The sequence below is a fragment of the Caloenas nicobarica genome, chromosome 5, assembly GCF_036013445.1.
Source record: "Caloenas nicobarica isolate bCalNic1 chromosome 5, bCalNic1.hap1, whole genome shotgun sequence".
NCBI lineage: Eukaryota > Metazoa > Chordata > Aves > Columbiformes > Columbidae > Caloenas > Caloenas nicobarica.
In genome coordinates this window covers 4348071-4479079 of record NC_088249.1, presented here as the reverse complement: position 1 = coordinate 4479079, position 131009 = coordinate 4348071, and the positions used below count along the sequence as shown (strand labels likewise).

Sequence of the window (131009 nt, the reverse complement as noted above, 5' to 3'; positions counted from 1 at the left end):
TGGTGGGAACCTGAAGATGAGTCACCAGCGCGTCCTGGCAGCCCAAAGGGCCAAGCGTGCCCTGGGGCACACCAAGCACGGCATCGCCAGCCGGGCGAGGGAGGAGATTGTCCCGCTGCACACTGCGCTGGTGCGGCCCCACCTGGAGCACTGTGCGCGGTTCTGGGCGCCACAGGAGAAGAAGGACGTCAAACTCTGAGTGTGTCCAGAGGAGGGCGACCAGGATGGTGCAAGGCCTTGAGGGCAAGACTTCTTTCTGGGGAGTGGCTGAGGTCACTTGGCTTGTTCAGCCTGGAGAAGAGAAGGCTGAGGGCTGACCTCATTGCAGTCTACAGCTTCCTTGTGGCAGCTGCACATCCCCTGAGGGGATCCGGAGCCTTCAGTAGGACGCTTGGTGGCTCTTCAGCACCTGCTGTGCCCCTTTGTGCCCCACTGTGCCTGTGTCCACGTACACACCTCGGATGCTGCTGACAGTCACGTCCTCCCCACACCTGGGGGCAGGGTGACTTCACCTCCCCCTGGCTGAGGGGGCAGGAGGGGTGGGACCCTCGGTCAGTTGACAGGGTCCTCAACAAAAGCACGTTCCCGGAGAAGCTGAGAAGCTTCTGGACCATGTTGTAATGCCCCCAGCCAGATCTGACCAGGCTATAAAATGGGGTCCCTGTCAAAGCCCCGCTTGGAGTGGCCTTCTCGAAGCAGCGGCTCTGTGAACTGGAGGCCTCCCCTTAGACTGGGACGCTGTCCAAGGAGACTTCCCACGACTGAGAGCGCCTCACCTCCTCACCTGGATGAGCGGTTGTTTTCCTCTGCTGGATATACCCTTGAGCGAGTCCTTGCCTAAACCAGGCAAGTGAATATTTCTTCTGGGTGCCCTTGAGCGAGAGGCGTCTAGTTTGGTTTCTGGTGAGTGTATGCATGCACACCGTGGATTTTCATGATTCCTTGTAGTCACACGCCAATAATCTCCTCAGCGGATATCCGAGCCTGTCTTTTATGTAGTCAAAGTGCTAAGTAATTTGTATAAACCCAGGTTCCAGTATAAGTTGGGGAACGGCCTGTTGGAGAGCAGCGCAGGGGAAAGGGACCTGGGGGTCCTGGGGACAGCAGGGTGACCATGAGCCAGCAGTGGGCCCTTGTGGCCAGGAAGGCCAATGGGACCTGGGGTGTATTAGAAGGGGGGTGGTCAGTAGGTCAGAGAGGTTCTCCTGCCCCTCTACTCTGCCCTGGTGAGACCGCATCTGGAATATCGTGTCCAGTTCTGGGCCCCTCGGCTCCAGAAGGACAGGGAACTGCTGGAGAGAGTCCAGCGCAGCCACAAAGATGCTGAAGGGAGTGGAGCATCTCCCGTGTGAGGAAAGGCTGAGGGAGCTGGGGCTCTTGAGCTTGGAGGAGAGGAGACTGAGGGGTGAGCTCATTCATGGTGATCAGTATGGAAAGGGTGAGCGTCAGGAGGATGGAGCCAGGCTCTTCTCAGTGACAAGCAACGACAGGACAAGAGGCAATGGGTACAAACTGGAACACAGGAGGTTCCACTTAAATATGCGAAGAAACTTCTTCACAGTGAGGGTGCCAGAGCCTGGAACAGGCTGCCCAGGGAGGTTGCGGAGTCTCCTTGAGACATTCACAACCCGCCTGGACACCTTCCTGCGTAACCTCATCTGGGTGTTCCTGCTCCAGCACGGGGATTGGACTAGATGACCTTTCGAGGTCCCTGCCAATCCCTTAATTTCTGTGATTCTGTGATTCGGTTTCTGGTCTGTTTATTGGCTACACATTCCAACTGGAATAAAGTCTGCTTAGGAACTTATTGCCTGCATAAAATTGACATTTGGAGTGCCTCCATGACACTGCCTCAGGGGTGTGGGGGACTCCGGTGGGTCCGTGGATTCCCTGACAGAGGGTATGGGAACAGAGATCAGCCTTGAAGATATTAAGGTTTACCCGTGAGAAAGATCCGAGTAAAGGAGTATCCGAAGATATTAAGGTGTACCCGTGAGAAAGAAGGGATGTACCCGTGAGAGAGAAGGGGGTAAAAGAGTAACATTGATGACAGCAAAATTAGCCAACGAGATGTTACTACTGCAACTTGTAACCAACAGTAAAAAGACACATGAATTGGGAAAACTGTATAAGAGTGCACTTGTGGCAATAAATGGTATCTACTTGCGCCTCAGAAGAACGTGGCCTAGGTCGTTTGTCCGTCTCAACCGCAACACAGGGGAAATTCAGATGGGACATTGCAAAGAAGTTCTTCCCTGGGTGAGTGGTTGGCCGCTGGAACTGGCTCCCCAAGGAAAGGACACGGCACCAAGGCTGTCCGAGTCCAAGGAGTGTCTGGAGGACAATCTTAGTTACATGGTTTAATGTTAGGTAGTCCTGCAAGGACCTGGGGGTTGGACCCGGTGATCCTTATGTGTCCCTTCCAACTCGAGATATTCTGTGATTCCATGATAATAACCGGAGAGCCGTGCAAGGCCAGGATGTTTCCTGGTAACGCAAGGTGCAGGGTGGCAGGACAGTTCCTGAAAAGGCAGGTCTGCCGGCAGACCAGGGAAGAGTGAATGAATTCTTTACCTTGCCCTGCCCGGGCATGTAGCTCTTGCTTTACGTACTAAGCTGCCTTAGCTCAACGCACAAGTTTTCCCACTTTTACCCTTCAGATTCTCTCCACCGTGCCACTGGAGGAAAGGGCTTGAGCAGCTGCGTGATGCCAAGCTGCCTGCTGGGATGAACCCGCAACACCTGGGAAGCCAAAGCCAAGCGAATCATGAAATCAGAGCCCACCACTTCAGCTCTTCTGCAGAACGCTCCCTGATTCTGCAGCAGCTCAGCAGTGTATTGGCTTAGTGCGGCAAGGTCTCGGTTGCCAGGGATTACAGGGGTGTCTTCTGTGAGAAGCTGCACCCTGTGCCAGTGTTCCCCGAGAAAGTGATGCACAGACACTCACGGATGCAGCATTTGTTCAAACACAACTTTTATTGGCAACTCTACACAAAGTAAAGCTCCCGGAAGGAATGGGCCCTCTCAAAGTCAGGGGTGCGGTCGCTGTCCGGGCGGTGACAGAGTCCCTGTCACAAGCCTCCTCGCGATGGCCTCTTCAGCTGCATCGGGTCCCTCTCCCCAGCGTGTGCTTTTGCTGGGGAGGAAAGGCGGGGCACCAGTTCCCGCTGCCGACTGATCAGCGTGTTCCCCGTGTCCAGCGTGCTGGGTTCTGTGGCACCAGCTCCCCGGGGACTGTCTGGGGTGGGCACAGTGTCCCCCAGGCCCCAGAGGACACACAGAGGCACACGGAGCGGTGCCTCTCGCTTGGTCCCTGCCCCGCCAGAGCTCCCAGCAAGAGTATCTGGGCCAACGAGAAATTCGCCACCGTGGCCGTGAGAGTGAGAGGGGAAAGCAGGGTGAAAATGCTCTTTGTCATCACCGGCTGCTGCGCTGGGGAGACCATCGAGAGGGGAACGCTGCCATTCCTGGCAGAGGGCTGCTGCAGAGGGTGTTCCCTTCCCTTTCCGTGCCCTGCATTCTCCCCTCTTTTTGCTTCCTGGAAGACACCGTCGCCTGCCAGCAGCTGTGACCTCCGCAAACACAGCTCTGTGCAGGGAGACCTCTTTCAGCGTCCGTGGAGCAAGAGTCCACGAATCCGACGCCGCATCTCCTCAAACTCAAGCCGTGCCTTCTCATGGGCGTTAGGATTCTGCGCCAGGTGCTGGAAGATGTTGAGCGGTTCAGCCGTTCGCAGATCCAGGGGCAAGATGATCTCCTCAGGCACGTTCTCATTGGCGATGAAGAAGTGGTTCAGGCATCTCTTCTTCAGGCAGCTCTGCAGGTACCCCATGATGTCCTCCAGCCGCTCCAACAAAATACCCTCGCGCCAGTGTGACAGGGGCTTGGTGGTCAGCAGGTGCATCACAGCTGTCTTCAAGGCATAGGCGGAAAAGTCTCTGCCCGCCAGGTTGCGGTCGCAGAGCTGCAGGCATCTGAGGTGGAAGCTGTCGGGCTGTGCCTGGCTGGCGATATGCCGGAAGAACTTCATCTCTGCCACAGCGTAGGTCTCTGGCCACAAGGTCCTTGAGGTGTAGGCAGCCTCTATGTACTGGCCACTCAGGAAGATGTCAGAGTCGCCTTCCCGCACCCCGAACACCAACTCGATTAAGAACCTTTTCTCCCAGCCTCGCAGGACCCGGAATTTGCAGGAGCGCTCGGAGGGCAGTGGCATTAGGCGGTACGCGGCTGACTCAGGCAGATCCTTCCAGAAACCTCTCACCATCTTCTGGAACCACTCAGCAGTTTTCTGCACATCCAGGTAGGAGCCAGTGCAGAGGTCCCGTAGGATGCTGGGGCCCTCATTCCTCCTCTGCTCCTCCTTGGGGTCGTGGAGGAAGCAACGTGTCTCTCGCGCCGGCTGCTCCGTCTCACAGGTACACACCAACTCCACACGGACGCGGAAGTTCCTCCCGGGCCACATGGAGCATGGCTCCAGGTGGAAGATGTGTCCACGGGGGGGCTTCAGGGGCACAAGCAGGCAGTAGGGGATGTCTTCTTCATGGGGACTCCAACCTTCGAAGGCGCTGCCCACCTCAATGGCTTTTTCCAGCACTGGGTACCAAGTATCGAAGAAGACCTTGTTGAAGAGAACGATGAATTTTCCCACCAGTTTCTTCACAGCCTTGCAAGGTCTGTCCCGGTTCTGAACTCGCCTCTCTATGGCATCCTCCAAATACCTTCCTGGGTCATTTGCATCATCATTCCCTTCTTCGTCTTCCTCCTCCTCCACGTCCCTGTCGGAGCTCTCCTCTTGTGTCTCTGCCTCACGGCTCCGTTTCCTGAGCCACCAGCAGAGCCCGAAAAGCAGCACCAGGACTCCAGCAACGGCCCAGCACTGCCAGTGCTGCAAGGCAGAGAGGAGCAGGGATGCCCAGGCAAAGCCGCTCTGCTCCTGCTTTGTCTGCTCCTGGCTCATCTCCTCTACCTCCTGCCACAGCCGAGTCATCTCCCGGCTCAGCATCTCCGCACGCTGCTCCATGCGCTCGCGCGTCTCCTCATCCGGCTCATAGCCGACCGACTGCACGTTCAGGGTAAGAATTTGCCAAACCCCGAAGAAAATCTCCATGATAGCCATGGCCTGCAGGAGAAGGGAGAGAAGGGGCTCAGTGGGGCTGGGTGGGAGGAAGGGGGCTGGCGGGGCAGGGGCGCGGGGCTGGGGGCCGCAGGGAGCAGGGGCAGGTAGGAGCGGGGCCGAGGCAGCTGGGAGGCAGCAAGGGCTGCCCCAGCCCCGGCGGCGGCGGCGGCTCCGTGCCCTGGCCAAGGTGCTCCCGCGAGCGGCCGGGCCCTCCATGCAGGGTGAGAACCCACCCCCGGGGGCCGCGTTTCTGCCCCGGCCCCCGTCCAGCCCGGCCTCCCCCCGCCTGCGCACTCACCGCTGGCCCAGGCCGAACTGGGGCAGCGCTGCCGCTGGTGCCCCTCGTATACCGCCCCGCGGGGACTCGTCCCTTCTGATGTCACAGGCGCCAGAGCGCGTCACAGGCACGCCCGCCGGCCAGCCCTGCCCGTGCGCCCCACTCACAGCTGCCCCGGCGTCCCGGTGAAGGCTGGGCCAGAGTTCATGCTCTTCACGGGCCCTTGCGTGGCGCTTCGCGTTGGGTTTGTTGTCCTCTGCCTGCCCATGGCAATCTCATAATCATAGAACATCCTGGGATTGGAAGGTGCGCACAGGGACCATCTAGGCCAACCTCTGACTCTGCACCGGGCAGGCTTCAAGATAAATCACACGGTCGTAGAATCATCTCAGTTGGTAAAGAGCTTTTAGATCATCGAGTCTACGAGAGGCTGGAGAGCAGCTGAACAGAAAGAGATGTGGGGGTTTGGGTTGGTGGGAACCTGAAGGTGAGTCACCAGCGCGTCCTGGCAGCCCAAAGGGCCAAGCGTGCCCTGGGGCACACCAAGCACGGCATCGCCAGCCGGGCGAGGGAGGAGATTGTCCCGCTGCACACTGCGCTGGTGCGGCCCCACCTGGAGCACTGTGCGCGGTTCTGGGCGCCACAGGAGAAGAAGGACGTCAAACTCTGAGTGTGTCCAGAGGAGGGCGACCAGGATGGTGCAAGGCCTTGAGGGCAAGACTTCTTTCTGGGGAGTGGCTGAGGTCACTTGGCTTGTTCAGCCTGGAGAAGAGAAGGCTGAGGGCTGACCTCATTGCAGTCTACAGCTTCCTTGTGGCAGCTGCACATCCCCTGAGGGGATCCGGAACCTTCAGTAGGACGCTTGGTGGCTCTTCAGCACCTACTGTGCCCCTTTGTGCCCCACTGTGCCTGTGTCCACGTACACACCTCGGATGCTGCTGACAGTCACGTCCTCCCCACACCCGGGGGCAGGGTGACTTCACCTCCCCCTGGCTGAGGGGGCAGGAGGGGTGGGACCCTCGGTCAGTTGACAGGGTCCTCAACAAAAGCACGTTCCCGGAGAAGCTGAGAAGCTTCTGGACCATGTTGTAATGCCCCCAGCCAGATCTGAAGAGGCTATAAAATGGGGTCCCTGTCAAAGCCCCCCTTGGAGTGGCCTTCTCGAAGCAGCGGCTCTGTGAACTGGAGGCCTCCCCTTAGACTGGGACGCTGTCCAAGGAGACTTCCCACGACTGAGAGCGCCTCACCTCCTCACCTGGATGAGCGGTTGTTTTTCTCTGCTGGATATACCCTTGAGCGAGTCCTTGCCTAAACCAGGCAAGTGAATATTTCTTCTGGGTGCCCTTGAGCGAGAGGCGTCTAGTTTGGTTTCTGGTGAGTGTATGCATGCACACCGTGGATTTTCATGATTCCTTGTAGTCACACGGCAATAATCTCCTCAGCGGATATCCGAGCCTGTCTTTTATGTAGTCAAAGTGCTAAGTAATTTGTATAAACCCAGGTTCCAGTATAAGTTGGGGAACGGCCTGTTGGAGAGCAGCGCAGGGGAAAGGGACCTGGGGGTCCTGGGGACAGCAGGGTGACCATGAGCCAGCAGTGGGCCCTTGTGGCCAGGAAGGCCAATGGGACCTGGGGTGTATTAGAAGGGGGGTGGTCAGTAGGTCAGAGAGGTTCTCCTGCCCCTCTACTCTGCCCTGGTGAGACCGCATCTGGAATATCGTGTCCAGTTCTGGGCCCCTCAGCTCCAGAAGGACAGGGAACTGCTGGAGAGAGTCCAGCGCAGCCACAAAGATGCTGAAGGGAGTGGAGCATCTCCCGTGTGAGGAAAGGCTGAGGGAGCTGGGGCTCTTGAGCTTGGAGGAGAGGAGACTGAGGGGTGAGCTCATTCATGGTGATCAGTATGGAAAGGGTGAGCGTCAGGAGGATGGAGCCAGGCTCTTCTCGGTGACAAGCAACGACAGGACAAGAGGCAATGGGTACGAACTGGAACACAGGAGGTTCCACTTAAATATGCGAAGAAACTTCTTCACAGTGAGGGTGCCAGAGCCTGGAACAGGCTGCCCAGGGAGGTTGCGGAGTCTCCTTGAGACATTCACAACCCGCCTGGACACCTTCCTGCGTAACCTCATCTGGGTGTCCCTGCTCCAGCACGGGGATTGGACTAGATGACCTTTCGAGGTCCCTGCCAATCCCTTAATTTCTGTGATTCTGTGATTCGGTTTCTGGTCTGTTTATTGGCTACACATTCCAACTGGAACAAAGTCTGCTTAGGAACTTATTGCCTGCATAAAATTGACATTTGGAGTGCCTCCATGACACTGCCTCAGGGGTGTGGGGGACTCCGGTGGGTCCGTGGATTCCCTGACAGAGGGTATGGGAACAGAGATCAGCCTTGAAGATATTAAGGTTTACCCGTGAGAAAGATCCGAGTAAAGGAGTATCCGAAGATATTAAGGTGTACCCGTGAGAAAGAAGGGATGTACCCGTGAGAGAGAAGGGGGTAAAAGAGTAACATTGATGACAGCAAAATTAGCCAACGAGATGTTACTACTGCAACTTGTAACCAACAGTAAAAAGACACATGAATTGGGAAAACTGTATAAGAGTGCACTTGTGGCAATAAATGGTATCTACTTGCGCCTCAGAAGAACGTGGCCTAGGTCGTTTGTCCGTCTCAACCGCAACACAGGGGAAATTCAGATGGGACATTGCAAAGAAGTTCTTCCCTGGGTGAGTGGTTGGCCGCTGGAACTGGCTCCCCAAGGAAAGGACACGGCACCAAGGCTGTCCGAGTCCAAGGAGTGTCTGGAGGACAATCTTAGTTACATGGTTTAATGTTAGGTAGTCCTGCAAGGACCTGGGGGTTGGACCCGGTGATCCTTATGTGTCCCTTCCAACTCGAGATATTCTGTGATTCCATGATAATAACCGGAGAGCCGTGCAAGGCCAGGATGTTTCCTGGTAACGCAAGGTGCAGGGTGGCAGGACAGTTCCTGAAAAGGCAGGTCTGCCGGCAGACCAGGGAAGAGTGAATGAATTCTTTACCTTGCCCTGCCCGGGCATGTAGCTCTTGCTTTACGTACTAAGCTGCCTTAGCTCAACGCACAAGTTTTCCCACTTTTACCCTTCAGATTCTCTCCACCGTGCCACTGGAGGAAAGGGCTTGAGCAGCTGCGTGATGCCAAGCTGCCTGCTGGGATGAACCCGCAACACCTGGGAAGCCAAAGCCAAGCGAATCATGAAATCAGAGCCCACCACTTCAGCTCTTCTGCAGAACGCTCCCTGATTCTGCAGCAGCTCAGCAGTGTATTGGCTTAGTGCGGCAAGGTCTCGGTTGCCAGGGATTACAGGGGTGTCTTCTGTGAGAAGCTGCACCCTGTGCCAGTGTTCCCCGAGAAAGTGATGCACAGACACTCACGGATGCAGCATTTGTTCAAACACAACTTTTATTGGCAACTCTACACAAAGTAAAGCTCCCGGAAGGAATGGGCCCTCTCAAAGTCAGGGGTGCGGTCGCTGTCCGGGCAGTAACAGAGTCCCTGTCACAAGCCTCCTCGCGATGGCCTCTTCAGCTGCATTGGGTCCCTCTCCCCAGCGTGTGCTTTTGCTGGGGAGGAAAGGCGCGGCACCAGTTCCCGCTGCCGACTGATCAGCGTGTTCCCCGTGTCCAGCGTGCTGGGTTCTGTGGCACCAGCTCCCCGGGGACTGTCTGGGGTGGGCACAGTGTCCCCCAGGCCCCAGAGGACACACAGAGGCACACGGAGCGGTGCCTCTCGCTTGGTCCCTGCCCCGCCAGAGCTCCCAGCAAGAGTATCTGGGCCAACGAGAAATTCGCCACCGTGGCCGTGAGAGTGAGAGGGGAAAGCAGGGTGAAAATGCTCTTTGTCATCACCGGCTGCTGCGCTGGGGAGACCATCGAGAGGGGAACGCTGCCATTCCTGGCAGAGGGCTGCTGCAGAGGGTGTTCCCTTCCCTTTCCGTGCCCTGCATTCTCCCCTCTTTTTGCTTCCTGGAAGACACCGTCGCCTGCCAGCAGCTGTGACCTCCGCAAACACAGCTCTGTGCAGGGAGACCTCTTTCAGCGTCCGTGGAGCAAGAGTCCACGAATCCGACGCCGCATCTCCTCAAACTCAAGCCGTGCCTTCTCATGGGCGTTAGGATTCTGCGCCAGGTGCTGGAAGATGTTGAGCGGTTCAGCCGTTCGCAGATCCAGGGGCAAGATGATCTCCTCAGGCACGTTCTCATTGGCGATGAAGAAGTGGTTCAGGCATCTCTTCTTCAGGCAGCTCTGCAGGTACCCCATGATGTCCTCCAGCCGCTCCAACAAAATACCCTCGCGCCAGTGTGACAGGGGCTTGGTGGTCAGCAGGTGCATCACAGCTGTCTTCAAGGCATAGGCGGAAAAGTCTCTGCCCGCCAGGTTGCGGTCGCAGAGCTGCAGGCATCTGAGGTGGAAGCTGTCGGGCTGTGCCTGGCTGGCGATATGCCGGAAGAACTTCATCTCTGCCACAGCGTAGGTCTCTGGCCACAAGGTCCTTGAGGTGTAGGCAGCCTCTATGTACTGGCCACTCAGGAAGATGTCAGAGTCGCCTTCCCGCACCCCGAACACCAACTCGATTAAGAACCTTTTCTCCCAGCCTCGCAGGACCCGGAATTTGCAGGAGCGCTCGGAGGGCAGTGGCATTAGGCGGTACGCGGCTGACTCAGGCAGATCCTTCCAGAAACCTCTCACCATCTTCTGGAACCACTCAGCAGTTTTCTGCACATCCAGGTAGGAGCCAGTGCAGAGGTCCCGTAGGATGCTGGGGCCCTCATTCCTCCTCTGCTCCTCCTTGGGGTCGTGGAGGAAGCAACGTGTCTCTCGCGCCGGCTGCTCCGTCTCACAGGTACACACCAACTCCACACGGACGCGGAAGTTCCTCCCGGGCCACATGGAGCATGGCTCCAGGTGGAAGATGTGTCCACGGGGGGGCTTCAGGGGCACAAGCAGGCAGTAGGGGATGTCTTCTTCATGGGGACTCCAACCTTCGAAGGCGCTGCCCACCTCAATGGCTTTTTCCAGCACTGGGTACCAAGTATCGAAGAAGACCTTGTTGAAGAGAACGATGAATTTTCCCACCAGTTTCTTCACAGCCTTGCAAGGTCTGTCCCGGTTCTGAACTCGCCTCTCTATGGCATCCTCCAAATACCTTCCTGGGTCATTTGCATCATCATTCCCTTCTTCGTCTTCCTCCTCCTCCACGTCCCTGTCGGAGCTCTCCTCTTGTGTCTCTGCCTCACGGCTCCGTTTCCTGAGCCACCAGCAGAGCCCGAAAAGCAGGACCAGGACTCCAGCAACGGCCCAGCACTGCCAGTGCTGCAAGGCAGAGAGGAGCAGGGATGCCCAGGCAAAGCCGCTCTGCTCCTGCTTTGTCTGCTCCTGGCTCATCTCCTCTACCTCCTGCCACAGCCGAGTCATCTCCCGGCTCAGCATCTCCGCACGCTGCTCCATGCGCTCGCGCGTCTCCTCATCCGGCTCATAGCCGACCGACTGCACGTTCAGGGTAAGAATTTGCCAAACCCCGAAGAAAATCTCCATGATAGCCATGGCCTGCAGGAGAAGGGAGAGAAGGGGCTCAGTGGGGCTGGGTGGGAGGAAGGGGGCTGGCGGGGCAGGGGCGCGGGGCTGGGGGCCGCAGGGAGCAGGGGCAGGTAGGAGCGGGGCCGAGGCAGCTGGGAGGCAGCAAGGGCTGCCCCAGCCCCGGCGGCGGCGGCGGCTCCGTGCCCTGGCCAAGGTGCTCCCGCGAGCGGCCGGGCCCTCCATGCAGGGTGAGAACCCACCCCTGGGGGCCGCGTTTCTGCCCCGGCCCCCGTCCAGCCCGGCCTCCCCCCGCCTGCGCACTCACCGCTGGCCCAGGCCGAACTGGGGCAGCGCTGCCGCTGGTGCCCCTCGTATACCGCCCCGCGGGGACTCGTCCCTTCTGATGTCACAGGCGCCAGAGCGCGTCACAGGCACGCCCGCCGGCCAGCCCTGCCCGTGCGCCCCACTCACAGCTGCCCCGGCGTCCCGGTGAAGGCTGGGCCAGAGTTCATGCTCTTCACGGGCCCTTGCGTGGCGCTTCGCGTTGGGTTTGTTGTCCTCTGCCTGCCCATGGCAATCTCATAATCATAGAACATCCTGGGATTGGAAGGTGCGCACAGGGACCATCTAGGCCAACCTCTGACTCTGCACCGGGCAGGCTTCAAGATAAATCACACGGTCGTAGAATCATCTCAGTTGGTAAAGAGCTTTTAGATCATCGAGTCTACGAGAGGCTGGAGAGCAGCTGAACAGAAAGAGATGTGGGGGTTTGGGTTGGTGGGAACCTGAAGGTGAGTCACCAGCGCGTCCTGGCAGCCCAAAGGGCCAAGCGTGCCCTGGGGCACACCAAGCACGGCATCGCCAGCCGGGCGAGGGAGGAGATTGTCCCGCTGCACACTGCGCTGGTGCGGCCCCACCTGGAGCACTGTGCGCGGTTCTGGGCGCCACAGGAGAAGAAGGACGTCAAACTCTGAGTGTGTCCAGAGGAGGGCGACCAGGATGGTGCAAGGCCTTGAGGGCAAGACTTCTTTCTGGGGAGTGGCTGAGGTCACTTGGCTTGTTCAGCCTGGAGAAGAGAAGGCTGAGGGCTGACCTCATTGCAGTCTACAGCTTCCTTGTGGCAGCTGCACATCCCCTGAGGGGATCCGGAGCCTTCAGTAGGACGCTTGGTGGCTCTTCAGCACCTACTGTGCCCCTTTGTGCCCCACTGTGCCTGTGTCCACGTACACACCTCGGATGGTGCTGACAGTCACGTCCTCCCCACACCTGGGGGCAGGGTGACTTCACCTCCCCCTGGCTGAGGGGGCAGGAGGGGTGGGACCCTCGGTCAGTTGACAGGGTCCTCAACAAAAGCACGTTCCCGGAGAAGCTGAGAAGCTTCTGGACCATGTTGTAATGCCCCCAGCCAGATCTGACCAGGCTATAAAATGGGGTCCCTGTCAAAGCCCCCCTTGGAGTGGCCTTCTCGAAGCAGCGGCTCTGTGAACTGGAGGCCTCCCCTTAGACTGGGACGCTGTCCAAGGAGACTTCCCACGACTGAGAGCGCCTCACCTCCTCACCTGGATGAGCGGTTGTTTTTCTCTGCTGGATATACCCTTGAGCGAGTCCTTGCCTAAACCAGGCAAGTGAATATTTCTTCTGGGTGCCCTTGAGCGAGAGGCGTCTAGTTTGGTTTCTGGTGAGTGTATGCATGCACACCGTGGATTTTCATGATTCCTTGTAGTCACACGCCAATAATCTCCTCAGCGGATATCCGAGCCTGTCTTTTATGTAGTCAAAGTGCTAAGTAATTTGTATAAACCCAGGTTCCAGTATAAGTTGGGGAACGGCCTGTTGGAGAGCAGCGCAGGGGAAAGGGACCTGGGGGTCCTGGGGACAGCAGGGTGACCATGAGCCAGCAGTGGGCCCTTGTGGCCAGGAAGGCCAATGGGACCTGGGGTGTATTAGAAGGGGGGTGGTCAGTAGGTCAGAGAGGTTCTCCTGCCCCTCTACTCTGCCCTGGTGAGACCGCATCTGGAATATCGTGTCCAGTTCTGGGCCCCTCGGCTCCAGAAGGACAGGGAACTGCTGGAGAGAGTCCAGCGCAGCCACAAAGATGCTGAAGGGAGTGGAGCATCTCCCGTGTGAGGAAAGGCTGAGGGAGCTGGGGCTCTTGAGCTTGGAGGAGAGGAGACTGAGGGGTGAGCTCATTCATGGTGATCAGTATGGAAAGGGTGAGTGTCAGGAGGATGGAGCCAGGCTCTTCTCGGTGACAAGCAACGACAGGACAAGAGGCAATGGGTACAAACTGGAACACAGGAGGTTCCACTTAAATATGCGAAGAAACTTCTTCACAGTGAGGGTGCCAGAGCCTGGAACAGGCTGCCCAGGGAGGTTGCGGAGTCTCCTTGAGACATTCACAACCCGCCTGGACACCTTCCTGCGTAACCTCATCTGGGTGTCCCTGCTCCAGCACGGGGATTGGACTAGATGACCTTTCGAGGTCCCTGCCAATCCCTTAATTTCTGTGATTCTGTGATTCGGTTTCTGGTCTGTTTATTGGCTACACATTCCAACTGGAACAAAGTCTGCTTAGGAACTTATTGCCTGCATAAAATTGACATTTGGAGTGCCTCCATGACACTGCCTCAGGGGTGTGGGGGACTCCGGTGGGTCCGTGGATTCCCTGACAGAGGGTATGGGAACAGAGATCAGCCTTGAAGATATTAAGGTTTACCCGTGAGAAAGATCCGAGTAAAGGAGTATCCGAAGATATTAAGGTGTACCCGTGAGAAAGAAGGGATGTACCCGTGAGAGAGAAGGGGGTAAAAGAGTAACATTGATGACAGCAAAATTAGCCAACGAGATGTTACTACTGCAACTTGTAACCAACAGTAAAAAGACACATGAATTGGGAAAACTGTATAAGAGTGCACTTGTGGCAATAAATGGTATCTACTTGCGCCTCAGAAGAACGTGGCCTAGGTCGTTTGTCCGTCTCAACCGCAACACAGGGGAAATTCAGATGGGACATTGCAAAGAAGTTCTTCCCTGGGTGAGTGGTTGGCCGCTGGAACTGGCTCCCCAAGGAAAGGACACGGCACCAAGGCTGTCCGAGTCCAAGGAGTGTCTGGAGGACAATCTTAGTTACATGGTTTAATGTTAGGTAGTCCTGCAAGGACCTGGGGGTTGGACCCGGTGATCCTTATGTGTCCCTTCCAACTCGAGATATTCTGTGATTCCATGATAATAACCGGAGAGCCGTGCAAGGCCAGGATGTTTCCTGGTAACGCAAGGTGCAGGGTGGCAGGACAGTTCCTGAAAAGGCAGGTCTGCCGGCAGACCAGGGAAGAGTGAATGAATTCTTTACCTTGCCCTGCCCGGGCATGTAGCTCTTGCTTTACGTACTAAGCTGCCTTAGCTCAACGCACAAGTTTTCCCACTTTTACCCTTCAGATTCTCTCCACCGTGCCACTGGAGGAAAGGGCTTGAGCAGCTGCGTGATGCCAAGCTGCCTGCTGGGATGAACCCGCAACACCTGGGAAGCCAAAGCCAAGCGAATCATGAAATCAGAGCCCACCACTTCAGCTCTTCTGCAGAACGCTCCCTGATTCTGCAGCAGCTCAGCAGTGTATTGGCTTAGTGCGGCAAGGTCTCGGTTGCCAGGGATTACAGGGGTGTCTTCTGTGAGAAGCTGCACCCTGTGCCAGTGTTCCCCGAGAAAGTGATGCACAGACACTCACGGATGCAGCATTTGTTCAAACACAACTTTTATTGGCAACTCTACACAAAGTAAAGCTCCCGGAAGGAATGGGCCCTCTCAAAGTCAGGGGTGCGGTCGCTGTCCGGGCGGTAACAGAGTCCCTGTCACAAGCCTCCTCGCGATGGCCTCTTCAGCTGCATCGGGTCCCTCTCCCCAGCGTGTGCTTTTGCTGGGGAGGAAAGGCGCGGCACCAGTTCCCGCTGCCGACTGATCAGCGTGTTCCCCGTGTCCAGCGTGCTGGGTTCTGTGGCACCAGCTCCCCGGGGACTGTCTGGGGTGGGCACAGTGTCCCCCAGGCCCCAGAGGACACACAGAGGCACACGGAGCGGTGCCTCTCGCTTGGTCCCTGCCCCGCCAGAGCTCCCAGCAAGAGTATCTGGGCCAACGAGAAATTCGCCACCGTGGCCGTGAGAGTGAGAGGGGAAAGCAGGGTGAAAATGCTCTTTGTCATCACCGGCTGCTGCGCTGGGGAGACCATCGAGAGGGGAACGCTGCCATTCCTGGCAGAGGGCTGCTGCAGAGGGTGTTCCCTTCCCTTTCCGTGCCCTGCATTCTCCCCTCTTTTTGCTTCCTGGAAGACACCGTCGCCTGCCAGCAGCTGTGACCTCCGCAAACACAGCTCTGTGCAGGGAGACCTCTTTCAGCGTCCGTGGAGCAAGAGTCCACGAATCCGACGCCGCATCTCCTCAAACTCAAGCCGTGCCTTCTCATGGGCGTTAGGATTCTGCGCCAGGTGCTGGAAGATGTTGAGCGGTTCAGCCGTTCGCAGATCCAGGGGCAAGATGATCTCCTCAGGCACGTTCTCATTGGCGATGAAGAAGTGGTTCAGGCATCTCTTCTTCAGGCAGCTCTGCAGGTACCCCATGATGTCCTCCAGCCGCTCCAACAAAATACCCTCGCGCCAGTGTGACAGGGGCTTGGTGGTCAGCAGGTGCATCACAGCTGTCTTCAAGGCATAGGCGGAAAAGTCTCTGCCCGCCAGGTTGCGGTCGCAGAGCTGCAGGCATCTGAGGTGGAAGCTGTCGGGCTGTGCCTGGCTGGCGATATGCCGGAAGAACTTCATCTCTGCCACAGCGTAGGTCTCTGGCCACAAGGTCCTTGAGGTGTAGGCAGCCTCTATGTACTGGCCACTCAGGAAGATGTCAGAGTCGCCTTCCCGCACCCCGAACACCAACTCGATTAAGAACCTTTTCTCCCAGCCTCGCAGGACCCGGAATTTGCAGGAGCGCTCGGAGGGCAGTGGCATTAGGCGGTACGCGGCTGACTCAGGCAGATCCTTCCAGAAACCTCTCACCATCTTCTGGAACCACTCAGCAGTTTTCTGCACATCCAGGTAGGAGCCAGTGCAGAGGTCCCGTAGGATGCTGGGGCCCTCATTCCTCCTCTGCTCCTCCTTGGGGTCGTGGAGGAAGCAACGTGTCTCTCGCGCCGGCTGCTCCGTCTCACAGGTACACACCAACTCCACACGGACGCGGAAGTTCCTCCCGGGCCACATGGAGCATGGCTCCAGGTGGAAGATGTGTCCACGGGGGGGCTTCAGGGGCACAAGCAGGCAGTAGGGGATGTCTTCTTCATGGGGACTCCAACCTTCGAAGGCGCTGCCCACCTCAATGGCTTTTTCCAGCACTGGGTACCAAGTATCGAAGAAGACCTTGTTGAAGAGAACGATGAATTTTCCCACCAGTTTCTTCACAGCCTTGCAAGGTCTGTCCCGGTTCTGAACTCGCCTCTCTATGGCATCCTCCAAATACCTTCCTGGGTCATTTGCATCATCATTCCCTTCTTCGTCTTCCTCCTCCTCCACGTCCCTGTCGGAGCTCTCCTCTTGTGTCTCTGCCTCACGGCTCCGTTTCCTGAGCCACCAGCAGAGCCCGAAAAGCAGCACCAGGACTCCAGCAACGGCCCAGCACTGCCAGTGCTGCAAGGCAGAGAGGAGCAGGGATGCCCAGGCAAAGCCGCTCTGCTCCTGCTTTGTCTGCGCCTGGCTCATCTCCTCTACCTCCTGCCACAGCCGAGTCATCTCCCGGCTCAGCATCTCCGCACGCTGCTCCATGCGCTCGCGCGTCTCCTCATCCGGCTCATAGCCGACCGACTGCACGTTCAGGGTAAGAATTTGCCAAACCCCGAAGAAAATCTCCATGATAGCCATGGCCTGCAGGAGAAGGGAGAGAAGGGGCTCAGTGGGGCTGGGTGGGAGGAAGGGGGCTGGCGGGGCAGGGGCGCGGGGCTGGGGGCCGCAGGGAGCAGGGGCAGGTAGGAGCGGGGCCGAGGCAGCTGGGAGGCAGCAAGGGCTGCCCCAGCCCCGGCGGCGGCGGCGGCTCCGTGCCCTGGCCAAGGTGCTCCCGCGAGCGGCCGGGCCCTCCATGCAGGGTGAGAACCCACCCCCGGGGGCCGCGTTTCTGCCCCGGCCCCCGTCCAGCCCGGCCTCCCCCCGCCTGCGCACTCACCGCTGGCCCAGGCCGAACTGGGGCAGCGCTGCCGCTGGTGCCCCTCGTATACCGCCCCGCGGGGACTCGTCCCTTCTGATGTCACAGGCGCCAGAGCGCGTCACAGGCACGCCCGCCGGCCAGCCCTGCCCGTGCGCCCCACTCACAGCTGCCCCGGCGTCCCGGTGAAGGCTGGGCCAGAGTTCATGCTCTTCACGGGCCCTTGCGTGGCGCTTCGCGTTGGGTTTGTTGTCCTCTGCCTGCCCATGGCAATCTCATAATCATAGAACATCCTGGGATTGGAAGGTGCGCGCAGGGACCATCTAGGCCAACCTCTGACTCTGCACCGGGCAGGCTTCAAGATAAATCACACGGTCGTAGAATCATCTCAGTTGGTAAAGAGCTTTTAGATCATCGAGTCTACGAGAGGCTGGAGAGCAACCGAACAGAAAGAGATGTGGGGGTTTGGGTTGGTGGGAACCTGAAGATGAGTCACCAGCGCGTCCTGGCAGCCCAAAGGGCCAAGCGTGCCCTGGGGCACACCAAGCACGGCATCGCCAGCCGGGCGAGGGAGGAGATTGTCCCGCTGCACACTGCGCTGGTGCGGCCCCACCTGGAGCACTGTGTGCGGTTCTGGGCGCCACAGGAGAAGAAGGACGTCAAACTCTGAGTGTGTCCAGAGGAGGGCGACCAGGATGGTGCAAGGCCTTGAGGGCAAGACTTCTTTCTGGGGAGTGGCTGAGGTCACTTGGCTTGTTCAGCCTGGAGAAGAGAAGGCTGAGGGCTGACCTCATTGCAGTCTACAGCTTCCTTGTGGCAGCTGCACATCCCCTGAGGGGATCCGGAGCCTTCAGTAGGACGCTTGGTGGCTCTTCAGCACCTGCTGTGCCCCTTTGTGCCCCACTGTGCCTGTGTCCACGTACACACCTCGGATGCTGCTGACAGTCACGTCCTCCCCACACCCGTGGGCAGGGTGACTTCACCTCCCCCTGGCTGAGGGGGCAGGAGGGGTGGGACCCTCGGTCAGTTGACAGGGTCCTCAACAAAAGCACGTTCCCGGAGAAGCTGAGAAGCTTCTGGACCATGTTGTAATGCCCCCAGCCAGATCTGACCAGGCTATAAAATGGGGTCCCTGTCAAAGCCCCGCTTGGAGTGGCCTTCTCGAAGCAGCGGCTCTGTGAACTGGAGGCCTCCCCTTAGACTGGGACGCTGTCCAAGGAGACTTCCCACGACTGAGAGCGCCTCACCTCCTCACCTGGATGAGCGGTTGTTTTTCTCTGCTGGATATACCCTTGAGCGAGTCCTTGCCTAAACCAGGCAAGTGAATATTTCTTCTGGGTGCCCTTGAGCGAGAGGCGTCTAGTTTGGTTTCTGGTGAGTGTATGCATGCACACCGTGGATTTTCATGATTCCTTGTAGTCACACGCCAATAATCTCCTCAGCGGATATCCGAGCCTGTCTTTTATGTAGTCAAAGTGCTAAGTAATTTGTATAAACCCAGGTTCCAGTATAAGTTGGGGAACGGCCTGTTGGAGAGCAGCGCAGGGGAAAGGGACCTGGGGGTCCTGGGGACAGCAGGGTGACCATGAGCCAGCAGTGGGCCCTTGTGGCCAGGAAGGCCAATGGGACCTGGGGTGTATTAGAAGGGGGGTGGTCAGTAGGTCAGAGAGGTTCTCCTGCCCCTCTACTCTGCCCTGGTGAGACCGCATCTGGAATATCGTGTCCAGTTCTGGGCCCCTCGGCTCCAGAAGGACAGGGAACTGCTGGAGAGAGTCCAGCGCGGCCACAAAGATGCTGAAGGGAGTGGAGCATCTCCCGTGTGAGGAAAGGCTGAGGGAGCTGGGGCTCTTGAGCTTGGAGGAGAGGAGACTGAGGGGTGAGCTCATTCATGGTGATCAGTATGGAAAGGGTGAGCGTCAGGAGGATGGAGCCAGGCTCTTCTCGGTGACAAGCAACGACAGGACAAGAGGCAATGGGTACAAACTGGAACACAGGAGGTTCCACTTAAATATGCGAAGAAACTTCTTCACAGTGAGGGTGCCAGAGCCTGGAACAGGCTGCCCAGGGAGGTTGCGGAGTCTCCTTGAGACATTCACAACCCGCCTGGACACCTTCCTGCGTAACCTCATCTGGGTGTTCCTGCTCCAGCACGGGGATTGGACTAGATGACCTTTCGAGGTCCCTGCCAATCCCTTAATTTCTGTGATTCTGTGATTCGGTTTCTGGTCTGTTTATTGGCTACACATTCCAACTGGAATAAAGTCTGCTTAGGAACTTATTGCCTGCATAAAATTGACATTTGGAGTGCCTCCATGACACTGCCTCAGGGGTGTGGGGGACTCCGGTGGGTCCGTGGATTCCCTGACAGAGGGTATGGGAACAGAGATCAGCCTTGAAGATATTAAGGTTTACCCGTGAGAAAGATCCGAGTAAAGGAGTATCCGAAGATATTAAGGTGTACCCGTGAGAAAGAAGGGATGTACCCGTGAGAGAGAAGGGGGTAAAAGAGTAACATTGATGACAGCAAAATTAGCCAACGAGATGTTACTACTGCAACTTGTAACCAACAGTAAAAAGACACATGAATTGGGAAAACTGTATAAGAGTGCACTTGTGGCAATAAAGGGTATCTACTTGCGCCTCAGAAGAACGTGGCCTAGGTCGTTTGTCCGTCTCAACCGCAACACAGGGGAAATTCAGATGGGACATTGCAAAGAAGTTCTTCCCTGGGTGAGTGGTTGGCCGCTGGAACTGGCTCCCCAAGGAAAGGACACGGCACCAAGGCTGTCCGAGTCCAAGGAGTGTCTGGAGGACAATCTTAGTTACATGGTTTAATGTTAGGTAGTCCTGCAAGGACCTGGGGGTTGGACCCGGTGATCCTTATGTGTCCCTTCCAACTCGAGATATTCTGTGATTCCATGATAATAACCGGAGAGCCGTGCAAGGCCAGGATGTTTCCTGGTAACGCAAGGTGCAGGGTGGCAGGACAGTTCCTGAAAAGGCAGGTCTGCCGGCAGACCAGGGAAGAGTGAATGAATTCTTTACCTTGCCCTGCCCGGGCATGTAGCTCTTGCTTTACGTACTAAGCTGCCTTAGCTCAACGCACAAGTTTTCCCACTTTTACCCTTCAGATTCTCTCCACCGTGCCACTGGAGGAAAGGGCTTGAGCAGCTGCGTGATGCCAAGCTGCCTGCTGGGATGAACCCGCAACACCTGGGAAGCCAAAGCCAAGCGAATCATGAAATCAGAGCCCACCACTTCAGCTCTTCTGCAGAACGCTCCCTGATTCTGCAGCAGCTCAGCAGTGTATTGGCTTAGTGCGGCAAGGTCTCGGTTCCCAGGGATTACAGGGGTGTCTTCTGTGAGAAGCTGCACCCTGTGCCAGTGTTCCCCGAGAAAGTGATGCACAGACACTCACGGATGCAGCATTTGTTCAAACACAACTTTTATTGGCAACTCTACACAAAGTAAAGCTCCCGGAAGGAATGGGCCCTCTCAAAGTCAGGGGTGCGGTCGCTGTCCGGGCGGTGACAGAGTCCCTGTCACAAGCCTCCTCGCGATGGCCTCTTCAGCTGCATCGGGTCCCTCTCCCCAGCGTGTGCTTTTGCTGGGGAGGAAAGGCGCGGCACCAGTTCCCGCTGCCGACTGATCAGCGTGTTCCCCGTGTCCAGCGTGCTGGGTTCTGTGGCACCAGCTCCCCGGGGACTGCCTGGGGTGGGCACAGTGTCCCCCAGGCCCCAGAGGACACACAGAGGCACACGGAGCGGTGCCTCTCGCTTGGTCCCTGCCCCGCCAGAGCTCCCAGCAAGAGTATCTGGGCCAACGAGAAATCGCCACCGTGGCCGTGAGAGTGAGAGGGGAAAGCAGGGTGAAAATGCTCTTTGTCATCACCGGCTGCTGCGCTGGGGAGACCATCGAGAGGGGAACGCTGCCATTCCTGGCAGAGGGCTGCTGCAGAGGGTGTTCCCTTCCCTTTCCGTGCCCTGCATTCTCCCCTCTTTTTGCTTCCTGGAAGACACCGTCGCCTGCCAGCAGCTGTGACCTCCGCAAACACAGCTCTGTGCAGGGAGACCTCTTTCAGCGTCCGTGGAGCAAGAGTCCACGAATCCGACGCCGCATCTCCTCAAACTCAAGCCGTGCCTTCTCATGGGCGTTAGGATTCTGCGCCAGGTGCTGGAAGATGTTGAGCGGTTCAGCCGTTCGCAGATCCAGGGGCAAGATGATCTCCTCAGGCACGTTCTCATTGGCGATGAAGAAGTGGTTCAGGCATCTCTTCTTCAGGCAGCTCTGCAGGTACCCCATGATGTCCTCCAGCCGCTCCAACAAAATACCCTCGCGCCAGTGTGACAGGGGCTTGGTGGTCAGCAGGTGCATCACAGCTGTCTTCAAGGCATAGGCGGAAAAGTCTCTGCCCGCCAGGTTGCGGTCGCAGAGCTGCAGGCATCTGAGGTGGAAGCTGTCGGGCTGTGCCTGGCTGGCGATATGCCGGAAGAACTTCATCTCTGCCACAGCGTAGGTCTCTGGCCACAAGGTCCTTGAGGTGTAGGCAGCCTCTATGTACTGGCCACTCAGGAAGATGTCAGAGTCGCCTTCCCGCACCCCGAACACCAACTCGATTAAGAACCTTTTCTCCCAGCCTCGCAGGACCCGGAATTTGCAGGAGCGCTCGGAGGGCAGTGGCATTAGGCGGTACGCGGCTGACTCAGGCAGATCCTTCCAGAAACCTCTCACCATCTTCTGGAACCACTCAGCAGTTTTCTGCACATCCAGGTAGGAGCCAGTGCAGAGGTCCCGTAGGATGCTGGGGCCCTCATTCCTCCTCTGCTCCTCCTTGGGGTCGTGGAGGAAGCAACGTGTCTCTCGCGCCGGCTGCTCCGTCTCACAGGTACACACCAACTCCACACGGACGCGGAAGTTCCTCCCGGGCCACATGGAGCATGGCTCCAGGTGGAAGATGTGTCCACGGGGGGGCTTCAGGGGCACAAGCAGGCAGTAGGGGATGTCTTCTTCATGGGGACTCCAACCTTCGAAGGCGCTGCCCACCTCAATGGCTTTTTCCAGCACTGGGTACCAAGTATCGAAGAAGACCTTGTTGAAGAGAACGATGAATTTTCCCACCAGTTTCTTCACAGCCTTGCAAGGTCTGTCCCGGTTCTGAACTCGCCTCTCTATGGCATCCTCCAAATACCTTCCTGGGTCATTTGCATCATCATTCCCTTCTTCGTCTTCCTCCTCCTCCACGTCCCTGTCGGAGCTCTCCTCTTGTGTCTCTGCCTCACGGCTCCGTTTCCTGAGCCACCAGCAGAGCCCGAAAAGCAGGACCAGGACTCCAGCAACGGCCCAGCACTGCCAGTGCTGCAAGGCAGAGAGGAGCAGGGATGCCCAGGCAAAGCCGCTCTGCTCCTGCTTTGTCTTCTCCTGGCTCATCTCCTCTACCTCCTGCCACAGCCGAGTCATCTCCCGGCTCAGCATCTCCGCACGCTGCTCCATGCGCTCGCGCGTCTCCTCATCCGGCTCATAGCCGACCGACTGCACGTTCAGGGTAAGAATTTGCCAAACCCCGAAGAAAATCTCCATGATAGCCATGGCCTGCAGGAGAAGGGAGAGAAGGGGCTCAGTGGGGCTGGGTGGGAGGAAGGGGGCTGGCGGGGCAGGGGCGCGGGGCTGGGGGCCGCAGGGAGCAGGGGCAGGTAGGAGCGGGGCCGAGGCAGCTGGGAGGCAGCAAGGGCTGCCCCAGCCCCGGCGGCGGCGGCGGCTCCGTGCCCTGGCCAAGGTGCTCCCGCGAGCGGCCGGGCCCTCCATGCAGGGTGAGAACCCACCCCCGGGGGCCGCGTTTCTGCCCCGGCCCCCGTCCAGCCCGGCCTCCCCCCGCCTGCGCACTCACCGCTGGCCCAGGCCGAACTGGGGCAGCGCTGCCGCTGGTGCCCCTCGTATACCGCCCCGCGGGGACTCGTCCCTTCTGATGTCACAGGCGCCAGAGCGCGTCACAGGCACGCCCGCCGGCCAGCCCTGCCCGTGCGCCCCACTCACAGCTGCCCCGGCGTCCCGGTGAAGGCTGGGCCAGAGTTCATGCTCTTCACGGGCCCTTGCGTGGCGCTTCGCGTTGGGTTTGTTGTCCTCTGCCTGCCCATGGCAATCTCATAATCATAGAACATCCTGGGATTGGAAGGTGCGCGCAGGGACCATCTAGGCCAACCTCTGACTCTGCACCGGGCAGGCTTCAAGATAAATCACACGGTCGTAGAATCATCTCAGTTGGTAAAGAGCTTTTAGATCATCGAGTCTACGAGAGGCTGGAGAGCAGCCGAACAGAAAGAGATGTGGGGGTTTGGGTTGGTGGGAACCTGAAGATGAGTCACCAGCGCGTCCTGGCAGCCCAAAGGGCCAAGCGTGCCCTGGGGCACACCAAGCACGGCATCGCCAGCCGGGCGAGGGAGGAGATTGTCCCGCTGCACACTGCGCTGGTGCGGCCCCACCTGGAGCACTGTGTGCGGTTCTGGGCGCCACAGGAGAAGAAGGACGTCAAACTCTGAGTGTGTCCAGAGGAGGGCGACCAGGATGGTGCAAGGCCTTGAGGGCAAGACTTCTTTCTGGGGAGTGGCTGAGGTCACTTGGCTTGTTCAGCCTGGAGAAGAGAAGGCTGAGGGCTGACCTCATTGCAGTCTACAGCTTCCTTGTGGCAGCTGCACATCCCCTGAGGGGATCCGGAGCCTTCAGTAGGACGCTTGGTGGCTCTTCAGCACCTGCTGTGCCCCTTTGTGCCCCACTGTGCCTGTGTCCACGTACACACCTCGGATGCTGCTGACAGTCACGTCCTCCCCACACCCGTGGGCAGGGTGACTTCACCTCCCCCTGGCTGAGGGGGCAGGAGGGGTGGGACCCTCGGTCAGTTGACAGGGTCCTCAACAAAAGCACGTTCCCGGAGAAGCTGAGAAGCTTCTGGACCATGTTGTAATGCCCCCAGCCAGATCTGACCAGGCTATAAAATGGGGTCCCTGTCAAAGCCCCGCTTGGAGTGGCCTTCTCGAAGCAGCGGCTCTGTGAACTGGAGGCCTCCCCTTAGACTGGGACGCTGTCCAAGGAGACTTCCCACGACTGAGAGCGCCTCACCTCCTCACCTGGATGAGCGGTTGTTTTTCTCTGCTGGATATACCCTTGAGCGAGTCCTTGCCTAAACCAGGCAAGTGAATATTTCTTCTGGGTGCCCTTGAGCGAGAGGCGTCTAGTTTGGTTTCTGGTGAGTGTATGCATGCACACCGTGGATTTTCATGATTCCTTGTAGTCACACGCCAATAATCTCCTCAGCGGATATCCGAGCCTGTCTTTTATGTAGTCAAAGTGCTAAGTAATTTGTATAAACCCAGGTTCCAGTATAAGTTGGGGAACGGCCTGTTGGAGAGCAGCGCAGGGGAAAGGGACCTGGGGGTCCTGGGGACAGCAGGGTGACCATGAGCCAGCAGTGGGCCCTTGTGGCCAGGAAGGCCAATGGGACCTGGGGTGTATTAGAAGGGGGGTGGTCAGTAGGTCAGAGAGGTTCTCCTGCCCCTCTACTCTGCCCTGGTGAGACCGCATCTGGAATATCGTGTCCAGTTCTGGGCCCCTCGGCTCCAGAAGGACAGGGAACTGCTGGAGAGAGTCCAGCGCGGCCACAAAGATGCTGAAGGGAGTGGAGCATCTCCCGTGTGAGGAAAGGCTGAGGGAGCTGGGGCTCTTGAGCTTGGAGGAGAGGAGACTGAGGGGTGAGCTCATTCATGGTGATCAGTATGGAAAGGGTGAGCGTCAGGAGGATGGAGCCAGGCTCTTCTCGGTGACAAGCAACGACAGGACAAGAGGCAATGGGTACAAACTGGAACACAGGAGGTTCCACTTAAATATGCGAAGAAACTTCTTCACAGTGAGGGTGCCAGAGCCTGGAACAGGCTGCCCAGGGAGGTTGCGGAGTCTCCTTGAGACATTCACAACCCGCCTGGACACCTTCCTGCGTAACCTCATCTGGGTGTTCCTGCTCCAGCACGGGGATTGGACTAGATGACCTTTCGAGGTCCCTGCCAATCCCTTAATTTCTGTGATTCTGTGATTCGGTTTCTGGTCTGTTTATTGGCTACACATTCCAACTGGAATAAAGTCTGCTTAGGAACTTATTGCCTGCATAAAATTGACATTTGGAGTGCCTCCATGACACTGCCTCAGGGGTGTGGGGGACTCCGGTGGGTCCGTGGATTCCCTGACAGAGGGTATGGGAACAGAGATCAGCCTTGAAGATATTAAGGTTTACCCGTGAGAAAGATCCGAGTAAAGGAGTATCCGAAGATATTAAGGTGTACCCGTGAGAAAGAAGGGATGTACCCGTGAGAGAGAAGGGGGTAAAAGAGTAACATTGATGACAGCAAAATTAGCCAACGAGATGTTACTACTGCAACTTGTAACCAACAGTAAAAAGACACATGAATTGGGAAAACTGTATAAGAGTGCACTTGTGGCAATAAAGGGTATCTACTTGCGCCTCAGAAGAACGTGGCCTAGGTCGTTTGTCCGTCTCAACCGCAACACAGGGGAAATTCAGATGGGACATTGCAAAGAAGTTCTTCCCTGGGTGAGTGGTTGGCCGCTGGAACTGGCTCCCCAAGGAAAGGACACGGCACCAAGGCTGTCCGAGTCCAAGGAGTGTCTGGAGGACAATCTTAGTTACATGGTTTAATGTTAGGTAGTCCTGCAAGGACCTGGGGGTTGGACCCGGTGATCCTTATGTGTCCCTTCCAACTCGAGATATTCTGTGATTCCATGATAATAACCGGAGAGCCGTGCAAGGCCAGGATGTTTCCTGGTAACGCAAGGTGCAGGGTGGCAGGACAGTTCCTGAAAAGGCAGGTCTGCCGGCAGACCAGGGAAGAGTGAATGAATTCTTTACCTTGCCCTGCCCGGGCATGTAGCTCTTGCTTTACGTACTAAGCTGCCTTAGCTCAACGCACAAGTTTTCCCACTTTTACCCTTCAGATTCTCTCCACCGTGCCACTGGAGGAAAGGGCTTGAGCAGCTGCGTGATGCCAAGCTGCCTGCTGGGATGAACCCGCAACACCTGGGAAGCCAAAGCCAAGCGAATCATGAAATCAGAGCCCACCACTTCAGCTCTTCTGCAGAACGCTCCCTGATTCTGCAGCAGCTCAGCAGTGTATTGGCTTAGTGCGGCAAGGTCTCGGTTCCCAGGGATTACAGGGGTGTCTTCTGTGAGAAGCTGCACCCTGTGCCAGTGTTCCCCGAGAAAGTGATGCACAGACACTCACGGATGCAGCATTTGTTCAAACACAACTTTTATTGGCAACTCTACACAAAGTAAAGCTCCCGGAAGGAATGGGCCCTCTCAAAGTCAGGGGTGCGGTCGCTGTCCGGGCGGTGACAGAGTCCCTGTCACAAGCCTCCTCGCGATGGCCTCTTCAGCTGCATCGGGTCCCTCTCCCCAGCGTGTGCTTTTGCTGGGGAGGAAAGGCGCGGCACCAGTTCCCGCTGCCGACTGATCAGCGTGTTCCCCGTGTCCAGCGTGCTGGGTTCTGTGGCACCAGCTCCCCGGGGACTGCCTGGGGTGGGCACAGTGTCCCCCAGGCCCCAGAGGACACACAGAGGCACACGGAGCGGTGCCTCTCGCTTGGTCCCTGCCCCGCCAGAGCTCCCAGCAAGAGTATCTGGGCCAACGAGAAATCGCCACCGTGGCCGTGAGAGTGAGAGGGGAAAGCAGGGTGAAAATGCTCTTTGTCATCACCGGCTGCTGCGCTGGGGAGACCATCGAGAGGGGAACGCTGCCATTCCTGGCAGAGGGCTGCTGCAGAGGGTGTTCCCTTCCCTTTCCGTGCCCTGCATTCTCCCCTCTTTTTGCTTCCTGGAAGACACCGTCGCCTGCCAGCAGCTGTGACCTCCGCAAACACAGCTCTGTGCAGGGAGACCTCTTTCAGCGTCCGTGGAGCAAGAGTCCACGAATCCGACGCCGCATCTCCTCAAACTCAAGCCGTGCCTTCTCATGGGCGTTAGGATTCTGCGCCAGGTGCTGGAAGATGTTGAGCGGTTCAGCCGTTCGCAGATCCAGGGGCAAGATGATCTCCTCAGGCACGTTCTCATTGGCGATGAAGAAGTGGTTCAGGCATCTCTTCTTCAGGCAGCTCTGCAGGTACCCCATGATGTCCTCCAGCCGCTCCAACAAAATACCCTCGCGCCAGTGTGACAGGGGCTTGGTGGTCAGCAGGTGCATCACAGCTGTCTTCAAGGCATAGGCGGAAAAGTCTCTGCCCGCCAGGTTGCGGTCGCAGAGCTGCAGGCATCTGAGGTGGAAGCTGTCGGGCTGTGCCTGGCTGGCGATATGCCGGAAGAACTTCATCTCTGCCACAGCGTAGGTCTCTGGCCACAAGGTCCTTGAGGTGTAGGCAGCCTCTATGTACTGGCCACTCAGGAAGATGTCAGAGTCGCCTTCCCGCACCCCGAACACCAACTCGATTAAGAACCTTTTCTCCCAGCCTCGCAGGACCCGGAATTTGCAGGAGCGCTCGGAGGGCAGTGGCATTAGGCGGTACGCGGCTGACTCAGGCAGATCCTTCCAGAAACCTCTCACCATCTTCTGGAACCACTCAGCAGTTTTCTGCACATCCAGGTAGGAGCCAGTGCAGAGGTCCCGTAGGATGCTGGGGCCCTCATTCCTCCTCTGCTCCTCCTTGGGGTCGTGGAGGAAGCAACGTGTCTCTCGCGCCGGCTGCTCCGTCTCACAGGTACACACCAACTCCACACGGACGCGGAAGTTCCTCCCGGGCCACATGGAGCATGGCTCCAGGTGGAAGATGTGTCCACGGGGGGGCTTCAGGGGCACAAGCAGGCAGTAGGGGATGTCTTCTTCATGGGGACTCCAACCTTCGAAGGCGCTGCCCACCTCAATGGCTTTTTCCAGCACTGGGTACCAAGTATCGAAGAAGACCTTGTTGAAGAGAACGATGAATTTTCCCACCAGTTTCTTCACAGCCTTGCAAGGTCTGTCCCGGTTCTGAACTCGCCTCTCTATGGCATCCTCCAAATACCTTCCTGGGTCATTTGCATCATCATTCCCTTCTTCGTCTTCCTCCTCCTCCACGTCCCTGTCGGAGCTCTCCTCTTGTGTCTCTGCCTCACGGCTCCGTTTCCTGAGCCACCAGCAGAGCCCGAAAAGCAGGACCAGGACTCCAGCAACGGCCCAGCACTGCCAGTGCTGCAAGGCAGAGAGGAGCAGGGATGCCCAGGCAAAGCCGCTCTGCTCCTGCTTTGTCTTCTCCTGGCTCATCTCCTCTACCTCCTGCCACAGCCGAGTCATCTCCCGGCTCAGCATCTCCGCACGCTGCTCCATGCGCTCGCGCGTCTCCTCATCCGGCTCATAGCCGACCGACTGCACGTTCAGGGTAAGAATTTGCCAAACCCCGAAGAAAATCTCCATGATAGCCATGGCCTGCAGGAGAAGGGAGAGAAGGGGCTCAGTGGGGCTGGGTGGGAGGAAGGGGGCTGGCGGGGCAGGGGCGCGGGGCTGGGGGCCGCAGGGAGCAGGGGCAGGTAGGAGCGGGGCCGAGGCAGCTGGGAGGCAGCAAGGGCTGCCCCAGCCCCGGCGGCGGCGGCGGCTCCGTGCCCTGGCCAAGGTGCTCCCGCGAGCGGCCGGGCCCTCCATGCAGGGTGAGAACCCACCCCCGGGGGCCGCGTTTCTGCCCCGGCCCCCGTCCAGCCCGGCCTCCCCCCGCCTGCGCACTCACCGCTGGCCCAGGCCGAACTGGGGCAGCGCTGCCGCTGGTGCCCCTCGTATACCGCCCCGCGGGGACTCGTCCCTTCTGATGTCACAGGCGCCAGAGCGCGTCACAGGCACGCCCGCCGGCCAGCCCTGCCCGTGCGCCCCACTCACAGCTGCCCCGGCGTCCCGGTGAAGGCTGGGCCAGAGTTCATGCTCTTCACGGGCCCTTGCGTGGCGCTTCGCGTTGGGTTTGTTGTCCTCTGCCTGCCCATGGCAATCTCATAATCATAGAACATCCTGGGATTGGAAGGTGCGCGCAGGGACCATCTAGGCCAACCTCTGACTCTGCACCGGGCAGGCTTCAAGATAAATCACACGGTCGTAGAATCATCTCAGTTGGTAAAGAGCTTTTAGATCATCGAGTCTACGAGAGGCTGGAGAGCAGCCGAACAGAAAGAGATGTGGGGGTTTGGGTTGGTGGGAACCTGAAGATGAGTCACCAGCGCGTCCTGGCAGCCCAAAGGGCCAAGCGTGCCCTGGGGCACACCAAGCACGGCATCGCCAGCCGGGCGAGGGAGGAGATTGTCCCGCTGCACACTGCGCTGGTGCGGCCCCACCTGGAGCACTGTGCGCGGTTCTGGGCGCCACAGGAGAAGAAGGACGTCAAACTCTGAGTGTGTCCAGAGGAGGGCGACCAGGATGGTGCAAGGCCTTGAGGGCAAGACTTCTTTCTGGGGAGTGGCTGAGGTCACTTGGCTTGTTCAGCCTGGAGAAGAGAAGGCTGAGGGCTGACCTCATTGCAGTCTACAGCTTCCTTGTGGCAGCTGCACATCCCCTGAGGGGATCCGGAGCCTTCAGTAGGACGCTTGGTGGCTCTTCAGCACCTGCTGTGCCCCTTTGTGCCCCACTGTGCCTGTGTCCACGTACACACCTCGGATGGTGCTGACAGTCACGTCCTCCCCACACCTGGGGGCAGGGTGACTTCACCTCCCCCTGGCTGAGGGGGCAGGAGGGGTGGGACCCTCGGTCAGTTGACAGGGTCCTCAACAAAAGCACGTTCCCGGAGAAGCTGAGAAGCTTCTGGACCATGTTGTAATGCCCCCAGCCAGATCTGACCAGGCTATAAAATGGGGTCCCTGTCAAAGCCCCGCTTGGAGTGGCCTTCTCGAAGCAGCGGCTCTGTGAACTGGAGGCCTCCCCTTAGACTGGGACGCTGTCCAAGGAGACTTCCCACGACTGAGAGCGCCTCACCTCCTCACCTGGATGAGCGGTTGTTTTCCTCTGCTGGATATACCCTTGAGCGAGTCCTTGCCTAAACCAGGCAAGTGAATATTTCTTCTGGGTGCCCTTGAGCGAGAGGCGTCTAGTTTGGTTTCTGGTGAGTGTATGCATGCACACCGTGGATTTTCATGATTCCTTGTAGTCACACGCCAATAATCTCCTCAGCGGATATCCGAGCCTGTCTTTTATGTAGTCAAAGTGCTAAGTAATTTGTATAAACCCAGGTTCCAGTATAAGTTGGGGAACGGCCTGTTGGAGAGCAGCGCAGGGGAAAGGGACCTGGGGGTCCTGGGGACAGCAGGGTGACCATGAGCCAGCAGTGGGCCCTTGTGGCCAGGAAGGCCAATGGGACCTGGGGTGTATTAGAAGGGGGGTGGTCAGTAGGTCAGAGAGGTTCTCCTGCCCCTCTACTCTGCCCTGGTGAGACCGCATCTGGAATATCGTGTCCAGTTCTGGGCCCCTCGGCTCCAGAAGGACAGGGAACTGCTGGAGAGAGTCCAGCGCAGCCACAAAGATGCTGAAGGGAGTGGAGCATCTCCCGTGTGAGGAAAGGCTGAGGGAGCTGGGGCTCTTGAGCTTGGAGGAGAGGAGACTGAGGGGTGAGCTCATTCATGGTGATCAGTATGGAAAGGGTGAGCGTCAGGAGGATGGAGCCAGGCTCTTCTCAGTGACAAGCAACGACAGGACAAGAGGCAATGGGTACAAACTGGAACACAGGAGGTTCCACTTAAATATGCGAAGAAACTTCTTCACAGTGAGGGTGCCAGAGCCTGGAACAGGCTGCCCAGGGAGGTTGCGGAGTCTCCTTGAGACATTCACAACCCGCCTGGACACCTTCCTGCGTAACCTCATCTGGGTGTCCCTGCTCCAGCACGGGGATTGGACTAGATGACCTTTCGAGGTCCCTGCCAATCCCTTAATTTCTGTGATTCTGTGATTCGGTTTCTGGTCTGTTTATTGGCTACACATTCCAACTGGAACAAAGTCTGCTTAGGAACTTATTGCCTGCATAAAATTGACATTTGGAGTGCCTCCATGACACTGCCTCAGGGGTGTGGGGGACTCCGGTGGGTCCGTGGATTCCCTGACAGAGGGTATGGGAACAGAGATCAGCCTTGAAGATATTAAGGTTTACCCGTGAGAAAGATCCGAGTAAAGGAGTATCCGAAGATATTAAGGTGTACCCGTGAGAAAGAAGGGATGTACCCGTGAGAGAGAAGGGGGTAAAAGAGTAACATTGATGACAGCAAAATTAGCCAACGAGATGTTACTACTGCAACTTGTAACCAACAGTAAAAAGACACATGAATTGGGAAAACTGTATAAGAGTGCACTTGTGGCAATAAATGGTATCTACTTGCGCCTCAGAAGAACGTGGCCTAGGTCGTTTGTCCGTCTCAACCGCAACACAGGGGAAATTCAGATGGGACATTGCAAAGAAGTTCTTCCCTGGGTGAGTGGTTGGCCGCTGGAACTGGCTCCCCAAGGAAAGGACACGGCACCAAGGCTGTCCGAGTCCAAGGAGTGTCTGGAGGACAATCTTAGTTACATGGTTTAATGTTAGGTAGTCCTGCAAGGACCTGGGGGTTGGACCCGGTGATCCTTATGTGTCCCTTCCAACTCGAGATATTCTGTGATTCCATGATAATAACCGGAGAGCCGTGCAAGGCCAGGATGTTTCCTGGTAACGCAAGGTGCAGGGTGGCAGGACAGTTCCTGAAAAGGCAGGTCTGCCGGCAGACCAGGGAAGAGTGAATGAATTCTTTACCTTGCCCTGCCCGGGCATGTAGCTCTTGCTTTACGTACTAAGCTGCCTTAGCTCAACGCACAAGTTTTCCCACTTTTACCCTTCAGATTCTCTCCACCGTGCCACTGGAGGAAAGGGCTTGAGCAGCTGCGTGATGCCAAGCTGCCTGCTGGGATGAACCCGCAACACCTGGGAAGCCAAAGCCAAGCGAATCATGAAATCAGAGCCCACCACTTCAGCTCTTCTGCAGAACGCTCCCTGATTCTGCAGCAGCTCAGCAGTGTATTGGCTTAGTGCGGCAAGGTCTCGGTTGCCAGGGATTACAGGGGTGTCTTCTGTGAGAAGCTGCACCCTGTGCCAGTGTTCCCCGAGAAAGTGATGCACAGACACTCACGGATGCAGCATTTGTTCAAACACAACTTTTATTGGCAACTCTACACAAAGTAAAGCTCCCGGAAGGAATGGGCCCTCTCAAAGTCAGGGGTGCGGTCGCTGTCCGGGCGGTGACAGAGTCCCTGTCACAAGCCTCCTCGCGATGGCCTCTTCAGCTGCATCGGGTCCCTCTCCCCAGCGTGTGCTTTTGCTGGGGAGGAAAGGCGCGGCACCAGTTCCCGCTGCCGACTGATCAGCGTGTTCCCCGTGTCCAGCGTGCTGGGTTCTGTGGCACCAGCTCCCCGGGGACTGCCTGGGGTGGGCACAGTGTCCCCCAGGCCCCAGAGGACACACAGAGGCACACGGAGCGGTGCCTCTCGCTTGGTCCCTGCCCCGCCAGAGCTCCCAGCAAGAGTATCTGGGCCAACGAGAAATCGCCACTGTGGCCGTGAGAGTGAGAGGGGAAAGCAGGGTGAAAATGCTCTTTGTCATCACCGGCTGCTGCGCTGGGGAGACCATCGAGAGGGGAACGCTGCCATTCCTGGCAGAGGGCTGCTGCAGAGGGTGTTCCCTTTCCTTTCCGTGCCCTGCATTCTCCCCTCTTTTTGCTTCCTGGAAGACACCGTCGCCTGCCAGCAGCTGTGACCTCCGCAAACACAGCTCTGTGCAGGGAGACCTCTTTCAGCGTCCGTGGAGCAAGAGTCCACGAATCCGACGCCGCATCTCCTCAAACTCAAGCCGTGCCTTCTCATGGGCGTTAGGATTCTGCGCCAGGTGCTGGAAGATGTTGAGCGGTTCAGCCGTTCGCAGATCCAGGGGCAAGATGATCTCCTCAGGCACGTTCTCATTGGCGATGAAGAAGTGGTTCAGGCATCTCTTCTTCAGGCAGCTCTGCAGGTACCCCATGATGTCCTCCAGCCGCTCCAACAAAATACCCTCGCGCCAGTGTGACAGGGGCTTGGTGGTCAGCAGGTGCATCACAGCTGTCTTCAAGGCATAGGCGGAAAAGTCTCTGCCCGCCAGGTTGCGGTCGCAGAGCTGCAGGCATCTGAGGTGGAAGCTGTCGGGCTGTGCCTGGCTGGCGATATGCCGGAAGAACTTCATCTCTGCCACAGCGTAGGTCTCTGGCCACAAGGTCCTTGAGGTGTAGGCAGCCTCTATGTACTGGCCACTCAGGAAGATGTCAGAGTCGCCTTCCCGCACCCCGAACACCAACTCGATTAAGAACCTTTTCTCCCAGCCTCGCAGGACCCGGAATTTGCAGGAGCGCTCGGAGGGCAGTGGCATTAGGCGGTACGCGGCTGACTCAGGCAGATCCTTCCAGAAACCTCTCACCATCTTCTGGAACCACTCAGCAGTTTTCTGCACATCCAGGTAGGAGCCAGTGCAGAGGTCCCGTAGGATGCTGGGGCCCTCATTCCTCCTCTGCTCCTCCTTGGGGTCGTGGAGGAAGCAACGTGTCTCTCGCGCCGGCTGCTCCGTCTCACAGGTACACACCAACTCCACACGGACGCGGAAGTTCCTCCCGGGCCACATGGAGCATGGCTCCAGGTGGAAGATGTGTCCACGGGGGGGCTTCAGGGGCACAAGCAGGCAGTAGGGGATGTCTTCTTCATGGGGACTCCAACCTTCGAAGGCGCTGCCCACCTCAATGGCTTTTTCCAGCACTGGGTACCAAGTATCGAAGAAGACCTTGTTGAAGAGAACGATGAATTTTCCCACCAGTTTCTTCACAGCCTTGCAAGGTCTGTCCCGGTTCTGAACTCGCCTCTCTATGGCATCCTCCAAATACCTTCCTGGGTCATTTGCATCATCATTCCCTTCTTCGTCTTCCTCCTCCTCCACGTCCCTGTCGGAGCTCTCCTCTTGTGTCTCTGCCTCACGGCTCCGTTTCCTGAGCCACCAGCAGAGCCCGAAAAGCAGCACCAGGACTCCAGCAACGGCCCAGCACTGCCAGTGCTGCAAGGCAGAGAGGAGCAGGGATGCCCAGGCAAAGCCGCTCTGCTCCTGCTTTGTCTGCTCCTGGCTCATCTCCTCTACCTCCTGCCACAGCCGAGTCATCTCCCGGCTCAGCATCTCCGCACGCTGCTCCATGCGCTCGCGCGTCTCCTCATCCGGCTCATAGCCGACCGACTGCACGTTCAGGGTAAGAATTTGCCAAACCCCGAAGAAAATCTCCATGATAGCCATGGCCTGCAGGAGAAGGGAGAGAAGGGGCTCAGTGGGGCTGGGTGGGAGGAAGGGGGCTGGCGGGGCAGGGGCGCGGGGCTGGGGGCCGCAGGGAGCAGGGGCAGGTAGGAGCGGGGCCGAGGCAGCTGGGAGGCAGCAAGGGCTGCCCCAGCCCCGGCGGCGGCGGCGGCTCCGTGCCCTGGCCAAGGTGCTCCCGCGAGCGGCCGGGCCCTCCATGCAGGGTGAGAACCCACCCCCGGGGGCCGCGTTTCTGCCCCGGCCCCCGTCCAGCCCGGCCTCCCCCCGCCTGCGCACTCACCGCTGGCCCAGGCCGAACTGGGGCAGCGCTGCCGCTGGTGCCCCTCGTATACCGCCCCGCGGGGACTCGTCCCTTCTGATGTCACAGGCGCCAGAGCGCGTCACAGGCACGCCCGCCGGCCAGCCCTGCCCGTGCGCCCCACTCACAGCTGCCCCGGCGTCCCGGTGAAGGCTGGGCCAGAGTTCATGCTCTTCACGGGCCCTTGCGTGGCGCTTCGCGTTGGGTTTGTTGTCCTCTGCCTGCCCATGGCAATCTCATAATCATAGAACATCCTGGGATTGGAAGGTGCGCGCAGGGACCATCTAGGCCAACCTCTGACTCTGCACCGGACAGGCTTCAAGATAAATCACACGGTCGTAGAATCATCTCAGTTGGTAAAGAGCTTTTAGATCATCGAGTCTACGAGAGGCTGGAGAGCAACCGAACAGAAAGAGATGTGGGGGTTTGGGTTGGTGGGAACCTGAAGATGAGTCACCAGCGCGTCCTGGCAGCCCAAAGGGCCAAGCGTGCCCTGGGGCACACCAAGCACGGCATCGCCAGCCGGGCGAGGGAGGAGATTGTCCCGCTGCACACTGCGCTGGTGCGGCCCCACCTGGAGCACTGTGTGCGGTTCTGGGCGCCACAGGAGAAGAAGGACGTCAAACTCTGAGTGTGTCCAGAGGAGGGCGACCAGGATGGTGCAAGGCCTTGAGGGCAAGACTTCTTTCTGGGGAGTGGCTGAGGTCACTTGGCTTGTTCAGCCTGGAGAAGAGAAGGCTGAGGGCTGACCTCATTGCAGTCTACAGCTTCCTTGTGGCAGCTGCACATCCCCTGAGGGGATCCGGAGCCTTCAGTAGGACGCTTGGTGGCTCTTCAGCACCTACTGTGCCCCTTTGTGCCCCACTGTGCCTGTGTCCACGTACACACCTCGGATGCTGCTGACAGTCACGTCCTCCCCACACCTGGGGGCAGGGTGACTTCACCTCCCCCTGGCTGAGGGGGCAGGAGGGGTGGGACCCTCGGTCAGTTGACAGGGTCCTCAACAAAAGCACGTTCCCGGAGAAGCTGAGAAGCTTCTGGACCATGTTGTAATGCCCCCAGCCAGATCTGAAGAGGCTATAAAATGGGGTCCCTGTCAAAGCCCCCCTTGGAGTGGCCTTCTCGAAGCAGCGGCTCTGTGAACTGGAGGCCTCCCCTTAGACTGGGACGCTGTCCAAGGAGACTTCCCACGACTGAGAGCGCCTCACCTCCTCACCTGGATGAGCGGTTGTTTTTCTCTGCTGGATATACCCTTGAGCGAGTCCTTGCCTAAACCAGGCAAGTGAATATTTCTTCTGGGTGCCCTTGAGCGAGAGGCGTCTAGTTTGGTTTCTGGTGAGTGTATGCATGCACACCGTGGATTTTCATGATTCCTTGTAGTCACACGGCAATAATCTCCTCAGCGGATATCCGAGCCTGTCTTTTATGTAGTCAAAGTGCTAAGTAATTTGTATAAACCCAGGTTCCAGTATAAGTTGGGGAACGGCCTGTTGGAGAGCAGCGCAGGGGAAAGGGACCTGGGGGTCCTGGGGACAGCAGGGTGACCATGAGCCAGCAGTGGGCCCTTGTGGCCAGGAAGGCCAATGGGACCTGGGGTGTATTAGAAGGGGGGTGGTCAGTAGGTCAGAGAGGTTCTCCTGCCCCTCTACTCTGCCCTGGTGAGACCGCATCTGGAATATCGTGTCCAGTTCTGGGCCCCTCGGCTCCAGAAGGACAGGGAACTGCTGGAGAGAGTCCAGCGCAGCCACAAAGATGCTGAAGGGAGTGGAGCATCTCCCGTGTGAGGAAAGGCTGAGGGAGCTGGGGCTCTTGAGCTTGGAGGAGAGGAGACTGAGGGGTGAGCTCATTCATGGTGATCAGTATGGAAAGGGTGAGCGTCAGGAGGATGGAGCCAGGCTCTTCTCGGTGACAAGCAACGACAGGACAAGAGGCAATGGGTACGAACTGGAACACAGGAGGTTCCACTTAAATATGCGAAGAAACTTCTTCACAGTGAGGGTGCCAGAGCCTGGAACAGGCTGCCCAGGGAGGTTGCGGAGTCTCCTTGAGACATTCACAACCCGCCTGGACACCTTCCTGCGTAACCTCATCTGGGTGTCCCTGCTCCAGCACGGGGATTGGACTAGATGACCTTTCGAGGTCCCTGCCAATCCCTTAATTTCTGTGATTCTGTGATTCGGTTTCTGGTCTGTTTATTGGCTACACATTCCAACTGGAACAAAGTCTGCTTAGGAACTTATTGCCTGCATAAAATTGACATTTGGAGTGCCTCCATGACACTGCCTCAGGGGTGTGGGGGACTCCGGTGGGTCCGTGGATTCCCTGACAGAGGGTATGGGAACAGAGATCAGCCTTGAAGATATTAAGGTTTACCCGTGAGAAAGATCCGAGTAAAGGAGTATCCGAAGATATTAAGGTGTACCCGTGAGAAAGAAGGGATGTACCCGTGAGAGAGAAGGGGGTAAAAGAGTAACATTGATGACAGCAAAATTAGCCAACGAGATGTTACTACTGCAACTTGTAACCAACAGTAAAAAGACACATGAATTGGGAAAACTGTATAAGAGTGCACTTGTGGCAATAAATGGTATCTACTTGCGCCTCAGAAGAACGTGGCCTAGGTCGTTTGTCCGTCTCAACCGCAACACAGGGGAAATTCAGATGGGACATTGCAAAGAAGTTCTTCCCTGGGTGAGTGGTTGGCCGCTGGAACTGGCTCCCCAAGGAAAGGACACGGCACCAAGGCTGTCCGAGTCCAAGGAGTGTCTGGAGGACAATCTTAGTTACATGGTTTAATGTTAGGTAGTCCTGCAAGGACCTGGGGGTTGGACCCGGTGATCCTTATGTGTCCCTTCCAACTCGAGATATTCTGTGATTCCATGATAATAACCGGAGAGCCGTGCAAGGCCAGGATGTTTCCTGGTAACGCAAGGTGCAGGGTGGCAGGACAGTTCCTGAAAAGGCAGGTCTGCCGGCAGACCAGGGAAGAGTGAATGAATTCTTTACCTTGCCCTGCCCGGGCATGTAGCTCTTGCTTTACGTACTAAGCTGCCTTAGCTCAACGCACAAGTTTTCCCACTTTTACCCTTCAGATTCTCTCCACCGTGCCACTGGAGGAAAGGGCTTGAGCAGCTGCGTGATGCCAAGCTGCCTGCTGGGATGAACCCGCAACACCTGGGAAGCCAAAGCCAAGCGAATCATGAAATCAGAGCCCACCACTTCAGCTCTTCTGCAGAACGCTCCCTGATTCTGCAGCAGCTCAGCAGTGTATTGGCTTAGTGCGGCAAGGTCTCGGTTGCCAGGGATTACAGGGGTGTCTTCTGTGAGAAGCTGCACCCTGTGCCAGTGTTCCCCGAGAAAGTGATGCACAGACACTCACGGATGCAGCATTTGTTCAAACACAACTTTTATTGGCAACTCTACACAAAGTAAAGCTCCCGGAAGGAATGGGCCCTCTCAAAGTCAGGGGTGCGGTCGCTGTCCGGGCGGTAACAGAGTCCCTGTCACAAGCCTCCTCGCGATGGCCTCTTCAGCTGCATTGGGTCCCTCTCCCCAGCGTGTGCTTTTGCTGGGGAGGAAAGGCGCGGCACCAGTTCCCGCTGCCGACTGATCAGCGTGTTCCCCGTGTCCAGCGTGCTGGGTTCTGTGGCACCAGCTCCCCGGGGACTGTCTGGGGTGGGCACAGTGTCCCCCAGGCCCCAGAGGACACACAGAGGCACACGGAGCGGTGCCTCTCGCTTGGTCCCTGCCCCGCCAGAGCTCCCAGCAAGAGTATCTGGGCCAACGAGAAATTCGCCACCGTGGCCGTGAGAGTGAGAGGGGAAAGCAGGGTGAAAATGCTCTTTGTCATCACCGGCTGCTGCGCTGGGGAGACCATCGAGAGGGGAACGCTGCCATTCGTGGCAGAGGGCTGCTGCAGAGGGTGTTCCCTTCCCTTTCCGTGCCCTGCATTCTCCCCTCTTTTTGCTTCCTGGAAGACACCGTCGCCTGCCAGCAGCTGTGACCTCCGCAAACACAGCTCTGTGCAGGGAGACCTCTTTCAGCGTCCGTGGAGCAAGAGTCCACGAATCCGACGCCGCATCTCCTCAAACTCAAGCCGTGCCTTCTCATGGGCGTTAGGATTCTGCGCCAGGTGCTGGAAGATGTTGAGCGGTTCAGCCGTTCGCAGATCCAGGGGCAAGATGATCTCCTCAGGCACGTTCTCATTGGCGATGAAGAAGTGGTTCAGGCATCTCTTCTTCAGGCAGCTCTGCAGGTACCCCATGATGTCCTCCAGCCGCTCCAACAAAATACCCTCGCGCCAGTGTGACAGGGGCTTGGTGGTCAGCAGGTGCATCACAGCTGTCTTCAAGGCATAGGCGGAAAAGTCTCTGCCCGCCAGGTTGCGGTCGCAGAGCTGCAGGCATCTGAGGTGGAAGCTGTCGGGCTGTGCCTGGCTGGCGATATGCCGGAAGAACTTCATCTCTGCCACAGCGTAGGTCTCTGGCCACAAGGTCCTTGAGGTGTAGGCAGCCTCTATGTACTGGCCACTCAGGAAGATGTCAGAGTCGCCTTCCCGCACCCCGAACACCAACTCGATTAAGAACCTTTTCTCCCAGCCTCGCAGGACCCGGAATTTGCAGGAGCGCTCGGAGGGCAGTGGCATTAGGCGGTACGCGGCTGACTCAGGCAGATCCTTCCAGAAACCTCTCACCATCTTCTGGAACCACTCAGCAGTTTTCTGCACATCCAGGTAGGAGCCAGTGCAGAGGTCCCGTAGGATGCTGGGGCCCTCATTCCTCCTCTGCTCCTCCTTGGGGTCGTGGAGGAAGCAACGTGTCTCTCGCGCCGGCTGCTCCGTCTCACAGGTACACACCAACTCCACACGGACGCGGAAGTTCCTCCCGGGCCACATGGAGCATGGCTCCAGGTGGAAGATGTGTCCACGGGGGGGCTTCAGGGGCACAAGCAGGCAGTAGGGGATGTCTTCTTCATGGGGACTCCAACCTTCGAAGGCGCTGCCCACCTCAATGGCTTTTTCCAGCACTGGGTACCAAGTATCGAAGAAGACCTTGTTGAAGAGAACGATGAATTTTCCCACCAGTTTCTTCACAGCCTTGCAAGGTCTGTCCCGGTTCTGAACTCGCCTCTCTATGGCATCCTCCAAATACCTTCCTGGGTCATTTGCATCATCATTCCCTTCTTCGTCTTCCTCCTCCTCCACGTCCCTGTCGGAGCTCTCCTCTTGTGTCTCTGCCTCACGGCTCCGTTTCCTGAGCCACCAGCAGAGCCCGAAAAGCAGGACCAGGACTCCAGCAACGGCCCAGCACTGCCAGTGCTGCAAGGCAGAGAGGAGCAGGGATGCCCAGGCAAAGCCGCTCTGCTCCTGCTTTGTCTGCTCCTGGCTCATCTCCTCTACCTCCTGCCACAGCCGAGTCATCTCCCGGCTCAGCATCTCCGCACGCTGCTCCATGCGCTCGCGCGTCTCCTCATCCGGCTCATAGCCGACCGACTGCACGTTCAGGGTAAGAATTTGCCAAACCCCGAAGAAAATCTCCATGATAGCCATGGCCTGCAGGAGAAGGGAGAGAAGGGGCTCAGTGGGGCTGGGTGGGAGGAAGGGGGCTGGCGGGGCAGGGGCGCGGGGCTGGGGGCCGCAGGGAGCAGGGGCAGGTAGGAGCGGGGCCGAGGCAGCTGGGAGGCAGCAAGGGCTGCCCCAGCCCCGGCGGCGGCGGCGGCTCCGTGCCCTGGCCAAGGTGCTCCCGCGAGCGGCCGGGCCCTCCATGCAGGGTGAGAACCCACCCCCGGGGGCCGCGTTTCTGCCCCGGCCCCCGTCCAGCCCGGCCTCCCCCCGCCTGCGCACTCACCGCTGGCCCAGGCCGAACTGGGGCAGCGCTGCCGCTGGTGCCCCTCGTATACCGCCCCGCGGGGACTCGTCCCTTCTGATGTCACAGGCGCCAGAGCGCGTCACAGGCACGCCCGCCGGCCAGCCCTGCCCGTGCGCCCCACTCACAGCTGCCCCGGCGTCCCGGTGAAGGCTGGGCCAGAGTTCATGCTCTTCACGGGCCCTTGCGTGGCGCTTCGCGTTGGGTTTGTTGTCCTCTGCCTGCCCATGGCAATCTCATAATCATAGAACATCCTGGGATTGGAAGGTGCGCGCAGGGACCATCTAGGCCAACCTCTGACTCTGCACCGGGCAGGCTTCAAGATAAATCACACGGTCGTAGAATCATCTCAGTTGGTAAAGAGCTTTTAGATCATCGAGTCTACGAGAGGCTGGAGAGCAACCGAACAGAAAGAGATGTGGGGGTTTGGGTTGGTGGGAACCTGAAGGTGAGTCACCAGCGCGTCCTGGCAGCCCAAAGGGCCAAGCGTGCCCTGGGGCACACCAAGCACGGCATCGCCAGCCGGGCGAGGGAGGAGATTGTCCCGCTGCACACTGCGCTGGTGCGGCCCCACCTGGAGCACTGTGTGCGGTTCTGGGCGCCACAGGAGAAGAAGGACGTCAAACTCTGAGTGTGTCCAGAGGAGGGCGACCAGGATGGTGCAAGGCCTTGAGGGCAAGACTTCTTTCTGGGGAGTGGCTGAGGTCACTTGGCTTGTTCAGCCTGGAGAAGAGAAGGCTGAGGGCTGACCTCATTGCAGTCTACAGCTTCCTTGTGGCAGCTGCACATCCCCTGAGGGGATCCGGAGCCTTCAGTAGGACGCTTGGTGGCTCTTCAGCACCTACTGTGCCCCTTTGTGCCCCACTGTGCCTGTGTCCACGTACACACCTCGGATGGTGCTGACAGTCACGTCCTCCCCACACCTGGGGGCAGGGTGACTTCACCTCCCCCTGGCTGAGGGGGCAGGAGGGGTGGGACCCTCGGTCAGTTGACAGGGTCCTCAACAAAAGCACGTTCCCGGAGAAGCTGAGAAGCTTCTGGACCATGTTGTAATGCCCCCAGCCAGATCTGACCAGGCTATAAAATGGGGTCCCTGTCAAAGCCCCCCTTGGAGTGGCCTTCTCGAAGCAGCGGCTCTGTGAACTGGAGGCCTCCCCTTAGACTGGGACGCTGTCCAAGGAGACTTCCCACGACTGAGAGCGCCTCACCTCCTCACCTGGATGAGCGGTTGTTTTTCTCTGCTGGATATACCCTTGAGCGAGTCCTTGCCTAAACCAGGCAAGTGAATATTTCTTCTGGGTGCCCTTGAGCGAGAGGCGTCTAGTTTGGTTTCTGGTGAGTGTATGCATGCACACCGTGGATTTTCATGATTCCTTGTAGTCACACGGCAATAATCTCCTCAGCGGATATCCGAGCCTGTCTTTTATGTAGTCAAAGTGCTAAGTAATTTGTATAAACCCAGGTTCCAGTATAAGTTGGGGAACGGCCTGTTGGAGAGCAGCGCAGGGGAAAGGGACCTGGGGGTCCTGGGGACAGCAGGGTGACCATGAGCCAGCAGTGGGCCCTTGTGGCCAGGAAGGCCAATGGGACCTGGGGTGTATTAGAAGGGGGGTGGTCAGTAGGTCAGAGAGGTTCTCCTGCCCCTCTACTCTGCCCTGGTGAGACCGCATCTGGAATATCGTGTCCAGTTCTGGGCCCCTCGGCTCCAGAAGGACAGGGAACTGCTGGAGAGAGTCCAGCGCGGCCACAAAGATGCTGAAGGGAGTGGAGCATCTCCCGTGTGAGGAAAGGCTGAGGAGCTGGGGCTCTTGAGCTTGGAGGAGAGGAGACTGAGGGGTGAGCTCATTCATGGTGATCAGTATGGAAAGGGTGAGTGTCAGGAGGATGGAGCCAGGCTCTTCTCGGTGACAAGCAACGACAGGACAAGAGGCAATGGGTACGAACTGGAACACAGGAGGTTCCACTTAAATATGCGAAGAAACTTCTTCACAGTGAGGGTGCCAGAGCCTGGAACAGGCTGCCCAGGGAGGTTGCGGAGTCTCCTTGAGACATTCACAACCCGCCTGGACACCTTCCTGCGTAACCTCATCTGGGTGTCCCTGCTCCAGCACGGGGATTGGACTAGATGACCTTTCGAGGTCCCTGCCAATCCCTTAATTTCTGTGATTCTGTGATTCGGTTTCTGGTCTGTTTATTGGCTACACATTCCAACTGGAACAAAGTCTGCTTAGGAACTTATTGCCTGCATAAAATTGACATTTGGAGTGCCTCCATGACACTGCCTCAGGGGTGTGGGGGACTCCGGTGGGTCCGTGGATTCCCTGACAGAGGGTATGGGAACAGAGATCAGCCTTGAAGATATTAAGGTTTACCCGTGAGAAAGATCCGAGTAAAGGAGTATCCGAAGATATTAAGGTGTACCCGTGAGAAAGAAGGGATGTACCCGTGAGAGAGAAGGGGGTAAAAGAGTAACATTGATGACAGCAAAATTAGCCAACGAGATGTTACTACTGCAACTTGTAACCAACAGTAAAAAGACACATGAATTGGGAAAACTGTATAAGAGTGCACTTGTGGCAATAAAGGGTATCTACTTGCGCCTCAGAAGAACGTGGCCTAGGTCGTTTGTCCGTCTCAACCGCAACACAGGGGAAATTCAGATGGGACATTGCAAAGAAGTTCTTCCCTGGGTGAGTGGTTGGCCGCTGGAACTGGCTCCCCAAGGAAAGGACACGGCACCAAGGCTGTCCGAGTCCAAGGAGTGTCTGGAGGACAATCTTAGTTACATGGTTTAATGTTAGGTAGTCCTGCAAGGACCTGGGGGTTGGACCCGGTGATCCTTATGTGTCCCTTCCAACTCGAGATATTCTGTGATTCCATGATAATAACCGGAGAGCCGTGCAAGGCCAGGATGTTTCCTGGTAACGCAAGGTGCAGGGTGGCAGGACAGTTCCTGAAAAGGCAGGTCTGCCGGCAGACCAGGGAAGAGTGAATGAATTCTTTACCTTGCCCTGCCCGGGCATGTAGCTCTTGCTTTACGTACTAAGCTGCCTTAGCTCAACGCACAAGTTTTCCCACTTTTACCCTTCAGATTCTCTCCACCGTGCCACTGGAGGAAAGGGCTTGAGCAGCTGCGTGATGCCAAGCTGCCTGCTGGGATGAACCCGCAACACCTGGGAAGCCAAAGCCAAGCGAATCATGAAATCAGAGCCCACCACTTCAGCTCTTCTGCAGAACGCTCCCTGATTCTGCAGCAGCTCAGCAGTGTATTGGCTTAGTGCGGCAAGGTCTCGGTTGCCAGGGATTACAGGGGTGTCTTCTGTGAGAAGCTGCACCCTGTGCCAGTGTTCCCCGAGAAAGTGATGCACAGACACTCACGGATGCAGCATTTGTTCAAACACAACTTTTATTGGCAACTCTACACAAAGTAAAGCTCCCGGAAGGAATGGGCCCTCTCAAAGTCAGGGGTGCGGTCGCTGTCCGGGCGGTAACAGAGTCCCTGTCACAAGCCTCCTCGCGATGGCCTCTTCAGCTGCATCGGGTCCCTCTCCCCAGCGTGTGCTTTTGCTGGGGAGGAAAGGCGCGGCACCAGTTCCCGCTGCCGACTGATCAGCGTGTTCCCCGTGTCCAGCGTGCTGGGTTCTGTGGCACCAGCTCCCCGGGGACTGTCTGGGGTGGGCACAGTGTCCCCCAGGCCCCAGAGGACACACAGAGGCACACGGAGCGGTGCCTCTCGCTTGGTCCCTGCCCCGCCAGAGCTCCCAGCAAGAGTATCTGGGCCAACGAGAAATTCGCCACCGTGGCCGTGAGAGTGAGAGGGGAAAGCAGGGTGAAAATGCTCTTTGTCATCACCGGCTGCTGCGCTGGGGAGACCATCGAGAGGGGAACGCTGCCATTCCTGGCAGAGGGCTGCTGCAGAGGGTGTTCCCTTCCCTTTCCGTGCCCTGCATTCTCCCCTCTTTTTGCTTCCTGGAAGACACCGTCGCCTGCCAGCAGCTGTGACCTCCGCAAACACAGCTCTGTGCAGGGAGACCTCTTTCAGCGTCCGTGGAGCAAGAGTCCACGAATCCGACGCCGCATCTCCTCAAACTCAAGCCGTGCCTTCTCATGGGCGTTAGGATTCTGCGCCAGGTGCTGGAAGATGTTGAGCGGTTCAGCCGTTCGCAGATCCAGGGGCAAGATGATCTCCTCAGGCACGTTCTCATTGGCGATGAAGAAGTGGTTCAGGCATCTCTTCTTCAGGCAGCTCTGCAGGTACCCCATGATGTCCTCCAGCCGCTCCAACAAAATACCCTCGCGCCAGTGTGACAGGGGCTTGGTGGTCAGCAGGTGCATCACAGCTGTCTTCAAGGCATAGGCGGAAAAGTCTCTGCCCGCCAGGTTGCGGTCGCAGAGCTGCAGGCATCTGAGGTGGAAGCTGTCGGGCTGTGCCTGGCTGGCGATATGCCGGAAGAACTTCATCTCTGCCACAGCGTAGGTCTCTGGCCACAAGGTCCTTGAGGTGTAGGCAGCCTCTATGTACTGGCCACTCAGGAAGATGTCAGAGTCGCCTTCCCGCACCCCGAACACCAACTCGATTAAGAACCTTTTCTCCCAGCCTCGCAGGACCCGGAATTTGCAGGAGCGCTCGGAGGGCAGTGGCATTAGGCGGTACGCGGCTGACTCAGGCAGATCCTTCCAGAAACCTCTCACCATCTTCTGGAACCACTCAGCAGTTTTCTGCACATCCAGGTAGGAGCCAGTGCAGAGGTCCCGTAGGATGCTGGGGCCCTCATTCCTCCTCTGCTCCTCCTTGGGGTCGTGGAGGAAGCAACGTGTCTCTCGCGCCGGCTGCTCCGTCTCACAGGTACACACCAACTCCACACGGACGCGGAAGTTCCTCCCGGGCCACATGGAGCATGGCTCCAGGTGGAAGATGTGTCCACGGGGGGGCTTCAGGGGCACAAGCAGGCAGTAGGGGATGTCTTCTTCATGGGGACTCCAACCTTCGAAGGCGCTGCCCACCTCAATGGCTTTTTCCAGCACTGGGTACCAAGTATCGAAGAAGACCTTGTTGAAGAGAACGATGAATTTTCCCACCAGTTTCTTCACAGCCTTGCAAGGTCTGTCCCGGTTCTGAACTCGCCTCTCTATGGCATCCTCCAAATACCTTCCTGGGTCATTTGCATCATCATTCCCTTCTTCGTCTTCCTCCTCCTCCACGTCCCTGTCGGAGCTCTCCTCTTGTGTCTCTGCCTCACGGCTCCGTTTCCTGAGCCACCAGCAGAGCCCGAAAAGCAGCACCAGGACTCCAGCAACGGCCCAGCACTGCCAGTGCTGCAAGGCAGAGAGGAGCAGGGATGCCCAGGCAAAGCCGCTCTGCTCCTGCTTTGTCTGCTCCTGGCTCATCTCCTCTACCTCCTGCCACAGCCGAGTCATCTCCCGGCTCAGCATCTCCGCACGCTGCTCCATGCGCTCGCGCGTCTCCTCATCCGGCTCATAGCCGACCGACTGCACGTTCAGGGTAAGAATTTGCCAAACCCCGAAGAAAATCTCCATGATAGCCATGGCCTGCAGGAGAAGGGAGAGAAGGGGCTCAGTGGGGCTGGGTGGGAGGAAGGGGGCTGGCGGGGCAGGGGCGCGGGGCTGGGGGCCGCAGGGAGCAGGGGCAGGTAGGAGCGGGGCCGAGGCAGCTGGGAGGCAGCAAGGGCTGCCCCAGCCCCGGCGGCGGCGGCGGCTCCGTGCCCTGGCCAAGGTGCTCCCGCGAGCGGCCGGGCCCTCCATGCAGGGTGAGAACCCACCCCCGGGGGCCGCGTTTCTGCCCCGGCCCCCGTCCAGCCCGGCCTCCCCCCGCCTGCGCACTCACCGCTGGCCCAGGCCGAACTGGGGCAGCGCTGCCGCTGGTGCCCCTCGTATACCGCCCCGCGGGGACTCGTCCCTTCTGATGTCACAGGCGCCAGAGCGCGTCACAGGCACGCCCGCCGGCCAGCCCTGCCCGTGCGCCCCACTCACAGCTGCCCCGGCGTCCCGGTGAAGGCTGGGCCAGAGTTCATGCTCTTCACGGGCCCTTGCGTGGCGCTTCGCGTTGGGTTTGTTGTCCTCTGCCTGCCCATGGCAATCTCATAATCATAGAACATCCTGGGATTGGAAGGTGCGCGCAGGGACCATCTAGGCCAACCTCTGACTCTGCACCGGGCAGGCTTCAAGATAAATCACACGGTCGTAGAATCATCTCAGTTGGTAAAGAGCTTTTAGATCATCGAGTCTACGAGAGGCTGGAGAGCAACCGAACAGAAAGAGATGTGGGGGTTTGGGTTGGTGGGAACCTGAAGATGAGTCACCAGCGCGTCCTGGCAGCCCAAAGGGCCAAGCGTGCCCTGGGGCACACCAAGCACGGCATCGCCAGCCGGGCGAGGGAGGAGATTGTCCCGCTGCACACTGCGCTGGTGCGGCCCCACCTGGAGCACTGTGCGCGGTTCTGGGCGCCACAGGAGAAGAAGGACGTCAAACTCTGAGTGTGTCCAGAGGAGGGCGACCAGGATGGTGCAAGGCCTTGAGGGCAAGACTTCTTTCTGGGGAGTGGCTGAGGTCACTTGGCTTGTTCAGCCTGGAGAAGAGAAGGCTGAGGGCTGACCTCATTGCAGTCTACAGCTTCCTTGTGGCAGCTGCACATCCCCTGAGGGAATCCGGAGCCTTCAGTAGGACGCTTGGTGGCTCTTCAGCACCTGCTGTGCCCCTTTGTGCCCCACTGTGCCTGTGTCCACGTACACACCTCGGATGCTGCTGACAGTCACGTCCTCCCCACACCCGTGGGCAGGGTGACTTCACCTCCCCCTGGCTGAGGGGGCAGGAGGGGTGGGACCCTCGGTCAGTTGACAGGGTCCTCAACAAAAGCACGTTCCCGGAGAAGCTGAGAAGCTTCTGGACCATGTTGTAATGCCCCCAGCCAGATCTGACCAGGCTATAAAATTGGGTCCCTGTCAAAGCCCCGCTTGGAGTGGCCTTCTCGAAGCAGCGGCTCTGTGAACTGGAGGCCTCCCCTTAGACTGGGACGCTGTCCAAGGAGACTTCCCACGACTGAGAGCGCCTCACCTCCTCACCTGGATGAGCGGTTGTTTTCCTCTGCTGGATATACCCTTGAGCGAGTCCTTGCCTAAACCAGGCAAGTGAATATTTCTTCTGGGTGCCCTTGAGCGAGAGGCGTCTAGTTTGGTTTCTGGTGAGTGTATGCATGCACACCGTGGATTTTCATGATTCCTTGTAGTCACACGCCAATAATCTCCTCAGCGGATATCCGAGCCTGTCTTTTATGTAGTCAAAGTGCTAAGTAATTTGTATAAACCCAGGTTCCAGTATAAGTTGGGGAACGGCCTGTTGGAGAGCAGCGCAGGGGAAAGGGACCTGGGGGTCCTGGGGACAGCAGGGTGACCATGAGCCAGCAGTGGGCCCTTGTGGCCAGGAAGGCCAATGGGACCTGGGGTGTATTAGAAGGGGGGTGGTCAGTAGGTCAGAGAGGTTCTCCTGCCCCTCTACTCTGCCCTGGTGAGACCGCATCTGGAATATCGTGTCCAGTTCTGGGCCCCTCGGCTCCAGAAGGACAGGGAACTGCTGGAGAGAGTCCAGCGCGGCCACAAAGATGCTGAAGGGAGTGGAGCATCTCCCGTGTGAGGAAAGGCTGAGGGAGCTGGGGCTCTTGAGCTTGGAGGAGAGGAGACTGAGGGGTGAGCTCATTCATGGTGATCAGTATGGAAAGGGTGAGTGTCAGGAGGATGGAGCCAGGCTCTTCTCGGTGACAAGCAACGACAGGACAAGAGGCAATGGGTACGAACTGGAACACAGGAGGTTCCACTTAAATATGCGAAGAAACTTCTTCACAGTGAGGGTGCCAGAGCCTGGAACAGGCTGCCCAGGGAGGTTGCGGAGTCTCCTTGAGACATTCACAACCCGCCTGGACACCTTCCTGCGTAACCTCATCTGGGTGTCCCTGCTCCAGCACGGGGATTGGACTAGATGACCTTTCGAGGTCCCTGCCAATCCCTTAATTTCTGTGATTCTGTGATTCGGTTTCTGGTCTGTTTATTGGCTACACATTCCAACTGGAACAAAGTCTGCTTAGGAACTTATTGCCTGCATAAAATTGACATTTGGAGTGCCTCCATGACACTGCCTCAGGGGTGTGGGGGACTCCGGTGGGTCCGTGGATTCCCTGACAGAGGGTATGGGAACAGAGATCAGCCTTGAAGATATTAAGGTTTACCCGTGAGAAAGATCCGAGTAAAGGAGTATCCGAAGATATTAAGGTGTACCCGTGAGAAAGAAGGGATGTACCCGTGAGAGAGAAGGGGGTAAAAGAGTAACATTGATGACAGCAAAATTAGCCAACGAGATGTTACTACTGCAACTTGTAACCAACAGTAAAAAGACACATGAATTGGGAAAACTGTATAAGAGTGCACTTGTGGCAATAAAGGGTATCTACTTGCGCCTCAGAAGAACGTGGCCTAGGTCGTTTGTCCGTCTCAACCGCAACACAGGGGAAATTCAGATGGGACATTGCAAAGAAGTTCTTCCCTTGGTGAGTGGTTGCTCGCTGGAACTGGCTCCCCAAGGAAAGGACACGGCACCAAGGCTGTCCGAGTCCAAGGAGTGTCTGGAGGACAATCTTAGTTACATGGTTTAATGTTAGGTAGTCCTGCAAGGACCTGGGGGTTGGACCCGGTGATCCTTATGTGTCCCTTCCAACTCGAGATATTCTGTGATTCCATGATAATAACCGGAGAGCCGTGCAAGGCCAGGATGTTTCCTGGTAACGCAAGGTGCAGGGTGGCAGGACAGTTCCTGAAAAGGCAGGTCTGCCGGCAGACCAGGGAAGAGTGAATGAATTCTTTACCTTGCCCTGCCCGGGCATGTAGCTCTTGCTTTACGTACTAAGCTGCCTTAGCTCAACGCACAAGTTTTCCCACTTTTACCCTTCAGATTCTCTCCACCGTGCCACTGGAGGAAAGGGCTTGAGCAGCTGCGTGATGCCAAGCTGCCTGCTGGGATGAACCCGCAACACCTGGGAAGCCAAAGCCAAGCGAATCATGAAATCAGAGCCCACCACTTCAGCTCTTCTGCAGAACGCTCCCTGATTCTGCAGCAGCTCAGCAGTGTATTGGCTTAGTGCGGCAAGGTCTCGGTTGCCAGGGATTACAGGGGTGTCTTCTGTGAGAAGCTGCACCCTGTGCCAGTGTTCCCCGAGAAAGTGATGCACAGACACTCACGGATGCAGCATTTGTTCAAACACAACTTTTATTGGCAACTCTACACAAAGTAAAGCTCCCGGAAGGAATGGGCCCTCTCAAAGTCAGGGGTGCGGTCGCTGTCCGGGCGGTAACAGAGTCCCTGTCACAAGCCTCCTCGCGATGGCCTCTTCAGCTGCATCGGGTCCCTCTCCCCAGCGTGTGCTTTTGCTGGGGAGGAAAGGCGGGGCACCAGTTCCCGCTGCCGACTGATCAGCGTGTTCCCCGTGTCCAGCGTGCTGGGTTCTGTGGCACCAGCTCCCCGGGGACTGCCTGGGGTGGGCACAGTGTCCCCCAGGCCCCAGAGGACACACAGAGGCACACGGAGCGGTGCCTCTCGCTTGGTCCCTGCCCCGCCAGAGCTCCCAGCAAGAGTATCTGGGCCAACGAGAAATCGCCACCGTGGCCGTGAGAGTGAGAGGGGAAAGCAGGGTGAAAATGCTCTTTGTCATCACCGGCTGCTGCGCTGGGGAGACCATCGAGAGGGGAACGCTGCCATTCCTGGCAGAGGGCTGCTGCAGAGGGTGTTCCCTTCCCTTTCCGTGCCCTGCATTCTCCCCTCTTTTTGCTTCCTGGAAGACACCGTCGCCTGCCAGCAGCTGTGACCTCCGCAAACACAGCTCTGTGCAGGGAGACCTCTTTCAGCGTCCGTGGAGCAAGAGTCCACGAATCCGACGCCGCATCTCCTCAAACTCAAGCCGTGCCTTCTCATGGGCGTTAGGATTCTGCGCCAGGTGCTGGAAGATGTTGAGCGGTTCAGCCGTTCGCAGATCCAGGGGCAAGATGATCTCCTCAGGCACGTTCTCATTGGCGATGAAGAAGTGGTTCAGGCATCTCTTCTTCAGGCAGCTCTGCAGGTACCCCATGATGTCCTCCAGCCGCTCCAACAAAATACCCTCGCGCCAGTGTGACAGGGGCTTGGTGGTCAGCAGGTGCATCACAGCTGTCTTCAAGGCATAGGCGGAAAAGTCTCTGCCCACCAGGTTGCGGTCGCAGAGCTGCAGGCATCTGAGGTGGAAGCTGTCGGGCTGTGCCTGGCTGGCGATATGCCGGAAGAACTTCATCTCTGCCACAGCGTAGGTCTCTGGCCACAAGGTCCTTGAGGTGTAGGCAGCCTCTATGTACTGGCCACTCAGGAAGATGTCAGAGTCGCCTTCCCGCACCCCGAACACCAACTCAATTAAGAACCTTTTCTCCCAGCCTCGCAGGACCCGGAATTTGCAGGAGCGCTCGGAGGGCAGTGGCATTAGGCGGTACGCGGCTGACTCAGGCAGATCCTTCCAGAAACCTCTCACCATCTTCTGGAACCACTCAGCAGTTTTCTGCACATCCAGGTAGGAGCCAGTGCAGAGGTCCCGTAGGATGCTGGGGCCCTCATTCCTCCTCTGCTCCTCCTTGGGGTCGTGGAGGAAGCAACGTGTCTCTCGCGCCGGCTGCTCCGTCTCACAGGTACACACCAACTCCACACGGACGCGGAAGTTCCTCCCGGGCCACATGGAGCATGGCTCCAGGTGGAAGATGTGTCCACGGGGGGGCTTCAGGGGCACAAGCAGGCAGTAGGGGATGTCTTCTTCATGGGGACTCCAACCTTCGAAGGCGCTGCCCACCTCAATGGCTTTTTCCAGCACTGGGTACCAAGTATCGAAGAAGACCTTGTTGAAGAGAACGATGAATTTTCCCACCAGTTTCTTCACAGCCTTGCAAGGTCTGTCCCGGTTCTGAACTCGCCTCTCTATGGCATCCTCCAAATACCTTCCTGGGTCATTTGCATCATCATTCCCTTCTTCGTCTTCCTCCTCCTCCACATCCCTGTCGGAGCTCTCCTCTTGTGTCTCTGCCTCACGGCTCCGTTTCCTGAGCCACCAGCAGAGCCCGAAAAGCAGGACCAGGACTCCAGCAACGGCCCAGCACTGCCAGTGCTGCAAGGCAGAGAGGAGCAGGGATGCCCAGGCAAAGCCGCTCTGCTCCTGCTTTGTCTGCTCCTGGCTCATCTCCTCTACCTCCTGCCACAGCCGAGTCATCTCCCGGCTCAGCATCTCCGCACGCTGCTCCATGCGCTCGCGCGTCTCCTCATCCGGCTCATAGCCGACCGACTGCACGTTCAGGGTAAGAATTTGCCAAACCCCGAAGAAAATCTCCATGATAGCCATGGCCTGCAGGAGAAGGGAGAGAAGGGGCTCAGTGGGGCTGGGTGGGAGGAAGGGGGCTGGCGGGGCAGGGGCGCGGGGCTGGGGGCCGCAGGGAGCAGGGGCAGGTAGGAGCGGGGCCGAGGCAGCTGGGAGGCAGCAAGGGCTGCCCCAGCCCCGGCGGCGGCGGCGGCTCCGTGCCCTGGCCAAGGTGCTCCCGCGAGCGGCCGGGCCCTCCATGCAGGGTGAGAACCCACCCCCGGGGGCCGCGTTTCTGCCCCGGCCCCCGTCCAGCCCGGCCTCCCCCCGCCTGCGCACTCACCGCTGGCCCAGGCCGAACTGGGGCAGCGCTGCCGCTGGTGCCCCTCGTATACCGCCCCGCGGGGACTCGTCCCTTCTGATGTCACAGGCGCCAGAGCGCGTCACAGGCACGCCCGCCGGCCAGCCCTGCCCGTGCGCCCCACTCACAGCTGCCCCGGCGTCCCGGTGAAGGCTGGGCCAGAGTTCATGCTCTTCACGGGCCCTTGCGTGGCGCTTCGCGTTGGGTTTGTTGTCCTCTGCCTGCCCATGGCAATCTCATAATCATAGAACATCCTGGGATTGGAAGGTGCGCACAGGGACCATCTAGGCCAACCTCTGACTCTGCACCGGGCAGGCTTCAAGATAAATCACACGGTCGTAGAATCATCTCAGTTGGTAAAGAGCTTTTAGATCATCGAGTCTACGAGAGGCTGGAGAGCAACCGAACAGAAAGAGATGTGGGGGTTTGGGTTGGTGGGAACCTGAAGGTGAGTCACCAGCACGTCCTGGCAGCCCAAAGGGCCAAGCGTGCCCTGGGGCACACCAAGCACGGCATCGCCAGCCGGGCGAGGGAGGAGATTGTCCCGCTGCACACTGCGCTGGTGCGGCCCCACCTGGAGCACTGTGCGCGGTTCTGGGCGCCACAGGAGAAGAAGGACGTCAAACTCTGAGTGTGTCCAGAGGAGGGCGACCAGGATGGTGCAAGGCCTTGAGGGCAAGACTTCTTTCTGGGGAGTGGCTGAGGTCACTTGGCTTGTTCAGCCTGGAGAAGAGAAGGCTGAGGGCTGACCTCATTGCAGTCTACAGCTTCCTTGTGGCAGCTGCACATCCCCTGAGGGGATCCGGAGCCTTCAGTAGGACGCTTGGTGGCTCTTCAGCACCTACTGTGCCCCTTTGTGCCCCACTGTGCCTGTGTCCACGTACACACCTCGGATGCTGCTGACAGTCACGTCCTCCCCACACCTGGGGGCAGGGTGACTTCACCTCCCCCTGGCTGAGGGGGCAGGAGGGGTGGGACCCTCGGTCAGTTGACAGGGTCCTCAACAAAAGCACGTTCCCGGAGAAGCTGAGAAGCTTCTGGACCATGTTGTAATGCCCCCAGCCAGATCTGACCAGGCTATAAAATGGGGTCCCTGTCAAAGCCCCGCTTGGAGTGGCCTTCTCGAAGCAGCGGCTCTGTGAACTGGAGGCCTCCCCTTAGACTGGGACGCTGTCCAAGGAGACTTCCCACGACTGAGAGCGCCTCACCTCCTCACCTGGATGAGCGGTTGTTTTTCTCTGCTGGATATACCCTTGAGCGAGTCCTTGCCTAAACCAGGCAAGTGAATATTTCTTCTGGGTGCCCTTGAGCGAGAGGCGTCTAGTTTGGTTTCTGGTGAGTGTATGCATGCACACCGTGGATTTTCATGATTCCTTGTAGTCACACGCCAATAATCTCCTCAGCGGATATCCGAGCCTGTCTTTTATGTAGTCAAAGTGCTAAGTAATTTGTATAAACCCAGGTTCCAGTATAAGTTGGGGAACGGCCTGTTGGAGAGCAGCGCAGGGGAAAGGGACCTGGGGGTCCTGGGGACAGCAGGGTGACCATGAGCCAGCAGTGGGCCCTTGTGGCCAGGAAGGCCAATGGGACCTGGGGTGTATTAGAAGGGGGGTGGTCAGTAGGTCAGAGAGGTTCTCCTGCCCCTCTACTCTGCCCTGGTGAGACCGCATCTGGAATATCGTGTCCAGTTCTGGGCCCCTCGGCTCCAGAAGGACAGGGAACTGCTGGAGAGAGTCCAGCGCGGCCACAAAGATGCTGAAGGGAGTGGAGCATCTCCCGTGTGAGGAAAGGCTGAGGGAGCTGGGGCTCTTGAGCTTGGAGGAGAGGAGACTGAGGGGTGAGCTCATTCATGGTGATCAGTATGGAAAGGGTGAGTGTCAGGAGGATGGAGCCAGGCTCTTCTCGGTGACAAGCAACGACAGGACAAGAGGCAATGGGTACGAACTGGAACACAGGAGGTTCCACTTAAATATGCGAAGAAACTTCTTCACAGTGAGGGTGCCAGAGCCTGGAACAGGCTGCCCAGGGAGGTTGCGGAGTCTCCTTGAGACATTCACAACCCGCCTGGACACCTTCCTGCGTAACCTCATCTGGGTGTCCCTGCTCCAGCACGGGGATTGGACTAGATGACCTTTCGAGGTCCCTGCCAATCCCTTAATTTCTGTGATTCTGTGATTCGGTTTCTGGTCTGTTTATTGGCTACACATTCCAACTGGAACAAAGTCTGCTTAGGAACTTATTGCCTGCATAAAATTGACATTTGGAGTGCCTCCATGACACTGCCTCAGGGGTGTGGGGGACTCCGGTGGGTCCGTGGATTCCCTGACAGAGGGTATGGGAACAGAGATCAGCCTTGAAGATATTAAGGTTTACCCGTGAGAAAGATCCGAGTAAAGGAGTATCCGAAGATATTAAGGTGTACCCGTGAGAAAGAAGGGATGTACCCGTGAGAGAGAAGGGGGTAAAAGAGTAACATTGATGACAGCAAAATTAGCCAACGAGATGTTACTACTGCAACTTGTAACCAACAGTAAAAAGACACATGAATTGGGAAAACTGTATAAGAGTGCACTTGTGGCAATAAAGGGTATCTACTTGCGCCTCAGAAGAACGTGGCCTAGGTCGTTTGTCCGTCTCAACCGCAACACAGGGGAAATTCAGATGGGACATTGCAAAGAAGTTCTTCCCTTGGTGAGTGGTTGCTCGCTGGAACTGGCTCCCCAAGGAAAGGACACGGCACCAAGGCTGTCCGAGTCCAAGGAGTGTCTGGAGGACAATCTTAGTTACATGGTTTAATGTTAGGTAGTCCTGCAAGGACCTGGGGGTTGGACCCGGTGATCCTTATGTGTCCCTTCCAACTCGAGATATTCTGTGATTCCATGATAATAACCGGAGAGCCGTGCAAGGCCAGGATGTTTCCTGGTAACGCAAGGTGCAGGGTGGCAGGACAGTTCCTGAAAAGGCAGGTCTGCCGGCAGACCAGGGAAGAGTGAATGAATTCTTTACCTTGCCCTGCCCGGGCATGTAGCTCTTGCTTTACGTACTAAGCTGCCTTAGCTCAACGCACAAGTTTTCCCACTTTTACCCTTCAGATTCTCTCCACCGTGCCACTGGAGGAAAGGGCTTGAGCAGCTGCGTGATGCCAAGCTGCCTGCTGGGATGAACCCGCAACACCTGGGAAGCCAAAGCCAAGCGAATCATGAAATCAGAGCCCACCACTTCAGCTCTTCTGCAGAACGCTCCCTGATTCTGCAGCAGCTCAGCAGTGTATTGGCTTAGTGCGGCAAGGTCTCGGTTGCCAGGGATTACAGGGGTGTCTTCTGTGAGAAGCTGCACCCTGTGCCAGTGTTCCCCGAGAAAGTGATGCACAGACACTCACGGATGCAGCATTTGTTCAAACACAACTTTTATTGGCAACTCTACACAAAGTAAAGCTCCCGGAAGGAATGGGCCCTCTCAAAGTCAGGGGTGCGGTCGCTGTCCGGGCGGTAACAGAGTCCCTGTCACAAGCCTCCTCGCGATGGCCTCTTCAGCTGCATCGGGTCCCTCTCCCCAGCGTGTGCTTTTGCTGGGGAGGAAAGGCGGGGCACCAGTTCCCGCTGCCGACTGATCAGCGTGTTCCCCGTGTCCAGCGTGCTGGGTTCTGTGGCACCAGCTCCCCGGGGACTGCCTGGGGTGGGCACAGTGTCCCCCAGGCCCCAGAGGACACACAGAGGCACACGGAGCGGTGCCTCTCGCTTGGTCCCTGCCCCGCCAGAGCTCCCAGCAAGAGTATCTGGGCCAACGAGAAATCGCCACCGTGGCCGTGAGAGTGAGAGGGGAAAGCAGGGTGAAAATGCTCTTTGTCATCACCGGCTGCTGCGCTGGGGAGACCATCGAGAGGGGAACGCTGCCATTCCTGGCAGAGGGCTGCTGCAGAGGGTGTTCCCTTCCCTTTCCGTGCCCTGCATTCTCCCCTCTTTTTGCTTCCTGGAAGACACCGTCGCCTGCCAGCAGCTGTGACCTCCGCAAACACAGCTCTGTGCAGGGAGACCTCTTTCAGCGTCCGTGGAGCAAGAGTCCACGAATCCGACGCCGCATCTCCTCAAACTCAAGCCGTGCCTTCTCATGGGCGTTAGGATTCTGCGCCAGGTGCTGGAAGATGTTGAGCGGTTCAGCCGTTCGCAGATCCAGGGGCAAGATGATCTCCTCAGGCACGTTCTCATTGGCGATGAAGAAGTGGTTCAGGCATCTCTTCTTCAGGCAGCTCTGCAGGTACCCCATGATGTCCTCCAGCCGCTCCAACAAAATACCCTCGCGCCAGTGTGACAGGGGCTTGGTGGTCAGCAGGTGCATCACAGCTGTCTTCAAGGCATAGGCGGAAAAGTCTCTGCCCACCAGGTTGCGGTCGCAGAGCTGCAGGCATCTGAGGTGGAAGCTGTCGGGCTGTGCCTGGCTGGCGATATGCCGGAAGAACTTCATCTCTGCCACAGCGTAGGTCTCTGGCCACAAGGTCCTTGAGGTGTAGGCAGCCTCTATGTACTGGCCACTCAGGAAGATGTCAGAGTCGCCTTCCCGCACCCCGAACACCAACTCAATTAAGAACCTTTTCTCCCAGCCTCGCAGGACCCGGAATTTGCAGGAGCGCTCGGAGGGCAGTGGCATTAGGCGGTACGCGGCTGACTCAGGCAGATCCTTCCAGAAACCTCTCACCATCTTCTGGAACCACTCAGCAGTTTTCTGCACATCCAGGTAGGAGCCAGTGCAGAGGTCCCGTAGGATGCTGGGGCCCTCATTCCTCCTCTGCTCCTCCTTGGGGTCGTGGAGGAAGCAACGTGTCTCTCGCGCCGGCTGCTCCGTCTCACAGGTACACACCAACTCCACACGGACGCGGAAGTTCCTCCCGGGCCACATGGAGCATGGCTCCAGGTGGAAGATGTGTCCACGGGGGGGCTTCAGGGGCACAAGCAGGCAGTAGGGGATGTCTTCTTCATGGGGACTCCAACCTTCGAAGGCGCTGCCCACCTCAATGGCTTTTTCCAGCACTGGGTACCAAGTATCGAAGAAGACCTTGTTGAAGAGAACGATGAATTTTCCCACCAGTTTCTTCACAGCCTTGCAAGGTCTGTCCCGGTTCTGAACTCGCCTCTCTATGGCATCCTCCAAATACCTTCCTGGGTCATTTGCATCATCATTCCCTTCTTCGTCTTCCTCCTCCTCCACATCCCTGTCGGAGCTCTCCTCTTGTGTCTCTGCCTCACGGCTCCGTTTCCTGAGCCACCAGCAGAGCCCGAAAAGCAGGACCAGGACTCCAGCAACGGCCCAGCACTGCCAGTGCTGCAAGGCAGAGAGGAGCAGGGATGCCCAGGCAAAGCCGCTCTGCTCCTGCTTTGTCTGCTCCTGGCTCATCTCCTCTACCTCCTGCCACAGCCGAGTCATCTCCCGGCTCAGCATCTCCGCACGCTGCTCCATGCGCTCGCGCGTCTCCTCATCCGGCTCATAGCCGACCGACTGCACGTTCAGGGTAAGAATTTGCCAAACCCCGAAGAAAATCTCCATGATAGCCATGGCCTGCAGGAGAAGGGAGAGAAGGGGCTCAGTGGGGCTGGGTGGGAGGAAGGGGGCTGGCGGGGCAGGGGCGCGGGGCTGGGGGCCGCAGGGAGCAGGGGCAGGTAGGAGCGGGGCCGAGGCAGCTGGGAGGCAGCAAGGGCTGCCCCAGCCCCGGCGGCGGCGGCGGCTCCGTGCCCTGGCCAAGGTGCTCCCGCGAGCAGCCGGGCCCTCCATGCAGGGTGAGAACCCACCCCCGGGGGCCGCGTTTCTGCCCCGGCCCCCGTCCAGCCCGGCCTCCCCCCGCCTGCGCACTCACCGCTGGCCCAGGCCGAACTGGGGCAGCGCTGCCGCTGGTGCCCCTCGTATACCGCCCCGCGGGGACTCGTCCCTTCTGATGTCACAGGCGCCAGAGCGCGTCACAGGCACGCCCGCCGGCCAGCCCTGCCCGTGCGCCCCACTCACAGCTGCCCCGGCGTCCCGGTGAAGGCTGGGCCAGAGTTCATGCTCTTCACGGGCCCTTGCGTGGCGCTTCGCGTTGGGTTTGTTGTCCTCTGCCTGCCCATGGCAATCTCATAATCATAGAACATCCTGGGATTGGAAGGTGCGCACAGGGACCATCTAGGCCAACCTCTGACTCTGCACCGGGCAGGCTTCAAGATAAATCACACGGTCGTAGAATCATCTCAGTTGGTAAAGAGCTTTTAGATCATCGAGTCTACGAGAGGCTGGAGAGCAACCGAACAGAAAGAGATGTGGGGGTTTGGGTTGGTGGGAACCTGAAGGTGAGTCACCAGCACGTCCTGGCAGCCCAAAGGGCCAAGCGTGCCCTGGGGCACACCAAGCACGGCATCGCCAGCCGGGCGAGGGAGGAGATTGTCCCGCTGCACACTGCGCTGGTGCGGCCCCACCTGGAGCACTGTGCGCGGTTCTGGGCGCCACAGGAGAAGAAGGACGTCAAACTCTGAGTGTGTCCAGAGGAGGGCGACCAGGATGGTGCAAGGCCTTGAGGGCAAGACTTCTTTCTGGGGAGTGGCTGAGGTCACTTGGCTTGTTCAGCCTGGAGAAGAGAAGGCTGAGGGCTGACCTCATTGCAGTCTACAGCTTCCTTGTGGCAGCTGCACATCCCCTGAGGGGATCCGGAGCCTTCAGTAGGACGCTTGGTGGCTCTTCAGCACCTACTGTGCCCCTTTGTGCCCCACTGTGCCTGTGTCCACGTACACACCTCGGATGGTGCTGACAGTCACGTCCTCCCCACACCTGGGGGCAGGGTGACTTCACCTCCCCCTGGCTGAGGGGGCAGGAGGGGTGGGACCCTCGGTCAGTTGACAGGGTCCTCAACAAAAGCACGTTCCCGGAGAAGCTGAGAAGCTTCTGGACCATGTTGTAATGCCCCCAGCCAGATCTGACCAGGCTATAAAATGGGGTCCCTGTCAAAGCCCCGCTTGGAGTGGCCTTCTCGAAGCAGCGGCTCTGTGAACTGGAGGCCTCCCCTTAGACTGGGACGCTGTCCAAGGAGACTTCCCACGACTGAGAGCGCCTCACCTCCTCACCTGGATGAGCGGTTGTTTTTCTCTGCTGGATATACCCTTGAGCGAGTCCTTGCCTAAACCAGGCAAGTGAATATTTCTTCTGGGTGCCCTTGAGCGAGAGGCGTCTAGTTTGGTTTCTGGTGAGTGTATGCATGCACACCGTGGATTTTCATGATTCCTTGTAGTCACACGCCAATAATCTCCTCAGCGGATATCCGAGCCTGTCTTTTATGTAGTCAAAGTGCTAAGTAATTTGTATAAACCCAGGTTCCAGTATAAGTTGGGGAACGGCCTGTTGGAGAGCAGCGCAGGGGAAAGGGACCTGGGGGTCCTGGGGACAGCAGGGTGACCATGAGCCAGCAGTGGGCCCTTGTGGCCAGGAAGGCCAATGGGACCTGGGGTGTATTAGAAGGGGGGTGGTCAGTAGGTCAGAGAGGTTCTCCTGCCCCTCTACTCTGCCCTGGTGAGACCGCATCTGGAATATCGTGTCCAGTTCTGGGCCCCTCGGCTCCAGAAGGACAGGGAACTGCTGGAGAGAGTCCAGCGCGGCCACAAAGATGCTGAAGGGAGTGGAGCATCTCCCGTGTGAGGAAAGGCTGAGGGAGCTGGGGCTCTTGAGCTTGGAGGAGAGGAGACTGAGGGGTGAGCTCATTCATGGTGATCAGTATGGAAAGGGTGAGTGTCAGGAGGATGGAGCCAGGCTCTTCTCGGTGACAAGCAACGACAGGACAAGAGGCAATGGGTACGAACTGGAACACAGGAGGTTCCACTTAAATATGCGAAGAAACTTCTTCACAGTGAGGGTGCCAGAGCCTGGAACAGGCTGCCCAGGGAGGTTGCGGAGTCTCCTTGAGACATTCACAACCCGCCTGGACACCTTCCTGCGTAACCTCATCTGGGTGTCCCTGCTCCAGCACGGGGATTGGACTAGATGACCTTTCGAGGTCCCTGCCAATCCCTTAATTTCTGTGATTCTGTGATTCGGTTTCTGGTCTGTTTATTGGCTACACATTCCAACTGGAACAAAGTCTGCTTAGGAACTTATTGCCTGCATAAAATTGACATTTGGAGTGCCTCCATGACACTGCCTCAGGGGTGTGGGGGACTCCGGTGGGTCCGTGGATTCCCTGACAGAGGGTATGGGAACAGAGATCAGCCTTGAAGATATTAAGGTTTACCCGTGAGAAAGATCCGAGTAAAGGAGTATCCGAAGATATTAAGGTGTACCCGTGAGAAAGAAGGGATGTACCCGTGAGAGAGAAGGGGGTAAAAGAGTAACATTGATGACAGCAAAATTAGCCAACGAGATGTTACTACTGCAACTTGTAACCAACAGTAAAAAGACACATGAATTGGGAAAACTGTATAAGAGTGCACTTGTGGCAATAAAGGGTATCTACTTGCGCCTCAGAAGAACGTGGCCTAGGTCGTTTGTCCGTCTCAACCGCAACACAGGGGAAATTCAGATGGGACATTGCAAAGAAGTTCTTCCCTTGGTGAGTGGTTGCTCGCTGGAACTGGCTCCCCAAGGAAAGGACACGGCACCAAGGCTGTCCGAGTCCAAGGAGTGTCTGGAGGACAATCTTAGTTACATGGTTTAATGTTAGGTAGTCCTGCAAGGACCTGGGGGTTGGACCCGGTGATCCTTATGTGTCCCTTCCAACTCGAGATATTCTGTGATTCCATGATAATAACCGGAGAGCCGTGCAAGGCCAGGATGTTTCCTGGTAACGCAAGGTGCAGGGTGGCAGGACAGTTCCTGAAAAGGCAGGTCTGCCGGCAGACCAGGGAAGAGTGAATGAATTCTTTACCTTGCCCTGCCCGGGCATGTAGCTCTTGCTTTACGTACTAAGCTGCCTTAGCTCAACGCACAAGTTTTCCCACTTTTACCCTTCAGATTCTCTCCACCGTGCCACTGGAGGAAAGGGCTTGAGCAGCTGCGTGATGCCAAGCTGCCTGCTGGGATGAACCCGCAACACCTGGGAAGCCAAAGCCAAGCGAATCATGAAATCAGAGCCCACCACTTCAGCTCTTCTGCAGAACGCTCCCTGATTCTGCAGCAGCTCAGCAGTGTATTGGCTTAGTGCGGCAAGGTCTCGGTTGCCAGGGATTACAGGGGTGTCTTCTGTGAGAAGCTGCACCCTGTGCCAGTGTTCCCCGAGAAAGTGATGCACAGACACTCACGGATGCAGCATTTGTTCAAACACAACTTTTATTGGCAACTCTACACAAAGTAAAGCTCCCGGAAGGAATGGGCCCTCTCAAAGTCAGGGGTGCGGTCGCTGTCCGGGCGGTAACAGAGTCCCTGTCACAAGCCTCCTCGCGATGGCCTCTTCAGCTGCATCGGGTCCCTCTCCCCAGCGTGTGCTTTTGCTGGGGAGGAAAGGCGGGGCACCAGTTCCCGCTGCCGACTGATCAGCGTGTTCCCCGTGTCCAGCGTGCTGGGTTCTGTGGCACCAGCTCCCCGGGGACTGCCTGGGGTGGGCACAGTGTCCCCCAGGCCCCAGAGGACACACAGAGGCACACGGAGCGGTGCCTCTCGCTTGGTCCCTGCCCCGCCAGAGCTCCCAGCAAGAGTATCTGGGCCAACGAGAAATCGCCACCGTGGCCGTGAGAGTGAGAGGGGAAAGCAGGGTGAAAATGCTCTTTGTCATCACCGGCTGCTGCGCTGGGGAGACCATCGAGAGGGGAACGCTGCCATTCCTGGCAGAGGGCTGCTGCAGAGGGTGTTCCCTTCCCTTTCCGTGCCCTGCATTCTCCCCTCTTTTTGCTTCCTGGAAGACACCGTCGCCTGCCAGCAGCTGTGACCTCCGCAAACACAGCTCTGTGCAGGGAGACCTCTTTCAGCGTCCGTGGAGCAAGAGTCCACGAATCCGACGCCGCATCTCCTCAAACTCAAGCCGTGCCTTCTCATGGGCGTTAGGATTCTGCGCCAGGTGCTGGAAGATGTTGAGCGGTTCAGCCGTTCGCAGATCCAGGGGCAAGATGATCTCCTCAGGCACGTTCTCATTGGCGATGAAGAAGTGGTTCAGGCATCTCTTCTTCAGGCAGCTCTGCAGGTACCCCATGATGTCCTCCAGCCGCTCCAACAAAATACCCTCGCGCCAGTGTGACAGGGGCTTGGTGGTCAGCAGGTGCATCACAGCTGTCTTCAAGGCATAGGCGGAAAAGTCTCTGCCCGCCAGGTTGCGGTCGCAGAGCTGCGGGCATCTGAGGTGGAAGCTGTCGGGCTGTGCCTGGCTGGCGATATGCCGGAAGAACTTCATCTCTGCCACAGCGTAGGTCTCTGGCCACAAGGTCCTTGAGGTGTAGGCAGCCTCTATGTACTGGCCACTCAGGAAGATGTCAGAGTCGCCTTCCCGCACCCCGAACACCAACTCAATTAAGAACCTTTTCTCCCAGCCTCGCAGGACCCGGAATTTGCAGGAGCGCTCGGAGGGCAGTGGCATTAGGCGGTACGCGGCTGACTCAGGCAGATCCTTCCAGAAACCTCTCACCATCTTCTGGAACCACTCAGCAGTTTTCTGCACATCCAGGTAGGAGCCAGTGCAGAGGTCCCGTAGGATGCTGGGGCCCTCATTCCTCCTCTGCTCCTCCTTGGGGTCGTGGAGGAAGCAACGTGTCTCTCGCGCCGGCTGCTCCGTCTCACAGGTACACACCAACTCCACACGGACGCGGAAGTTCCTCCCGGGCCACATGGAGCATGGCTCCAGGTGGAAGATGTGTCCACGGGGGGGCTTCAGGGGCACAAGCAGGCAGTAGGGGATGTCTTCTTCATGGGGACTCCAACCTTCGAAGGCGCTGCCCACCTCAATGGCTTTTTCCAGCACTGGGTACCAAGTATCGAAGAAGACCTTGTTGAAGAGAACGATGAATTTTCCCACCAGTTTCTTCACAGCCTTGCAAGGTCTGTCCCGGTTCTGAACTCGCCTCTCTATGGCATCCTCCAAATACCTTCCTGGGTCATTTGCATCATCATTCCCTTCTTCGTCTTCCTCCTCCTCCACATCCCTGTCGGAGCTCTCCTCTTGTGTCTCTGCCTCACGGCTCCGTTTCCTGAGCCACCAGCAGAGCCCGAAAAGCAGGACCAGGACTCCAGCAACGGCCCAGCACTGCCAGTGCTGCAAGGCAGAGAGGAGCAGGGATGCCCAGGCAAAGCCGCTCTGCTCCTGCTTTGTCTGCTCCTGGCTCATCTCCTCTACCTCCTGCCACAGCCGAGTCATCTCCCGGCTCAGCATCTCCGCACGCTGCTCCATGCGCTCGCGCGTCTCCTCATCCGGCTCATAGCCGACCGACTGCACGTTCAGGGTAAGAATTTGCCAAACCCCGAAGAAAATCTCCATGATAGCCATGGCCTGCAGGAGAAGGGAGAGAAGGGGCTCAGTGGGGCTGGGTGGGAGGAAGGGGGCTGGCGGGGCAGGGGCGCGGGGCTGGGGGCCGCAGGGAGCAGGGGCAGGTAGGAGCGGGGCCGAGGCAGCTGGGAGGCAGCAAGGGCTGCCCCAGCCCCGGCGGCGGCGGCGGCTCCGTGCCCTGGCCAAGGTGCTCCCGCGAGCGGCCGGGCCCTCCATGCAGGGTGAGAACCCACCCCCGGGGGCCGCGTTTCTGCCCCGGCCCCCGTCCAGCCCGGCCTCCCCCCGCCTGCGCACTCACCGCTGGCCCAGGCCGAACTGGGGCAGCGCTGCCGCTGGTGCCCCTCGTATACCGCCCCGCGGGGACTCGTCCCTTCTGATGTCACAGGCGCCAGAGCGCGTCACAGGCACGCCCGCCGGCCAGCCCTGCCCGTGCGCCCCACTCACAGCTGCCCCGGCGTCCCGGTGAAGGCTGGGCCAGAGTTCATGCTCTTCACGGGCCCTTGCGTGGCGCTTCGCGTTGGGTTTGTTGTCCTCTGCCTGCCCATGGCAATCTCATAATCATAGAACATCCTGGGATTGGAAGGTGCGCACAGGGACCATCTAGGCCAACCTCTGACTCTGCACCGGGCAGGCTTCAAGATAAATCACACGGTCGTAGAATCATCTCAGTTGGTAAAGAGCTTTTAGATCATCGAGTCTACGAGAGGCTGGAGAGCAACCGAACAGAAAGAGATGTGGGGGTTTGGGTTGGTGGGAACCTGAAGGTGAGTCACCAGCACGTCCTGGCAGCCCAAAGGGCCAAGCGTGCCCTGGGGCACACCAAGCACGGCATCGCCAGCCGGGCGAGGGAGGAGATTGTCCCGCTGCACACTGCGCTGGTGCGGCCCCACCTGGAGCACTGTGCGCGGTTCTGGGCGCCACAGGAGAAGAAGGACGTCAAACTCTGAGTGTGTCCAGAGGAGGGCGACCAGGATGGTGCAAGGCCTTGAGGGCAAGACTTCTTTCTGGGGAGTGGCTGAGGTCACTTGGCTTGTTCAGCCTGGAGAAGAGAAGGCTGAGGGCTGACCTCATTGCAGTCTACAGCTTCCTTGTGGCAGCTGCACATCCCCTGAGGGGATCCGGAGCCTTCAGTAGGACGCTTGGTGGCTCTTCAGCACCTACTGTGCCCCTTTGTGCCCCACTGTGCCTGTGTCCACGTACACACCTCGGATGCTGCTGACAGTCACGTCCTCCCCACACCTGGGGGCAGGGTGACTTCACCTCCCCCTGGCTGAGGGGGCAGGAGGGGTGGGACCCTCGGTCAGTTGACAGGGTCCTCAACAAAAGCACGTTCCCGGAGAAGCTGAGAAGCTTCTGGACCATGTTGTAATGCCCCCAGCCAGATCTGACCAGGCTATAAAATGGGGTCCCTGTCAAAGCCCCGCTTGGAGTGGCCTTCTCGAAGCAGCGGCTCTGTGAACTGGAGGCCTCCCCTTAGACTGGGACGCTGTCCAAGGAGACTTCCCACGACTGAGAGCGCCTCACCTCCTCACCTGGATGAGCGGTTGTTTTTCTCTGCTGGATATACCCTTGAGCGAGTCCTTGCCTAAACCAGGCAAGTGAATATTTCTTCTGGGTGCCCTTGAGCGAGAGGCGTCTAGTTTGGTTTCTGGTGAGTGTATGCATGCACACCGTGGATTTTCATGATTCCTTGTAGTCACACGGCAATAATCTCCTCAGCGGATATCCGAGCCTGTCTTTTATGTAGTCAAAGTGCTAAGTAATTTGTATAAACCCAGGTTCCAGTATAAGTTGGGGAACGGCCTGTTGGAGAGCAGCGCAGGGGAAAGGGACCTGGGGGTCCTGGGGACAGCAGGGTGACCATGAGCCAGCAGTGGGCCCTTGTGGCCAGGAAGGCCAATGGGACCTGGGGTGTATTAGAAGGGGGGTGGTCAGTAGGTCAGAGAGGTTCTCCTGCCCCTCTACTCTGCCCTGGTGAGACCGCATCTGGAATATCGTGTCCAGTTCTGGGCCCCTCGGCTCCAGAAGGACAGGGAACTGCTGGAGAGAGTCCAGCGCAGCCACAAAGATGCTGAAGGGAGTGGAGCATCTCCCGTGTGAGGAAAGGCTGAGGGAGCTGGGGCTCTTGAGCTTGGAGGAGAGGAGACTGAGGGGTGAGCTCATTCATGGTGATCAGTATGGAAAGGGTGAGTGTCAGGAGGATGGAGCCAGGCTCTTCTCGGTGACAAGCAACGACAGGACAAGAGGCAATGGGTACAAACTGGAACACAGGAGGTTCCACTTAAATATGCGAAGAAACTTCTTCACAGTGAGGGTGCCAGAGCCTGGAACAGGCTGCCCAGGGAGGTTGCGGAGTCTCCTTGAGACATTCACAACCCGCCTGGACACCTTCCTGCGTAACCTCATCTGGGTGTCCCTGCTCCAGCACGGGGATTGGACTAGATGACCTTTCGAGGTCCCTGCCAATCCCTTAATTTCTGTGATTCTGTGATTCGGTTTCTGGTCTGTTTATTGGCTACACATTCCAACTGGAACAAAGTCTGCTTAGGAACTTATTGCCTGCATAAAATTGACATTTGGAGTGCCTCCATGACACTGCCTCAGGGGTGTGGGGGACTCCGGTGGGTCCGTGGATTCCCTGACAGAGGGTATGGGAACAGAGATCAGCCTTGAAGATATTAAGGTTTACCCGTGAGAAAGATCCGAGTAAAGGAGTATCCGAAGATATTAAGGTGTACCCGTGAGAAAGAAGGGATGTACCCGTGAGAGAGAAGGGGGTAAAAGAGTAACATTGATGACAGCAAAATTAGCCAACGAGATGTTACTACTGCAACTTGTAACCAACAGTAAAAAGACACATGAATTGGGAAAACTGTATAAGAGTGCACTTGTGGCAATAAAGGGTATCTACTTGCGCCTCAGAAGAACGTGGCCTAGGTCGTTTGTCCGTCTCAACCGCAACACAGGGGAAATTCAGATGGGACATTGCAAAGAAGTTCTTCCCTGGGTGAGTGGTTGGCCGCTGGAACTGGCTCCCCAAGGAAAGGACACGGCACCAAGGCTGTCCGAGTCCAAGGAGTGTCTGGAGGACAATCTTAGTTACATGGTTTAATGTTAGGTAGTCCTGCAAGGACCTGGGGGTTGGACCCGGTGATCCTTATGTGTCCCTTCCAACTCGAGATATTCTGTGATTCCATGATAATAACCGGAGAGCCGTGCAAGGCCAGGATGTTTCCTGGTAACGCAAGGTGCAGGGTGGCAGGACAGTTCCTGAAAAGGCAGGTCTGCCGGCAGACCAGGGAAGAGTGAATGAATTCTTTACCTTGCCCTGCCCGGGCATGTAGCTCTTGCTTTACGTACTAAGCTGCCTTAGCTCAACGCACAAGTTTTCCCACTTTTACCCTTCAGATTCTCTCCACCGTGCCACTGGAGGAAAGGGCTTGAGCAGCTGCGTGATGCCAAGCTGCCTGCTGGGATGAACCCGCAACACCTGGGAAGCCAAAGCCAAGCGAATCATGAAATCAGAGCCCACCACTTCAGCTCTTCTGCAGAACGCTCCCTGATTCTGCAGCAGCTCAGCAGTGTATTGGCTTAGTGCGGCAAGGTCTCGGTTGCCAGGGATTACAGGGGTGTCTTCTGTGAGAAGCTGCACCCTGTGCCAGTGTTCCCCGAGAAAGTGATGCACAGACACTCACGGATGCAGCATTTGTTCAAACACAACTTTTATTGGCAACTCTACACAAAGTAAAGCTCCCAGAAGGAATGGGCCCTCTCAAAGTCAGGGGTGCGGTCGCTGTCCGGGCGGTAACAGAGTCCCTGTCACAAGCCTCCTCGCGATGGCCTCTTCAGCTGCATCGGGTCCCTCTCCCCAGCGTGTGCTTTTGCTGGGGAGGAAAGGCGGGGCACCAGTTCCCGCTGCCGACTGATCAGCGTGTTCCCCGTGTCCAGCGTGCTGGGTTCTGTGGCACCAGCTCCCCGGGGACTGCCTGGGGTGGGCACAGTGTCCCCCAGGCCCCAGAGGACACACAGAGGCACACGGAGCGGTGCCTCTCGCTTGGTCCCTGCCCCGCCAGAGCTCCCAGCAAGAGTATCTGGGCCAACGAGAAATCGCCACCGTGGCCGTGAGAGTGAGAGGGGAAAGCAGGGTGAAAATGCTCTTTGTCATCACCGGCTGCTGCGCTGGGGAGACCATCGAGAGGGGAACGCTGCCATTCCTGGCAGAGGGCTGCTGCAGAGGGTGTTCCCTTCCCTTTCCGTGCCCTGCATTCTCCCCTCTTTTTGCTTCCTGGAAGACACCGTCGCCTGCCAGCAGCTGTGACCTCCGCAAACACAGCTCTGTGCAGGGAGACCTCTTTCAGCGTCCGTGGAGCAAGAGTCCACGAATCCGACGCCGCATCTCCTCAAACTCAAGCCGTGCCTTCTCATGGGCGTTAGGATTCTGCGCCAGGTGCTGGAAGATGTTGAGCGGTTCAGCCGTTCGCAGATCCAGGGGCAAGATGATCTCCTCAGGCACGTTCTCATTGGCGATGAAGAAGTGGTTCAGGCATCTCTTCTTCAGGCAGCTCTGCAGGTACCCCATGATGTCCTCCAGCCGCTCCAACAAAATACCCTCGCGCCAGTGTGACAGGGGCTTGGTGGTCAGCAGGTGCATCACAGCTGTCTTCAAGGCATAGGCGGAAAAGTCTCTGCCCGCCAGGTTGCGGTCGCAGAGCTGCAGGCATCTGAGGTGGAAGCTGTCGGGCTGTGCCTGGCTGGCGATATGCCGGAAGAACTTCATCTCTGCCACAGCGTAGGTCTCTGGCCACAAGGTCCTTGAGGTGTAGGCAGCCTCTATGTACTGGCCACTCAGGAAGATGTCAGAGTCGCCTTCCCGCACCCCGAACACCAACTCGATTAAGAACCTTTTCTCCCAGCCTCGCAGGACCCGGAATTTGCAGGAGCGCTCGGAGGGCAGTGGCATTAGGCGGTACGCGGCTGACTCAGGCAGATCCTTCCAGAAACCTCTCACCATCTTCTGGAACCACTCAGCAGTTTTCTGCACATCCAGGTAGGAGCCAGTGCAGAGGTCCCGTAGGATGCTGGGGCCCTCATTCCTCCTCTGCTCCTCCTTGGGGTCGTGGAGGAAGCAACGTGTCTCTCGCGCCGGCTGCTCCGTCTCACAGGTACACACCAACTCCACACGGACGCGGAAGTTCCTCCCGGGCCACATGGAGCATGGCTCCAGGTGGAAGATGTGTCCACGGGGGGGCTTCAGGGGCACAAGCAGGCAGTAGGGGATGTCTTCTTCATGGGGACTCCAACCTTCGAAGGCGCTGCCCACCTCAATGGCTTTTTCCAGCACTGGGTACCAAGTATCGAAGAAGACCTTGTTGAAGAGAACGATGAATTTTCCCACCAGTTTCTTCACAGCCTTGCAAGGTCTGTCCCGGTTCTGAACTCGCCTCTCTATGGCATCCTCCAAATACCTTCCTGGGTCATTTGCATCATCATTCCCTTCTTCGTCTTCCTCCTCCTCCACGTCCCTGTCGGAGCTCTCCTCTTGTGTCTCTGCCTCACGGCTCCGTTTCCTGAGCCACCAGCAGAGCCCGAAAAGCAGGACCAGGACTCCAGCAACGGCCCAGCACTGCCAGTGCTGCAAGGCAGAGAGGAGCAGGGATGCCCAGGCAAAGCCGCTCTGCTCCTGCTTTGTCTGCTCCTGGCTCATCTCCTCTACCTCCTGCCACAGCCGAGTCATCTCCCGGCTCAGCATCTCCGCACGCTGCTCCATGCGCTCGCGCGTCTCCTCATCCGGCTCATAGCCGACCGACTGCACGTTCAGGGTAAGAATTTGCCAAACCCCGAAGAAAATCTCCATGATAGCCATGGCCTGCAGGAGAAGGGAGAGAAGGGGCTCAGTGGGGCTGGGTGGGAGGAAGGGGGCTGGCGGGGCAGGGGCGCGGGGCTGGGGGCCGCAGGGAGCAGGGGCAGGTAGGAGCGGGGCCGAGGCAGCTGGGAGGCAGCAAGGGCTGCCCCAGCCCCGGCGGCGGCGGCGGCTCCGTGCCCTGGCCAAGGTGCTCCCGCGAGCGGCCGGGCCCTCCATGCAGGGTGAGAACCCACCCCCGGGGGCCGCGTTTCTGCCCCGGCCCCCGTCCAGCCCGGCCTCCCCCCGCCTGCGCACTCACCGCTGGCCCAGGCCAAACTGGGGCAGCGCTGCCGCTGGTGCCCCTTGTATACCGCCCCGCGGGGACTCGTCCCTTCTGATGTCACAGGCGCCAGAGCGCGTCACAGGCACGTCCGCCGGCCAGCCCTGCCCGTGCGCCCCACTCACAGCTGCCCCGGCGTCCCGGTGAAGGCTGGGCCAGAGTTCATGCTCTTCACGGGCCCTTGCGTGGCGCTTCGCGTTGGGTTTGTTGTCCTCTGCCTGCCCATGGCAATCTCATAATCATAGAACATCCTGGGATTGGAAGGTGCGCACAGGGACCATCTAGGCCAACCTCTGACTCTGCACCGGGCAGGCTTCAAGATAAATCACACGGTCGTAGAATCATCTCAGTTGGTAAAGAGCTTTTAGATCATCGAGTCTACGAGAGGCTGGAGAGCAACCGAACAGAAAGAGATGTGGGGGTTTGGGTTGGTGGGAACCTGAAGATGAGTCACCAGCGCGTCCTGGCAGCCCAAAGGGCCAAGCGTGCCCTGGGGCACACCAAGCACGGCATCGCCAGCCGGGCGAGGGAGGAGATTGTCCCGCTGCACACTGCGCTGGTGCGGCCCCACCTGGAGCACTGTGTGCGGTTCTGGGCGCCACAGGAGAAGAAGGACGTCAAACTCTGAGTGTGTCCAGAGGAGGGCGACCAGGATGGTGCAAGGCCTTGAGGGCAAGACTTCTTTCTGGGGAGTGGCTGAGGTCACTTGGCTTGTTCAGCCTGGAGAAGAGAAGGCTGAGGGCTGACCTCATTGCAGTCTACAGCTTCCTTGTGGCAGCTGCACATCCCCTGAGGGGATCCGGAGCCTTCAGTAGGACGCTTGGTGGCTCTTCAGCACCTACTGTGCCCCTTTGTGCCCCACTGTGCCTGTGTCCACGTACACACCTCGGATGCTGCTGACAGTCACGTCCTCCCCACACCCGTGGGCAGGGTGACTTCACCTCCCCCTGGCTGAGGGGGCAGGAGGGGTGGGACCCTCGGTCAGTTGACAGGGTCCTCAACAAAAGCACGTTCCCGGAGAAGCTGAGAAGCTTCTGGACCATGTTGTAATGCCCCCAGCCAGATCTGACCAGGCTATAAAATGGGGTCCCTGTCAAAGCCCCGCTTGGAGTGGCCTTCTCGAAGCAGCGGCTCTGTGAACTGGAGGCCTCCCCTTAGACTGGGACGCTGTCCAAGGAGACTTCCCACGACTGAGAGCGCCTCACCTCCTCACCTGGATGAGCGGTTGTTTTTCTCTGCTGGATATACCCTTGAGCGAGTCCTTGCCTAAACCAGGCAAGTGAATATTTCTTCTGGGTGCCCTTGAGCGAGAGGCGTCTAGTTTGGTTTCTGGTGAGTGTATGCATGCACACCGTGGATTTTCATGATTCCTTGTAGTCACACGGCAATAATCTCCTCAGCGGATATCCGAGCCTGTCTTTTATGTAGTCAAAGTGCTAAGTAATTTGTATAAACCCAGGTTCCAGTATAAGTTGGGGAACGGCCTGTTGGAGAGCAGCGCAGGGGAAAGGGACCTGGGGGTCCTGGGGACAGCAGGGTGACCATGAGCCAGCAGTGGGCCCTTGTGGCCAGGAAGGCCAATGGGACCTGGGGTGTATTAGAAGGGGGGTGGTCAGTAGGTCAGAGAGGTTCTCCTGCCCCTCTACTCTGCCCTGGTGAGACCGCATCTGGAATATCGTGTCCAGTTCTGGGCCCCTCGGCTCCAGAAGGACAGGGAACTGCTGGAGAGAGTCCAGCGCAGCCACAAAGATGCTGAAGGAAGTGGAGCATCTCCCGTGTGAGGAAAGGCTGAGGGAGCTGGGGCTCTTGAGCTTGGAGGAGAGGAGACTGAGGGGTGAGCTCATTCATGGTGATCAGTATGGAAAGGGTGAGTGTCAGGAGGATGGAGCCAGGCTCTTCTCGGTGACAAGCAACGACAGGACAAGAGGCAATGGGTACGAACTGGAACACAGGAGGTTCCACTTAAATATGCGAAGAAACTTCTTCACAGTGAGGGTGCCAGAGCCTGGAACAGGCTGCCCAGGGAGGTTGCGGAGTCTCCTTGAGACATTCACAACCCGCCTGGACACCTTCCTGCGTAACCTCATCTGGGTGTCCCTGCTCCAGCACGGGGATTGGACTAGATGACCTTTCGAGGTCCCTGCCAATCCCTTAATTTCTGTGATTCTGTGATTCGGTTTCTGGTCTGTTTATTGGCTACACATTCCAACTGGAATAAAGTCTGCTTAGGAACTTATTGCCTGCATAAAATTGACATTTGGAGTGCCTCCATGACACTGCCTCAGGGGTGTGGGGGACTCCGGTGGGTCCGTGGATTCCCTGACAGAGGGTATGGGAACAGAGATCAGCCTTGAAGATATTAAGGTTTACCCGTGAGAAAGATCCGAGTAAAGGAGTATCCGAAGATATTAAGGTGTACCCGTGAGAAAGAAGGGATGTACCCGTGAGAGAGAAGGGGGTAAAAGAGTAACATTGATGACAGCAAAATTAGCCAACGAGATGTTACTACTGCAACTTGTAACCAACAGTAAAAAGACACATGAATTGGGAAAACTGTATAAGAGTGCACTTGTGGCAATAAAGGGTATCTACTTGCGCCTCAGAAGAACGTGGCCTAGGTCGTTTGTCCGTCTCAACCGCAACACAGGGGAAATTCAGATGGGACATTGCAAAGAAGTTCTTCCCTGGGTGAGTGGTTGGCCGCTGGAACTGGCTCCCCAAGGAAAGGACACGGCACCAAGGCTGTCCGAGTCCAAGGAGTGTCTGGAGGACAATCTTAGTTACATGGTTTAATGTTAGGTAGTCCTGCAAGGACCTGGGGGTTGGACCCGGTGATCCTTATGTGTCCCTTCCAACTCGAGATATTCTGTGATTCCATGATAATAACCGGAGAGCCGTGCAAGGCCAGGATGTTTCCTGGTAACGCAAGGTGCAGGGTGGCAGGACAGTTCCTGAAAAGGCAGGTCTGCCGGCAGACCAGGGAAGAGTGAATGAATTCTTTACCTTGCCCTGCCCGGGCATGTAGCTCTTGCTTTACGTACTAAGCTGCCTTAGCTCAACGCACAAGTTTTCCCACTTTTACCCTTCAGATTCTCTCCACCGTGCCACTGGAGGAAAGGGCTTGAGCAGCTGCGTGATGCCAAGCTGCCTGCTGGGATGAACCCGCAACACCTGGGAAGCCAAAGCCAAGCGAATCATGAAATCAGAGCCCACCACTTCAGCTCTTCTGCAGAACGCTCCCTGATTCTGCAGCAGCTCAGCAGTGTATTGGCTTAGTGCGGCAAGGTCTCGGTTGCCAGGGATTACAGGGGTGTCTTCTGTGAGAAGCTGCACCCTGTGCCAGTGTTCCCCGAGAAAGTGATGCACAGACACTCACGGATGCAGCATTTGTTCAAACACAACTTTTATTGGCAACTCTACACAAAGTAAAGCTCCCGGAAGGAATGGGCCCTCTCAAAGTCAGGGGTGCGGTCGCTGTCCGGGCGGTAACAGAGTCCCTGTCACAAGCCTCCTCGCGATGGCCTCTTCAGCTGCATCGGGTCCCTCTCCCCAGCGTGTGCTTTTGCTGGGGAGGAAAGGCGGGGCACCAGTTCCCGCTGCCGACTGATCAGCGTGTTCCCCGTGTCCAGCGTGCTGGGTTCTGTGGCACCAGCTCCCCGGGGACTGCCTGGGGTGGGCACAGTGTCCCCCAGGCCCCAGAGGACACACAGAGGCACACGGAGCGGTGCCTCTCGCTTGGTCCCTGCCCCGCCAGAGCTCCCAGCAAGAGTATCTGGGCCAACGAGAAATCGCCACCGTGGCCGTGAGAGTGAGAGGGGAAAGCAGGGTGAAAATGCTCTTTGTCATCACCGGCTGCTGCGCTGGGGAGACCATCGAGAGGGGAACGCTGCCATTCCTGGCAGAGGGCTGCTGCAGAGGGTGTTCCCTTCCCTTTCCGTGCCCTGCATTCTCCCCTCTTTTTGCTTCCTGGAAGACACCGTCGCCTGCCAGCAGCTGTGACCTCCGCAAACACAGCTCTGTGCAGGGAGACCTCTTTCAGCGTCCGTGGAGCAAGAGTCCACGAATCCGACGCCGCATCTCCTCAAACTCAAGCCGTGCCTTCTCATGGGCGTTAGGATTCTGCGCCAGGTGCTGGAAGATGTTGAGCGGTTCAGCCGTTCGCAGATCCAGGGGCAAGATGATCTCCTCAGGCACGTTCTCATTGGCGATGAAGAAGTGGTTCAGGCATCTCTTCTTCAGGCAGCTCTGCAGGTACCCCATGATGTCCTCCAGCCGCTCCAACAAAATACCCTCGCGCCAGTGTGACAGGGGCTTGGTGGTCAGCAGGTGCATCACAGCTGTCTTCAAGGCATAGGCGGAAAAGTCTCTGCCCGCCAGGTTGCGGTCGCAGAGCTGCAGGCATCTGAGGTGGAAGCTGTCGGGCTGTGCCTGGCTGGCGATATGCCGGAAGAACTTCATCTCTGCCACAGCGTAGGTCTCTGGCCACAAGGTCCTTGAGGTGTAGGCAGCCTCTATGTACTGGCCACTCAGGAAGATGTCAGAGTCGCCTTCCCGCACCCCGAACACCAACTCAATTAAGAACCTTTTCTCCCAGCCTCGCAGGACCCGGAATTTGCAGGAGCGCTCGGAGGGCAGTGGCATTAGGCGGTACGCGGCTGACTCAGGCAGATCCTTCCAGAAACCTCTCACCATCTTCTGGAACCACTCAGCAGTTTTCTGCACATCCAGGTAGGAGCCAGTGCAGAGGTCCCGTAGGATGCTGGGGCCCTCATTCCTCCTCTGCTCCTCCTTGGGGTCGTGGAGGAAGCAACGTGTCTCTCGCGCCGGCTGCTCCGTCTCACAGGTACACACCAACTCCACACGGACGCGGAAGTTCCTCCCGGGCCACATGGAGCATGGCTCCAGGTGGAAGATGTGTCCACGGGGGGGCTTCAGGGGCACAAGCAGGCAGTAGGGGATGTCTTCTTCATGGGGACTCCAACCTTCGAAGGCGCTGCCCACCTCAATGGCTTTTTCCAGCACTGGGTACCAAGTATCGAAGAAGACCTTGTTGAAGAGAACGATGAATTTTCCCACCAGTTTCTTCACAGCCTTGCAAGGTCTGTCCCGGTTCTGAACTCGCCTCTCTATGGCATCCTCCAAATACCTTCCTGGGTCATTTGCATCATCATTCCCTTCTTCGTCTTCCTCCTCCTCCACGTCCCTGTCGGAGCTCTCCTCTTGTGTCTCTGCCTCACGGCTCCGTTTCCTGAGCCACCAGCAGAGCCCGAAAAGCAGGACCAGGACTCCAGCAACGGCCCAGCACTGCCAGTGCTGCAAGGCAGAGAGGAGCAGGGATGCCCAGGCAAAGCCGCTCTGCTCCTGCTTTGTCTGCTCCTGGCTCATCTCCTCTACCTCCTGCCACAGCCGAGTCATCTCCCGGCTCAGCATCTCCGCACGCTGCTCCATGCGCTCGCGCGTCTCCTCATCCGGCTCATAGCCGACCGACTGCACGTTCAGGGTAAGAATTTGCCAAACCCCGAAGAAAATCTCCATGATAGCCATGGCCTGCAGGAGAAGGGAGAGAAGGGGCTCAGTGGGGCTGGGTGGGAGGAAGGGGGCTGGCGGGGCAGGGGCGCGGGGCTGGGGGCCGCAGGGAGCAGGGGCAGGTAGGAGCGGGGCCGAGGCAGCTGGGAGGCAGCAAGGGCTGCCCCAGCCCCGGCGGCGGCGGCGGCTCCGTGCCCTGGCCAAGGTGCTCCCGCGAGCGGCCGGGCCCTCCATGCAGGGTGAGAACCCACCCCCGGGGGCCGCGTTTCTGCCCCGGCCCCCGTCCAGCCCGGCCTCCCCCCGCCTGCGCACTCACCGCTGGCCCAGGCCAAACTGGGGCAGCGCTGCCGCTGGTGCCCCTTGTATACCGCCCCGCGGGGACTCGTCCCTTCTGATGTCACAGGCGCCAGAGCGCGTCACAGGCACGTCCGCCGGCCAGCCCTGCCCGTGCGCCCCACTCACAGCTGCCCCGGCGTCCCGGTGAAGGCTGGGCCAGAGTTCATGCTCTTCACGGGCCCTTGCGTGGCGCTTCGCGTTGGGTTTGTTGTCCTCTGCCTGCCCATGGCAATCTCATAATCATAGAACATCCTGGGATTGGAAGGTGCGCACAGGGACCATCTAGGCCAACCTCTGACTCTGCACCGGGCAGGCTTCAAGATAAATCACACGGTCGTAGAATCATCTCAGTTGGTAAAGAGCTTTTAGATCATCGAGTCTACGAGAGGCTGGAGAGCAACCGAACAGAAAGAGATGTGGGGGTTTGGGTTGGTGGGAACCTGAAGATGAGTCACCAGCGCGTCCTGGCAGCCCAAAGGGCCAAGCGTGCCCTGGGGCACACCAAGCACGGCATCGCCAGCCGGGCGAGGGAGGAGATTGTCCCGCTGCACACTGCGCTGGTGCGGCCCCACCTGGAGCACTGTGTGCGGTTCTGGGCGCCACAGGAGAAGAAGGACGTCAAACTCTGAGTGTGTCCAGAGGAGGGCGACCAGGATGGTGCAAGGCCTTGAGGGCAAGACTTCTTTCTGGGGAGTGGCTGAGGTCACTTGGCTTGTTCAGCCTGGAGAAGAGAAGGCTGAGGGCTGACCTCATTGCAGTCTACAGCTTCCTTGTGGCAGCTGCACATCCCCTGAGGGGATCCGGAGCCTTCAGTAGGACGCTTGGTGGCTCTTCAGCACCTACTGTGCCCCTTTGTGCCCCACTGTGCCTGTGTCCACGTACACACCTCGGATGGTGCTGACAGTCACGTCCTCCCCACACCTGGGGGCAGGGTGACTTCACCTCCCCCTGGCTGAGGGGGCAGGAGGGGTGGGACCCTCGGTCAGTTGACAGGGTCCTCAACAAAAGCACGTTCCCGGAGAAGCTGAGAAGCTTCTGGACCATGTTGTAATGCCCCCAGCCAGATCTGACCAGGCTATAAAATGGGGTCCCTGTCAAAGCCCCGCTTGGAGTGGCCTTCTCGAAGCAGCGGCTCTGTGAACTGGAGGCCTCCCCTTAGACTGGGACGCTGTCCAAGGAGACTTCCCACGACTGAGAGCGCCTCACCTCCTCACCTGGATGAGCGGTTGTTTTTCTCTGCTGGATATACCCTTGAGCGAGTCCTTGCCTAAACCAGGCAAGTGAATATTTCTTCTGGGTGCCCTTGAGCGAGAGGCGTCTAGTTTGGTTTCTGGTGAGTGTATGCATGCACACCGTGGATTTTCATGATTCCTTGTAGTCACACGGCAATAATCTCCTCAGCGGATATCCGAGCCTGTCTTTTATGTAGTCAAAGTGCTAAGTAATTTGTATAAACCCAGGTTCCAGTATAAGTTGGGGAACGGCCTGTTGGAGAGCAGCGCAGGGGAAAGGGACCTGGGGGTCCTGGGGACAGCAGGGTGACCATGAGCCAGCAGTGGGCCCTTGTGGCCAGGAAGGCCAATGGGACCTGGGGTGTATTAGAAGGGGGGTGGTCAGTAGGTCAGAGAGGTTCTCCTGCCCCTCTACTCTGCCCTGGTGAGACCGCATCTGGAATATCGTGTCCAGTTCTGGGCCCCTCGGCTCCAGAAGGACAGGGAACTGCTGGAGAGAGTCCAGCGCGGCCACAAAGATGCTGAAGGGAGTGGAGCATCTCCCGTGTGAGGAAAGGCTGAGGGAGCTGGGTCTCTTGAGCTTGGAGGAGAGGAGACTGAGGGGTGAGCTCATTCATGGTGATCAGTATGGAAAGGGTGAGTGTCAGGAGGATGGAGCCAGGCTCTTCTCGGTGACAAGCAACGACAGGACAAGAGGCAATGGGTACAAACTGGAACACAGGAGGTTCCACTTAAATATGCGAAGAAACTTCTTCACAGTGAGGGTGCCAGAGCCTGGAACAGGCTGCCCAGGGAGGTTGCGGAGTCTCCTTGAGACATTCACAACCCGCCTGGACACCTTCCTGCGTAACCTCATCTGGGTGTCCCTGCTCCAGCACGGGGATTGGACTAGATGACCTTTCGAGGTCCCTGCCAATCCCTTAATTTCTGTGATTCTGTGATTCGGTTTCTGGTCTGTTTATTGGCTACACATTCCAACTGGAATAAAGTCTGCTTAGGAACTTATTGCCTGCATAAAATTGACATTTGGAGTGCCTCCATGACACTGCCTCAGGGGTGTGGGGGACTCCGGTGGGTCCGTGGATTCCCTGACAGAGGGTATGGGAACAGAGATCAGCCTTGAAGATATTAAGGTTTACCCGTGAGAAAGATCCGAGTAAAGGAGTATCCGAAGATATTAAGGTGTACCCGTGAGAAAGAAGGGATGTACCCGTGAGAGAGAAGGGGGTAAAAGAGTAACATTGATGACAGCAAAATTAGCCAACGAGATGTTACTACTGCAACTTGTAACCAACAGTAAAAAGACACATGAATTGGGAAAACTGTATAAGAGTGCACTTGTGGCAATAAAGGGTATCTACTTGCGCCTCAGAAGAACGTGGCCTAGGTCGTTTGTCCGTCTCAACCGCAACACAGGGGAAATTCAGATGGGACATTGCAAAGAAGTTCTTCCCTGGGTGAGTGGTTGGCCGCTGGAACTGGCTCCCCAAGGAAAGGACACGGCACCAAGGCTGTCCGAGTCCAAGGAGTGTCTGGAGGACAATCTTAGTTACATGGTTTAATGTTAGGTAGTCCTGCAAGGACCTGGGGGTTGGACCCGGTGATCCTTATGTGTCCCTTCCAACTCGAGATATTCTGTGATTCCATGATAATAACCGGAGAGCCGTGCAAGGCCAGGATGTTTCCTGGTAACGCAAGGTGCAGGGTGGCAGGACAGTTCCTGAAAAGGCAGGTCTGCCGGCAGACCAGGGAAGAGTGAATGAATTCTTTACCTTGCCCTGCCCGGGCATGTAGCTCTTGCTTTACGTACTAAGCTGCCTTAGCTCAACGCACAAGTTTTCCCACTTTTACCCTTCAGATTCTCTCCACCGTGCCACTGGAGGAAAGGGCTTGAGCAGCTGCGTGATGCCAAGCTGCCTGCTGGGATGAACCCGCAACACCTGGGAAGCCAAAGCCAAGCGAATCATGAAATCAGAGCCCACCACTTCAGCTCTTCTGCAGAACGCTCCCTGATTCTGCAGCAGCTCAGCAGTGTATTGGCTTAGTGCGGCAAGGTCTCGGTTGCCAGGGATTACAGGGGTGTCTTCTGTGAGAAGCTGCACCCTGTGCCAGTGTTCCCCGAGAAAGTGATGCACAGACACTCACGGATGCAGCATTTGTTCAAACACAACTTTTATTGGCAACTCTACACAAAGTAAAGCTCCCAGAAGGAATGGGCCCTCTCAAAGTCAGGGGTGCGGTCGCTGTCCGGGCGGTAACAGAGTCCCTGTCACAAGCCTCCTCGCGATGGCCTCTTCAGCTGCATCGGGTCCCTCTCCCCAGCGTGTGCTTTTGCTGGGGAGGAAAGGCGGGGCACCAGTTCCCGCTGCCGACTGATCAGCGTGTTCCCCGTGTCCAGCGTGCTGGGTTCTGTGGCACCAGCTCCCCGGGGACTGCCTGGGGTGGGCACAGTGTCCCCCAGGCCCCAGAGGACACACAGAGGCACACGGAGCGGTGCCTCTCGCTTGGTCCCTGCCCCGCCAGAGCTCCCAGCAAGAGTATCTGGGCCAACGAGAAATCGCCACCGTGGCCGTGAGAGTGAGAGGGGAAAGCAGGGTGAAAATGCTCTTTGTCATCACCGGCTGCTGCGCTGGGGAGACCATCGAGAGGGGAACGCTGCCATTCCTGGCAGAGGGCTGCTGCAGAGGGTGTTCCCTTCCCTTTCCGTGCCCTGCATTCTCCCCTCTTTTTGCTTCCTGGAAGACACCGTCGCCTGCCAGCAGCTGTGACCTCCGCAAACACAGCTCTGTGCAGGGAGACCTCTTTCAGCGTCCGTGGAGCAAGAGTCCACGAATCCGACGCCGCATCTCCTCAAACTCAAGCCGTGCCTTCTCATGGGCGTTAGGATTCTGCGCCAGGTGCTGGAAGATGTTGAGCGGTTCAGCCGTTCGCAGATCCAGGGGCAAGATGATCTCCTCAGGCACGTTCTCATTGGCGATGAAGAAGTGGTTCAGGCATCTCTTCTTCAGGCAGCTCTGCAGGTACCCCATGATGTCCTCCAGCCGCTCCAACAAAATACCCTCGCGCCAGTGTGACAGGGGCTTGGTGGTCAGCAGGTGCATCACAGCTGTCTTCAAGGCATAGGCGGAAAAGTCTCTGCCCGCCAGGTTGCGGTCGCAGAGCTGCAGGCATCTGAGGTGGAAGCTGTCGGGCTGTGCCTGGCTGGCGATATGCCGGAAGAACTTCATCTCTGCCACAGCGTAGGTCTCTGGCCACAAGGTCCTTGAGGTGTAGGCAGCCTCTATGTACTGGCCACTCAGGAAGATGTCAGAGTCGCCTTCCCGCACCCCGAACACCAACTCGATTAAGAACCTTTTCTCCCAGCCTCGCAGGACCCGGAATTTGCAGGAGCGCTCGGAGGGCAGTGGCATTAGGCGGTACGCGGCTGACTCAGGCAGATCCTTCCAGAAACCTCTCACCATCTTCTGGAACCACTCAGCAGTTTTCTGCACATCCAGGTAGGAGCCAGTGCAGAGGTCCCGTAGGATGCTGGGGCCCTCATTCCTCCTCTGCTCCTCCTTGGGGTCGTGGAGGAAGCAACGTGTCTCTCGCGCCGGCTGCTCCGTCTCACAGGTACACACCAACTCCACACGGACGCGGAAGTTCCTCCCGGGCCACATGGAGCATGGCTCCAGGTGGAAGATGTGTCCACGGGGGGGCTTCAGGGGCACAAGCAGGCAGTAGGGGATGTCTTCTTCATGGGGACTCCAACCTTCGAAGGCGCTGCCCACCTCAATGGCTTTTTCCAGCACTGGGTACCAAGTATCGAAGAAGACCTTGTTGAAGAGAACGATGAATTTTCCCACCAGTTTCTTCACAGCCTTGCAAGGTCTGTCCCGGTTCTGAACTCGCCTCTCTATGGCATCCTCCAAATACCTTCCTGGGTCATTTGCATCATCATTCCCTTCTTCGTCTTCCTCCTCCTCCACGTCCCTGTCGGAGCTCTCCTCTTGTGTCTCTGCCTCACGGCTCCGTTTCCTGAGCCACCAGCAGAGCCCGAAAAGCAGGACCAGGACTCCAGCAACGGCCCAGCACTGCCAGTGCTGCAAGGCAGAGAGGAGCAGGGATGCCCAGGCAAAGCCGCTCTGCTCCTGCTTTGTCTGCTCCTGGCTCATCTCCTCTACCTCCTGCCACAGCCGAGTCATCTCCCGGCTCAGCATCTCCGCACGCTGCTCCATGCGCTCGCGCGTCTCCTCATCCGGCTCATAGCCGACCGACTGCACGTTCAGGGTAAGAATTTGCCAAACCCCGAAGAAAATCTCCATGATAGCCATGGCCTGCAGGAGAAGGGAGAGAAGGGGCTCAGTGGGGCTGGGTGGGAGGAAGGGGGCTGGCGGGGCAGGGGCGCGGGGCTGGGGGCCGCAGGGAGCAGGGGCAGGTAGGAGCGGGGCCGAGGCAGCTGGGAGGCAGCAAGGGCTGCCCCAGCCCCGGCGGCGGCGGCGGCTCCGTGCCCTGGCCAAGGTGCTCCCGCGAGCGGCCGGGCCCTCCATGCAGGGTGAGAACCCACCCCCGGGGGCCGCGTTTCTGCCCCGGCCCCCGTCCAGCCCGGCCTCCCCCCGCCTGCGCACTCACCGCTGGCCCAGGCCGAACTGGGGCAGCGCTGCCGCTGGTGCCCCTCGTATACCGCCCCGCGGGGACTCGTCCCTTCTGATGTCACAGGCGCCAGAGCGCGTCACAGGCACGCCCGCCGGCCAGCCCTGCCCGTGCGCCCCACTCACAGCTGCCCCGGCGTCCCGGTGAAGGCTGGGCCAGAGTTCATGCTCTTCACGGGCCCTTGCGTGGCGCTTCGCGTTGGGTTTGTTGTCCTCTGCCTGCCCATGGCAATCTCATAATCATAGAACATCCTGGGATTGGAAGGTGCGCGCAGGGACCATCTAGGCCAACCTCTGACTCTGCACCGGGCAGGCTTCAAGATAAATCACACGGTCGTAGAATCATCTCAGTTGGTAAAGAGCTTTTAGATCATCGAGTCTACGAGAGGCTGGAGAGCAACCGAACAGAAAGAGATGTGGGGGTTTGGGTTGGTGGGAACCTGAAGATGAGTCACCAGCGCGTCCTGGCAGCCCAAAGGGCCAAGCGTGCCCTGAGGCACACCAAGCACGGCATCGCCAGCCGGGCGAGGGAGGAGATTGTCCCGCTGCACACTGCGCTGGTGCGGCCCCACCTGGAGCACTGTGCGCGGTTCTGGGCGCCACAGGAGAAGAAGGACGTCAAACTCTGAGTGTGTCCAGAGGAGGGCGACCAGGATGGTGCAAGGCCTTGAGGGCAAGACTTCTTTCTGGGGAGTGGCTGAGGTCACTTGGCTTGTTCAGCCTGGAGAAGAGAAGGCTGAGGGCTGACCTCATTGCAGTCTACAGCTTCCTTGTGGCAGCTGCACATCCCCTGAGGGGATCCGGAGCCTTCAGTAGGACGCTTGGTGGCTCTTCAGCACCTGCTGTGCCCCTTTGTGCCCCACTGTGCCTGTGTCCACGTACACACCTCGGATGCTGCTGACAGTCACGTCCTCCCCACACCTGGGGGCAGGGTGACTTCACCTCCCCCTGGCTGAGGGGGCAGGAGGGGTGGGACCCTCGGTCAGTTGACAGGGTCCTCAACAAAAGCACGTTCCCGGAGAAGCTGAGAAGCTTCTGGACCATGTTGTAATGCCCCCAGCCAGATCTGACCAGGCTATAAAATGGGGTCCCTGTCAAAGCCCCGCTTGGAGTGGCCTTCTCGAAGCAGCGGCTCTGTGAACTGGAGGCCTTCCCTTAGACTGGGACGCTGTCCAAGGAGACTTCCCACGACTGAGAGCGCCTCACCTCCTCACCTGGATGAGCGGTTGTTTTTCTCTGCTGGATATACCCTTGAGCGAGTCCTTGCCTAAACCAGGCAAGTGAATATTTCTTCTGGGTGCCCTTGAGCGAGAGGCGTCTAGTTTGGTTTCTGGTGAGTGTATGCATGCACACCGTGGATTTTCATGATTCCTTGTAGTCACACGGCAATAATCTCCTCAGCGGATATCCGAGCCTGTCTTTTATGTAGTCAAAGTGCTAAGTAATTTGTATAAACCCAGGTTCCAGTATAAGTTGGGGAACGGCCTGTTGGAGAGCAGCGCAGGGGAAAGGGACCTGGGGGTCCTGGGGACAGCAGGGTGACCATGAGCCAGCAGTGGGCCCTTGTGGCCAGGAAGGCCAATGGGACCTGGGGTGTATTAGAAGGGGGGTGGTCAGTAGGTCAGAGAGGTTCTCCTGCCCCTCTACTCTGCCCTGGTGAGACCGCATCTGGAATATCGTGTCCAGTTCTGGGCCCCTCGGCTCCAGAAGGACAGGGAACTGCTGGAGAGAGTCCAGCGCAGCCACAAAGATGCTGAAGGGAGTGGAGCATCTCCCGTGTGAGGAAAGGCTGAGGGAGCTGGGGCTCTGGAGCTTGGAGGAGAGGAGACTGAGGGGTGAGCTCATTCATGGTGATCAGTATGGAAAGGGTGAGTGTCAGGAGGATGGAGCCAGGCTCTTCTCGGTGACAAGCAACGACAGGACAAGAGGCAATGGGTACAAACTGGAACACAGGAGGTTCCACTTAAATATGCGAAGAAACTTCTTCACAGTGAGGGTGCCAGAGCCTGGAACAGGCTGCCCAGGGAGGTTGCGGAGTCTCCTTGAGACATTCACAACCCGCCTGGACACCTTCCTGCGTAACCTCATCTGGGTGTTCCTGCTCCAGCACGGGGATTGGACTAGATGACCTTTCGAGGTCCCTGCCAATCCCTTAATTTCTGTGATTCTGTGATTCGGTTTCTGGTCTGTTTATTGGCTACACATTCCAACTGGAATAAAGTCTGCTTAGGAACTTATTGCCTGCATAAAATTGACATTTGGAGTGCCTCCATGACACTGCCTCAGGGGTGTGGGGGACTCCGGTGGGTCCGTGGATTCCCTGACAGAGGGTATGGGAACAGAGATCAGCCTTGAAGATATTAAGGTTTACCCGTGAGAAAGATCCGAGTAAAGGAGTATCCGAAGATATTAAGGTGTACCCGTGAGAAAGAAGGGATGTACCCGTGAGAGAGAAGGGGGTAAAAGAGTAACATTGATGACAGCAAAATTAGCCAACGAGATGTTACTACTGCAACTTGTAACCAACAGTAAAAAGACACATGAATTGGGAAAACTGTATAAGAGTGCACTTGTGGCAATAAAGGGTATCTACTTGCGCCTCAGAAGAACGTGGCCTAGGTCGTTTGTCCGTCTCAACCGCAACACAGGGGAAATTCAGATGGGGCATTGCAAAGAAGTTCTTCCCTGGGTGAGTGGTTGGCCGCTGGAACTGGCTCCCCAAGGAAAGGACATGGCACCAAGGCTGTCCGAGTCCAAGGAGTGTCTGGAGGACAATCTTAGTTACATGGTTTAATGTTAGGTAGTCCTGCAAGGACCTGGGGGTTGGACCCGGTGATCCTTATGTGTCCCTTCCAACTCGAGATATTCTGTGATTCCATGATAATAACCGGAGAGCCGTGCAAGGCCAGGATGTTTCCTGGTAACGCAAGGTGCAGGGTGGCAGGACAGTTCCTGAAAAGGCAGGTCTGCCGGCAGACCAGGGAAGAGTGAATGAATTCTTTACCTTGCCCTGCCCGGGCATGTAGCTCTTGCTTTACGTACTAAGCTGCCTTAGCTCAACGCACAAGTTTTCCCACTTTTACCCTTCAGATTCTCTCCACCGTGCCACTGGAGGAAAGGGCTTGAGCAGCTGCGTGATGCCAAGCTGCCTGCTGGGATGAACCCGCAACACCTGGGAAGCCAAAGCCAAGCGAATCATGAAATCAGAGCCCACCACTTCAGCTCTTCTGCAGAACGCTCCCTGATTCTGCAGCAGCTCAGCAGTGTATTGGCTTAGTGCGGCAAGGTCTCGGTTGCCAGGGATTACAGGGGTGTCTTCTGTGAGAAGCTGCACCCTGTGCCAGTGTTCCCCGAGAAAGTGATGCACAGACACTCACGGATGCAGCATTTGTTCAAACACAACTTTTATTGGCAACTCTACACAAAGTAAAGCTCCCAGAAGGAATGGGCCCTCTCAAAGTCAGGGGTGCGGTCGCTGTCCGGGCGGTGACAGAGTCCCTGTCACAAGCCTCCTCGCGATGGCCTCTTCAGCTGCATCGGGTCCCTCTCCCCAGCGTGTGCTTTTGCTGGGGAGGAAAGGCGCGGCACCAGTTCCCGCTGCCGACTGATCAGCGTGTTCCCCGTGTCCAGCGTGCTGGGTTCTGTGGCACCAGCTCCCCGGGGACTGCCTGGGGTGGGCACAGTGTCCCCCAGGCCCCAGAGGACACACAGAGGCACACGGAGCGGTGCCTCTCGCTTGGTCCCTGCCCCGCCAGAGCTCCCAGCAAGAGTATCTGGGCCAACGAGAAATCGCCACCGTGGCCGTGAGAGTGAGAGGGGAAAGCAGGGTGAAAATGCTCTTTGTCATCACCGGCTGCTGCGCTGGGGAGACCATCGAGAGGGGAACGCTGCCATTCCTGGCAGAGGGCTGCTGCAGAGGGTGTTCCCTTTCCTTTCCGTGCCCTGCATTCTCCCCTCTTTTTGCTTCCTGGAAGACACCGTCGCCTGCCAGCAGCTGTGACCTCCGCAAACACAGCTCTGTGCAGGGAGACCTCTTTCAGCGTCCGTGGAGCAAGAGTCCACGAATCCGACGCCGCATCTCCTCAAACTCAAGCCGTGCCTTCTCATGGGCGTTAGGATTCTGCGCCAGGTGCTGGAAGATGTTGAGCGGTTCAGCCGTTCGCAGATCCAGGGGCAAGATGATCTCCTCAGGCACGTTCTCATTGGCGATGAAGAAGTGGTTCAGGCATCTCTTCTTCAGGCAGCTCTGCAGGTACCCCATGATGTCCTCCAGCCGCTCCAACAAAATACCCTCGCGCCAGTGTGACAGGGGCTTGGTGGTCAGCAGGTGCATCACAGCTGTCTTCAAGGCATAGGCGGAAAAGTCTCTGCCCGCCAGGTTGCGGTCGCAGAGCTGCAGGCATCTGAGGTGGAAGCTGTCGGGCTGTGCCTGGCTGGCGATATGCCGGAAGAACTTCATCTCTGCCACAGCGTAGGTCTCTGGCCACAAGGTCCTTGAGGTGTAGGCAGCCTCTATGTACTGGCCACTCAGGAAGATGTCAGAGTCGCCTTCCCGCACCCCGAACACCAACTCAATTAAGAACCTTTTCTCCCAGCCTCGCAGGACCCGGAATTTGCAGGAGCGCTCGGAGGGCAGTGGCATTAGGCGGTACGCGGCTGACTCAGGCAGATCCTTCCAGAAACCTCTCACCATCTTCTGGAACCACTCAGCAGTTTTCTGCACATCCAGGTAGGAGCCAGTGCAGAGGTCCCGTAGGATGCTGGGGCCCTCATTCCTCCTCTGCTCCTCCTTGGGGTCGTGGAGGAAGCAACGTGTCTCTCGCGCCGGCTGCTCCGTCTCACAGGTACACACCAACTCCACACGGACGCGGAAGTTCCTCCCGGGCCACATGGAGCATGGCTCCAGGTGGAAGATGTGTCCACGGGGGGGCTTCAGGGGCACAAGCAGGCAGTAGGGGATGTCTTCTTCATGGGGACTCCAACCTTCGAAGGCGCTGCCCACCTCAATGGCTTTTTCCAGCACTGGGTACCAAGTATCGAAGAAGACCTTGTTGAAGAGAACGATGAATTTTCCCACCAGTTTCTTCACAGCCTTGCAAGGTCTGTCCCGGTTCTGAACTCGCCTCTCTATGGCATCCTCCAAATACCTTCCTGGGTCATTTGCATCATCATTCCCTTCTTCGTCTTCCTCCTCCTCCACGTCCCTGTCGGAGCTCTCCTCTTGTGTCTCTGCCTCACGGCTCCGTTTCCTGAGCCACCAGCAGAGCCCGAAAAGCAGGACCAGGACTCCAGCAACGGCCCAGCACTGCCAGTGCTGCAAGGCAGAGAGGAGCAGGGATGCCCAGGCAAAGCCGCTCTGCTCCTGCTTTGTCTGCTCCTGGCTCATCTCCTCTACCTCCTGCCACAGCCGAGTCATCTCCCGGCTCAGCATCTCCGCACGCTGCTCCATGCGCTCGCGCGTCTCCTCATCCGGCTCATAGCCGACCGACTGCACGTTCAGGGTAAGAATTTGCCAAACCCCGAAGAAAATCTCCATGATAGCCATGGCCTGCAGGAGAAGGGAGAGAAGGGGCTCAGTGGGGCTGGGTGGGAGGAAGGGGGCTGGCGGGGCAGGGGCGCGGGGCTGGGGGCCGCAGGGAGCAGGGGCAGGTAGGAGCGGGGCCGAGGCAGCTGGGAGGCAGCAAGGGCTGCCCCAGCCCCGGCGGCGGCGGCGGCTCCGTGCCCTGGCCAAGGTGCTCCCGCGAGCGGCCGGGCCCTCCATGCAGGGTGAGAACCCACCCCCGGGGGCCGCGTTTCTGCCCCGGCCCCCGTCCAGCCCGGCCTCCCCCCGCCTGCGCACTCACCGCTGGCCCAGGCCGAACTGGGGCAGCGCTGCCGCTGGTGCCCCTCGTATACCGCCCCGCGGGGACTCGTCCCTTCTGATGTCACAGGCGCCAGAGCGCGTCACAGGCACGCCCGCCGGCCAGCCCTGCCCGTGCGCCCCACTCACAGCTGCCCCGGCGTCCCGGTGAAGGCTGGGCCAGAGTTCATGCTCTTCACGGGCCCTTGCGTGGCGCTTCGCGTTGGGTTTGTTGTCCTCTGCCTGCCCATGGCAATCTCATAATCATAGAACATCCTGGGATTGGAAGGTGCGCGCAGGGACCATCTAGGCCAACCTCTGACTCTGCACCGGGCAGGCTTCAAGATAAATCACACGGTCGTAGAATCATCTCAGTTGGTAAAGAGCTTTTAGATCATCGAGTCTACGAGAGGCTGGAGAGCAGCCGAACAGAAAGAGATGTGGGGGTTTGGGTTGGTGGGAACCTGAAGATGAGTCACCAGCGCGTCCTGGCAGCCCAAAGGGCCAAGCGTGCCCTGGGGCACACCAAGCACGGCATCGCCAGCCGGGCGAGGGAGGAGATTGTCCCGCTGCACACTGCGCTGGTGCGGCCCCACCTGGAGCACTGTGTGCGGTTCTGGGCGCCACAGGAGAAGAAGGACGTCAAACTCTGAGTGTGTCCAGAGGAGGGCGACCAGGATGGTGCAAGGCCTTGAGGGCAAGACTTCTTTCTGGGGAGTGGCTGAGGTCACTTGGCTTGTTCAGCCTGGAGAAGAGAAGGCTGAGGGCTGACCTCATTGCAGTCTACAGCTTCCTTGTGGCAGCTGCACATCCCCTGAGGGGATCCGGAGCCTTCAGTAGGACGCTTGGTGGCTCTTCAGCACCTACTGTGCCCCTTTGTGCCCCACTGTGCCTGTGTCCACGTACACACCTCGGATGCTGCTGACAGTCACGTCCTCCCCACACCCGTGGGCAGGGTGACTTCACCTCCCCCTGGCTGAGGGGGCAGGAGGGGTGGGACCCTCGGTCAGTTGACAGGGTCCTCAACAAAAGCACGTTCCCGGAGAAGCTGAGAAGCTTCTGGACCATGTTGTAATGCCCCCAGCCAGATCTGACCAGGCTATAAAATGGGGTCCCTGTCAAAGCCCCGCTTGGAGTGGCCTTCTCGAAGCAGCGGCTCTGTGAACTGGAGGCCTCCCCTTAGACTGGGACGCTGTCCAAGGAGACTTCCCACGACTGAGAGCGCCTCACCTCCTCACCTGGATGAGCGGTTGTTTTTCTCTGCTGGATATACCCTTGAGCGAGTCCTTGCCTAAACCAGGCAAGTGAATATTTCTTCTGGGTGCCCTTGAGCGAGAGGCGTCTAGTTTGGTTTCTGGTGAGTGTATGCATGCACACCGTGGATTTTCATGATTCCTTGTAGTCACACGGCAATAATCTCCTCAGCGGATATCCGAGCCTGTCTTTTATGTAGTCAAAGTGCTAAGTAATTTGTATAAACCCAGGTTCCAGTATAAGTTGGGGAACGGCCTGTTGGAGAGCAGCGCAGGGGAAAGGGACCTGGGGGTCCTGGGGACAGCAGGGTGACCATGAGCCAGCAGTGGGCCCTTGTGGCCAGGAAGGCCAATGGGACCTGGGGTGTATTAGAAGGGGGGTGGTCAGTAGGTCAGAGAGGTTCTCCTGCCCCTCTACTCTGCCCTGGTGAGACCGCATCTGGAATATCGTGTCCAGTTCTGGGCCCCTCGGCTCCAGAAGGACAGGGAACTGCTGGAGAGAGTCCAGCGCAGCCACAAAGATGCTGAAGGGAGTGGAGCATCTCCCGTGTGAGGAAAGGCTGAGGGAGCTGGGGCTCTTGAGCTTGGAGGAGAGGAGACTGAGGGGTGAGCTCATTCATGGTGATCAGTATGGAAAGGGTGAGTGTCAGGAGGATGGAGCCAGGCTCTTCTCGGTGACAAGCAACGACAGGACAAGAGGCAATGGGTACGAACTGGAACACAGGAGGTCCCACTTAAATATGCGAAGAAACTTCTTCACAGTGAGGGTGCCAGAGCCTGGAACAGGCTGCCCAGGGAGGTTGCGGAGTCTCCTTGAGACATTCACAACCCGCCTGGACACCTTCCTGCGTAACCTCATCTGGGTGTCCCTGCTCCAGCACGGGGATTGGACTAGATGACCTTTCGAGGTCCCTGCCAATCCCTTAATTTCTGTGATTCTGTGATTCGGTTTCTGGTCTGTTTATTGGCTACACATTCCAACTGGAACAAAGTCTGCTTAGGAACTTATTGCCTGCATAAAATTGACATTTGGAGTGCCTCCATGACACTGCCTCAGGGGTGTGGGGGACTCCGGTGGGTCCGTGGATTCCCTGACAGAGGGTATGGGAACAGAGATCAGCCTTGAAGATATTAAGGTTTACCCGTGAGAAAGATCCGAGTAAAGGAGTATCCGAAGATATTAAGGTGTACCCGTGAGAAAGAAGGGATGTACCCGTGAGAGAGAAGGGGGTAAAAGAGTAACATTGATGACAGCAAAATTAGCCAACGAGATGTTACTACTGCAACTTGTAACCAACAGTAAAAAGACACATGAATTGGGAAAACTGTATAAGAGTGCACTTGTGGCAATAAAGGGTATCTACTTGCGCCTCAGAAGAACGTGGCCTAGGTCGTTTGTCCGTCTCAACCGCAACACAGGGGAAATTCAGATGGGACATTGCAAAGAAGTTCTTCCCTGGGTGAGTGGTTGGCCGCTGGAACTGGCTCCCCAAGGAAAGGACACGGCACCAAGGCTGTCCGAGTCCAAGGAGTGTCTGGAGGACAATCTTAGTTACATGGTTTAATGTTAGGTAGTCCTGCAAGGACCTGGGGGTTGGACCCGGTGATCCTTATGTGTCCCTTCCAACTCGAGATATTCTGTGATTCCATGATAATAACCGGAGAGCCGTGCAAGGCCAGGATGTTTCCTGGTAACGCAAGGTGCAGGGTGGCAGGACAGTTCCTGAAAAGGCAGGTCTGCCGGCAGACCAGGGAAGAGTGAATGAATTCTTTACCTTGCCCTGCCCGGGCATGTAGCTCTTGCTTTACGTACTAAGCTGCCTTAGCTCAACGCACAAGTTTTCCCACTTTTACCCTTCAGATTCTCTCCACCGTGCCACTGGAGGAAAGGGCTTGAGCAGCTGCGTGATGCCAAGCTGCCTGCTGGGATGAACCCGCAACACCTGGGAAGCCAAAGCCAAGCGAATCATGAAATCAGAGCCCACCACTTCAGCTCTTCTGCAGAACGCTCCCTGATTCTGCAGCAGCTCAGCAGTGTATTGGCTTAGTGCGGCAAGGTCTCGGTTGCCAGGGATTACAGGGGTGTCTTCTGTGAGAAGCTGCACCCTGTGCCAGTGTTCCCCGAGAAAGTGATGCACAGACACTCACGGATGCAGCATTTGTTCAAACACAACTTTTATTGGCAACTCTACACAAAGTAAAGCTCCCAGAAGGAATGGGCCCTCTCAAAGTCAGGGGTGCGGTCGCTGTCCGGGCGGTGACAGAGTCCCTGTCACAAGCCTCCTCGCGATGGCCTCTTCAGCTGCATCGGGTCCCTCTCCCCAGCGTGTGCTTTTGCTGGGGAGGAAAGGCGGGGCACCAGTTCCCGCTGCCGACTGATCAGCGTGTTCCCCGTGTCCAGCGTGCTGGGTTCTGTGGCACCAGCTCCCCGGGGACTGCCTGGGGTGGGCACAGTGTCCCCCAGGCCCCAGAGGACACACAGAGGCACACGGAGCGGTGCCTCTCGCTTGGTCCCTGCCCCGCCAGAGCTCCCAGCAAGAGTATCTGGGCCAACGAGAAATCGCCACCGTGGCCGTGAGAGTGAGAGGGGAAAGCAGGGTGAAAATGCTCTTTGTCATCACCGGCTGCTGCGCTGGGGAGACCATCGAGAGGGGAACGCTGCCATTCCTGGCAGAGGGCTGCTGCAGAGGGTGTTCCCTTTCCTTTCCGTGCCCTGCATTCTCCCCTCTTTTTGCTTCCTGGAAGACACCGTCGCCTGCCAGCAGCTGTGACCTCCGCAAACACAGCTCTGTGCAGGGAGACCTCTTTCAGCGTCCGTGGAGCAAGAGTCCACGAATCCGACGCCGCATCTCCTCAAACTCAAGCCGTGCCTTCTCATGGGCGTTAGGATTCTGCGCCAGGTGCTGGAAGATGTTGAGCGGTTCAGCCGTTCGCAGATCCAGGGGCAAGATGATCTCCTCAGGCACGTTCTCATTGGCGATGAAGAAGTGGTTCAGGCATCTCTTCTTCAGGCAGCTCTGCAGGTACCCCATGATGTCCTCCAGCCGCTCCAACAAAATACCCTCGCGCCAGTGTGACAGGGGCTTGGTGGTCAGCAGGTGCATCACAGCTGTCTTCAAGGCATAGGCGGAAAAGTCTCTGCCCGCCAGGTTGCGGTCGCAGAGCTGCAGGCATCTGAGGTGGAAGCTGTCGGGCTGTGCCTGGCTGGCGATATGCCGGAAGAACTTCATCTCTGCCACAGCGTAGGTCTCTGGCCACAAGGTCCTTGAGGTGTAGGCAGCCTCTATGTACTGGCCACTCAGGAAGATGTCAGAGTCGCCTTCCCGCACCCCGAACACCAACTCAATTAAGAACCTTTTCTCCCAGCCTCGCAGGACCCGGAATTTGCAGGAGCGCTCGGAGGGCAGTGGCATTAGGCGGTACGCGGCTGACTCAGGCAGATCCTTCCAGAAACCTCTCACCATCTTCTGGAACCACTCAGCAGTTTTCTGCACATCCAGGTAGGAGCCAGTGCAGAGGTCCCGTAGGATGCTGGGGCCCTCATTCCTCCTCTGCTCCTCCTTGGGGTCGTGGAGGAAGCAACGTGTCTCTCGCGCCGGCTGCTCCGTCTCACAGGTACACACCAACTCCACACGGACGCGGAAGTTCCTCCCGGGCCACATGGAGCATGGCTCCAGGTGGAAGATGTGTCCACGGGGGGGCTTCAGGGGCACAAGCAGGCAGTAGGGGATGTCTTCTTCATGGGGACTCCAACCTTCGAAGGCGCTGCCCACCTCAATGGCTTTTTCCAGCACTGGGTACCAAGTATCGAAGAAGACCTTGTTGAAGAGAACGATGAATTTTCCCACCAGTTTCTTCACAGCCTTGCAAGGTCTGTCCCGGTTCTGAACTCGCCTCTCTATGGCATCCTCCAAATACCTTCCTGGGTCATTTGCATCATCATTCCCTTCTTCGTCTTCCTCCTCCTCCACGTCCCTGTCGGAGCTCTCCTCTTGTGTCTCTGCCTCACGGCTCCGTTTCCTGAGCCACCAGCAGAGCCCGAAAAGCAGGACCAGGACTCCAGCAACGGCCCAGCACTGCCAGTGCTGCAAGGCAGAGAGGAGCAGGGATGCCCAGGCAAAGCCGCTCTGCTCCTGCTTTGTCTGCTCCTGGCTCATCTCCTCTACCTCCTGCCACAGCCGAGTCATCTCCCGGCTCAGCATCTCTGCACGCTGCTCCATGCGCTCGCGCGTCTCCTCATCCGGCTCATAGCCGACCGACTGCACGTTCAGGGTAAGAATTTGCCAAACCCCGAAGAAAATCTCCATGATAGCCATGGCCTGCAGGAGAAGGGAGAGAAGGGGCTCAGTGGGGCTGGGTGGGAGGAAGGGGGCTGGCGGGGCAGGGGCGCGGGGCTGGGGGCCGCAGGGAGCAGGGGCAGGTAGGAGCGGGGCCGAGGCAGCTGGGAGGCAGCAAGGGCTGCCCCAGCCCCGGCGGCGGCGGCGGCTCCGTGCCCTGGCCAAGGTGCTCCCGCGAGCGGCCGGGCCCTCCATGCAGGGTGAGAACCCACCCCCGGGGGCCGCGTTTCTGCCCCGGCCCCCGTCCAGCCCGGCCTCCCCCCGCCTGCGCACTCACCGCTGGCCCAGGCCGAACTGGGGCAGCGCTGCCGCTGGTGCCCCTCGTATACCGCCCCGCGGGGACTCGTCCCTTCTGATGTCACAGGCGCCAGAGCGCGTCACAGGCACGCCCGCCGGCCAGCCCTGCCCGTGCGCCCCACTCACAGCTGCCCCGGCGTCCCGGTGAAGGCTGGGCCAGAGTTCATGCTCTTCACGGGCCCTTGCGTGGCGCTTCGCGTTGGGTTTGTTGTCCTCTGCCTGCCCATGGCAATCTCATAATCATAGAACATCCTGGGATTGGAAGGTGCGCGCAGGGACCATCTAGGCCAACCTCTGACTCTGCACCGGGCAGGCTTCAAGATAAATCACACGGTCGTAGAATCATCTCAGTTGGTAAAGAGCTTTTAGATCATCGAGTCTACGAGAGGCTGGAGAGCAACCGAACAGAAAGAGATGTGGGGGTTTGGGTTGGTGGGAACCTGAAGATGAGTCACCAGCGCGTCCTGGCAGCCCAAAGGGCCAAGCGTGCCCTGGGGCACACCAAGCACGGCATCGCCAGCCGGGCGAGGGAGGAGATTGTCCCGCTGCACACTGCGCTGGTGCGGCCCCACCTGGAGCACTGTGCGCGGTTCTGGGCGCCACAGGAGAAGAAGGACGTCAAACTCTGAGTGTGTCCAGAGGAGGGCGACCAGGATGGTGCAAGGCCTTGAGGGCAAGACTTCTTTCTGGGGAGTGGCTGAGGTCACTTGGCTTGTTCAGCCTGGAGAAGAGAAGGCTGAGGGCTGACCTCATTGCAGTCTACAGCTTCCTTGTGGCAGCTGCACATCCCCTGAGGGGATCCGGAGCCTTCAGTAGGACGCTTGGTGGCTCTTCAGCACCTACTGTGCCCCTTTGTGCCCCACTGTGCCTGTGTCCACGTACACACCTCGGATGCTGCTGACAGTCACGTCCTCCCCACACCCGGGGGCAGGGTGACTTCACCTCCCCCTGGCTGAGGGGGCAGGAGGGGTGGGACCCTCGGTCAGTTGACAGGGTCCTCAACAAAAGCACGTTCCCGGAGAAGCTGAGAAGCTTCTGGACCATGTTGTAATGCCCCCAGCCAGATCTGACCAGGCTATAAAATGGGGTCCCTGTCAAAGCCCCGCTTGGAGTGGCCTTCTCGAAGCAGCGGCTCTGTGAACTGGAGGCCTCCCCTTAGACTGGGACGCTGTCCAAGGAGACTTCCCACGACTGAGAGCGCCTCACCTCCTCACCTGGATGAGCGGTTGTTTTCCTCTGCTGGATATACCCTTGAGCGAGTCCTTGCCTAAACCAGGCAAGTGAATATTTCTTCTGGGTGCCCTTGAGCGAGAGGCGTCTAGTTTGGTTTCTGGTGAGTGTATGCATGCACACCGTGGATTTTCATGATTCCTTGTAGTCACACGGCAATAATCTCCTCAGCGGATATCCGAGCCTGTCTTTTATGTAGTCAAAGTGCTAAGTAATTTGTATAAACCCAGGTTCCAGTATAAGTTGGGGAACGGCCTGTTGGAGAGCAGCGCAGGGGAAAGGGACCTGGGGGTCCTGGGGACAGCAGGGTGACCATGAGCCAGCAGTGGGCCCTTGTGGCCAGGAAGGCCAATGGGACCTGGGGTGTATTAGAAGGGGGGTGGTCAGTAGGTCAGAGAGGTTCTCCTGCCCCTCTACTCTGCCCTGGTGAGACCGCATCTGGAATATCGTGTCCAGTTCTGGGCCCCTCGGCTCCAGAAGGACAGGGAACTGCTGGAGAGAGTCCAGCGCAGCCACAAAGATGCTGAAGGGAGTGGAGCATCTCCCGTGTGAGGAAAGGCTGAGGGAGCTGGGGCTCTGGAGCTTGGAGGAGAGGAGACTGAGGGGTGAGCTCATTCATGGTGATCAGTATGGAAAGGGTGAGTGTCAGGAGGATGGAGCCAGGCTCTTCTCGGTGACAAGCAACGACAGGACAAGAGGCAATGGGTACGAACTGGAACACAGGAGGTCCCACTTAAATATGCGAAGAAACTTCTTCACAGTGAGGGTGCCAGAGCCTGGAACAGGCTGCCCAGGGAGGTTGCGGAGTCTCCTTGAGACATTCACAACCCGCCTGGACACCTTCCTGCGTAACCTCATCTGGGTGTCCCTGCTCCAGCACGGGGATTGGACTAGATGACCTTTCGAGGTCCCTGCCAATCCCTTAATTTCTGTGATTCTGTGATTCGGTTTCTGGTCTGTTTATTGGCTACACATTCCAACTGGAACAAAGTCTGCTTAGGAACTTATTGCCTGCATAAAATTGACATTTGGAGTGCCTCCATGACACTGCCTCAGGGGTGTGGGGGACTCCGGTGGGTCCGTGGATTCCCTGACAGAGGGTATGGGAACAGAGATCAGCCTTGAAGATATTAAGGTTTACCCGTGAGAAAGATCCGAGTAAAGGAGTATCCGAAGATATTAAGGTGTACCCGTGAGAAAGAAGGGATGTACCCGTGAGAGAGAAGGGGGTAAAAGAGTAACATTGATGACAGCAAAATTAGCCAACGAGATGTTACTACTGCAACTTGTAACCAACAGTAAAAAGACACATGAATTGGGAAAACTGTATAAGAGTGCACTTGTGGCAATAAATGGTATCTACTTGCGCCTCAGAAGAACGTGGCCTAGGTCGTTTGTCCGTCTCAACCGCAACACAGGGGAAATTCAGATGGGACATTGCAAAGAAGTTCTTCCCTGGGTGAGTGGTTGGCCGCTGGAACTGGCTCCCCAAGGAAAGGACACGGCACCAAGGCTGTCCGAGTCCAAGGAGTGTCTGGAGGACAATCTTAGTTACATGGTTTAATGTTAGGTAGTCCTGCAAGGACCTGGGGGTTGGACCCGGTGATCCTTATGTGTCCCTTCCAACTCGAGATATTCTGTGATTCCATGATAATAACCGGAGAGCCGTGCAAGGCCAGGATGTTTCCTGGTAACGCAAGGTGCAGGGTGGCAGGACAGTTCCTGAAAAGGCAGGTCTGCCGGCAGACCAGGGAAGAGTGAATGAATTCTTTACCTTGCCCTGCCCGGGCATGTAGCTCTTGCTTTACGTACTAAGCTGCCTTAGCTCAACGCACAAGTTTTCCCACTTTTACCCTTCAGATTCTCTCCACCGTGCCACTGGAGGAAAGGGCTTGAGCAGCTGCGTGATGCCAAGCTGCCTGCTGGGATGAACCCGCAACACCTGGGAAGCCAAAGCCAAGCGAATCATGAAATCAGAGCCCACCACTTCAGCTCTTCTGCAGAACGCTCCCTGATTCTGCAGCAGCTCAGCAGTGTATTGGCTTAGTGCGGCAAGGTCTCGGTTGCCAGGGATTACAGGGGTGTCTTCTGTGAGAAGCTGCACCCTGTGCCAGTGTTCCCCGAGAAAGTGATGCACAGACACTCACGGATGCAGCATTTGTTCAAACACAACTTTTATTGGCAACTCTACACAAAGTAAAGCTCCCGGAAGGAATGGGCCCTCTCAAAGTCAGGGGTGCGGTCGCTGTCCGGGCGGTAACAGAGTCCCTGTCACAAGCCTCCTCGCGATGGCCTCTTCAGCTGCATCGGGTCCCTCTCCCCAGCGTGTGCTTTTGCTGGGGAGGAAAGGCGCGGCACCAGTTCCCGCTGCCGACTGATCAGCGTGTTCCCCGTGTCCAGCATGCTCGGTTCTGTGGCACCAGCTCCCCAGGGACTGTCTGGGGTGGGCACAGTGTCCCCCAGGCCCCAGAGGACACACAGAGGCACACGGAGCGGTGCCTCTCGCTTGGTCCCTGCCCCGCCAGAGCTCCCAGCAAGAGTATCTGGGCCAACGAAAAATCGCCACCGTGGCCGTGAGAGTGAGAGGGGAAAGCAGGGTGAAAATCCTCTTTGTCATCACCGGCTGCTGCGCTGGGGAGACCATCGAGAGGGGAACGCTGCCATTCCTGGCAGAGGGCTGCTGCAGAGGGTGTTCCCTTCCCTTTCCGTGCCCTGCATTCTCCCCTCTTTTTGCTTCCTGGAAGACACCGTCGCCTGCCAGCAGCTGTGACCTCCGCAAACACAGCTCTGTGCAGGGAGACCTCTTTCAGCGTCCGTGGAGCAAGAGTCCATGAAGCCGATGTTGCATCTCCTCAAACTCAAGCTGTGCGTTCTCATGGGCGTTAGGATTCTGTGCCAGGTGCTGGAAGATGTTGAACGGTTCAGTCATTCGCAATTCCAGTGGCAAGATGATCACATCAGGCACATTATCATTGCCAATGAAGAAGTGGTTCAGGCATCTCTTCTTCAGGCAGCTCTGCAGGTACCCCATGATGTCCTCCAGCCGCTGCAAGAAATGCCTCCTGTGCCAGTGTGACAGGGGCATGGTGGTCAGCAGGTGCATCACAACTGTCTTCAAGGTGTAAGCGGAAAACTCTCTGCCCATCAGGCTGCGGGTGCAGAGCTGCAGGCATCTGAGGTGGAAGCTGTCGGGCTGTGCCTGGCTGGCGATAAGCCGGAAGAACTTCATCTCTGCCACAGCGTAGGTCTCTGGCCACAAGGTCCTTGAGGTGTAGGCAGCCTCTATATACTGGCTGCTGAGGAAGATGTCAGAGTCGCCTTCCTGCACCCCGAAGATCAACTCAATCAAGAACATTTTCTCCCAGCCTCGCAGGACCCGGAATTTGCAGGAGCGTTCGGAGGGCAGCGGCATTAGGCGGTACGCAGCTGACTCAGGCAGATCCTTCCAGAAACGTCTCACCATCTTCTGGAACCACTCAGCAGTTTTCTGCACGTCTAGGTAGGAGCCAGTGCAGAGGTCCTGTAGGATGCTGGGGCCCTCATTCCTCCTCTGCTCCTCCTCGGGGTCGTGGAGGAAGCAACGCGTCTCTCGTGTCGGCTGCACCATCCCACAGGTACACACCAACTCCACACGGACGCGGAAGTTCCTCCCGGGCCACATGGAGCATGGCTCCAGGTGGAAGATGTGTCCACGGGGGGGCTTCAGGGGCACAAGCAGGCAGTAGGGGATGTCTTCTTCATGGGGACTCCAACCTTCGAAGACACTGCCCACCTCAATGGCTTTTTCCAGCACTGGGAAACTAGTATTGAAGAAGTCATTGTTGAAGAGAATGATGAATTTTTCAACCAGGCTATTCACAGCCTCGCAAGGTCTGTCCCAGTTCTGAACTCGCCTCTGTATGGCATCCTCCAAATACCTTCCTGGGTCATTTGCATCATCATTCCCTTCTTCGTCTTCCTCCTCCTCCACATCCCTGTCAGAGCTCTCCTCTTGTGTCTCTGCCTCACAGCTCCATTTCCTGAGCCACCAGCAGAGCCCAAAGAGCAGGACCAGGACTCCAGCAATGGCCCAGCACTGCCAGTGCTGCAAGGCAGAGAGGAGCAGGGATGCCCAGGCAAAGCCGCTCTGCCTCTGGTTCGTCTGCTCTGGGCTCCTCTGCTCCTGGCTCATCTCCTCTACCTCCTGCCACAGCCGAGTCATCTCCCGGTTCAGCATCTCTGCACGCTGCTCCATGCGTTCGCGCGTCTCCTCGTCCAGGTCATCGCCGACCGACTGCACGTTCAGGGTAAGAAGTTGCCAAGCTCCGAAGAAAATGTCCATGATAGCCATGGCCTGCAGGAGAAGGGAGAGAAGGGGCTCAGTGGGGCTGGGTGGGAGGGAGGGGGCTGGCGGTGCAGGGCGAGCGGGGCTGGGGGCCGCAGGGAGCAGGGGCAGGTAGGAGCGGGGCCGAGGCAGCTGGGAGGCAGCAAGGGCCGCCCCAGCCCCGGCGGCGGTGGCTCCGTGCCCTGGCCAAGGTGCTCCCGCGAGCGGCCGGGCCCTCCATGCAGGGTGAGTACCCACCCCCGGGGGCCGCGTTTCTGCCCCGGCCCCCGTCCAGCCCGCCCTCCCCCCGCCTGCACACTCACCGCTGGCCCAGGCTGGACTGGGGCAGCGCTGCCGCTGGTGCCCCTCGTATACCGCCCCGCGGGGACTCGTCCCTTCTGATGTCACAGGCACCAGAGCGCGTCACAGGCACGCCCGCCGGCCAGCCCTGCCCGTGTGCCCCACTCACAGCTGCCCCGGCGTCCCGGTGAAGGCTGGGCCAGAGTTCATGCTCTTCACGGGCCCTTGCGTGGTGCTTCACGTTGGGTTTGTTGTCCTCTGCCTGCCCATGGCAATCTCATAATCATAGAACATCCTGGGATTGGAAGGTGCGCACAGGGACCATCTAGGCCAACCTCTGACTCTGCACTGGGCAAGCTTCAAGATAAATCACACGGTCATAGAATCATCTCAGTTGGTAAAGAGCTTTTAGATCATCGAGTCTACGAGAGGCTGGAGAGCAGCCGAACAGAAAGAGATGTGGGGGTTTGGGTTGGTGGGAACCTGAAGATGAGTCACCAGCGCGTCCTGGCAGCCCAAAGGGCCAAGCGTGCCCTGAGGCACACCAAGCACGGCATCGCCAGCCGGGCGAGGGAGGAGATTGTCCCGCTGCACACTGCGCTGGTGCGGCCCCACCTGGAGCACTGTGTGCGGTTCTGGGCGCCACAGGAGAAGAAGGACGTCAAACTCTGAGTGTGTCCAGAGGAGGGCGACCAGGATGGTGCAAGGCCTTGAGGGCAAGACTTCTTTCTGGGGAGTGGCTGAGGTCACTTGGCTTGTTCAGCCTGGAGAAGAGAAGGCTGAGGGCTGACCTCATTGCAGTCTACAGCTTCCTTGTGGCAGCTGCACATCCCCTGAGGGGATCCGGAGCCTTCAGTAGGACGCTTGATGGCTCTTCAGCACCTACTGTGCCCCTTTGTGCCCCACTGTGCCTGTGTCCACGTACACACCTCGGATGGTGCTGACAGTCACGTCCTCCCCACACCTGGGGGCAGGGTGACTTCACCTCCCCCTGGCTGAGGGGGCAGGAGGGGTGGGACCCTCGGTCTGTTGACAAGGTCCTCAACAAAAGCACGTTCCCGGAGAAGCTGAGAAGCTTCTGGACCATGTTGTAATGCCCCCAGCCAGATCTGACCAGGCTATAAAATGGGGTCCCTGTCAAAGCCCCCCTTGGAGTGGCCTTCTCGAAGCAGCGGCTCTGTGAACTGGAGGCCTCCCCTTAGACTGGGACGCTGTCCAAGGAGACTTCCCACGACTGAGAGCGCCTCACCTCCTCACTTGGATGAGCGGTTGTTTTTCTCTGCTGGATATACCCTTGAGCGAGTCCTTGCCTAAACCAGGCAAGTGAATATTTCTTCTGGGTGCCCTTGAGCGAGAGGCATCTAGTTTGGTTTCTGGTGAGTGTATGCATGCACACCGTGGATTTTCATGATTCTTTGTAGTCACACGCCAATAATCTCCTCAGCGGATATCCGAGTCTGTCTTTTATGTAGTCAAAATGCTACACATTCCAGCTAGAATAAAGTCTGTTTTGGAACTTATTGTTGTCACGGTTGAGACGGAAAAACCTCATTGACCAAGTTCTTAAGTACAAACAGCAGTCTCCATTTATTGCCACAAACACCTTTTTATATAGTCTTTACCAGTTTATGAGTCTTTTTACTACTGGTTACAGGCTGCAATAGTAACATATCATTGGCTAATTTTGCTATTGTCAATGCTACTCTTTACTCCCTTCTTTCTCACAGGTACACCCTAATATGTCCAGATACTCCTTCACTCCTCTCTTTCTCATGGGTAGGCCTTAATATCTTGAATGCTAACTTCTGTTCCCATACCCTCTGTCATGGAATCCAGGGACTTGCCATAGCTTCGCACAATTCCCCCTTTTTGTATTTGTGCTAAAAAAATAGCCTTCATTGTCCACTGCAGGGCCCTTTGCAGCACAGAAATTATGCATGGGAAGATTAGTAACACAACCACAATAATCATCAAAACAATCAGTCCTGTTTTCACTACTGATAACAACTACCCTGAAAGCCCCCAACCACTAAGCAATTTATTCAACCAATCCCATCCATCATCAACTTACAACTTTTGTACTCCTTCTTTCAGTAATTGTATACTTTTATGAATTGATTCAGAATGATCTGACAAGTTCGTACAGCACATACCATCAAAATCTTCACACCCATGTCCTTGAGCTAATAACAAAAAGTCTATTGCGGCTCTGTTCGGCAGTGTAGCATGTCTTACAGAATCTACATCTAACAAAAGTCCACTTAAAGCCTTAGAAGTTCAGTTAGTTTGCTTAGCTAGCCAGCATCCTAATTTTTCTAAAGTATTTAAAGCTTTAGCTGTGCCAACACCAGGTACAAGAGATCCTAAAACTCTTAACTCTGATCCCCATTTTCCTAGATCCAAATCAGTTCATATTCTAACAACTTTTAAATACAACCTTTCCCAAGTTCACATCCATCATAGCATTTAGGTTTTGGTTTTTTGTTTGTTTGTTGGTTTGGTTTTGTTTGGTTGGTTGGTTGGGGTTTTTTTTCCAATGTGAATCAGAGTTTAACAACTTAAATTCTTCTCTGGTCTCAAAATTATTAGATAACAATAAGAGCAAATTAACTTACAGTACCGTACTTCATCCCATTTTTTCCAAAGTTCTGCAGAACAACATTAATTGCAATACAGCACTAAAACCCAGAATTCCACATTCAAGCCATGTTCAAGTACAATATCATTTCAAGTTTTCTTTTATCAGAATATTTCCCCAAAAGTCACTCCAATGTGTAAGGATGCATCCTAAGGGGGAGCAAGGTGGTATTCACGTTGGGTTTGTTATCCTCTGCCTGCCCATGGCAATCTCATAATCATAGAACATAAAATAGAATCATAGAATCATTTAAGTTGGAAAAGAGCCCCAGGATCATCGAGTTCAACCATAACCTAACCTCACTCTAGCTCTAAAGCATGTCCCTAAGAACCTCGTTTAAATACCTTTTAAACACCTCCAGGGATGGTGACTCCATCACAGTCCTGGGCAGCCTGTTCCAATGCCTGACAACCTTTTCCACGAAGAATTTTTTTTAATATCCAATCTAAACTCCTGTGATGCAACTTGAGGCCATTTCCTCTTGTCCTTTCACTTGCTACTTTGGAGAACAGACCAACACCCACAATGCTACAACCTCCTTTCAGGTAGTTGTAGACAGTGATAAGGTCTCCCCTCAGCTTCCTTTTCTCCAGGCTGAATAGCCCCAGCTCTCTCGACCGCTCCCCATCACACTTGTGCTCCAGGCCCCTCATCAGCCTCGTTGCCTCTTCTGCACTCTCTCTAGTACCTCTATGTCCTTCTTATGACGAGGGGCCCAAAACTGAACACGGGATTCGAGGTGGGGCCTCACCAGTGCCCAGTACAGTGGCACAATCGCTTCTCTAGTCCTGCTGGTCACACTATTCCTGGTACAAGCCAGAATGCTGTTGGCCTTTTTGGCCACCTGGGCACATGCTGGCTCATATTCAGCCAGCTGTCAATCAACTCCCCCAGATCCCTCTCTGCCAGGCAGCTTTCCAGACACTCTTCCCCAGCCTGTAGCGCTTCCTGGGGTTGTTGTGACCCAAGCGCAGGACCCGGCACTTGGCTTTGTTGAACCTCATACAATTGGCCTCTGCCCAGCGATCCAGCCAGTCCAGATCCCTCTGTATGGCCATCCTACTCTCCAGCAGATCAACACTCCCACCCAATTGGATGTCATCTGCAAACTTACTAAGAGTGCACTCAATCGCTTCACCCAGATCATTGATAAAGAGATTAAACGGGGGGAACACCACTCATGACTGGCCACTAACTGGATTTGGCTCCGTTCACCACAAGTCTTTGAGCCTGGCCCTCCAGCCAGTTCTTTGTCCATCGCAGAGCACACCCATCCAGGCCATGAGCTGCAGCTTCTCCAGGAGATTGCTGTGGGATACGGTGTCAAAGGCTTTACTGAAGTCTAAGTACACAACATCCACAGCCTTTCCCTCATTAATTAGGTGGGTCACCTTCTCATAGAAGGAGATCAGGTTGGTCAAACAGGACCTGCCTTTCATAAACCCATGTTGACTGGGCCTCATCATATGGTTCTCTTGTATGTGCCATATGATGTTACTCAAGATCATTTGCTCCACGACCTTCCCTGGCACTGAGGTTAAATTGACAGTTCCCTGGATCGTCCTTCCAGCCCTTCTTCTGGACAATCTGGTAGTGAGGTGGACTGTGAACTGGCTGAAGGAAAGAAGCCAGAGAGTTGCGGTCAATGGGGCAGAGTCCAGTTGGAGGCCTGTATCTAGCGAAGTGCCTCAGGGGTCAGTACTGGGACCAGTATTATTCAATATATTCACCAGCAACTCGGATGAGGGAATGGAGTGCACTGTCAGCAGGTTTGCTGATGACACCAAACTGGGAGGAGTGGCTGACACACCAGAAGGCTGTGCTGCCATCCAGAGACCTGGACAGGCTGGAGAGTTGGGCGGTGAAAAATTTAATGAAATACAACAAGGGCAAGTGTAGAGTCTTGCATCTGGGCAGGAACAACCCCAGGTTCCAGTATAAGTTGGGGAATGACCTATTGGAGAGCAGCGCAGGGGAAAGGGACCTGGGGGTCCTGGGGACAGCAGGGTGACCATGAGCCAGCAGTGGGCCCTTGTGGCCAGGAAGGGCAATGGTTCCTGGGGTGGATTAGAAGGGGGGTGGTCAGTAGGTCAGAGAGGTTCTCCTGCCCCTCTACTCTGCCCTGGTGAGACCTCATCTGGAACATTGTGTCCAGTTCTGGGCCCCTCGGCTCCAGCAGGACAGGGAACTGCTGGAGAGAGTCCAGCGCAGCCATGAAGATGCTGAAGGGAGTGGAGCATCTCCCGTGTGAGGAAAGGCTGAGGAGCTGGGGCTCTTGAGCTGGAGAAGAGGAGACTGAGGGGTGAGCTCATTCATGGTTATAAATGCGTGAAGGGTGAGTGTCAGGAGGATGGAGCCAGGCTCTTCTCAGTGACAACCAGTGATAGGACAAGGAGCAATGGGCGCAAACTGGAACACAGGAGGTTCCACTTAAAGATGAGAAGACACTTCTCCACAGTGAGGGTGCCAGAGCCTGGAACAGGCTGCCCAGGGAGGTTGTGGAGTCTCCTTCTCTGCAGACATTCCAACCCGCCTGGTTCCTGCGTAACCTCACCTGGGCGTTCCTGCTCCAGCACGGGGATTGGACTGGATGACCTCTCGAGGTCCCTGCCAATCCCTTAATTTCTGTGATTCTTGGCGGGTTGCGCAATAGTTTTTATGCGCATGCGCCGAGGCGTTGTGGGGCGGTGCCAGCCGGAAGGCGGAAGCGCGCGGGGCAAGATGGCGCCGGCCCGGCTGTGCTGCGCTCTGCTCTGGCTGGCGCTGGCGGCCGGCGCGGCCGCGCTGGGCAAGCGGAGCCCCGTGAAAGTGCTGTCGGACGGCATGTGGCAGGAGCTGCTGCAGGGCGAGTGGATGGTGGAGTTGTGAGTCGGGACGGGGTCGTTCGGGCTGCCGGGGAGTGGGCGGGAGGGAGCGGCCCGCTCTGAGGCCGCGGGGGACCGAGCGGTGCCCGTTCGTGACAGACTTGCCCTGCCCGCAGCTATGCCCCGTGGTGTCCCGCCTGCCAGAACCTGCAGCCCGAGTGGGAGAAGTTTGCCGAGTGGGGCGAGGACCTGGAAGTGAACGTTGCCAAAGTGGATGTGACGGAGCAGCCGGGTGAGAGTCTGGTGGGGCCCTCAGGGCCCTCCCGTCACCCCGGGGGAACGCTCGGTGTATGTGCCCCTAGAAAACAGATCGAATCAGTAGGAAAAGTAAAGATCTTTTCCTGACCTTGTCTGAAGGCAGATTGTTCCCCTCACAACGAGAAAGCCCTTGAGGTGCTGGAGCAAGTTGAGAGAAGGGAATGGGGCTGGAGCACAAGTGTGATGGGAGCGGCTGAGGGAGCTGGGGGTTCAGCTGGAAAACAGGAGCTGAGGGGAGACCTTCTGATCTCTGACCTGCCTGAAAGGAGCTTGGAGCCAGGGGGGGTCGGGCTCTGCTCCCCAGGAACAAGCGCCAGGACCAGAGGAAATGGCCTCAAGTTGCGCCAGGGGAGGTTGAGGTTGGATCTGGGTTCCTGCAAAGGGCCGTTGGGCATTGGAACAGGCTGCCCAGGGCAGTGCTGGAGTCACCATCCCTGGAGGGGTTGAACAGACATGGAGATTTGGTTCTGAGGGACATGGAGTAGTGCCAGGGGTGGGTTAACAGTTGGACTTGATGATCTTGAGAGCGTTTTCCAACCAGAATGGTTCTATGATTCCATATAGACTAAGCAGTCTCGTCTTTCTTGGTAGGTAAAGGAAACAAGAAGGTTTCTCAAGAAAGTAACTTAGAGGATTTAAAGATTTTTTTTATATTTTTAAGCATCATACAGAGCAAAAAATGTGTTTTCAGCCTTCCCTGTAGTAGTACCTCCCTTTGTTGGCAAAAGACAGTACAAGCAGTCTGGGGTCCCTCAGCTGAAACTCACTTTGCTGAATTGCCCTCGTGTGTGTGGAGTTTGTAAAAATGACCTCCTCCATGCTGATATTTTCCTCCAAAGTCACATAAGAACTTTTGAAACCTGCCTTACTTGGGTTATTTTCTGCAAGCACTGGAGTTTCCAGATCTTGCTGGAAAAGGAGAGTATCTCTCTTTCAAGAGCTACAGCCAAAGTAGTCAAGTAGTGCTGTTATCCCGGACAGCTTTCTTTTTTTCCCTGTGGTGAAACTTTCTTGCTCTTTGTGCAGGAACGTCGCTTTAGACTGTGTGCAGTACTTTGATATGCACAAGTGTTTGTTCTTAATTGAAGATTGATACCTGGGGGTAGCTGTTTTTATTTTGGTGTATAACAAAATTTCTTGCCTTTTCTTACCCAAGATTGCTCTACTATTCTGAAAATAACTGTTTTCTTACAGGATTAAGTGGACGATTTATCATAACAGCTCTTCCTACCATCTATCAGTAAGTATGCAATGCAGCAGAATTTTTTGGAGGAGAGAGGACTTCATTTTTCATTTTTAGGGGACAAATTAATGTTTACCATGCTTTCTAAGAATGTGGGTTACTTTACACAGAGACAACTGTCTTACCCGCTGTGACCTTACAGCACTGCCAGCTTTTTTTTTTTCTTTTCCCTTCAGGCCTTATTTATTCTGTGTTTTCATGGGTGTCTCCATTTTGCAATCTTTTCTCTGTAGGCTGATCTTAATGCAGTTATGTGGCAAGTGCATTGGAAAGATCATTATCTTTTTGTGGAATTGTAACCTAAAGGTAGCCAAGATACATGTGGAGTCAAGATCCTAGAAATACTTGTAGTCAAGAGTTTCGTAAAACATTTTAGAGCCAGTATCATGTAAATCAGATAAAAAAGAAAAAAAAGACAAGGTGGTGGGAGGAAATGTGTTGAGTGGAAGCAAATGGTGCATGCTTGGACAGTCCAAAATAAAGGACTTTTTTGTTGGTTTGTTTTACAGTTGTAAAGATGGAGAGTTCAGGAGATACCAAGGGGGAAGAACTAAAACTGATTTTATAAATTTCATCAGTGACCAGGAATGGAAATCTATTGAACCAGTTTCATCATGGTTTGGTCCTTCCTCTTTCCTGTAAGTTTTGGTATGTTTTTTTATTATAATTAGTTGTCAAACACACACACTTTGAGGATGTGCTGGGACAGGTCCTTAGGTGTGCTGCTTCCTTGTGGACAGCTTAAGGTTTACTTTGAGGCTTCAAATAGTTGGAGGTGGCTGTATTGTTTTACTAGCTCTTGTAGGTAACACTTAAGTTCTTCTTTTTATATAGTAGGAAGATGTTTTGCCCAGCAAAATTCTAGGAAATTAGCAATAAAAACTGGGAAACAATGTAGGAGTGTAGTTGTAAGATATGGGCTGGCCATTTAAGAAAAGACAAAGTTAAAAACAGAGTGGAAGGGTGAAGGTTCCTTGCTGAAGGAGAAGTGAAGTGGGGAGACTCTGTCATCTGAGGAGAAACACTCTCTGTGGAATTCTTTCTGGTTTTGTGGCTTTGAAGTGCTTTTAGTTGTTCCTGCACATGCTGTGTGGTGGTTTCAGAGTAGTTGAGTAACTGTGAGTGATAAAGCGTGTTGGGGACACTGTTGGTTGAGGCAAATGAACCAAATCGTTCATGCTTTTTCTTCTATTAGAGCAATGAGGGCTGAAACACCTCTGTAGTAACTGTGCTGTAGCAGTGCTCAGGTTATGAAATGTTACATTTTACATTTTTTGTGGCTCTTCTAGGAAGCTCAGCATTGTTACTTTGTCTACTCGAAGTGCTGTTTGAATCTTCAAGCTGTGTGGCTGATCTACAAACTATTAGCCCACGCCAAGCAATGTGTGAAAAGGGGAATAATTTTAGGATTAATAAGTTTTCTGTTAGAAGTGCACAGTAGCAGCTCCATTTTTTGCATATAGTGAAACAGTATGAAATGGACTTTTTCTGTGGCTCAGCCATTAGCAGCTTAGGTTGGCTTAATGTTTCAAATTCTCCTTTACAGATAGCGAATACCTAATGCTGAAGTTTTGCAATAATGGGGAAATGTCAGAATTAGCAGCATGTACCTGGCAGATAGCCTGGTCCTTTTCACTTGTGTGTAAAATATAGCAAAACTTAAGTGTCTAAACATCTCTCAGTTCTTATATAACCTGATTATTTAATAGGTTAATTTTTTGTTTTAATTAAATGTCCAGATGCTTAATTCTTATTATCTTGAAGAGAATTCCAGTTGGCTTCTCATAGACTGCTGGCCCAAATATAACTTAGAACATAACCAAAAGTAACTCCAATTCATATGTCAGCAGATCCACATCAAGGTGGTTTGTGAATTCATACTTGTCCCTGTGCGGAACATTGTATGTGCTGATGTTGGTATGAAAAGTACAAAGCAGAAGATAAAAATCAAGCTAGTTAGAAGGGAAAACGGACATGAGCAGAAAGCTGTTCAACATGGGACTAAATAATGACTAGTCGGGCAAACCAGAAGATACAGGTATGTGACTGGCTGAAAAAATGTTTTCATTTATATTTTTCTGTTTTGTTTCAGGATGAGCAGTATGTCAGCCTTGTTTCAGTTGTCGATGTGGATCAGGGTATGTGCTTAGACCGCTGCTTTATTTTGTCTTAACAGACATAATATTCAGCTATTCTTGAAATTATTCTCTTGTCTTTTATTCCAGCACTGCCATGGTTATTTAACAGAAAATGTCGGACTGCCGGTCTGGGGCTCCTATGCTGTTTTTGTATTGGCAACTCTATTTTCGGGACTGACACTGGGACTTGTAAGTGAAGCACTTGGCACAGATTGGCTTGTGACTACTGTGTATTACACTGATTCTGCCTCAGTCTTTAATAGTAAGACCAGTTGTTCTCGGGGTACACAGCCCCCTGAGCTGGAAGACAGGGAGCGGAATGAAGCCCCAGTGATCCAAAGGGAAGTGGTTAATGACCTGCTACACCACTTAGATACCTCTACAGAGGGATCTGGACCAGCTGGATCGATGGGCTGAGGCCAATTACATGAGTTTCAACGAGACCAAGTGCCGGGTTGTGCACGTGGGTCACGACAACTCTATGAACTCTGTAGGCTTGGGGGAGAGTGGAAGAAAGTGCCCGGTGGAAAAGGACCTGGGGGTGTTGCTGACAGCGACCGAATATGAGCCAGCGTGTGCCCAGGTGGCCAAAAAGGCCACGAGCATCCTGGCTTATATTGGCACTGGTGTGGTCAGCAGGACCAGGGCAGTGACCGTCCCACTGTACTGGGCACTGGTGAGGCAAAACCTCGAATCCTGAGGTCAGTTTTGGGCCGCTCACGACAAGAAAGCTCTTGAGGTGCTGGAGCGAGTTGAGAGAAGGGAACAGAGCTGGGGAAGGGGCTGGAGCACAAGTGTGATGGGAGTGGCAGAGGGACCTGGGGGGTTCAGCCTGGAAAACAGGAGCTGAGGGGAGACCTTCTCGCTCTCTGCAACTGCCTGAAAGGAGCTTGGAGCCAGGGGGGATGGGCTCTGCTCCCAAGGAACAAGCGACAGGATGAGAGGAAACGGCCCCAAGTTGCGCCAGGGGAGGTTGAGGTTGGATCTGAGGAACAATTTCTACCCAGAAAGGGTTGTCAGGCATTGGAACAGGCTGCCCAGGGCAGTGGTGGAGTCACCATCCCTGGAGGGATTGAACAGATGTGGAGATGAGGTTCTGAGGGACATGGGTTAGTGCCAGGGGTGGGTTAACAGTTGGACTCAGCGATCTTGAGAGTCTTTTCCAACCAAAATGATTCTGTAATTCTAATGTGCAGGATGTTTGGAGGTTTACTCTTGTCTTTCTTTGGTTTCAGGTAATGGTGTTCTTGGCAGACTGTATCTGTCCATCCAAAAGGCACAGACCGCCACCATACCCTCATTCAAGTAAGCCCGCTGTAACTTCTAATTGAGTGGAGCTGTTTGGTAAATCTTATTTAATAAATACCAGTGTGTAACTTGTATCTGCAGGACGTGAGATTTAGCATAGAAGTTTACACTTGTGATTGATGCATTGCTTTACCTGCAGCAGCTTGTCCTTAGGGTTTATAGTAGGTTTGTATTCTGTAAAAAACTTTTTTAGGAGTTAAAATGTTTTTACAGCTTTTTCATACCTGCAAGATATGAAATTCCGTATGTGCAGGGAGATAAAAGTTTTGAGTGGAGCTCTCAGTGTTGCAAAGCTGAGGGATTGCATAAGTTTTAGGGGCCAAGAGAGAATTAAAAGTGAATTTGCTTTTCCGTGGATAGTAAGTGATTCAGTTTGGGGTTAGTCTCTGGAATTTTTCAAGGTAATCTTAAAATGTCACGGAAGAAGATCTGAATGCTGGTTTATGGTTTGTAGGATCCCGACTCATTTTTTTTCAAAGTTGGAGGAAGTTTTATAATAATTTGTCTAGGTTATCTGTTCATACTTGACCTGTGGGTAACTTCATGCTAGCAACAAGTGCTACCTGGATTAAATTCATTGAAGTGCTGCGACGTTAACAAAGTGTATTTCACATGGTAAATGGTATGTGTTTGTGTATGAATATTTTCCTTTCTCCTTAAGGAAAGCTAGCTCCAGAGTCAGCTCAGCTGCTGAAAAAGCTGGATGAAGAGCAAGAAGCAGATAAGGAAGATATTTCAGATGATGAAACGGAGAGTAAAGAGGTGTCCAGCAGAAACTCGTCACCAAGTGCTGTAAGGCAGCGCCCAGTGAACCCCGCTGCTGCGATGGATAAATCTTAACTTTATTTACATACAGGATTAGTGTTTGAGTCATCAACTCAAAAGGAACTAAACGTCAAATTCTTCAGCTTGAAGAGGTTGACTCCTGTCATGCTAATATTGATGCATTTAATGAATTCAGAAAAAAGTAAGAAGAAAATATGTTTGGCTTCAGGTATTCAAAACTAAAACATGCTGTTGCAAGTGGCGGAAACTTCTGTGTGCAGAGAAGTGCAAGGAAATTATATGGCTTCATGAAAGATTTGTTCCACAGGGATATTTTTTAACAGAATGTATACCAGTGTACTTGTTGCATTAGGGAACATTAGCAAGGAAAATGCACTAACCTTTTTGCTGTTACAGCGTTCAAAAAGGTTTCTCAGTATAAATCTATCTAGTTGTGCTCTGAGGAAATGCTGAGGGGAAAAGTTCCTTCAGTTATGGGACCCATTCCAGGTTTTTTATGTGACAAAACCTGCTTTCTGCTATGACAATGAGTGCTACAACCCCCCAGTCTTCTTCCAAAGAAATGAAAGTTTCTCTGTTCACTTAGAGGAAGAGAATTTCCTTCTGAACAAAAGTCTTTGCCATCCTCCCAGATGGAAGTTACTACGAGCGCTCTGTGTAGTCCGGATTCTCTGGCTGACCCAAAACCTGCTATTTGCGTCCATTTCTTTTAGGAAAGGCTGTAGAAAAATATATGAGCTTCATGGTGAAGTAATTCTTTAGAAAAAAATTACAAGTAGCACCATAAAGTCTTGTTTGTCTCAATGATTCTGATTCAGATGGGAATAGTTTACACGCAGGGTTCTCTGCCGAGTGCAAATCCTCATCTATTCCTCCTGCTGTGTGGCAGTAGGACTCTGCCTATTTTTAATACATCATCCGTGATTTCTGCTTAATCAAATTTTACTGCGAATCTGGTCAGGTTGTACCTGCTCTGAAGCTGAAATAACTGCTTCTTAATTTCTTTTACAGAAGGTCATATTTTCTGTTTTCACAAAACCCATCTTCAAACAACATACCCTAATTCTTTAAAAAAAACCTGTAGTCTGCTGTTTTCTGTATGGTATTTGTTTCCACTCCATATAGAAATAAAAAGAGTGCACCTGCGCATTTGGCCAGTGTTATCTTGCATTGCTTGTAAAGAATTTTCCATGTTTTTTCAGTTAATTTTTGAAGTCTTTGCGAAGGAAGGGTTAGCCTAATGCTCAGCACACTTAGTTTTTTTTACAAGCCTGTGCTTGCTGGGTATTTTGCTGCTTTTGTTGTTGGTTTAGTTGGTTTGTTTGCATTTTTTGTTTGTTTTAAATTCATCTGAGTGGGTTTGCATGACTGGCAGTTGATACATCTTTGTCAACAGTAAACTTGGTCATGAGTAATTAAGACCACAAACATAGAAATGGTCTTGGTGATGTTTTCACTGCAGCCTGGCATTTTAAAGCCAGGCTGTCCTTGTGATTATTAAGGAGACAGAACATCAGACAAGGAGCTCATAATGAAATCCATGGGATTTGAAAGAAATATTGGGAAAAACTGAGTTCTTGCAGGTGAATCGGCTTGTAAAGCTGTTAAGAATACGCTGTGTTTTTTGTCAGTCTTCAGTGCATCTTTGTGAGTTGCATTTTAAGTGTATCTGACAGATCATAATTAATCCCCCACATAATGAATGGAAACAAGTGATTCAGCTCTCCAAATATCTGAGTGAATCTTCCAACAAGTTCTTAGATGAGTAAGAGTGAGTTGTTATGCAAGATGGAACTTCCTCCTTTGACTTTTTTCTTGTTTGTGAACACTGGTGCTCTAGAATGACTTATGACTTCAGTGCTGGGTTAATAATGCTTGAAAGGGTCCTTTTGCTTAAAATTGGAGTGGTTTTGTCCTTTTTTTTTTTTTTTTAAATACTGAGCTTTTCCTGGTGTTCGAATGAAGACCACTGTGTGCTGTAGATGCCCTTAAGGTCTTGGTCTTGTGGGGTTGCCTTAAATTCTCTAAAACTTTAGATCATAGCCTTGTCACTGGTAAAATAAAGCAATAAATCTGTGATGTACTAAGGAGAACTAGGAGCACCATCTTTGATAAATGGTGCATTTTGTTAGTTTGGAGATGGCTTGAGGAAATGGGTCACAGAAATGCTGAATGCTGTTGTGAGGGACGAATGAATTGTTTTAAAAACTGAACTGTATGGGCTAACTCCACTTGGAATATATTTAAATGTAGCTGTTATAAATGCAGGGTTTTCTAATTTTTTAGTTACTCTAAAACTGTGCGATACAAAAAGTGTATACTGATAACTTTTGGCAAACTTTTCGTTTTAAAAGAACAACCAACTTTTTTTTCTTTTTTTCCTTGCTGGACTTCTAGACTCCTGGTTTTACCAGAATTCCTAGCGCTAATTTACCTGGCCTTTGCCTCCTGCTCACCTACCTGTTCTTACCGCCTCCCTGCCTTAGGCAAGTAACCAAATTCCAAAACCACCTCTCAGTCCTTGGTGTTCCGAGCTGCTGGAATCCAGCCTCTGTGTGACAGACCTGTGCTGTGAATCGTCATTTCTGCCAGTTCTGTTCTCATTGTCCACAGGCAGCCTGTGATAGCTGGTCTCTGTAAATCTTACTGTTCATATTGTTAATAATCTTATGGTTTTGTCCCGTATTTAAGTTTCTTGATTTTTTTTTTTTTAGATCTCTATTCCAAAGATGTTTATTGAGGCTGAGTGAGGGTTGCAATGTAACAAACGTGTGTCAGAGCCTGTCCTTTGTGTATATTGATGATGCTTGAATATCAGTTTTGTAAAAGTCAGAATGCCCTTTCCATAGCATCACCTTGACTGAAGATGTCCAATTTAATCCAGGAAGAATGAATTAACTGTAATAATAGGGGGTTTTTTTAATGTTTCACAGAGTCTTCAAGTAAAAAATACCCACCAACTTTAGATTCCTGTGTGCGTGTCTTTTTTGTTTAAGACAATATCTTGCTGTTTAGCAGCGAAACAAAACCACAGCTATTTCCGTGGGAAAAAATCATAACACTATAGCATTTGTGATAAGTTTTTTTGGAAAGACAAGTTGGAGTAATACTTCAAACTAAATCTGGACTGAAGCACTTGTGTTTTTCAATTGGGAGTGGCTTGGGTACTTCATGGTAGCGTGAGCTGACACTTATGATTTTGGTTAGATGGTTTGTTTTATGGTTTGGGAAGGAGCTTTTATGCCTACTCAGCTTGACAGCGATGGTAATAAAATGGATGCTTGTGTTGCAAAAAGAATATAGGCTGGAGTTGACAAATGATGTTTAAAATTCAGTTCTTTGTAACTTTTTTTTTCTGTATTTGCGTAATCAGCTACAGCTGGGCTCCTCCCCTCTTCCACCTACACGTTGTGTATCAAATCTTACCAGCTGAAGGGGTCAACATCGGTGAGTTTATTTTGGAGTGGGAGGCTTAATTCAGAATTGTATGAGCTCTGGAATGAAAGAGGCTTCTTGAGGAAGAAACAAATCAGGACAAGATGTGCTCAAAGCACCGCCGAGTAACAGCCAACCTGGTGCAAATCTTGTCCTTGGAGACTCTGTCTTGCCTCTTCCCTTGCACTTTCCACCATCTCTTCTCTTAGGAGTAAGCATTGAGGACATGGTAGGTCTGTGTGTGGGCTCTCGGTCCAAATGTGTGGATTTTTAAGTGCACAAATACTCTTGCAGTTCCTCCCCAACAGGAACAAGGAATATGGATTCCCTGGAGAATCAAGTGGACGCTCATAAAAGTCTCACTTCTGTACTCTTCCACTCAATATATTACATATAACAGAAAATTATAGCCAGTCCAAAGGAAAAAGAAAAAAAAAGGAGAAAAAAGTCAAGCTGAAGTATATTTACATAGTTAAAATTATTTGGACTAGCCTGATGAGAAACAAAAAAGCAACTATGCATAGCTGGCAGTTGGTGTTTGCGAGGTTGACAGTCAGCTGTAGGTTTGCTTTTGAAACAAATAGTTTTAGTTGTGACAAAGACCCATGAGGAAGGAGAAATTCCAGTATGCTATAGCACTGGTTTGATGTTTGGAAACACCAAAGTACAATGCTAATGTTAATTTTAAGGCTTCTTTGCTTTAAATAAGAGGGAATCTGCCTCCTGCAGTTGTCTTATCTCCTTTTTTGTGTCAGCTGGGGTTGGTGGTTTGACCTGACCAGCGTCACCTTTGGCTCTCCCCTGAATTCCGTTCTGACTACTCTTCTGGGTCAGCTTTTCTTTACCTTGCTGAACTCCTTATCTTGCTGTGGGCTTCAGCAACTTTCTAGAAGAGATTCTGCCTCAACCTGCTCTTTTTCCTCACTTTTCCACATTTAGCTCTTTAAAACTTTCCAGATACCAGTTTCATTTCCATTTAGCATTGCTTCTATTTTCTTAACTGCAAGACAGATCCAGACAGCTAGTTCTTAGGTACGCATCTGACATTTAACAGATACCTTAAAGGAAATATGTTTATTCCTTTCATGTATTAATCTGGTGAAGTACTTGAGTATATACATAGCCCTGTTCTAGCACTTCTTGTATTTGACCTTCTTGCATACAAACCCAGGCTTCCAAAAACCTCCTGGAATATTGTCCTGTTTCTGACAATACTATCGCCTGTGTACTGGGATTTGATTTTTGCTGATGGAGAAGTTCTCTGTGCTGTGACGCAGCTCTGGCCAGAGAGAATGCACCGATAATTGTAATAACTAAGGAATGCCTGGTATTTGGGTCTTGTGTGGGTTGAGTGAAAGGTGGATCCAAAACCAAACCTTTCCTTTTGGAGAGCCTCGAAGTGCACTAGCTTCATTTGTAAGTTAAATTATGCCTCTTATATCAAGAAGTTTTAAAAATGTTATGTGAGAAACCACTAATGCAAGATTATCATTAAAGATAATTTTTTTTAGCTGTGCTTCTCCTTGCAAAGTCTTTATGCTCTGCTGGGCCTGGACCTCAGTGTCTTTCCCCCCACCTTCCCCCTTGTGTGACTGGTAATTTCTCAGAAAGATTATGTCTGAATATTCCTTAAAACTGCTTAGTATGTGGGATGGTTCCTCCCCTCTGCACTTGCTTTATCAAGACTATCAACTGAAGGGAAAGTGCTGCTCAGTTACAGATTTCTCCTTGCCTGTGGCTGGAATCGCAGGGATCCAGGACGCCATTTCCACAAGTCAAGTTTAACCGGTGTGTCCTTTCCCAGTTGTATTCCTGGCACAACCGGTGCCACTGCGGTGACAAGGAAAGGCTACTCGCCCTGTTCCTGTCACTGCACTGGGTTTGTTCTCTTTCAGTGAAGCTCAGACCTGCTCTTAGCCCTGCTGATGTAAATCTCTTCTACCTGAGCCCTCAGATGAGCCAAGATCTTATCCACTGGCAGACCACGGTGCGTATTTGTCTTGGAATTGCAGTTTAATCTGTCAAAAAAAAAAAAAAGGAGAAAATGAAACCTAAGGAGGCCAAGTGCTGGGTTTGGATTTTTTTTTTTTTTTTTTTTTGGACGGATGCTGGTTTTGAATTCCCTTGATTCTTCTACCTCAATGGGAAGAGCCTGGACATGAAGAAATGGGCAGGTTATAAAGTGAACATGGTTGGCAGCTGTACCGTAGGAGTGAGAGGGGAGCGAGGACCCGTTTGGCTCTCAAGATCCGATGCTGTTACTGTCAGAGAATGAACGATGGCTGAGCAAAGCCTTTTCTTACCCATGCCTGCAGAGCTTGGCTGCTTTCTACACGTAGGCTGTCTCAGTCCCAGAAAAATATCATACATTTCCCCTGTTGAATCTTCCTGACTGTTTACAGGACTACAGAGCTGATTTCTCTGATGATTTGAGGAGTGGTTCTCCAAGGATAAGTAACCCTTTCCTCCTCTTCTTCCTCTTCTTCCCATCCCCTTGTCAAGTATTTGGGAGGGACGTGAAGTGTGGTCTTACACAGAGCTTTTTAAAAAAAAAAAAAAAATTCAACAAGACTTTGTTAACAATAACTCAGGATTAAATACTCAGTATTAAGCAGATGTTGGTGCGGGCCTTGTGTACACGCAGCTGAGCAGAAATAGACGTTACATCTGAGGTGTCCCCCTTAGGCTAGAGCTTGTGCCCGTGGCCGAAATTCCCAAAGGTTTTGAGATGCTGATCTGTTGTGAGTGGTGACATGAGAACACAAGAGCCAATCAATGAAATCCTGTGTGACAACAGATAAAAGCAAAATGTTTCTGAAATCTCTCTTGTTCAGGGAGAATAATCCGTGTGCAGTCTCTGCTATGGTATATTTTTAAATACAGTAGTTTGTAGTCAGTTTGATGTGCATGGTGGGTGTCGTGACAGGTTTCTGAAGGAACTGTCTGGTTTGATGCATCAGACAAGGATGATCCATCCACTTCCAGATCCTTCGAGGCTCCAGCCAGTTGCCAGCCCAGCGGGGAGCGATCGCTGAAGCCGACCAGGGCCCCCTCAGTGGGATCTGAGTTTTTCTTGGAGGTTTCTGTATGTTTTCTGAAGCGTGAGAGATGGCAAGAGCAAACTGTGCCAGGAGCTGTCAGAGTTGTTTATCTCCATGCTCTGCTGAAGTTCCGCAGCGATGACTAAAACTCAAACCACCATGGGGTGGTGTAGCAAGACCTCACTGGGCTGGAGGAGGCTGCCAAAGAGATATTTTTATTATTATTATTTTTGCAAGACATGCTGACTGAAGTCCCTCAGATTGTCCATGATATCTGGATGTCCTGTGGTCACTTGAAAACACCTCAGTTTTTCTTCTGCACACCTAGAAAATCGAGAACCCAGCTGCAGCCTGCTCCAGGGGTTTCAGCTCCTGCTGAGACTGGGGCTGCAGGGCTGTGGGGGGAGCACACCGGTGGGTCCCCCTGCCTTGGGAGGAGCTCAAGGGCATCACTTTTTGCTTTTGTCAATTATAATTAAGTAGTTGACCAAGAGCTAAAGCTCATCACGCTGCTTTAAGAACGTCAAAGGCTCCAAACTAGAGATGTGCTCCATTCTGGGTATGTATATATAGATATATATTTTTTTACATGTTATTTTTTTTAAAAGGCTTTGGAGCACATCTCCCAAAGGGCTGCTCTAACTTTACTCTGGAGAGTTGTGGAAGAAGTTACGTGGCCAAAAGGAGAGGAAGCGAGAGGAGCCGAGTGACCACATGGTGGCAACATGGAGATGCTACAGAGAGATTGCTTGGACCTGTGTTGGAAATGTTCCTTCTACAGAGGGACCTGAGGTGATTTCAGAGCTTAAAAGAGGATGGTAAAAGCACGAAGTGTAAATATTTTTGGTTATTCTAGAGATGACAACAGGTATCTGCGCTTTGTTTGCTTTCTGGAGCAAGGGGCTGCCTACCCCACTGTGGTGTTGCCAAAGGCAAGAAGTTCTCGAGCCCCCCCAGGCCACAAAGTAATTGGAACAGCAGCAAACTGTTGAGCGGCAGCCTCTGAGTCTTGTATTAACTATAATTTATCATTTATCACTGTATTTTAACTGTTGAGCCTACAACTCTGCTCCAGCACAGGTATTTATACACTTTAAATACTCCAGTATAAATTGCCAAATAAATGGAATACATGAACATACTGAATAATCCTGCCCTTAAAGGAGAATATGTTACTTAAACCCATAATTCCCAAGTTTGGAGATACGATGTGCTCCACAGCGTGTTTTGCTTAAATATATTGCTGATCTGTTTGCTTTAATAACTGTGAATAGGTAGAACGGTGTAACAAACCAGTTCAGAATCACTTGCCATCAGAAGGACAGTTTTTTAGGAGATTTTTTAGGAGATTTATTTTTCTCTATATTTGCTTCAGCATCTCTCCTCAATCCTATTGATCAAGCCCTTTGCCTGTCTTGCCTGTCTGGTTTGTTTTTTTTTTTTCCTGGCTAGATTTGCAGAAGTGGTTTATTTACAAATCTCTCCAGAATTGGCCTCTTATGGTTAAAAGTGAGGCGGGTGTTGGTTGAAGAAAAGCTGATTTTTGACAAACTCAGCATGAGAATGAGAACAGATGGGGACTTTGATGAATTAGATATTGCTAAATGTTGTCCTGCAAATCAGCTTGGTTTTCCCTATTAGCATAAGAAGCAGGAAAAAGGATTTAATTTCTCTAAACATTTCCCCTTAATGATCTACCTCTCCAGCTTAGAGATTTATATTGCTGCTTATCAGCAAAGCAGCTGAATTTCTTCCACAGAGAATCGGCCAAAATTTTGAGTTGATTTCTGGCACTTCTCCCTCTCTGGAATGAGAACTGTGCTTAGGAGAGGTGGTTGCTGTTTTTAAATGGTATCAATTCAGGGGTTTATGGTTTTGGTTGATTTAATGGAGGTGGGGTTTTTTGTTTTATCTTTTAATGTGTCAAGAGGAGGCACCAGCATGTCCTGGAGATACTTTGGGCTCTTTGCCCTTTCTGGCAGCGCTGCTGGCTCTCCTGCACCCTGATGCCTTTGCTGCGGTGAATCACAGCCCGCAGGGTCCCCACGTGGGATGGGGTGACACTCCTCACTGTCCCCATGCTTGGGGACCCGACCCACAGCATCCCACACTGATGCAGGGCATCACTTGTGAGGGCTGATGGGCATCGTGGGAGGTGTTGTCCCACCTGCGCTAAGTGCTGTCCCTCTCTTGTACCTTTTCCAGGTGATCTGGGCTTCTAGGGTGGAGGTTTTGTGTTACAGGGCATGAACAGTGATGTGGCTCCTGTGTTTTGTCCTCAGCCTGGGGGATTTACAGCCTGGCTGGGCAGGATCCAAAAAACATCGAAGACAGCAGAGTAGAGGGGTGTGGAGCAGGGCTGAAGCTGCAGTGAACATCTTTATGGGGGAAGGATGCTGCGCTCAGCGGCTTATTGCTCTTTCTTTGTGGCACCCATTGTCCTTTCCATCACAGGTCAGGAACGCAGTCTTCAGGTGAGCAGGTGTGCAGGTTTCCTGAGTTTCACGCTTTTTCCTTTTCACCTTTCAGAGACTATATTGTGGCCTTTTAGTACTTAAAAGGGGCCAATAAGAACGATGGGGACAGACCTTTTAGCAGGGCCTGTCACAATAGGACAAGGGGTGATGGTTTTTAACTAAAGGAGGGGAGATTCAGGTTAGACATGAGGAAGGAATTTTTTATGCTGAGGGTGGTGAGAGCCTGGCCCAGGTTGGCCAGAGAGGTGGTGGCTGAACCATCCCTGGAGACATCCCAGGCCAGGCTGGACGGGGCTCTGAGCAACCTGAGCTGGTGCAGATGTCCCTGCTCATGGCAGGGGGAGCACTGGGGGAGCTGGGAAGGTCCTTCCAACCCAAACTGTTCTGTCATTCTACGATTCCTCCATGTTAGCAGGTAGGAGTAGGTCATCTTGCTGGGATTTTTGCAACTGGAGTAGGGCCTGTGAAGGGGGACGAAGGCTCTGCTGTGCTCGGGGATGGAGGAAAGCTGTTGTGGGTGCTCTGGGATTTATCTGCTGTGTAGGCAAGTGGCTGAGAGAAGGAAGTTGGAGTGGGGGCAGCCCCTGGGGCTCTGCCAGGGCTACTGGCTGTGTGGAGCTCCACCAGGTTTCACTGCAGGCTGTTGGCAAAGGCTGGAATGAGCACGTTGCGGGTGCTCTAGCACTTGATGCTGAACGCTGTTTTGGGCTCTCTCCAGCCCATAGTTTGGCAAATGCTGTTTGCCTTTCTGCTTCCACCTTGGACCTTCTCACGTCTCCTCCTGCCCTGCCTGCCACCCAAGCACCGAAGAGATGCTGCTCTGTGAATGCCAGATATAGGCACTGGGTTTGCTAGCGACACTGGGGATGGCAGAAATGACCCTGTTTATCTTCTCCGCAAGGACTCTGGAGTCCTGAGGGAACAGGATCCTGTGCTGTTTCACTGTCCCCATCAGAGGGAGGGAGTCTGCAGGGAGGTATTTTAACAGCTCAGCTTTGACGATCCCTTCTGCCACTTGTAGGTCTAAGCACGGATGGCGAGATGAGGCAGCCACTGGCTGATCTCTTGAAGGAAACCTCTGCAGGTTGGCAGCACTGCAGGGGCTGTGTCAGTAGCTGAGGACTTGCACAGGCTGTGAGTGGTGGCTTGTGCGTGGGGACAGGGGGAACCTCTGCACCCTGGGTGTCCCATCTGCCCTGGGGGGCTGCAAGTGAGGAGCACCCGGGGGCTCAGCCTTTCTGAGAAGGACACTGCTTTTCCTTCCAGTCCTGGGACTAAAAGCTCTAAGCCTTGATTTTTTTTTTTATTTTTTATTTTTTTTAATTCTTCTCACTCCTCTGTTCCCTTGAAACTGCACAGCTCTGATTCATCGCGTTGGTCACGCTGTCTTTAGCTCTGTCCATTAGTTTGAAACTACTGTCATCTTCTGCAGTGTATTAGGTACCGCAGCATCTCTGTCTATATTATCCTGTCTTACCGTGTCGAGTCGCTGGATAAATGGAGACTGAAGCAAAGCTGCTGCAGTCAACTGTCTGGTAGGCACTTTAATTTCATGTGCTTTAGTCTGTGTTGAGCACCGGGAGAGAGCAGAGACTTTCTCTTCCTGGCTGTCACTGGGGCTTGGTGTAAGCCCTTGGCATCTCATAGAATCATTTGGGTTGGAAGAGATCTTTAAGAAATTTTTTTCTGCTGAGGGTGGTGAAATGCTGGCCCAAGTTGCCCAGAGAGGTGGTGGATGCCCCATCCCTGGAGACATCCCAGACCAGGCTAGACGGGGCTCTGAGCAACCTGAGCTGGTGCAGATGTCCCTGCTCATGGCAGGGGTGGCACTGGTTGAGCTCTGAAGGTCCCTTCCAACCCAAACCCTTCTGTGATTCTATGATTCAAAGCCCAAACCTAAGATCATCTCCTGTCCTGCCTTCTCATGGCACCTTCATGGTGGGGCTGGTGAGCAGATGAAGGTCTTCTCCATGCTTTGATCTTCTGCTGCCCAGGCTGTTGCCAAGCCCAGAAAGTGCTGCCCACGAAAATCCCCCTTTCCAAGACCTGTGCCTTCCTCCGTAGCAGAGTGGGCAGGTCCGGCACAGCAGCTCCTCCAGACACTCAGCCCTGCGGAGGTTACTCCGTGTGAGGGTCCATAGCCTGGTGGCCACTCTTTTCCCAGAGGAGGGCAGCTCTTCTTGCTGTTAAGTACTGAGTTTTGGTGGCTCGCGAAACAGCTGGGCAGCAAGTCTCATTTTTGGAGGCTGCACCAGCAGCAAATCCCGGCTGGAGCTCAGCCTGCTGCAACCACAACCAGGGGCTGCTAATCCCATCAGACCTGTTAACAGCTCCAGAGAGTGACTCTGAAGGCTCCTTTGGTGTTAGACAAGACCCTCTTAATTGAATTTCTTTGCCATTTAATTTCACTCAGCTAGAAGTAATGGGAAGGGGTCCAGGCAGAGACTAATAGCCTTGGTGCCCACGGCCACACACGTGCTTGCACAGGCGTGAGTCACGGCTTTGCATGCGGATGGGTGATCCTCGGGCCTGGAGGCACGGAGGCTTTGCTTTGCTTTGCTGTTGCCTAAGAAGCCCCATGGGGCTCTAGTCCTGGTTGTTTTCCTCCAAAGGCAAAAAGCCTGGCTCCAGAGGTCTGATGTCCCTAAGAGCAGCTTGTCTCTGATGATGGCCACGCTGTCCCCAGGGCTGATCTTGACACCCGGCTGCCTCACTGCAGAGCAATCATCTTCCCAGGCTGCTGCAGACAGGGTTGCAGATTGCTGTCAGGCAGATAAGTAATCCTGGAGAGCTGAAAAAACAAACTTTTGTTTCTTGTATTTTCAGCTTTACCTACGTGTGCTGGTGGCACAGGCAAAGGGGAATTGCCCTCAAGAAGTCTTCTCCAAGCTGCCTTAGTCCTACCTTCTGGCCTCTGCCTTGCTCAAACCATCCTGGAGAGCATCCTGCTCTCACACGGAGGGATGCTCCCTGCTCTCCTGTGGAAGGATTTCTGAAGCAACATGTTGAAACATGCAGGTAAATAGAGGAATGAGAGAGATGTGCTGCTTCTCCCAAGTAGCAAGGGATAGGATGAGAGTAAATGGCCTCGAGTTGTGCCAGGGGAAGTTTAGACTGGATATTAGGAAAAATCTCTTCCTGGAAAGGGCTGTTGGGCATTGGAACAGGCTGCCAGGGCAGTGGTGGAGTCACCATCCCTGGAGGGGTTGAACAGATGCAGAGATGAGGTTCTCAGAAACATGGGTTAGTGCCAGGGTTGGGTTAACGGTTGGACTCGATGATCTTGAGGGTCTCTTCCAATCAAAATCATTCTTTAATTCTATAAATCCACAGGAGACAGATCCACCTGGCTGGACCGAGGAGCACTCAACTGGTTTTTTGGCTTGGTTCTCTGGCAGGGTGTTTTGAAGAAAAGCCAGCCTGCAAGATCAAAGGTTTAGTCAATGACTGCACAGATGTCTCGGACATCCGAGATGGTTCATCCAACCTGTGGCGGTGGAGGTTCCCAGTGACAACTGGGAAGGGCATAGATCATCTTTCCTCTCTCACCCGGTGCCTAATTTAGTCACAAAGGACACTTGTGCATCTTGGGAGCCATGAATCACTCTAATGGGTAGGTTTTAATCCGAGATGGCAGGCTGGTGTGCTGAGATGGTATCATGTACGTGGCTGATCATCTCTTCAGTGGGAAATGAGGCTTTTGTGCATGTGTGATATGTGTGTGTACAGGATAAATGAGTCAAATGGGCTCTTGCTAAGAAATTTTGCTGTTTTAATCCTGAGTTTGGTCCATGACAGTTGTTATTCTGTATGAGATAAGCTGAAAGAGCAGCAAGGTTGTTCTTCTAACGGGGGAGTGGATGATTCTTGATCAAGACTTCAGCATGCCATCTGTATTCACAACAGCTTGTCTGGCTTCTCCTCCCTGGGTTTTATGTCTGCTTTTCTGTTTTAATCATTTAATTGTATTGGATTTTCTGGAAGGAGAAAGAGTGCCTTTATATGAACTCCTCCTATAAGACTGAAATATGGAGTTTAATTATCTCCCCTTTATTTATTTATTTAAATGTTGTGGGCTTGCAGTCCTTAGCAGGTGCTTCTGCAGCACTGCTCTCCTCCTCGATGGGATGCTAAAATGAGAAGCTTCCAGGGGAACATGACTCATTTGCAGTTTGAATTACTTGTTCTGCGTGGCTGAGAGCAGAAGCAATATCAGAAGAGACGTGATTACTCGCGGCTGCTCCTTCAGTCGGCAACAAGCTCAGAAACCAGGCAGGCAGCACAGGCGTGATCAGGAGCGCGGCTGCATGGTGAATTATTGATAAGGGAATAATAGCAACTGGAGATAATCTCTCTTTCAGAGTATGGGAAGTAAATATTTTGTGCTGTACAGGGAGTGAGTTTCCCTGTTAGAAATCTTCCCAGCCCAGGGAATAACAGCAACAGGAGGTTTTGCTTGATGGAAGAGCATAGAAAGAAGCTCTGGGAACTACATGCAGTGATTTGGCTGCAACCAAACCTTTCTATCACCTCTCTGGGCAACCTGTGCCTGTGTTTCACCACCCTCATTGTAAAAATGACGTGGATGCCCCATCCCTGGAGACATCCCAGGCCAGGCTGGACGGGGCTCTGAGCAACCTGATCTGGGTGCAGATGTCCCTGCTCATGGCAGGGGTTGGACTGGATGAGCTTGGAAGGTCCCTTCCCACCCAAACTATTCTGTGATTCTATGAAAACAAAGTGACATGCCTGAGGTTTTGCAAGGCACCTGTGACAGAGCTGGAAAGAGAACTCAGATCTAACAGGCTTCGCTCTGAGGCTCATAACCAGAACACACCTCTCGCTTCTGCAGACAGTGGGTTCTGCTTGGCTGTTCTCCCAGGTCGATCAAACAGCCCTGTGCATTGTCTGCCTGCGGAGCCTTTACTCTCTATGCCAGTGTCTGGGCTCCAGAGAGATGGGCTAATTGCTTGCTGCATCTTGCTGTGGCACTGCAGAGCTGGATCAGAAGTTTGCAGCCCAATTGAAACTAGTTGAGTGGTCCTGCGTTTTTCTTTATTTATTCTTAGGCCCTCTGCTCCCACGTGGGAGACTAATTGCTTCTCAGCTTCTCACTGCCATCAGTGCTGTCTTTGCAGGAACCAAAGGATCACTGCAGACCCACCGTGCCATTGCAACCATCTTAAAGGGTGGCATGTACTGAGGATGTGAGCTAGATGGGCCTCTGTGCCAGTGGGTGCTTCTAAATAACAAAATGATGCCAGTGTCCCAGCTGGGATATGTGCACCCCCTGTCGTCATTGGTGCATGGAGGGTGTTGGTCTCTTCTCTCAAGTAACAAGTGACAGGATGAGATGAAATGGCCTCAAGTTGTGCCAGGGAAGGTTCAGATTGGATTTTGGGAACAATTTCTTCCTGGAAAGGCTGTGGGGCATTGGAACAGGCTGCCCAGGGCAGTGGTGGAGTCACCATCCCTGGAGGGGTTGAACAGATGTGGAGATGAGATTTTCAGGGACATGGGTTAGTGCCAGGAGTGGGTTATGGTTGAACTTGATGATCTGGAGGGTCTCTTCCAACCAAAATGGTTCTATGATTCTATGACTTTTGCAACTGCAAGGGATGTGTGTAGGAGAGAAATCTGGGCTTAGCGTGGATCAAATTAATCTACTTCCAACATCCCTGCTGCAGACCTTCACCGTTAGGGACTGCGATGGCCCCTCCAGGCTCTGCTGCCAACCCTGTTTGCTCAAGTCCTTGGCTGGGTGGTTTTGAAGCATCGTCTGTCGCTGTGCGTGGCTGGAAGGGATGCTGGGGAAGTTTCCCAGTCGCAGGGATAGTCATTTCAGGGCTTGTGGCTTGGCTGGGCCTCTGTGGAGAGCCACATCTGGACCCTATTTCTGGGAATCCATAGAGCTGAGCTCTGTGTTCTCACTCAATTACAGTGGGACACTTGTCAGCGATTTCTTGGTTTTGTTTCCTGTGACTTTCCAAGCTTGTTTTTCTTTTTAAAAAGGAAAAGAAAAAGCAGGGAAAAAAAACCAAAAAAAACCCAACCAATCAAAACCCAGAAAAAACCCCAACCAAAAAAAACTCCGAACCATGACATGGGTCTGAAGTGTACCAGGAACGGACTTTTTTCTGGGCGGGAATGACGACACTTCTGTTTTAGTGGGGTGTGTGCAGGGAAAACAGGCTTCCTAGGGAGGTGTTCGATGCCCCAAGCCTGTCAGCATTTAAGAGGCTTTTGGACAATGTTCTTGATAATTTGCTTTAACTTCTGGTCAGCCCTGAAGTGGTCAGGCGGTTGGATCACTGTGGGTCCCTTCCAAATGAAATATTACATTTCATTCCATTACTGCTGTGGATAAGAGATGCTCTGTGACCTCTTTGTGGGGCAGAGCCCAGGAACATCTTCAGATCTTTCAGGACACAAGTGGCCACCAAACGAGGCAGAATCTGCCCCCCGATACCCTGGTCCTTGCCTGTGCTCTGTGTCACCCTCCGGGTATCCGCACTGGAGATGGGACAATCATTTAGCCAGACCTGGGCAACACAAGATAAAGGTCCAGTAAACTCTGCCTAAAAGCATGTAATTAATTCCGATACACTGAGATAGGAACTTTAAATGGATTTAATAGCAGGTGTAAAAGATGAATACTCAAAGTCTGCTGACATCTGCAGTTTTCACTGCCCTGATATGCATAGGAGCTTTTAAATAATTACATTTGTTATTAACACTGCCAATGCTAACACATATATTTAAAATAGACTAGGGCTGAATTCTATATGTATTGTTTTAATTTATTGAATCAAAGGGATCACAGCTGGAGATTTCCTTGTTTTGGAAAGAAACCAGCTGAGCTTGTCACCCTCTGTCTCTCCCCCGTAAGGCTTGGTTTCATCACCTTCTCCAAAAAGAGACCTCATAGAGTGTAGCATTAACAGACCTCATAAATGTCCCAGAGCAACGACTGCCAGTGTTGGACCTTAATTTCCCCTCAAATCTGACAGCTGTTGATAGACACTGTTGGAACAAGTGCTGCAGAATTATTGAATCTGGCTTTTGCGAACACATTATCTTTGTTCATGGGCTTTGGATCAAACCCCATTTCTCAACACAAGATCACAATCGCTTGGCTCCAACAGAGGGAAAAATCCCTCCTGACCTGGACACCTTGGCAGCAGGTTGGCAGAGCGGGTGCTGAGTGGCTTCCAGGCTTCTGTGCCCAGGCTTGGCTCCACAGCCATCGGTCCATCACTGGAAAGCTCTTACCTCCTTGGTGGTGTCAGCCAAAACATGCATATGCCCTGATTTCTAGGGCTTCTTCTAAGCATTTGGTGTGAACGTGCCTCACGCTGAAATCTCTTAGGTATATTTTCTGTATTTATACAGGGATGAGCATCTTCAGTGCAGACCTGGATTGGTGATCTTGCTCCTCGGGAAGGCTAGCAGGAGACCAGGCTACCAAAAATCATAGAATCACAGAATGGTTTGGATTGGAAGGGACCTTCCAAGCTCCCCCAGTGCCCCCCCTGCCATGAGCAGGGACATCTGCACCAGCTCAGGTTGCTCAGAGCCCCATCCAGCCTGGCCTGGGATGTCTCCAGGGATGGTTCAGCCACCACCTCTCTGGCCAACCTGGGCCAGGCTCTCACCACCCTCAGTGTCAAAAATTTCTTCCTCATGTCTGGTCTGACTCTCCCCTCCTTTAGTTTAAAATCATCACCCTTTGTCTTATTGCAACAGGCCCTGCTAAACAGTCTGTCCCCACGATGTTTCCCAGCCCCTCTGAGCAAGTACCAGGAGCATGTTCCCCTGCCTGGGAGGACAGTCAAGAGCAGATTTTGGTGACAAGAAAGGTCTAGTCTGCTGCCGTAACAAGATCATTTGGGCATTTGCCTTCAGATGATGCTACTCAAAGCCATCTTAGGCTGATCAAAGCAAGAGTCTGTGTCCTGCCAGCTGCTGGGATCTAATGGGCACTGCTTTGCTACTGGCATGAAGACAGCAGCTGTTCTCCCTTTCTTCTTGGGGTAGCTGCAAATCTCACATTCCAACCTCATTACGGAATTTTTGGTCTTCCTTGGAGCATCATCACTACCAGAGCAGGCATTTTGTTCAGGGCTAACCATATCCTGCATCAGAGGAAAAGCCCATGCAGGACAGCATCCTCTCTCTGGCAATGGGAGATGCAGCAAACTGCTGTGAGACCCCCATGTTCACAGCCGGGCCATCGATGGGGTCTGAGGTGTCAGCATCTCCTGGGCTGGAGGAGCTGCATCAGCAACCTCACGCTCAAAGCCTGAGGGTAGAGCTTCTATTTGTGGACTTGTCTTTACCACTTTATGAATATTTTTGCTCTCAAGTATAACCTACCCAGCAAATTCCACTCTTCAGGGATGAGTCTGTCCTTTGGTCCGTTTTAAATCAGATACCTGATTAATTCTTAGTTCACATTAGGACCCAAGGGAATGGCAGGAAGATGTGCCAGGGGAGATTTAGGTTGGACATGAGGAAAAGGTTCTTCCCCCAGAGGGTGCTGGACACTGGAACAGGCTCCCCAGGGAGGTGTCACGGCCCCAGGCCTGACAGTGTTCAAGAAGAGACTGGACAACGTCCTCAGACACACGGTGTGAGCTGTGGGGTTGTCCTGTGCAGGGACAGGAGTTGGACTCGATGATCCTTGTGGGTCCCTTCCAATTCAGGACATTCTATGATTCTGTGGTGATTCTCCAGCTGCCTCTTAGTTCTTGCTTTGTGAGAAACCCCAGATCGCTTCTCCACACGTCTGCTGGCCCCTTGCTGGTCCCTGCCATCTGCTAGTCCTTGTCTTTACAGTGTCTCCTGCCTGCACACCTCTGTGCTTTGGATGCAAATTATTTTGCTCTGCATCCCCTCTCCCAGGTTGTGGGGGGACCATCTGCAAAAGGAAAATCAAGGCTCTCCTGCAATATTTATCACTCAGGAAGGTTCAGCATCTGTTGCCTCGTCTGAAGCTCCCCAGGACCAGCATTCAATGGCTTTACCAGGTCATCTGTGTGACGACAGAGCTAGTGTCCTGCTGAGCTTCATGGCTGACCAAGCGGAGAGTGACACCAGCCTCTCCAAGAGCTGCTCTGCATCCCAAGGCTGTCCTGGGTGCCACAGTAGTGCAAAAAAAAAAAAATTAAAAAAAAAAAAAAATTGGTGGGGGCAGACTTCTCTACTGTGTTTTATTTTTTTGTTCATCTGCTTTACAAAAATCCCCACCCAAAACCATCACAAATTCTGGGGTTTGGAGTCTCCTTTCTTGTCTCTTCTTTCCTGCTTGTGGTTTCTGCACAGGACCAGATTTCATTGCTCGTGTGGCTCTGGGGAGCATCAGCTGTGGGAATCGCTGCTGGTATTTGGATAAAAACCTGCCTCAGATCTCTCACTTGGTGGGTCTACTTCACATTTCTCTCACACTTTGTGTGTCAATACTTCTAACCTCCTTCTCACCTCATTAGAGCTTGCCCCTTGTACTTTATTTGTCCTGTGTCATCTGCTCACTCTTGCCACGTAATTATTTTCTTCAAGGCTGAGGAGAAAGCACCTGACAGAAATCCTTTGCTACCTGGGTACTTGCAGACTATGTCTGACCCATAAAAACAAACAAACAAACAAAAAAACCCAACCAAACCAAAACAAAACCCACCATCAGATGCAGCTTCTGGAGCCTTGTTTTACCAGGAAGATTTTGCAGTTTGCAAGTGCTCTTGTCGCTGACTCCCCACATTCACCCAAAAGAACTCCAGCATCTCATGGGATTGAATGAAAGGGCTGGAGCTTAGAGTCATAGACTTATAAAATCATTTGGGTTGGAAGTGACCTTTTTAGGTCATCTAGTCCCACCCCTGCCATGAGCAGGGGCATCTGCACCAGCTCAGGTTGCTCAGAGCCCCGTCCAGCCTGGCCTGGGATGTCTCCAGGGATGGTTCAGCCACCACCTCTCTGGCCAACCTGGGACAGTGTTTTGCCACCTTCAGGGGCAAACATTTTTTCCTCATGCCTTGCCTGAATCTCCCCTCCTTTAGTTTAAAACCATCACCCCTTGTCCCATCGCAACAGGCCCTGCTAAAAAATCTGTCCCCATCTTTCTTATCGGCCTCTTTTAAGTATGGAAAGGCTGCAATAAGGTCTCCCCGGAGCTTCTTTTCTCCAGCTGAACACCCCAACTCTCTCAGCCTGTCCTCCCAGCAGAGCTGTTCCAGCCTCGGATCATTTCTGGGGCTCCTCTGGCCCCTCTCCAGCAGGTCCATGTCTGTCCTGTGCTGAGGGATCCAGAGCTGGACCAGCACTGCAGGGGGGGCTCACCAGAATGGAGCAGAGGGGCAGAATCCCCTTGATGTCGGAGAAGGTACCTCACCCTCATGCATCCCCTCCAGCTCTGCAGTGTCCCACAGGGCACCTACATCCACCGCAGGGATGAATGGGGCTCCCCGTGGGAATGGCCAGCACCCCCACGGTTGGCTGGGCCTCTGACAGGGTGCTCACCGCTTTGCATCCAACTGAATGAGCACCCAAGGGTGTTTTTATTCTTGGGACTGACTGGCCGCAGTTCAGGCTTTGCCCTCTCCCGTTTGCCGGTCTGAGATGTCTCATTCAGTCTTAGGGCTGCTCTGAATTGCAAATCCCCCTCTGAGTCCCCAGTCCTGACTTGAGTGTCACTGCACAATTCGTGACCCTGGGGACAAGGGGTTCAAATATAGCCCAGGAGGAGAGTCACAGCCCAGGGAGAGGAGAGCGGTGAATGTGTCGGGGAACAAAACACCCTGCTTTTGGCTGGTAGAGCATGGCCATGATTTGAGCTGTGTGGGATGCATCACCACCTCATGGGGGCAAGAAGGAGGCAAGCAAAACCAAACCCTCCATCCAGCCCTTCTCCAGGAGCATCTCAGATGTTTCAAGCTCCTGCCCAGGAGATGTGGGGCTGGGTGACCCACCAAACCCTGGCTTGTCTGCAGCAGGGTCTGGAGGTCATTTTAAGCCCTTGTTGATAATGATCTGATTTACCTGTAAAGCCCAGGGAGGGAAGTGGAGCCAAGGCAGTCTGGAAACAAGACACAGCAAGTCTCACAGCAGAGTCCTGAAAATCCTCCGATCTATATGGGGGCAATAACACCAGAGGACAATACAGCAGGAGCAGAGCTGCTCTGGGTCAGGAACACCCAGCGCCCCTTGTGGATGCTCAGATGCTGCAGGAGCAGAGGTTGACCTGGGCTGGAAGGAGACATGATGATGGGGACATGAGAGATTCCCATGCTGTTGCTTTAAAAAACCCAGAGAAGGCTCTGCTTCATGCCCTTTTTTTTTTTTTTTTTGATTTATTTTTTCCTTTTTCCTTTTTTCCTTTTTTCTTTTTCTCTTTTTCCCTTTCCCCCCCCTTTTTTCCCTTTTTTCCCATTTCTCCCCCTTTCTTAACCCTTTTTTTTTTAAAAAAAAAAGATCTTTATGATCAGCATCAAACCCTGTCTTTGTTTCTTGTTTGTGCCTCTGTTACCAAGGTCCTAAGGGTAAAAGAGAAGTCTCTGGGCCTTAGAGAGGCAGAGCCAGACCAGTGGGGCAATAGCTGGACCAGCCTGGGG

The 131009-nt window shown here is 55.2% G+C and overlaps 18 protein-coding genes across 18 annotated transcripts; 1 reads left to right on the top strand and 17 right to left on the bottom strand.

The window, feature by feature from the left end:
* Window positions 1–3607: 3607 nt before the first annotated feature.
* LOC135989941 (inositol 1,4,5-trisphosphate receptor-interacting protein-like 1) lies at window positions 3608–5116 on the bottom strand. The gene has a single exon (XM_065637070.1). The coding sequence runs from the start codon at window positions 5114–5116 to the stop codon at window positions 3608–3610; it is 1509 nt and encodes a 502-aa protein (XP_065493142.1).
* A 4355-nt stretch (window positions 5117–9471) lies between these two features.
* Window positions 9472–10980, bottom strand: LOC135989916 (inositol 1,4,5-trisphosphate receptor-interacting protein-like 1). The gene has a single exon (XM_065637013.1). It carries the CDS (start codon window positions 10978–10980, stop codon window positions 9472–9474), a length of 1509 nt encoding a protein of 502 aa, XP_065493085.1.
* Window positions 10981–15335: 4355 nt separating this feature from the next.
* LOC135989079 (inositol 1,4,5-trisphosphate receptor-interacting protein-like 1) lies at window positions 15336–16844 on the bottom strand. The gene has a single exon (XM_065635624.1). The coding sequence runs from the start codon at window positions 16842–16844 to the stop codon at window positions 15336–15338; it is 1509 nt and encodes a 502-aa protein (XP_065491696.1).
* Window positions 16845–21198: 4354 nt separating this feature from the next.
* LOC135989793 (inositol 1,4,5-trisphosphate receptor-interacting protein-like 1) lies at window positions 21199–22923 on the bottom strand. Its single transcript, XM_065636854.1, has one exon. It carries the CDS (start codon window positions 22921–22923, stop codon window positions 21199–21201), a length of 1725 nt encoding a protein of 574 aa, XP_065492926.1.
* A 4138-nt stretch (window positions 22924–27061) lies between these two features.
* LOC135989774 (inositol 1,4,5-trisphosphate receptor-interacting protein-like 1) lies at window positions 27062–28786 on the bottom strand. Its single transcript, XM_065636820.1, has one exon. The coding sequence runs from the start codon at window positions 28784–28786 to the stop codon at window positions 27062–27064; it is 1725 nt and encodes a 574-aa protein (XP_065492892.1).
* Window positions 28787–32924: 4138 nt separating this feature from the next.
* On the bottom strand, window positions 32925–34649 carry LOC135989893 (inositol 1,4,5-trisphosphate receptor-interacting protein-like 1). Its single transcript, XM_065636979.1, has one exon. The coding sequence runs from the start codon at window positions 34647–34649 to the stop codon at window positions 32925–32927; it is 1725 nt and encodes a 574-aa protein (XP_065493051.1).
* Window positions 34650–38788: 4139 nt separating this feature from the next.
* LOC135989892 (inositol 1,4,5-trisphosphate receptor-interacting protein-like 1) lies at window positions 38789–40513 on the bottom strand. The gene has a single exon (XM_065636978.1). The coding sequence runs from the start codon at window positions 40511–40513 to the stop codon at window positions 38789–38791; it is 1725 nt and encodes a 574-aa protein (XP_065493050.1).
* Window positions 40514–44651: 4138 nt separating this feature from the next.
* On the bottom strand, window positions 44652–46376 carry LOC135989891 (inositol 1,4,5-trisphosphate receptor-interacting protein-like 1). Its single transcript, XM_065636977.1, has one exon. The coding sequence runs from the start codon at window positions 46374–46376 to the stop codon at window positions 44652–44654; it is 1725 nt and encodes a 574-aa protein (XP_065493049.1).
* A 4138-nt stretch (window positions 46377–50514) lies between these two features.
* LOC135989758 (inositol 1,4,5-trisphosphate receptor-interacting protein-like 1) lies at window positions 50515–52239 on the bottom strand. The gene has a single exon (XM_065636801.1). It carries the CDS (start codon window positions 52237–52239, stop codon window positions 50515–50517), a length of 1725 nt encoding a protein of 574 aa, XP_065492873.1.
* A 4138-nt stretch (window positions 52240–56377) lies between these two features.
* On the bottom strand, window positions 56378–58102 carry LOC135989757 (inositol 1,4,5-trisphosphate receptor-interacting protein-like 1). Its single transcript, XM_065636800.1, has one exon. The coding sequence runs from the start codon at window positions 58100–58102 to the stop codon at window positions 56378–56380; it is 1725 nt and encodes a 574-aa protein (XP_065492872.1).
* A 4138-nt stretch (window positions 58103–62240) lies between these two features.
* On the bottom strand, window positions 62241–63965 carry LOC135989074 (inositol 1,4,5-trisphosphate receptor-interacting protein-like 1). The gene has a single exon (XM_065635616.1). It carries the CDS (start codon window positions 63963–63965, stop codon window positions 62241–62243), a length of 1725 nt encoding a protein of 574 aa, XP_065491688.1.
* A 4138-nt stretch (window positions 63966–68103) lies between these two features.
* LOC135989748 (inositol 1,4,5-trisphosphate receptor-interacting protein-like 1) lies at window positions 68104–69828 on the bottom strand. The gene has a single exon (XM_065636782.1). It carries the CDS (start codon window positions 69826–69828, stop codon window positions 68104–68106), a length of 1725 nt encoding a protein of 574 aa, XP_065492854.1.
* A 4138-nt stretch (window positions 69829–73966) lies between these two features.
* Window positions 73967–75691, bottom strand: LOC135989735 (inositol 1,4,5-trisphosphate receptor-interacting protein-like 1). Its single transcript, XM_065636768.1, has one exon. It carries the CDS (start codon window positions 75689–75691, stop codon window positions 73967–73969), a length of 1725 nt encoding a protein of 574 aa, XP_065492840.1.
* Window positions 75692–79829: 4138 nt separating this feature from the next.
* LOC135989697 (inositol 1,4,5-trisphosphate receptor-interacting protein-like 1) lies at window positions 79830–81554 on the bottom strand. Its single transcript, XM_065636710.1, has one exon. It carries the CDS (start codon window positions 81552–81554, stop codon window positions 79830–79832), a length of 1725 nt encoding a protein of 574 aa, XP_065492782.1.
* Window positions 81555–85692: 4138 nt separating this feature from the next.
* Window positions 85693–87417, bottom strand: LOC135989685 (inositol 1,4,5-trisphosphate receptor-interacting protein-like 1). The gene has a single exon (XM_065636692.1). The coding sequence runs from the start codon at window positions 87415–87417 to the stop codon at window positions 85693–85695; it is 1725 nt and encodes a 574-aa protein (XP_065492764.1).
* Window positions 87418–91555: 4138 nt separating this feature from the next.
* On the bottom strand, window positions 91556–93280 carry LOC135989684 (inositol 1,4,5-trisphosphate receptor-interacting protein-like 1). The gene has a single exon (XM_065636691.1). It carries the CDS (start codon window positions 93278–93280, stop codon window positions 91556–91558), a length of 1725 nt encoding a protein of 574 aa, XP_065492763.1.
* Window positions 93281–97418: 4138 nt separating this feature from the next.
* Window positions 97419–98873, bottom strand: LOC135989747 (inositol 1,4,5-trisphosphate receptor-interacting protein-like 1). The gene has a single exon (XM_065636781.1). The coding sequence runs from the start codon at window positions 98844–98846 to the stop codon at window positions 97419–97421; it is 1428 nt and encodes a 475-aa protein (XP_065492853.1). The 5' UTR covers window positions 98847–98873.
* Window positions 98874–104561: 5688 nt separating this feature from the next.
* TMX1 (thioredoxin related transmembrane protein 1) lies at window positions 104562–113439 on the top strand. The gene is made up of 8 exons (XM_065635877.1): window positions 104562–104717; window positions 104834–104949; window positions 106170–106215; window positions 106728–106856; window positions 108311–108356; window positions 108444–108545; window positions 109592–109661; window positions 110326–113439. Exons 1-8 carry the CDS (start codon window positions 104575–104577, stop codon window positions 110502–110504), a joined length of 831 nt encoding a protein of 276 aa, XP_065491949.1. The 5' UTR covers window positions 104562–104574; the 3' UTR covers window positions 110505–113439.
* Window positions 113440–131009: the final 17570 nt, after the last annotated feature.

What these genes read in the sequence shown, in the direction of transcription:
- LOC135989941 (XM_065637070.1), bottom strand. Translation starts at nt 5,116, where the DNA reads ATGGCTATCATGGAGATTTTCTTCGGGGTTTGGCAAATTCTTACCCTG.
- LOC135989916 (XM_065637013.1), bottom strand. Translation starts at nt 10,980, where the DNA reads ATGGCTATCATGGAGATTTTCTTCGGGGTTTGGCAAATTCTTACCCTG.
- LOC135989079 (XM_065635624.1), bottom strand. Translation starts at nt 16,844, where the DNA reads ATGGCTATCATGGAGATTTTCTTCGGGGTTTGGCAAATTCTTACCCTG.
- LOC135989793 (XM_065636854.1), bottom strand. Translation starts at nt 22,923, where the DNA reads ATGGAGGGCCCGGCCGCTCGCGGGAGCACCTTGGCCAGGGCACGGAGC.
- LOC135989774 (XM_065636820.1), bottom strand. Translation starts at nt 28,786, where the DNA reads ATGGAGGGCCCGGCCGCTCGCGGGAGCACCTTGGCCAGGGCACGGAGC.
- LOC135989893 (XM_065636979.1), bottom strand. Translation starts at nt 34,649, where the DNA reads ATGGAGGGCCCGGCCGCTCGCGGGAGCACCTTGGCCAGGGCACGGAGC.
- LOC135989892 (XM_065636978.1), bottom strand. Translation starts at nt 40,513, where the DNA reads ATGGAGGGCCCGGCCGCTCGCGGGAGCACCTTGGCCAGGGCACGGAGC.
- LOC135989891 (XM_065636977.1), bottom strand. Translation starts at nt 46,376, where the DNA reads ATGGAGGGCCCGGCCGCTCGCGGGAGCACCTTGGCCAGGGCACGGAGC.
- LOC135989758 (XM_065636801.1), bottom strand. Translation starts at nt 52,239, where the DNA reads ATGGAGGGCCCGGCCGCTCGCGGGAGCACCTTGGCCAGGGCACGGAGC.
- LOC135989757 (XM_065636800.1), bottom strand. Translation starts at nt 58,102, where the DNA reads ATGGAGGGCCCGGCTGCTCGCGGGAGCACCTTGGCCAGGGCACGGAGC.
- LOC135989074 (XM_065635616.1), bottom strand. Translation starts at nt 63,965, where the DNA reads ATGGAGGGCCCGGCCGCTCGCGGGAGCACCTTGGCCAGGGCACGGAGC.
- LOC135989748 (XM_065636782.1), bottom strand. Translation starts at nt 69,828, where the DNA reads ATGGAGGGCCCGGCCGCTCGCGGGAGCACCTTGGCCAGGGCACGGAGC.
- LOC135989735 (XM_065636768.1), bottom strand. Translation starts at nt 75,691, where the DNA reads ATGGAGGGCCCGGCCGCTCGCGGGAGCACCTTGGCCAGGGCACGGAGC.
- LOC135989697 (XM_065636710.1), bottom strand. Translation starts at nt 81,554, where the DNA reads ATGGAGGGCCCGGCCGCTCGCGGGAGCACCTTGGCCAGGGCACGGAGC.
- LOC135989685 (XM_065636692.1), bottom strand. Translation starts at nt 87,417, where the DNA reads ATGGAGGGCCCGGCCGCTCGCGGGAGCACCTTGGCCAGGGCACGGAGC.
- LOC135989684 (XM_065636691.1), bottom strand. Translation starts at nt 93,280, where the DNA reads ATGGAGGGCCCGGCCGCTCGCGGGAGCACCTTGGCCAGGGCACGGAGC.
- LOC135989747 (XM_065636781.1), bottom strand. Translation starts at nt 98,846, where the DNA reads ATGGAGCAGCGTGCAGAGATGCTGAACCGGGAGATGACTCGGCTGTGG.
- TMX1 (XM_065635877.1), top strand. Translation starts at nt 104,575, where the DNA reads ATGGCGCCGGCCCGGCTGTGCTGCGCTCTGCTCTGGCTGGCGCTGGCG. An exon ending in GGCGAGTGGATGGTGGAGTT is followed by an intron (nt 104,718 to 104,833) that starts GTGAGTCGGGAC and finishes CCCTGCCCGCAG; the next exon opens with CTATGCCCCGTGGTGTCCCG. An exon ending in GGATGTGACGGAGCAGCCGG is followed by an intron (nt 104,950 to 106,169) that starts GTGAGAGTCTGG and finishes GTTTTCTTACAG; the next exon opens with GATTAAGTGGACGATTTATC.